We start from the raw sequence: 102,785 nt of genomic DNA on the forward strand, positions 1-102,785 counted from the left end.
AATTCTTAGGAGTCAAACAAAATTTGACTGGTTATTTTAGTTAAATATTTGTGTAGATTATTCAACGTTTCTGGGTGTGCCAGGGGTGCTTCACACTTCCTTTGTGTGTTGAGTACAGACACTTTCCTTTTTGTCACTCTTGAGTTGCTCACACTTTCTTTGTGTGTTGAGTGCAGACACTTTCCCTTGTGTTACTATGTCTTGAGTTGCTCACACTTCCTTTGTGTGTTGAGTGCAGACACTTTCCTTTGTGTCACTCTTGAGTTGCTCACACTTCCTTTGCGTGTTGAGTACAGACACTTTCCATTGTGTTACTCTGAGTTGCTCACACTTCCTTTGCGTGTTGAGTACAGACACTTTCCATTGTGTTACTCTGAGTTGCTCACACTTCCTTTGCGTGTTGAGTACAGACACTTTCCCTTGTGTCACTCTTGAGTTGCTCACACTTCCTTTGTGTGTTGAGTGCAGACACTTTCCCTTGTGTCACTCTTGAGTTGCTCACACTTCCTTTGCGTGTTGAGTACAGACACTTTCCATTGTGTTACTCTGAGTTGCTCACACTTCCTTTGTGTGTTGAGTACAGACACTCTCCCTTGTGTTACTCTGAGTTGCTCACACTTCCTTTGTTGAGTACAGACACTTTCCCTTGTGTTACACTGAGTTGCTCACACTTCCTCTTTGTGTTGAGTACAGACACTTTCCCTTGTGTTACTCTGAGTTGCTCCCACTTCCTTTGTGTGTTGAGTACAGACACTTTCAATTGTGTTACTCTGAGTTGCTCACACTTCCTTTGTGTGTTGAGTACAGACGCTTTCAATTGTGTTACTCTGAGTTGCTCACACTTCCTTTGTGTGTTGAGTACAGACACTTTTTGTGTTACTCTCACACTTCCTTTGTGTGTTGAGTGCAGACACTTTCCCCTTGTGTTACTCTGAGTTGCTCACATTTCCTTTGTGTGTTGAACACAGACACTTTCCCTGGTACGGGTTAGCCACTGTCATCTACTGTGATTTGTGTTTAGAGTTACCCACACTACCCCCTGTGTGGTATACTACTCAAACATCCCCTTTAGTTTATAAAGATCCGTCCCTTTCACATTCAAAGATATATGATTCAGATTCGTAAATGCCAAACTCACAAAACAAAATGTTTTAAAATAAAATAAAAAGTTCCTTGCAGATAATCAGGGCACTCTGATTGTCTTCTTGAGAAACAGTTTTACTAGTCAGGGATCATTTTGCTTGAAATGATTAAAGACATTTTAAACCATTCTTTTGGCAGAACTTTTTGCTGTATATAATTGAAACTTTCTCTTGCTGATAATCAGGGCACTCTGATTGTCTTCTTGAGAAACAGTTTTACCAGTCCGAGAGCACTATGATTGAAACTGTTAACAGATGTTTTAAACAAAACTTCGCAGAACTTTTGGATCTTGATTAAATGAAAAATTCAAACTTTCAAACTTTTTCTTATTTAGTTTGACTAACAATCAATTCTGAATCATATGTCTTTGTATTATTTCAGTCAAATGTACGAGCTGCTCCTACTAAAAGTGAGACCATTTAAAAAAATGAAACTTAAACAAAATAATAAAAATATGGAAATCTCAGTAAAATTTAAAAAAAGTAATGGCTTTTCTTGCAAGCGAAGCCATTAACTTTGTTTCAATGACCAAACATAAAAATAAAACTATGGAAATCTCAGTAAAATTTTCAAAAAGTGATGGCTTTTCTTGCAAGCTCAGCCATTAACTTTGTTTCAATGACCAAACATCAACAAAAACTGTGGAAATCTCAGTATCTTGCATAGATTAGGACATTTCTAACAAAAAGAATTGCAATTTTTGTTTTTTCGTTAGTATTTTTGTATCTTTCAGATCCTAAGGGAAAACAACATTTTGTTTTTTGCTTTTCTTAAAGTTTGTTTGAGGGTCGTGGTTTTTTAATGAAATTTTCAAGATTTAAAACATGGACTCATTGAGTAGGAGCAACTCATTTTGATGAATGTATGTTAGGGCCTCATCCAAACCCATTGAAAAACTCGCAGAGTTGTGCAAACAACTGTGCCTGTTGGTGGACCCCCTCGGCTGCCTGGAACAAGTGATGGTCCTGCGGGCCCGGGTGCAATGGATGGTATGTTCTTTGTTCAGTGAAATTCTTTTAGATGCACAACTAGTGTTCTCCTTCACTGGTGTAATGCCTTACAAAATTTGACGAGCTAGAGCGAGCATTTTTTTGAAGCATGCATTCATACTAGGGCCTGAGCTGGAAGGTAGTGGTTGGTCCCTAAAACGTTCTGGTCGATCTCTCAAGACGTCGGGATGAGGGCCCCTTATTATTTAGCCTTTTGTTGGTCACGTCATTCTTTTGTTTTTGAGTAAACAGGTTTGTACTGGGGATCTTTTGAGGTCATCAAAGGTGCTTTGAAATGTCTTTGCTTGAGCCAATGGAATCTGGACCTGATGGATGATGAGGACTTCTATCCAGTTGATGATATGAGGGCTGGAGAAACATGTTCTACTTGGTCATGCCACTTCACATCCAAAATATCTAGTAAGAACACCAATTTTATTGCCTTTTGATACCAAAGATGACATTGGATAACTATAATTTGTAGGTTCTTTTGAGTTGGTTGTTTTAAGAAGAGGTCAAAGGTCAGGTCTATGTCAAGGTTCTTAGGGTCCGGTCGTTGTCGAGGGCAAATTACTGCAGGAGATCATAAAATTAGTTTTTATAGCAATGCCAAACAGAAAGTTTATCATAAAAGTGCTCTAAAACTTTGTGACATTTGCATCTTATCTGAGACCATGTTTTTTAAAATCACACGTGGTAGAACTAAATCATTTACAACGCAGCGTCTGAAGAAAAAATTCTAATGAAAGTTTATTCCAAACTAAATCTTATTTAAAGATAAGAATTTTAAAACCGAGCTCTGCGGTTGCTCACACCTCCTTTGTGTGTTGAGTACAGACACTTTCCCTTGTGTTACTCCGAGTTGCTCACACTTTGTTGAGTACAGACACTTTCCCTTGTGTTACTCTGAGTTGCTCACACTTCCTCTTTGTGTTGAGTACAGACACTTTCCCTTGTGTTACTCTGAGTTGCTAACACTTCCTTTGTGTGTTGAGTACAGACACTTTCAATTGTGTTACTCTGAGTTGCTCACACTTCCTTTGTGTGTTGAGTACAGACACTTTCCCTTGTGTTACTCTGAGTTGCTCACACTTTGTGTGTTGGGTACAGACACTTTCCATTTTGTTACTCTGAGTTGCTCACACTTCCTTTGTGTGTTGAGTGCAGACACTTTCCCTTGTGTTACTCTAAGTTGCTCGCACTTCCTTTGTGTGTTGAGTGCAGACACTTTCCCTTGTGTTACTCTAAGTTGCTCGCACTTCCTTTGTGTGTTGAGTACAGACACTTTCAATTGTGTTACTCTAAGTTGCTCGCACTTCCTTTGTGTGTTGAGTGCAGACACTTTCCCTTGTGTTACTCTGAGTTGCTCACACTTCCTTTGTGTGTTGAGTACAGACACTTTCAATTGTGTTACTCTGAGTTGCTCACACTTCCTTTGTGTGTTGAGTACAGACACTTTCCCTTGTGTTACTCTAAGTTGCTCGCACTTCCTTTGTGTGTGCTCGCACTTCCTTTGTGTGTTGAGTGCAGACACTTTCCCTTGTGTTACTCTGAGTTGCTCACACTTCCTTTGTGTGTTGAGTGCAGACACTTTCCCCTGTGTTACTCTTAAGTTGCTTCCACTTCCTTTGTGTGTTGAGTGCAGAAACTTTACCCTGTGTTACTCTAAGTTGCTCGCACTTCCTTTGTGTGTTGAGTACAGACACTTTCCCTCGTGTTACTCTGAGTTGCTCACACTTCCTTTGTGTGTTGATTGCAGACACTTTCCCCTGTGTTACTCTTAGTTGCTCATGCTTCCTCCGCTGTTGAGTACAAACACTTACCTCTGTAAAACTCTGAGTTCCTCACACTTCTGTTGTGTTCCAGCATTCAATCGGTACTAGCTAAGAGTGTTACTTAATCAACTCGATCTCCGTTTTAAGTCAAAGGACATAAATTGGTCAGCCAAAATTGAAATCAATTGATAAAAGGTAATAGGTCATTCCAGGTTACAAAGTGATCAATTTGTCTCAAGTTTGAAGCTATAAATTTACAGCACACAGATATCTGGCATCGGGTTATTAACGCACGCAAGCAATAGTCCTTTCACCAGTGATGCTGGTTATAGAAAAAATATTGAGTAGTGAGTTGCTCACACTTCCTTTGTGTGTTGAGTACGGACACTTTCACCTGTGTTACTCTGAGTTGCTCACACTTCCTTTGTGTGTTGAGTACAGACACTTTCACCTGTGTTACTCTTGAGTTGCTCATGCTTCCTCCGCTGTTGAGTACAAACACTTACCTCTGTAAAACTCTGAGTTCCTCACACTTCTGTTGTGTTCCAGCATTCAATCGGTACTAGCTAAGAGTGTTACTTAATCAACTCGATCTCCGTTTTAAGTCAAAGGACATAAATTGGTCAGCCAAAATTGAAATCAATTGATAAAAGGTAATAGGTCATTCCAGGTTACAAAGTGATCAATTTGTCTCAAGTTTGAAGCTATAAATTTACAGCACACAGATATCTGGCATCGGGTTATTAACGCACGCAAGCAATAGTCCTTTCACCAGTGATGCTGGTTATAGAAAAAATATTGAGTAGTGAGTTGCTCACACTTCCTTTGTGTGTTGAGTACGGACACTTTCACCTGTGTTACTCTGAGTTGCTCACACTTCCTTTGTGTGTTGAGTACGGACACTTTCACCTGTGTTACTCTTGAGTTGCTCACACTTCCTCTTTGTGTTGAGTATATACACTTTCCCTTGTGTTACTCTGAGTTGCTCACACTTCCTTTGTGTGTTGAGTACAGACACTTTCCCTTGTGTTACTCTCGAGTTACTCACACTTCCTTTGTGTGTTGAATACAGACACTTTCCCTTGTGTTACTCTTGAGTTGCTCACACTTTCTTTGTGTGTTGAGTACATACACTTTCCCTTGTGTTACTCTTGAGTTGCTCACACTTCCTTTGTGTGTTGAGTACAGACACTTTCCCTTGTGTTACTCTAAGTTGCTCACACTTCCTTTGTGTGTTGAGTACAGACACTTTCCCTTGTGTTAGTCTGAGTTGCTCCCACTTCCTTTGTGTGTTGAGTTCAGACACTTTCCCTTGTGTTACTCTGAGTTGCTCCCACTTCCTTTGTGTGTTGAGTACAGACACTTTCCCTTGTGTTACTTCGAGTTGCTCACTCACACTTCCTTTGTGTGTCGAGTACAGACACTTTCCCCTGTATTACTCCAAGTTGCTCACACTTCATTTGTGAGTTGAGTACCTACACCTTTCCTTGTATTACTCTGAGTTACTCACAGTTCTTTGTGTGTTGAGTACAAACACTTTCTCTTGTGTTACTCCTAGTGAATGTATTCCTTTTGAAACAATTTAATTTGGAAACAGTGTGCCCAAAATTTACTAAGAGTTTTATTTTAGTCCTTCGTCTTATTAGATAGTAATTTGAGGGGAAATCAGTTAAACACAAGTTTTGTTGCACTGTAAGGTCAATAATATTTCAGTGCAAACCAAGTGAAAGTATTCCTTTCAAAAACTTCAGTTTACAATTTAGGAAACAGCTGTTCCCAAGTTGCAAAGAAATTTGTTCCTAATTTTATTCAGTCCCTTTATCCTATCTACAAGGCCAACAATGTGTAAATGTAACCAAAGTATTCATAACAAGACGGCAATTTAGGAAACAGATGTGCCCTAAATTGCAAAGTATTACAGTCCCTCGTTTTATTACACAATAATTTGAGGGGAATTAAATGTCACAAGTTGTTTTAGTTTTTCTTCTGTTTTCCAGGCCAAAAATGGTAAATGCAAACCAAGTAAAAGCATCGTTTTAAAACGCCAATTTAGGTTACAGTTGTATCCGAAATTGCTTCTTTTTGCTTCAGATCTTGTTCAATCTTAGCCGTGTTGAAATGTTTGGTCATTATGGTCAGGGCTGGTTCTATTTAAGGATGGTAGATGTTATATTAATCCAATGTCATCTTTGTTATCATTTATTGGCAACCATGTATGTAGTGAAAAAACACCACTATTCGCCGAACTTAAACGGTTAAAATTGCGACGTTTGTGTGAATACGTTGAAGTGTTTTTCTCTTTCTCAAGTATTTTAAACACTCATCAACTTTGTTATTAATCAAAGTTGGTCAAATACAAGTTCACTCGTAGCCATTTTGTCAATTGACTACATCTGAACATCCAAATTGCAGCCCCATGGAAAGCAAGGGGGAAATTAGTGGCCATTAGAACTTGTTTCTCCGACCAGCACATCATCATCTGGACAGAAGTCGTCGTCATCTGTCGAGTTAGGATCCCGTTTGAACAAGCCTCGACATCTCTGGGCACCACCAGTGCAGCTTGGTTGCGAAACAACAATCGGTGAAATCTTTGGCCCTTGAGGGCATCAGTTCATTTAAGCAAGCAACAACTACCTTCTGCTCAACACTTGCGTCTAAAACAAAGCGCCAAAATTGCGTCTAGCTTGTGTATATTTTGTTAGACATTACAACTTTGAAGTAGACACTAGGAGTACATCTAATTGAACTTCACTGAACAGAAAACATATCGTCCATTGCACTTGGGCCTTTAGATCGTCACAAGTTCCAGGTGGCCGAGGGGGTCCACCGACAGGCACAGGTGTTTGCACGACTCTGCTTTTTTTTTGGCAAAATTTTTAAATAAAAAATTGAACATGACTCTCCTTGTTTCTTGTGTTTTATTTGCCTCAACCCTACCCCCCCCCAATATAAATATTGAGGGTCCATCCTATCCCGGTGGAACCCTCCCCCACCCTGTAGAGACCAATGTTCAGTCCCCACAGGGTGGGGGAGGGTTCCACCAGGATAAGATGGACCCTCAGGCTGACATTTTTTCCCACAATACAATTGGGTGCATATATAAGTCGCTTTTAGCTAGTCATTTTGCGCAAAGAAACTCCTATTAAATAAATACACACCGAATTTGTTGCATTGTGGGGAAAAATGGCGGCCAAGTGTACGAGTCAAATAATGAGACATACAGTTCTTAGTTAAGACAAATCAACTAATGGTTGACTTGCCCATAAATAGCATCAGCCTTTATTCTTGTACAAATAAAATAAAACACTCTGATAATAACATAAAGCAAAATTTGATAAGTACTCAAGGCTATAAGTTTATAGCCTTATCACATTTTCGAACAAATTTTGATAAGTATGCAAGACTATAGCCTTATCGTATTTTTGAGCAAAATTTAATGAATATGCAAGGTTATAGCCTTATCACATTTTTGAACAAATTTTGATAAGTATGCAAGACTATAGCCTTATCGTATTTTGAGCAAAATTTAATAAATATGCAAGACTAAACCCTTGTATTTTTGAGCAAAATTTGATGAATATGCAAGGCTAAAAGGCTTGTCGTATTTTTGAGCAAAATTTTACAAGTATGCAAGGCAATAAGGTTATAGCCTTGTCGCGTTTTTGAGCAAATTTGTATAAGTATGCAAGACTATAGCCTTATCGTATTTTTGAGCAAAATTTGATGAATATGCAAGGCTCAAGTCTTGTGGTATTTTTGAGCAAAATTTTACAAGTTATGCAAGGCTATAAGGTTATAGCCTTGTCGCATTTTTGAGCAATATAGCCTTATTGTATTTTTGAGCAAAATTTAGTAAATATGCAAGACTAAACCCTTGTCGTATTTTTGAGCAAAATTTGATGAATATGCAAGACTAAAGCCTTGTCGTATTTTTGAGCCAAATTTTTTAAGTATGCAAGGCAATAAGGTTGTAGCCTTGTCGCATTTTTGAGCAAATTTTGATAAGTATGCAAGACTATAGCCTTATCGTATTTTTGAGCAAAATTTGATGAATATGCAAGACTATAGCCTTATCGTATTTTTGAGCAAAATTTGATGAATATGCAAGGCTCAAGTCTTGTCGCATTTATGAGCAAAATCTTATAAGTATGCAAGGCTATAAGGTTATAGCCTTATCGCATTTTCGAGCAAATTTTGATAAGTATGCAAGACTATAGCCTTAACGTAATTTTGAGCAAAATTTGATGAATATGCAAGGCTAAAGCCTTGTCGTATTTTTGAGCAAAATTTTATAAGTATGCAAGACTATAAGGTTATATAGCCTTGTATTTTTGAGCAAAATTTTATAAGTATGCAAGTCTATAAGGTTATAGCCTTGATGCATTTTCAAGCAAAATTTTATAAGTATGCAAGACTATAAGGTTATAGCCTTGTCGCATTTTTGAGCAAATTTTGATAAGTATGCAAGACTATAGCCTTAACGTAATTTTGAGCAAAATTTGATGAATATGCAAGGCTAAAGCCTTGTCGTATTTTTGAGCAAAATTTTATAAGTATGCAAGACTATAAGGTTATAGCCTTGTCGTATTTTTGAGCAAAATTTTATAAGTATGCAAGACTATAAGGTTATAGCCTTGTCGCATTTTTGAGCAAAATTTGATAAGTATGCAAGGCTATAATTTTGATAAGTATGCAAGACTATAAACTTATCGGATTTGATAGCCTTATCGTATTTTTGAGCAAAATTGGATGAATAAGCAAGGCTAAAGTCTTGTCGTATTTTTTTGAAAAATTTTATAAGTATGCACGGCTATAAGGTTGTAGCCTTGATGCATTTTCAAGCAAAATTTGTAAGTATGCAAGACTAAGGTTAAAGCCTCGTCGCATTTTTGAGCAAAATTTTGATAAGAATGCAAGGCTATAAGGTTATAGCCTTGTCGCATTTTGGAGCAAAATTTGATAAATATGCAAGGCTAAAGCCTTGTCGTATTTTTGAGCAAAATTTTATAAGTATGCAAGACTATAAGGTTATAGCCTTGATGCATTTTCAAGCCAAATTTGTAAGTATGCAAGACTATAAGGTTATAGCCTTGTCGCATTTTTGAGCAAAATTTGATAAGTATGCAAGGCTATAATTTTGATAAGAATGCAAGACTATAACCTTATCGGATTTGATAGCCTTATAAATAAAGTCTTGTCGTATTCGAGCCAATTTTGATAAGTATGCAACACTATAGCCTTAACGTATTTTTTAGCAAAATTTGATGTAAATATTAGGCAATAAGGTCATAAGCCTTGTCGTATTTTTGAGCAAAATTTGATAAATATGCAAGGCTCAAGCCTTGTCGTATTTTTGACCAAAATTTGATAAGTATGCAAGGCTATAGCCTTGATGCATTTTCAAGCCAAATTCTATAAGTATGCAAGGCTATAAGGTTATAGCCTTGTAACATTTTTGAGCAAAATTTGATAAGTATGCAAGGCTATAGTCTTGTCCCATTTTCAAGCAAAATTTGTAAGCATGCAAGGCTATAAGGTTGTTCGTTTTTGAGCAACTTTGATTAATACACCAGGCTATAGTCTTGTTACACTTTTGGGCAAAACTTGAGAAAAATTAATTTGATAAGTATGCAAGGCTATTGTCTTGGTGCCCTTTTTGGGCAAAATTTGTAAGTACGCAAGGCTATAAGGTTATAGCCTTGTCGTATTTTTGAGCAAAATTTGATAACTTTGCAAGGCTATAGTCTTGTAGCACTTTTTGGAAAAATTTGATAAATATGCAAGGCTATAGTCATGTTACACTTTTGGGCAAAGTTTTAGCAAAATTTGTGTAAGTATGCTAGGCTATAAGGTTATAGCCTTATCGCATTTTCGTGCAAAGTTTGATAAAAGTATGCAAGACTAAAGCCTTGTCGTTTTGTTGCACTTTTGGGCAAAATTTGATAAAACACAAGGCTATAGTCTTGTGGAATTTCTAGGCCATATTTTAGCAAAATTTGATAAATACGCAAGGCTAGTGTCTTGTGGAATTCTTTTGGCAAAATTTGATGAATATGCAAGGCTAAAGCCTTGTCGCATTTTGGAGCAAAATTTGATAAGTTTGTCGCATTTTTGTCAAAGGCTATATAAGTCTTGAGGATTTTGTTGGCCCAAATTTTAGCAAACGAGGATATATACGCCAGGTTAGTCTTGTTGCCCTTTTTGGCAAAAGGTGAACAAAATTTCATGAATAATTTTTTTTTAGATAAATATGCATGGCACTTTTGGGAATTTTTTTTACAAAATTGGATAAATATGCAAGGCTATAGTCTTGTTGCAGTCTTGGGCAAAATTTGAGCAATATTTATTAATACGCAAGGCTATAGTCTTGTGGAATTTTTGTGCAAAGTTTTAGCAAAATTTGATAAAAACGCAAGGCTATATATAGTCTTGTGGAAATTTTGGGGCAAAATTTGATAAATATTCAAAGCTATATTCTTGTTGCACTTTGGCAAATTTGATAAATACGCAAGGCTATAGTCTTGTTGCACTTTGAGGAAAAATTTGAGCAATAGCGGATAATTACACAAGGCATATTGTTTCACTTTTGGGCAAAATTTGATAAATATGCAAGGCTATAGTCTTGTTGCATTTGGACAAAGTTTGAGCAAAATTTGATAAATATGCAAGTCTTTAGTCTTGTTGAGCTTTTAGCCAAAATTTGAGCAAAATTTTGTCAATTCTCAAGGCTACAGCCTTGTTGTCGTTTTGAGCAAAATTAAATAAATACACAAGGCTACTGCCTTATGGCACTTTCGGGCAAAATTTCAGCAAAATTGGATTAATATGCAAGGCAGCCTTGTAGCACTTTTGGGCAAGCGTTGTTTTATATAGCCTTGTGGATTTTTTGAGAAATATTTGATAAATAAGCAATATGTTAATAGTCCTGAAGCTGCAATTGGTGCAGCCCTCCATTCTGTTGAGCTTGAATCTCCCTGGGTTCGTTCAACTGACACTGTTGACTTTGGTGCTGTTTCATGGATGACAATCGGTCCTTAGGAGATGCAGTTGTTAAGCCACCTCGCCGTTGGTTCACATGTAAAACAAAGCAAATATTCTTGCATTAGTCTTGTTTTAATAATCTGATTGAACAGAGTATGATTGTAGGGCAATCTTATAGTTAAGTAGACCCATACAAGCAATATATTTCAGTTTCAAATTTGGCCTATTCATCCTGGTAAGGTTCGTCTAAAACAGGGCTACCACGTGAAGGTCCCAGGATACCAGCCCCACACGAGTTCCAGAGTCATCAGGGCCATTGCACCGCCCGAGGGCGGGTCCGGTCCGCCGTCCCAGAAGGAGGGACAGTCCCCTACTGTACTATCGCGGTCCCTAGTTGGAAAGAACTAGGGACTACTTCCGTTGGTCAACCATTTGTGATAACACCGGCACCATCCTAACAGATGAGGAGCCCGAATGCACCTTTAAGATCAACCACCCAGTGGCCCGAGCCGGAAGTAGGACCCCACATGCCACGTGCACGTGTCCAGGTCCCTTTAGTCTTATCCGCATTTATTTCGATCCGCACGCACCGCTCGATCCGCAACCACTCGATCCGCAGGCACCACCAAGTTAGCGCAAGAAAAAACGCGTACATGCTTGATTGCTTGCAAAGGTGAACTTATGTACAAGATGCCAACTGTATAGTGAGCTACCAAAACAACCCACTACATGTAAAGCATCAAATATCAACACATGTAAAGCCCGGTTCATACTTCCTGTGAATGTGATGCGAATTAAACGTCAGAACCGTCTTTTCACAACATCGACAAGTGAGTTGAGCAGATTTGAACTGCTGCAAATTATTTGTAACGTCATCATTCGCTCCACATTCGCAGGAAGTATGAACTGGGCTTTACTTATCTAAAAAGAACATCTTACTTTTGTTCATTCTTGATCCACAGATGAGCTGCTCGGATGTCTTGATGATACGATGTTTTCCAAGGCAGTTGATCTCCTTTATACCCTGCAGCCTTCAAGGTGTCGGTAGGGGAGACTCCATTCAGAGTTGGTTTCAGGAACTACTGGCCCTGAAAGGTCAAGTTAACGGATAGAATTAGGTAGTTGTGAGCCAATATTTTGTCATCAAAACTCTTGCATGGGTAATTTAGACCACCTGATTATATAATAATAATAATAATAATAATAATAATGGTGGCTTCTTATAGTGCTTAGGTCTTTCAAGCAGTGCACTCATGGCGCTTTACATTATTTCCCCTGGTCACTGGGCCTTAAATCATTCCTTGAAACCATTATAGTGCTCAGGTCTGTCATGCAGTGACGCTCATGGCGCTTTACATTATTACCCCTGGTCACTGGGCCTTAAATCATTCCTTAAACCATCTACAGTCTGTGCCCCTAAATATGTAAGCTAATCAATCACAAGAACCAACTCTGCCCTCACAGGTAACCATTTACCCATGTGTGGAGTAAAGCTTATGGTGACGTGAATAACCACCTAGATATTTCTTTGTGTATCTTGCACAGGCATGCCCCTGTGTGGTGTTACACTTTTCACCCATTAAAAGAGGGACAGAAAGTAGCAGAAATAATGCACCCCTTTTGCCTTATCCCCAGTTCCAGAACGGATGTTGTCCGTTTGATATACAACTGTGGCAGACAAGACAGGCTGCACTAAAGTTTATCATTGTATTTGGGTATTTGGCTAAATGGAATTAAAGCATTCTGGGATTTCTACACTATACCCTGGCAGATTATTTATCTGCTGTGGCTAACGGCCGATGTTCTGCAATCCATGGATGGTGCCTTACTCATATTTTCTCACAAGATCACAACAAATCCAAGTGTAAGAACGTTTTGCTGTCTTTCCTTTAGTCAAGTCAAGGTTTTATTGGTCAATTATATTTTCAAAGGGAATTCCCTCAAATGGGCAAGATTATTTGGGTGGAACACTGACCCAAAGAGTTTAATTTGTGGGGGGGGGGGGGATACAGACACCCCCCCCCCAAACCCTTATTAAGACTACCAGCACCATTCAGCCACTATTATAAACCAGCCCAACTTTCGGATGGTGTATTGTTTATAAATCAGACCTCGCTTTTATGACACATTTTGTGCTTGAACACTCAATGTGACCTTCAAACTACCTCAGTTTTGACTTAGAAGGTGTAGCAATTGTCTTTGGTCATAGTTAATAGATCTTATCTACGCGAATTTACAAACAGTGGTAGTTATTTTGAGCTTAAAATGCACTGCGTCCATGATGATTGGCCTTTAGCTAAATGAGTTCCATTTGATTTGCATACACATCCTTCAAACAATTGTTAAGAATTATGTATCTACCTTCTTTGTTACAGGCCTACATCATGTTCAGATAACTATGAGCTTGTTACTGGTGATCTCTTGACATCTTCCCAACGGTGGCGGAAAAACACTACAAAGAAAAACATTTTACAGGAAACAAAATAAGTTTGCATATAAAAATAAACAAATTACAATGGGGGTAAGTTTCTGCAGTTTTATCAAAGTTTGGCCTAAAATTAAAAAAATCACAAGTTTTATCAGCAGTTTTATCAAATTTGGGCCTAAAGTTAAAAAAATAAATCACAAGGAAAAACATTTTAAAGGACAAATATTTATCAATGAAATCAGTGGCGAAACTATGGGGTAACATTAAGTTGCTTAAGTACTGGTTGTCATCGTAAACACTGGTTATGCCACTTACCAGTTTTGTATGATCCCAAGATGATCTCAGGAGGTCAAAACGAACTCAATTTCAAAAATTTTGGAGGGGGGAGGGGGGGGGGGTCTGAAATGTCCAGACAATATGTATCTGAATTTCCAGATAGCATTTTCAAGCATTATTTTATAAGTATGCAGGGCTTATTGCATTTTCAAACAAAATTTGATAAGTATGCAAGGCTAAAGCCTTGGTGCATTTAAAAAAAAATGGGATAAGGCGAAATGCCTTGTTGCCTTCAACTGGAGTCTTAAAATAACACTTAGTTTTACTTTGGCTCAAACAAGAGCCATATGCACTCTGCACAAATAGTCTAGAGCCCATTTTTGGACCTAGCTTAATATTAAAAGCATGGGAATTCACCTTTTACTAGAGAGTGAAGCTCCTGTATAAGAGGCTGGTCTTGGACATCCTTGTTGACAGGTAGATGTCACTGGAGATCTCAAACACCCACTGCAACACAAACAAATTGGAACATTTGCAACATTTTAATTTTAACAATCATCAAACAGATTTGTTTTGCTGTATATTTCCAATCACGAATAAATGAAGACAAAACATGAAAGCAGAAATGTAATGGTAGGCTGAACTCATGCAGTCCAGGCAGTTTAATCAAATTTGGGCCTTTAATTAACATTGAGCTAGGTCAAAAAATGAGCTCTAGACTTAAGTGTCCATAATTACTTTGACTAAGCAGTTCTAACATCCATAGAAAATCAGGGCCTGATTTAATGGCTCTACTTAACGTAAGCAAAGCATGGGTGCTCTGGAAGCAGGGGGGATTCTTCGCTTATGTTAAGCATATTTCAGGTTAGCAAGAAATGTTTGCACATGTATACTCCTGCTCCACGCATACTAAGCATTCTTCGCTTATACAGATAGCGCAGAAATTTGCCGCTTGCACAGTAAGCAGAGAATGGTGATTGTAGGTACAGATTTTTTGCGATAACCACAGCCATGAAATTGGCCCTAGTAGGGGCTTACAGCCGAGGCATACATTTTAGAGAATGGAGCTGTACTAAGATTAAATTAGAAATTTCTAACATTTTCATTTCATCTGGTTATTAGCAACAATTGAGAGCATTTGTTTGTGTTTACACTTACCTTTGGCACATGGTCCAAGTCAGCAATCACTTGTATGTGTGGTGTGCCAGCTCAACAGGATACAACCCTACAATACATCAAATGAAACTATTTTAAACTTGTGCAGAGATGTCATTGTTTAACTCTTCACGGAGGTGAGCATAGTTAAATACTTAATTTATGCTGTTTTATGCTGTCTTAATAGAAGTTTTATAAGGATTCAGACAAAACATTCCTATCATTTGTCGCCTGACGTCGCGGATATTGGGATATTAAAAGAATATCCAGTTACATGGTTGTAGTTGCAGAACTATCCGATTTATAAATAGGTATTTGCGCCCTATGCGGATATCCGGTTAAGAAAAAAAAGGCATTCACGGTTACGGATAGGAAAACCTATTCGCCATTAACTGGATAGTCGAATAATTTGCCCAGGCCTAATCTTCATTCAATTGTTTGTTTATTTTTGCTGTCGTTACTTTTATTTGTTTTTAACTGTTGTTGCAGCGGTTTCCAAATCTGGTTAGTAACTGCTAGTAACGCGTATATGCTTGCTTGCTTGCATTGGTGTACTTTTTGTACAAGATGCCAACTGTATAGTGAGCTACCAAAACAACCCACTACATGTAAAGCATCAAATATCAACACATGTAAAGCCCGGTTCGTACTTCCTGCAAATGCGATGCGAATTGTACGTCAGAACCCTCTTTTTGCAACGACATTCACAAGTGAGTTGAGCAGATTTTAACTGCTGCGAATTATTTGTGACGTCAACATTCGCTTCGCATTCAAAGCAAGTATGAACCGGGCTTTACTCATCTAAAAAAGAATATCTTACTTTTGTTCATTCATGATCCACAGATGAGCCAAAGGCAGTTGATCTCCTTTATACCCTGCAGCCTTCAAGATGTCGGTAGGGGAGACTCCATCCAGAGTTGGTTTCAGGAACTACTGGCCCTGAAAGGTCAAGTAAACGGATACAATTATGTAGTGTAAGCCAATACTTTGTCATCAAAACTCTTGCATGAGTAATTAAGACCACCTCTTTCTATAATAATAACAATGATGGTGGCTTCTTATAGTATTCGGGTCTGTCACGCAGTGACGCTCATGGCGCAGTACATTATTACCCCTGGTCACTGGGCCTTAAATCATTCCTTAAACCATTATAGTGCTCAGGTCTGTCAAGCAGTGACGCTCATGGCGCTTTACATTATAACCCCTGGTCACTGGGCCTTAAATCATTCCTTAAACCATTATAGTGCTCAGTTCTGTCAAGCAGTGACGCTCATGGCGCTTTACATTATTACCCCTGGTCACTGGGCCTTAAATCATTCCTTGAAACCATTATAGTGCTCAGGTCTGTCATGCAGTGACGCTCATGGCGCTTTACATTATTACCCCTGGTCACTGGGCCTTAAATCATTCCTTAAACCATCTACAGTCTGTGCCCCTAAATATGTAAGCTAATCAATCACAAGAACCAACTCTGCCCTCACAGGTAACCATTTACCCATGTGTGGAGTAAAGCTTATGGTGACGTGAATAACCACCTAGATATTTCTTTGTGTATCTTGCACAGGCATGCCCCTGTGTGGTGTTACACTTTTCACCCATTAAAAGAGGGACAGAAAGTAGCAGAAATAATGCACCCCTTTTGCCTTATCCCCAGTTCCAGAACGGATGTTGTCCGTTTGATATACAACTGTGGCAGACAAGACAGGCTGCACTAAAGTTTATCATTGTATTTGGGTATTTGGCTAAATGGAAATTAAAGCATTCTGGGGTTTCTACACTATACCCTGGCAGATTATTTATCTGCTGTGGCTAACGGCCTATGTACCATCCATGGATGGTGCCTTACTCATATTTTCTCACAAGATCACAACAAATCCAAGTGTAAGAACGTTTTGCTGTCTTTCCTTTAGTCAAGTCAAGGTTTTATTGGTCAATTATATTTTCAAAGGGAATTCCCTCAAATGGGCAAGATTATTTGGGTGGAACACTGACCCAAAGAGTTTAATTTGTGGGGGGGGGGGGGGGGGGGATACAGACAACCCCCCCCCCCCCCAACCCTTATTAAGACTACCAGCACCATTCAGCCACTATTATAAACCAGCCCAATTTTCGGATGGTGTGTTGTTTATAAATCAGACCTCGCTTTTATGACACATTTTGTGCTTGAACACTCAATGTGACCTTCAAACTACCTCAGTTTTGACTTAGAAGGTGTAGCAATTGTCTTTGGTCATAGTTAATAGAACTTTTCTACGCGAATTTACAAACAGTGGTAGTTATTTTGAGCTTAAAATGCACCGCGTGCATGATGATTGGCCTTTAGCTAAATGAGTTCCATTTGATTTGCATACACATCCTTCAAACAATTGTTAAGAATTATGTATCTACCTTCTTTGTTACAGGCCTACATCATGTTCAGATAACTATGAGCTTGTTACTGGTGATCTCTTGACATCTTCCCAACGGTGGCGGACAAACACTACAAAGAAAAACATTTTACAGGAAACAAAATAAGTTTGCATATAAAAATAAAAAAATTACAATGGGGGCAAGTTTCTGCAGTTTTATCAAAATTTGGCCTAAAATTTTAAAAATCACAAGTTTTATCAGCAGTTTTATCAAATTTGGGCCTAAAGTTAAACAAATAAATCACAAGGAAAAACATTTTAAAGGACAAATATTTATCAATGAAATCAGTGGCGAAACTATGGGGTAACATTAAGTTGCTTAAGTACTGGTTGTCATCGTAAACACTGGTTATGCCACTTACCAGTTTTGTATGATCCCAAGATGATCTCAGGAGGTCAAAACGAACTCAATTTCAAAAATTTTGGAGGGGGAGGGGGGGGGGTCTGAAATGTCCAGACAATATGTATCTGAATTTCCAGATAGCATTTTCAAGCATTATTTTATAAGTATGCAGGGTTTATTGCATTTTCAAACAAAATTTGATAAGTATGCAAGGCTAAAGCCTTGGTGCATTTAAAAAAATGGGATAAGGCGAAATGCCTTGTTGCCTTCAACTGGAGTCTTAAAATAACACTTAGTTTTACTTTGGCTCAAACAAGAGCCATATGCACTCTGCACAAATAGTCTAGAGCTCATTTTTGGACCTAGCTCAATATTAAGAGCATGGGAATTCACCTTTTACTAGAGAGTGAAGCTCCTGTATAAGAGGCTGGTCTTGGACATCCTTGTTGACAGGTAGATGTCACTGGAGATCTCAAACACCCACTGCAACACAAACAAATTGGAACATTTGCAACATTTTAATTTTAACAATCATCAAACAGATTTGTTTTGCTGTATATTTCCAATCACGAATAAATGAAGACAAAACATGAAAGCAGAAATGTAATGGTAGGCTGAACTCATGCAGTCTAGGCAGTTTAATCAAATTTGGGCCTTTAATTAACATTGAGCTAGGTCAAAAAATGAGCTCTAGACTTAAGTGTCCATAATTACTTTGACTAAGCAGTTCTAACATCCATAGAAAATCAGGGCCTGATTTAATGGCTCTAATTAACGTAAGCAAAGAATGGGTGCTCTGGAAGCAAGGGGGATTCTCCGCTTATGTCAAGCATATTTCAGGTTAGCAAGAAATGTTTGCACATGTATACTCCTGCTCCACGCATACAAAGCATTCTTCGCTTATACAGATAGCGCAGAAATTTGCCGCTTGCACAGTAAGCAGAGAATGGTGATTGTAGGTACAGATTTTTTGCGATAACCACAGCCATGAAATTGGCCCAAGTAGGGGCTTACAGCCGAGGCATACATTTTAGAGAATGGAGCTGTACTAAGATTAAATTAGAAATTTCTAACATTTTCATTTCATCTGGTTATTAGCAACAATTGAGAGCATTTGTTTGTGTTTACACTTACCCTTGGTACATGGTCCAAGTCAGCAATCACTTGTATGTGTGGTGTGCCAGCTCAACAGGATACAACCCTACAATACATCAAATTAAACTATTTTAAACTTGTGCAGAGATGTCATTGTTTAACTCTTCACGGAGGTGAGCATAGTTAAATACTTAATTTATGCTGTTTTATGCTGTCTTAATAGAAGTTTTATAAGGATTCAGACAAAACATTCCTATCATTTGTCGCCTGACGTCGCGGATATTGGGATATTAAAAGAATATCCAGTTACATGGTTGTAGTTGCAGAACTATCCGGTTTATAAATAGGTATTTGCGCCCTATGCGGATATCCGGTTAAGAAAAAAAAGGCATTCACGATTACAGATAGGAAAACCTATTCGCCATTAACCGGATAGTCAAATAATTTGCCCGGGCCTAATCTTCATTCAATTGTTTGTTTATTTTTGCTGTCGTTACTTTTAATTGTTTTTAACTGTTGTTGCAGCGGTTTCCAAATCTGGTTAGTAACTGCTCTGTTATTTTTATATATTTTATGTGCAATTCTGAGTCTTTTGCCCTGTTACTTTACATTAGGGGGGGGGGGGGGTGTGTCATTTGTGCATTTTAATGTTTTATGTGTTTTAGTCCAATTACATTTAACTATCTTTTTATTGTATTAACTGACAAAAGTGTAAATTTAAGACCGCAATTCAGTTCTTTACTGCCAGTGTCTGTTTATAAGTATTGTTGAATAAATAAACCATTATTCATAATACCCCAGACAGTTTCTCTACTCTTATTTTGGTGGAGAGCGCGTCATGTGGGTGTGCGTAAACCTTTTGTTAATGACCGGTAAAAAGTGTTAATTCATGCGTGACACGCTTCCTTGCACCTGTTCTTATAAGACAGTCTCTTCATTCCTATAGGTCGTGAGCAACGGCTGAAACAGTTGTGCTACATCATGCGATACGCGCCACACCCACAGCATTCCCTTATAAGGAGTTGTTTACGCGAGGGCAGCAGAGGGCTCTACCATTTCATAGCTGGAGGGGTGTTGTGTTGAAAGAAATCATTTAACAATTATAATTTTTGCATTTATTTTACTTTTTGACCAAAAAGTGATGATGTTTATGACCAAAAAGGTATTTTTACTGTTTATGTAGACTCAGTAACTGGGGCGCTGTACTCCTTTTAAACAATTTTTGACTTCATCTGTCGTACTAGCGCCCCAGGGAACGGCACAGAATTTTGCCATGTTTCGTTATCATACACATCCGAAAATCGCAGACTTGTCATCGCTCCACGATGCGGAGTTAAAAATCATCGATTTGGAGTTTAAAAAATGATCGTGAGTACAATTAAATGCCTGATGTTACATCCTAGACGTATCGAGAATAGAGTAGGCGATTTTTGAGCTAGTTTGTTTGGTCTTTTTGTCATTTTGAGGCATTTTTTGTGGCTGGGTGTCGCGAAAAACAGGGTATTTGTTAAAATTCTGTGCCGTTCCCTGGGGCGCTAGTACGACAGATGAAGTCAAAAATCGTTTAAAAGGAGTACAGCGCCCCAGTTACTGGGTCTACTGTTGATGAACAAATGTGGACCAAATTTGATACAAGCGCATTACCCCCCTTGTGATTTGATAATATTATACTGATATTGAGACATGTGTAGCCCAACTTGTTTGGCCAACTCTCACAAAAATGGGGCTGGCTACGACTCCTATGAAATAGTACGACACGACCAAGACATATGTACGAGACGTCATGACACATGTGTACGCGTCCACCCACACCCTCGTGCTTTTCAAATGTTGCGCCCAACGAAAAGAAAACCCAAATTCACGAACAAAAACACTCAATAAAAATTCAATTGTTCACAAAGATAACAATAAACTCACCTGTGTTAGTTTTGCAAAAAAATACCCACGGAACTGTCCGCCAAAAATACAAAAATGTCTGAAGAAAAATCGATAAATAACGGGAGGGCTTCCCTCAACCACGTTTCTTGAATTAAAATGACGACAGTAACTGGTGCCCGATGCGAAGGCCGCGCATTTTTCAGGCAGCACGTCGGGTACCAGTTACAGTCGGGATGGCCCGCTATGTTTCTCAGGGGCGCACTGGTGCACTGTCTTCAGCGCGACGTTTGGATGTAGATTCAGCAGTTTACCAGCCAAGGTTGGAAAACTATGGAAAGCCGAAAATGCAAATAAAGAACAGATAACCATAGTATAGCATAGTGCAGAAATGTTACATAATTATTTACACTAATGTTGAATTTATTGGAAACAAATAAAACAATCATAAGAGATATTTCAGCCAAAGAATCGTTACATAAAATGTTAAATTTGGTCACAATTTCGTTTAATGCCATTGATTGATTTGCTTACATTCGGTTGGTCATGCCAACCTGTGCACTTTGTGAATTTTTTGACAAAAATTTGAAAAAAGTGCTGGACTTAGTGTTTTTTTCAATTTTTGACCCAAAACAGGCCTTTTTAAAATCAAATTTGCATATTTTTTAATTTGCGTTTTTTTAAAAACGATGAATAATGCTCTATTTTAGCTTGACTTTATACATCAGCTTTATTGGGGATATATCGTAACTTAAAAAAAAAACTTAAAGAAAAAATCATAAGGGGGCAAGCCCAGCATTTAAACTAAATTTAAACCAAACCTGAAATAATCTATTTCGCTGCCATTGCGCAGCATTCAAAATTGTAAGGTATGGGCGTGGAGGATCGTTTTTTTTTTTATCTTTTTGCTTTGACACTTGAAAATTAAACTCACAAAACACGTCTCCTGACAACTCAATCTACACCTTGGAATAAATTACACAATACTGTGAAAACTCCTGTTGGGAAAAGCCCCATTTTAATACTCAAACATTGTCCTCTGAGCAAGAACAAGAATCATTTAACAGATAAAATAAATTGTGGCATGCCACTAAAGTATACCCAAACTTAAAAGTTAATTAAGCGAGTATTTACGGAACACCATGAGTGTAACTTCATAAACCAGTTTAGTAAAACACTTTATTTCATTTTTTCCCCAAAAGTCATTATGAAATTGATGAATGAAACGACATGTATGAATAAAGTACGTTTAGTTAAACAGCTTGTGTCCCAGTTTAGTAATAAATATTTCAATTTTGCCACTTTGATGTTGTCAAAGGGCCTTTACACATGAGTAATGGTGAAAACAATGTCTTATGATCCTCAAGAAGAATATTGGAAAATTTCAATATGAATGCTTTTCTTCTTGGGGATAGTCTAGAACTGGTTGCTTGTTGGGCTACAATGCCTCATGCGACATGGCCCTTAGTCCCAACCCCTCTTGTTCTAGTCAATCTGCATAGTGCAAACATCCCATAGACCCATTGCACAACGCGCAGCGCACTTCCATGCACCTCTCCTGTCCGCCATTTTGGGAGTCAAAACATGCACAAAAGGATGGTACACTTGTTTTTCACGGGCATTGGTGCGGGTACCATCCATTTGTGGGTGCGTAAACACGGGTACCATCCCTTTGTGGGTGCGATAACCTGGGTACCATCCATTTGTGGATGCGTAAACACGGGTACCATCCATTTGTGGGTACGTAAACACGGGTACCCTCCATTTGTGGTTGTGTAAACACGGGTACCATCCATTTGTGGGTGCGTAAACACGGGTACCCTCCATTTGTGGGTGCGTTATAAACACGAGTGCCATCCATTTGTGCACATTTTGACCCCCAAAATGCCGGACAGGAGACACTGCGCGCTGCGCCTTGTGCATTGGGTCTACATGTATGTTAAAAACTGGAGGCTGCGTCTGGCAGAAGATTCCTTCTACTGTACAAGCATAGTAAAACAACTTATAAAAGCACAGCCCAATTTCAAAGAGCTGCTAAGCACACACAAAGTATGCTTACCAGAACAGAGTTACCAGCCAAAATACCATTTCACATGTACAATTTGTGACTGGTATATTGCTTATTTCTGCTTAGCAGGAAATTTGTAAACATTTTTTTTTTTTGCTTAACAGCTCCTTGAAATTGGGCTCAGATCTTAAAGCAGTAACATGTTGGCTGCACGCTGCCCAATAACACAAAACTGTAATAGGTGAGGTTTAACTCGATCAGTATGCTGTGATTGTCTCTAGGAGTAGATCAATTTTAACTTTATTTGTATGATGTCAATCAATGGTACACTTTTTTTTACAATAAAGACACCATTTTGAATAAATCAAAAACCCTACATACATGTATAACAGAAACAAACTGGCGTAGCCTTGATTGAAGCTTAACACATCATACACACTAAGAGCACGTTCATTTATTACTGAAACTCCCAAATTTAGAAGTAAGAAAATATCCCCAAGTACTGGAGCAAGATTTAGGAAAAATTATAACTGAAAAATAACTTTTAGTATTTATATGTATACAAAGGTAGACTTAAGATATACAAAGGTAGATTTAAGTTTATCATAATACACATGCACTTTTATTTACAAGGTCGCATGATTTATAGTTTCACATAATTAATCCGACAGAAACAAAAATTCCAGACTAGAGTTGAATCATGCTGGGTTTTTTTCTGTTTATAAATAACCTCTATTAGTTTTATGACAGGTTCATGAAGCTTTCTGTTGAAGTTTTTGTAAGACCTTGTTGAAACCAAAGAATATACTCTCTTTGAAAACAAAAACATGGAACTAATCCCTTCATATGTACCTTAAAGTGGGCCTGTCATCATAATCATAGCAGGTCGGTAGCTGTGCATGGAATTGTGAACTCTCACCCAGTTTAATGCATGTATGCACTTGCCATTAATGTTATACAGCCATCAGAGCACACACGTGCAGTGAACAGGTCATTTTCAAAAGCCATTATCTTTTGAAATTCTTCTTTTAAAAGTTATTTTGTGTCAAACCAACTGCAAACAGTCTACATCACATGATCAGTTTGAAACCAGACATCATGAAACAGTAGTTTACAAAGATAATCCAGCCAGTGAGGAGCACTATTTCTCTGAAGTCAGAGACTGTTTCATGACATGTTTCAATGCACTGACAGCACTTCAGACTTTACTCCTTGACTAGTTTTTGAAGCAACCATGTCTATTCACAAAACAGTTTGTTGTCATGTCTTCAGCGGTAGAGTTGCCGTAGTGACATCTTTTGTCGCCCTCCCCATCTAGGACCTTGTTCTAAATCATGCCGGGGGCACTCTGTGTATGGGGTTTTGAGTCCCTACCTGACTGCATTGGTTCCCTGGAATAATTCTCTGGGGTTTTCCTCTCACATTTAAAACTGCAACTTCCTTCTTTGTATTCTCTCCATGGAACGCTTGGCTAATACAGTGATTTCAGGCTAATACAGTGATTTCAGTTCACTTTTCTGCAAGTCCTTGGCTTCACGATAGATGACATGAAATTAAAAAACATCAGTGCCCCTTGATACAGTGACTATTTCATGAAGCAATCCTGTTCACTCATATAATAGTAGTCCACATATAATAAGTAACAGCATCGATGACTATTTCCATCTGACGTTGAGTGGCCAAGACTTGTTGTCCCTTGGACTCTGAATCACTCGACGACCCTTGCGGCTCCTCACGAAATATCGCAACCAACTCCTAAAAAAGAGAAAACAAAACACACAAACAAATTTATCGTATTGTTCTTATTGACTTGAGAAGAGAAAATTCATTCATCTCAACTAGCTCTATGAACTGAGTAACTTTATTCCTTTTGGACATTTGATTACTATTTGTGATTGACCAAATCTCAAGAAAGTGACCATTGGTTCTAAGGTAGATAGATTGTTCAGCCACTATGTTGGAATTGATGGTTTTGACAGCCACTATGAATCGAATCATTGAAATGCCCCATTCTTTTAGGTTGTCGCTGTAACCAACGGCCATTGCAATAGCTGAAGTTACTTCAGAGCACTCTGCACTACTGCTACAAATAGAAGCTCAATATAAGGATCTTAGACACTAACCTGGTGCACCAAACCACTCGGCTACAACACATCATGTCAACCCACACTCTACTGATCAGAAACATCAGAGTTAGAGTCTAGTGCACCAAACCACTCGGCTACAACACATCATGTCAAGACCTGACTCTACTGATCAGAAACATCAGAGCTAGAGTCTAGTACGCTAAACTACTTGGCTACAACACACCATGTCAAGACCGGACTCTACTGATCAGAAACATCAGAGCTAGAGTCTAGTGCACTAAACCACTCGGCTACAACACATCATGTCAAGACCGGACTCTATTGATCAGAAACATCAGAGCTAGAGTCTAGTACGCTAAACTACTTGGCTACAACACACCATGTCAAGACCGGCACTCAAACCCACACTCTATTGATCAGAAACCTTCCTAGATAATATCATTAAGGAACAGATTACAAATGCTATCTTTATTGCATTAAGGATCGAGAGCAACATTATTATAGTTTAAGATAAAGAGAAGATACTCAGATCTTTTTGAGACTAAGAAGAAAGATATCAGGAGCACGCAGCCACTGTGAGGTTGGATACTTACAGACATATTTGCTTGCTTGTCGACAGTGAGTAGCACCATCATATCAGGGTGGTTGGGGTTGATTAAGGCTAAGTGAGTCACAAGGTTGTCCTCGCTAGTGAAGAATCTACACCAAGGAAAAGAAAAACAATAGTTAGGGCACTGAGTATAAGCAAGATACAAACACTTGTACATAGTAAAAATACAGCAAACTTAAACATTAATGTCTATCTTATCTGCCATTCCTTAGGGGGGTCAAAAAGTACCAAAAGGAATTGCTTTCCAAAATGGCGGACAAGAATTGTACGGAGGGATGTTCCAGCTTGTGTGAGGGGTCAATTCTTATTTTAATTACCACAGCTGGTTTTGGAACAACTTGTGCGATATCCCTGCAAATAAAACTCAAAATGTAAGCCATTTTCTGTTGCTTTGTTCCCATAGGTTGGATGGAGGTTAAAAACATGAGGAAAAAAATATAATATAACCTTAAATAAACTAGGCAATGAGGATAATTACCGAGTCATGTGGCTGAACTTTGACCTGAGAAACCTGAGTAAGCCCTCATACCAGGGGATACCATTACTGAGCAGGGGTACAAGTCTCTCATCCATGTGGCTGAGGGGAACCTGGTGAACCGTGTCCAAAAGAACTTTGAACTCTGGGTACGTCATGCGAAGTATGCTTGGCTGATGGACAAAGACAAGTCAAGTAATGATTATTCAAAGTTAGTTTTGAAGGATTCAAAAGTCCCTAAAGTTTTTGTCCCCCCTTTTTTAAGCACCTTTTTTATTGCCACTCAATGGGTTTTGTGTGATGCAGTAACTAGGGTATCATGTGCTGGATGCACTAAACAATCCAGTATTCCATTCATTGACTGATGACTGATTTTCAAATAAAAAGTTTTAACAATTGATTTTCTTCTTCTGTTTTTTAATCTCTTTTAAATCGTTTATGAACAGTAATAAGAGTTGGACAGTGGACTGCATTTATCAACCAATACTATATTAAAGGCTCTGGACACCTTTGGTAATTGTCAAAGACCAGTCTTCCCACTTTTGTGTATCTCAACATATGCATAAAACAACCAACCTGTGAAAATTTGAGCTCAATTGGTCGTCGAAGTTGCGAGAGATAAATGATGAGAAAACACACCCTTGTCATCAAGTTGTGTGCTTTCAGAAGCTTGAATTCGAGACCCCTTGAATTCAATTCAAATATTTGAGTGACAAATTACTTCTTTCTCAACTACATTACTTCAGAGGGAGCCGTTTCTAACAATGTTTTATACTATCAATAGCTCTCAATTGCTCATTACCAAGAAAGTTTTTACATAACAATTATTGAGTAATTACCAATAGTGTCCAATGCCTTTAAAGGCAGTGGACACTATTGGTAATTGTCAAAGACTAGCCTTCACAGTTGGTGTATCTCAACGTATGTATAAATAACTAACCTGTGAAAATTTGAGCTCAATCGGTCATCAAAGTTGCGAGATAATAATGAAAAAAGAAAACACTCATCACACGACGTTGTGTGCGTTTAGATGGTTGATTTCGAGACCTCAAGTTCTAAATCTGAGGTCTCTAAATCAAATTCGTGGAAAATTACTTCTTTCTCGAAAACTATGTCACTTCAGAGGGAGCTGTTTCTCACAATGTTTTATACTATCAACCTCTCGCCATTACTCGTTACCACGTAAGGTTTTATGCTAATAATTACTTTGAGTAATTACCAATAGTGTCCAGTGTCTTTAACACAAACGTTAATATGCTTAGTTCATTTGACTAACTTGAACGTTTAATCATCACTACCACTTGGCGTAAAGATAAGTTAAGTTTTTACAGCATTCAACCAATACCACTCCAAACAAACCTTTTGAGTCAGAGACAGGATCACAGGCCATTTGAATCAGGGGCCGATTTCACAAAGAGCTAAGATTGATTTAGACAGTAAATCAATCGTTGTTGCTAAGTTAAGTGTGATGTCACAATGCAAATAACTATGGTAATACTGACAGTTTGTCTTGCGATAAACTATATTTCTTTGTGAAATCGACCCAAGGTCATGTCCAAATCAAGCCACTTTGTCTTGGCTATGACTATCGGCAGAAGCGACACCATCTAGCCAAAGCCTTAGCCACTCGGCGAAGCTGTCAATATTTAGACATGACTTAAATTTCTATGATAATTCCAAAATACACTACATGAACGCCAAAAATATCACCACCATTTAGCAGGTTAGACAGATCAAAACTAATCAATATAACTTGAGCAGCCCACACAACAGCACCAAAGCTTTAATTTATGTTAGCAGCATCAGTAAGCATCCAGACCCTGTTGTAAATGTAACCATTTTTAATGAATAAGAATCCACCTTTTGACAGTGGAAGATTATCTCTGGTGGTATAGGTCGATTCTGTGAAGCAAACCTTTCCAGGGGTAACCTATGAGAAAACTCCTGTAGAACAAAGAAAAACTGACTAGAGCGAGATTTGAACCACAGACCTCTGGAGTGCGTTTTGGCGACCCCAACTAAAGCCCAACCGATTCAACAAGTCAGTTACCGGTTGGTCTGTACAGCATTGTCACCGCACTCAACCGATTACCAATGTTCTGGTTGGGTCGCCAAAACGCTCTCTTGGAGCAACGAGTCGGCGCTCTACCAACTGTGCCATTAAGCCCTTGTTGGTGGGCTCCATATTTTGTCAATATCTTTGTTTTTGGGGTGGCAGTCAGAAGCCGAACAACACCCTGAAACAACACCAGAAATTAAGTCCAGTGCAATGCCCACTGCGTATTATGCACATCTCATGACCAATAAATTGATTTCAGGCCAGACTTGATATAATAATGTTTACTGATACACTGAAAGACTGTAGGACGCTAAGTGGCAGAGGTCATATTAGGTAATTTTGTCATTTTTGCAGAACTTTTAGCTCCTAGGCACATCAAGAATCCAACAAAGTTAAACAAAACCGAAACACTTACGTCTTTAAGTTCATCTCCTTCTTTTCTTCTGGTCCTTTTACTGGCAGCTGATGAAGAAGCTCCACCTTCTTCTAGTAATTCTCCCTGTCGTAGCTGATCCCATAGAGTATCTCGTCTGCAGTTATTGGCAGCTTGGCGTACAGTGGTGACGATCCTGTCCTTGGCATGCTGTACCTCTTCCTTCAGGAGGATGTAACTACGGGTATCTACAAGACATCAAGTCAAAAAATGGATCAAACTGGGCACAATAGACCTTTATCATGCTGCCGTCATCTTGGTCATGGTCCTCGTATCAATTAACAATAATGAATGCTAATAATAATTTTGGGTGATAAAGGACTTTCTCTCTCAAACTTACTTTCACTAGGAGGGATTCCACCAGTATGCGGGAAATTCACCAAGGGCGTTTTGCTCTTCCAGCCATGTTGGATTGGATACAGATCTCTCTTACTTGTCACAATCACATAGAAGCAGAGATTCAGCAAGTTAGGGTTGGTGTCCACAACCAAGGACTGATCCTGAGGGATGTTTGTTGTGGAAGGCTCGGGAGTCGTTGGAGTTGGGGAGTTGGGTCGGGTCTGACTCTGGTTCTCACTACGGCAGATGACCACGCTGCGATCCAGCTCATCATGGCACCATTTACCTAGCAACAATATAGATTTATATTAGTTTTATTTCTCCGGCAGATACATAATACAATAATGGACATTGGTAAACAATGTGGTGGGATTTTAAGGTCCATTCACTTATGTAAGTAAGCTCACCAAGATTTAGAACCTCTCACTATGGTCAGCGTGCCTTTGCCAATTCTGTAAACTGCCATTTGGAATCAAACAACATCTTTGAATATCTTAAAGCCTCATTTGTTTCGCTAACTATTCCCTTCCCCTACTCAGAACATAACTTGACTTTCTATGTTATGGTTTACAAGGTGCTGTGGCGCAATATGCTGCCAATCAAACCAGGAACACCGAGGCAAACCCCTTTTCATTTTGATAAGAGCACTGGGTCATTTTTGGTGTGTTACACAACACTTGGGACCAACGGCATTACTTCCCAACCAAAGGATGAAGCATAATGGTTGAGTGTCTTGCTTAAGGACACAATTGTCAAGACCGGGACTCAAACCTTCACTCTGCTGATCAGTAACACCAGAGCTTGAATACGGTGTGCTAGGCCATGACACGCCACAAATGGATGAAGCCAGGGGTATGTCATCATATCAATGTGTTCACCTTTATTGTCTTTATAGACAGCGGAGCGGGGGATGAGGTTGACAACTGCATATTCTTCCTCCTCGTTCTCAGAGACATCTTGGGGGTTGATGGAGCCGTTAGACATACTCAGTTTCTTCATACTTGGTGGTGGGTGATCCATGAGGTATTGATACAGGAGAGGGGCTGGAGTGTTGTGACTCAGGAATCCCTGATGCTCTAAAAAAACAAAAATGAAATCATTTTGGAAGAGTTTCAATGAAATACTAATAAGTTTATGTAAATACAAAAGATTGTTTTTAAATGTGTTAATTTCCTGTAAAGTCTTGTCATCTTATATAGTTTGTCAATGAGCTGCTAAGCACAAACAGTAGCTAAGCTCAACAAAACAATTTGCTTTACCAGAATATGGTTACCAGCCAATAAGGTTACAACAATTTATTCTTCAATGCAGCTCCTAAGCTTTGGAACCACCTGCGCTGTAACGTCAGAGAAGCAGCGTCTACTTTGGTTTTCAAGCGGTCTCTCATAACGTTTTTGTTTCCCACTGAGTGCAATGTGTAGTTTTTTTTCTTCTACGTTTTCTACTTGTTTTGTTTTTCTTGTGAGGTGCTGTGCTAATTGAAGAGCGCCACAGAAATGTTTATTATTATTAATATTATTATTATAATTATAATATGCCTTTTCTCATCTTGGGGTGAACAAAATATGTTAATAGCAATCGACACATTTTGAAATCAAAGTTTGTTTCATATAACTTTTACATGACCCTTCTGCAAATTCTCAGATACTAACCCTGGTGGATATGGTTGCGGCAGAACTTTGGCCTTGGTGTAAAGAACTTGACAAAATCAGCCAGGAACCTTGTAACATGGTAGTGTGACTTGAAGCCCATCTCAGGCCGATGGAAGTAAGATTGAATTGTACGGAGGTGGAAGTCATGAGCAAAGGAGTGCAGATGGATCAGATCCTTGTATCGGTCACAATTATCTGTGAATAACATGGCGAGCTGTAACCAGATCAAGAAATAATCAGAATTATTAGTTGAAGATTAGTTAACCTGAACAGATAATGGTCCGGTCGGTCATCATCTCAATTATCCGTGAATAACATGGCAAGCTGTAACCAGATCAAGAAATAATTGGGATTATAAGAGAAAGATTAACCCCTAATAATAATAAAAATAAGAATAATCAGTTTTAGTTACTAACAATATCACATTCTCATAAGTACAAATTGACTGCACAAATTGCATTTCCAACCCACCCTTTCCAGGACAGCAGCAATGCTTGTAGGAGAGTACAAGATGCAAGAATCAAGATTCAAGTTTCAAGATAATAGAGGGATAATCTCAGAGGAATATCTTTTAGGATGCAGTACTTACTTGTTGGTTGATGTCCACTCCTGGTACTCTGGAGCTCTCAAATGCATAGATACGTACACAGAAGTATGCATGCTGGTGTTAAGATAAGAGAAAGAAAACAAATTATTGTTAAATTTACCAAAATAAGAAAGAAAAACTAACTAGTGAAGAGTTTATTTATTCTTACCTGATATGACAATTCAATCAGAATGATCCCACCAGCAACAGAGATCTGCAAATATTGAGACGCGGATATCCCCAGGGATTTCCTGTGGACTGGACTATGGCTCCGAGCACCATCCTTAAGCCTCACAGCTTTTATCCTAAAAAATAATAATATAAATGTGACGGCCAGGTAAAACATATGAAAAACGTATTTTTTTATGCTTCTTCAGTGACTTAATATATTCATTTATTCATACACTTCAACCCCGGATTAAGCGCCCCCACTTTGAAATTTATTCAATTTGGTCATTCTACTCTATGATGCCAGGAGAAAGACATGTCTTTACACTTCAAAGTAATTTCTTTGACAGATTTTATAGTAAAGCCCCGAGGCATGAGATCTAGAAGTGGTTTCTGCGTTCATTCTATCTTAAGTTTCACAAAGATCAATATTAAACTGAAAATGGAAACTACTCAATGCAGTCTGCAGTACGTGTGTGTCATTACAAATGGCCGGTCTTGTAGCCGGTCTGCGTCAGACAACGCAGGAGCACCTAAGTAAGCAAGTAGAAAGACCTTATACCAAGATAGTTTTTTTCAAAACTAAGAAGTCTTCTGAACTTTGAAATTTTCCCCCGCAGTAGTGGAGAAGTCTCCTGAACTTCAAAAAGTCTACTCCCCGGTAGTAGAATATATAGCAAGACAAGTTCTCAAAAGAACATAACCTACCTAGCAAGTAGGTAAACACATATAACCAAATATAGTTTTCTTTTCTACACTTACGTTTGTCTCGGGGAAGAAACTTTTGTCTCGATGGGAGTCAACCCCAACTTCTGTAAGAACTGGACATATTGCTGTAAGAAAGATGATCGGAGATCCACATGCCACGCCTCCTCAGCAACCATCCCACCAGATGAATGGGTGGGGCTGTGAGAGGATGCAGTCTCCGGCATGTCACTCATGACAAAATGGCGCCAGGCGGGGCTGAATAACAGAGGGGTGGCACAGTAGTGAACAAGACGGGATGATTGCTTCAAGAGGTCCAGAGTATCAAGCTGAAAAAGAAAAGGGAATAACTGATTCTAAGCCAAGGACAACAATGGAAATAGGACTTGTTGTGCTAACCTTGACATAAAAATACAATATCTGGCTGTTTTGGGGGTGTTTGTCTATTTCATTTATACTTGCATTTGTTTTCTTTGTAGTTTGCATAATTAATCAGATCAAATCAAAATCAATCTGAGTAGATTGTGGGGGTGCCATAGCCGAAGGGATAATATCATCGGACTCAAGTACTACATGTAGTGGTTAAGTCATCAGGAAGTGGGTTTAGACACTAAACCATTGCTTCTCTCCACCCATGGGTAAAATGGGTATCTGTGAAGGCAGAGATGGTTTATGTGAATGATTAGCTTGGAGTGCAGTAACTCCCAGCACTGGCTGTATACTCCCCAGGGAGCTTAGATGGTTTAACAAATGATTTAAGACCAAGTGACCAGAGGTAATAATGTCAGAAGCACTTTCATACGCCCTTCAGGCTGTGATAAAGCGCTATATAAAAACCAATTATTATTATTATTCATGTTGACAAAAATATCGATAAGATGAAAGCATTATACCATAACTTAAATGTATATGGCCTTTGAATACTTACACTGACTGGCTGAGTTATATGGGCAATGCGCTTCTGCCATGTATTGTACAAATTCTCAAGCTTCTTTAAGATTTCAGTTTCTGAAACAAGAATAAAAAATACCACAACAAGATAAAGCATAACACATGTTGCTCAAACCACAAACACTTTGTTTAGGGGAGAATATTTTGACAACAGCACTGTGTGGAGACAAGAGACTCTTTCTTTTCCACTTGCAATTCAAAATTCCGAGGGAAAAAAACATGATTGCCAATATGTCACACTGTGGCATTAATTTAAAGTTTCTCCAAGTTCTTGTAAACGGCAATATTAAAAAAGTAGGAAGAAACTATAAATAAATAGTCAACTTGTGGGTACAACCATGTGTAAATCTCTTTTGTGGAGGTGTTTGATCTGAAAAGAGCCAGTGTGGTCTTGACAGTATACTCTGCTCGTCTTCAGGACTACTGGTGGTGGCGGAGCATAAGTAGCCCTTGAGGGATGCACATTTGGGCGAGAAACATAAAAAGCCTCACCTTTTTTAGTGATGATGCAAACCTCTAAAGCCTGAGTTCCACTACGCACCACTGGGTCCTTGGCAACATCGTAGTTACTCTTCTGTATTGTGCGTCGTATCTTGGCATTACGTAATGTCTCATCAAATGGTGGTAGTCCTCGGTGGAGCTTGCGGGCAGACTTTGGAGCAGAGACGGTCATCCTAGAAGAGAATTCCCTCTTGGGTGGAATGGTGTACTTGATCAGAGACTCTATCTCTTCCAATGAGCGACAAAACGGATTCTCCTTCTAATGTAGAAATGGAAAATATACAAAACAAAAGAAAGAGTAGAATTAATTCTCGCCTTCTTGCTTCCAATCAATCAAATTCCAACCAACCTGTGAAAATTTAAGTTTAGTATAACTTTCGATGGTCACTTCCAGTGACTATTCAAGTTAAAAGCAGTCATTCACATACTATAAGAAATAACATTTTGTCCATCTAACAAGTCCGGGCTCAAGGTGTGACAATAATAAAAGTGTGTCTAAAAAACAAAGGTACAACAAAAAGAACAAACCATGAAAGAACTTAAACAAGACATTTAAAAAACTAAACACATACACACAGAGGTGTCATATTTTAAAAGAGAAAACTTACCAATTTATTTGTGCCAAAATAGGTGTGATTGAAAAGTCCCATCTTCTGACTGACAAGACAATCAAGTAGATGAGAACGAGAATTATGCCACATAACAAGACGATGCAGTGTTGTCTTAAGACTGTCCATTAACTCACTGGACCAGTTGTAGACATACAGGGTAATCTAGATCAACGTGGAAAAAGGTCACAGCAACTTAAATTATAATAGTAATAATGTCGAGGTCTTATATAGAATACGTATCTACAATTGTACCAAACAAGGTACTCAAGGTGCTTTACAGAAAGAAAGGATTACTGAAGTTATGAGTTATGAGACGCAATTATGCAGCACCTTATAATGGTTTACAAGGTGCTAACGACGCATTCAGCAGCCACAGCCAGGAATACCCTTCTCTTTTAGATGAGTGCACTGTGGTCAATGTGTTACACAGCACACTAAGGGGAGGAGAGGGCATGGACCACCTTACCTTCTTGTCAATAGTCTGCATAAGGAATAGTCTCTGTCTAGGTACTAAGTGAAGACCCTGTGACCTTCCTATCAAGCTGGTCAGGGGTCTAAATCTAAAGGTGATGGGAGGAGGGGAGGGCATGGACAATCTTACCTTCTTGTCAATAATCTGCATAAGGAATAGTCTCTGTCTAGGTACTAAGTGAAGACCCTGTGACCTTCCTATCAAGCTGGTCAGGGGTCTAAATCTCAAGGTGATGGGAGGAGGGTAGGGCATTGACAATCTTACCTTCTTGTCAATAATCTGCATAAGGAACAGTCTCTGTCTGGGTACTAGGTGAAGACCCTGTGACCTTCCTATCAAGCTGGTCAGTGGGCTCACATCCCTGTCGCTGTATTTCTCTGATGATCCATAGCTGTTCACATCAAGGGGTTTGAAGCGTTGATAACTTTTATGAGCTGCAATAGAAATTACAAATCAGTTTTTATAAAATCTGAAAATATTCAAACATTTCTACAGCAGAATATTGAATGATGAGAACGGAAGTTTGGAAACAGAAGTATGTGAGTTTTGAACTGAATCGAAAGACTGTGAGATATAAAGATTATATTTACTTGATGGGTTGACCATTGATGGCCCATCTACCAGATCTTGTGGTGCAGGGCAATCTAAGCTATAACGCCATTGGTGGATGTTACGACCAATCAAGATGTAATTCTCTGATTTCCCTGGTAACAGCCTGCCTGGTCTATTTTTGGTTGTGGCTGTCTTGTCCTGCTGAAGTTTCTCTTGTGATTTACTCTCCTAGAGAAATGGACAAGGGAGAAAATGGGTGATTATTGTAATATAAACTGCTAAGTGACTATGTTGACTTAAGTTTTTGTCATCTCTAACAATCCTGTATAATAACTTTAGGATACACCAACATTTGAAAAGAAACATCACAAACAATGTCCTCCTTTCCACGTTGTGGCATCTTTAATTTACCTTGGGATCTGCACTGCTCCACAATTGGTAAACATCTCCCTCTTTCTTGTAGACTTTAGTGGTCAGGTCAGAGCAAATAGTCTTCAATTTCATCAGGAATTCATTAATTACGGCATCAAGAGAAAAACGACTTGTAAGCTCTTCCGTCAGTTTCTGGACGGTTGACACATCTGTAATAACAAGTTGTAATAATAACAATGTCATATAACACATTCAACAATAACTGTATCAATGCGCTTTACATTAGTACCCTGGTCATTGGGCCAATAACATCCCTTTAATGTTTCTCAGCTCCCTGGGGAGTATACTGCCTGGGCAACCGTAGTGCTCTAATGGCTTTTTTATACACACTATCAACCTCTACCCTTGCGGTACCAGGGAATTTCTTGCTCAAGGACACAAGTGTCACGACCCAACACTCCGGTGACTTAACGACTTAACCTTTTGGCCCAATTACAATACATCTGCAAAAGAAATACAGGTGCAGCTGATTTATGCATTTAACGGGATAAGAGTCATTGCCAACAAAAAGTTTAAAACTAGGATCTAATTTTTACAAGGTATATTGAAATGATGGCATCTCCACCTTTTGGGGTTTTGATTTCACTGAGCCTTTACAGCACTATAGAGGTAAATCAAAGAGCAGGATTTCTTATAAATTGTTTGACAAAATAATGGCTTATTTTCTTCCCCAAGCTGAATTTTAAAAGTCTGAAATCAGGTAAAAGATTGAATTTCTGATTTACCCAGGCTGTGTTCAAAGTCCATCCAGGTGTGGGCGACATCTTGGAAGAAGTGATGTAAGACGCCAATCTTTCCCTCTTCAGCCTCTCGCTGCCTCTCTCTCATAGCTTCATCTTGTCGTCTCTCTAACTCCTGGGCCTGCCAACCTGGCATGTGACTGCTATCCTTCCTCTGTTAAGCAGCAAAGTCAAATCATTAAAACAGGGCCACGGCACAATTTCATAGAGCTGATCAAGCAGAAAATATTGCTTAATAAATGTCTGAGAAACAGAAATGAGCAGGATACCACCAGTCACAAATTGTATATGTGACATGGTAGTTAATTTAGTAAACATATTCTGGTTAGCATAATTTTGTTGTGCTTAGCTATTTTGTTGTGCTTAAGCAGCTTTATGAAATTAGGCCCTGAAGTAGTAGGCCTGGGCTTCAGCTATGGGTTTGGCAGCAGTAAAGGGACCCAGTAAAGGGACCCATTGCTCTCAGGAACTTCAACCTCCCCATGTTATCATTTCGTCTCATAGTTACATCATACAGGCTGCTAGAAAGGGTGGTGCTATGTACATAGTCTCATAGCCGGCACAATATCCAATTAACCAATGCATTACTTTGAGATGTCAGCAACTACAAAGCTTTATGATATGAGAGTGAACCCACGCAGACTTATGTGGATATTGAGGTAGCATTCATCCAGGAAGGACAATAAAGTCACTATGTCACAAAGTAAAACTCAACATTTCAAAACAAGACTTTCACAGATCTTTAACTTTAAGTCAGTGATAGTAAAAAAAGAAACACAAACCCTTTGACTCTTGACCGGGGTGGAGGGGCATTAATTAAAACCAGATAAATTGAGTTTGAAATGAAGACTCTACAAACCCTTGGACTCGGGTCTTTATTTTTACTCTTGATCGCGGTGGAAGGGCCATAACTAAACCAGATAAATTGAGTTGAAATGAAGACTCTACAAACCCTTGGACTCGGGTCTGTATTTTTACTCTTGACCGGGGTGGAGGGGCATTAATTAAAACCAGATAAATTGAGTTTGAAATGAAGACTCTACAAACCCTTGGACTCGGGTCTTTATTTTTACTCTTGACCGGGGTGGAAGGGCCATAACTAAACCAGATAAATTGAGTTTGAAACGAAGACTCTACAAACTCTTGGACTCGAGTCTTTATTTTTACTCTTGATCGCGGTGGAAGGGCCATAATTAAACCAGATAAATTGAGTTGAAATGAGGACTCTACAAACCCTTGGACTCGGGTCTTTATTTTTACTCTTGACCGGGGTGGAAGGTTGAGATCCAGATGAGCAACCCCGATCCTCCTTCTGTTCCTGACTCAGCTGTTTGCGGATGCGGGAGGAACTCTCAATGGTGTTTGCTCCCGACGATGAGACAGAATGAGAACGCTGGAGTGAAGATGAAAAGATGTATATTGGATGTGAGGCATTGCATGGTAAGGTATCAATATATATTTGGTTTGCGGTAACATCATGTGTGTGTCTACTTGCCAGGTAGAAATAAAGTGGTCTCGGCAGATTTTCTACCTTCAGACAAGGTAGTTAAAAAGCAGGACAGCTCTTTTCAGAACTGAGAAGTCTAAGGAAATCTGATAATATACTCCGCGTTAGTAGACTACATGTATATAGCAAGACAATTCTCTTAAAAAAACAATCTACCTGGCAATGAGACACGCACATTCAGTTGGTATGAGGAATGGATGTTGGAGTTTGGCGTGGTGTTGACTTGGCATGGTGTAGAAAACATGGGTTATTAAGGATGGGGGCACTGAAGGCGTGGTTGAAACTGGAGCACTGAGATAAATTGATGTTAAGTTAAGCATATTCGTAACAGTCAGGAACCTTTGATTTAACGGCCTAGTTAGTCGTAATGTTCATGCTCCAGTAATTTATGCAAATTGTGATTCTTTACAATTAAATTCATAGTTAAGTAAAATGCAGACTTTAAAATATCTCTTTTTCACATCTTGTTTAGACCATGCAACCTGTGACATAAAATTTTTTACAAAAGAGCAACAGAGCCTGGGCTCCTTATAACTTTTGATTTGAAGAAAAGCTGCACGTATAAAAACCTGCTCAGCTGTTATTTTTACAACTCTCGAATTTGTGTAGAAATTATGAAACAAAATATAGTTTCCCATAGACCAGTGAAGTTGCAGTATTTTGCCGTCTAGAAAGGTCCCGGAATGTACAAGATCACTTGTTTTGTGAACAAAGGTTCTTCTATACTTCTTGTGAGTTTCATGATCTGTCGCTTGGAGATTGAAACAAACTACGGAAGAACATTTTGATGGATAGCTTTTTGGTAAAATCAAAACCAAATGGAACATGAAATCCATTTGATGTGACATAACAAATAGAACAAATAGGGAAAATAATTGGGAAGGAATGTCAGAAGAAGTTGTTAAAAGGACGAGGGTAAAGGAATGTGGGGAAGGGAGATGGGGAAATTAGTCCAGAAAAATGTTTCACAGCAACCTTGATGAATGAGCAGATTCCTTTTGGTTTAAAAGAAATAATAATGATTATTCACTGATGATGAAAGTAGAGCATAAATAAAACAGCGTTGTTGACAAGCTTGAAGAGTATACAAGGTATCTATGTAGTATGGAGAAATCTTTTTTGTGAAGACAGTTTAAACAAATTTTATGTGTGAAATATCACATCGACGGTTGATAGAAAAATCTTTAAAATGTACTAAGCGGTTGCCGCTTTACATGCTGTAGCAAATATGAGTGCAGATGCGCGTAGCCAGACTCTCGAGGAATCTCTCGCGAGTTTTGAAATAACATTTTGAGGTATAAGGTATCAATCCTGCAAACTTTCCCTTCACCTTCCAAACTTCAGACCTTTCTCTTTTGTTCATGTCCAAAACTACACAATCAGGCCAAAAATACTAGGCAGTCCAACACCTTGTTGTTGTTAGGATAAATATGGACAAGTTTCATTTTGCATCCGAGTGACTACAATTGCGTCTTTCGACATCATCTTGTGAAATAGATCAGATCAAGGAATAAAAGTTTTGCAAGGTTCTACATAAATGAACAGGAAACTAAAGTTCTATGTCAGGTGTTTGCATTTACACTACTCAACACTTTTACAAGCTTGTATGCGCCTGCAACCGTGGACCTCCGATTGTTAAATTTTGTGTAACTTTTTTCCAAAAGCTCCCTTTGGTTTTGTACACGTTTTCCAACTGTGGACCTTTCCCAAACCATGGACCCTATTGTCCTGTTTTGTTACAGGTCCCCAGTTTGATTGTGTAGACCTACTATAGGAATTAAACAAGTCTATTTGTAGGTAAATATAATGCCTATTCGTTGAACGAAATCTATACTCCAGTAAAACAACATAACTCTCCACACTTTCAAATTTGCTGCCGTCAAAAAAATGGCAGACTTTATCACTTTACTGGTTCAGCACAGCTAATTCTTTTCTACATTGGTCATGTATAAACAAAATTAATTATGACAGGTTTGTCAGTTTGTAATCAATGGTGAAAGGTACAATGGGAAAAAGAAATCCCTCCGTCCCAGCATGCTTTGGTGAAATTGACTCAAATGTTGAAGGTCAGAGGTTACTAAAGGTCAAAGGTTACCTGGTGGTGAGAGGACCAATATGAGAAGAAAGCTGTAAAGGGGCTTTCTGGAGTGGGACCTGGTGACACACGCTGAGGATAACAGGTTTAAATACACATGGGATTTAATGATAGTCTGTTTCTTGCCGATAATAAGTAATAAAAAAGAGCAAGTTCCTGAAAGAAAAAGTTCATGCTGATGGTTTGTTAATACCATGGTGATTGCAACACGTGTAAATGAGGTCGGTGATAGGGGGCCAAGATGCTGGGAATGCTTTAGGGAGAGGTTCGATGGGACAATGTTTGGTGGAACGATTACATGAATGAAATAGCTTTTTGTTAGTACATTGCTTCTGCTTCTGCTTATGGTTGATGGTTTGGGGTTGAACAAAGACAAATTGACTAGAGCGGGATTTGAACCACTGACCTCTGCATTAACACGCCGGCGCTCTACCAACTCAGCTTTCTAGCCCTATGTTGTCTATATCTTTCTTTATATGGTTGATGATATCATGTTTCAAGTAAAACTATTGAAATAAATTCAGTAGGCCTACATTCAGGTTTAACTTCATTTGTCTGAACGCTCTTTATACTTTAACCAAGTCGAGTGGAACCTGAATGAGTTAAATTGGCCAGTGAGGGTGGTTTAACACTAAACCACGCCCGTGTTATCTTTTAGCATGGTGTGTAGACAGAATCAAGTTAACCAAGTCCAGTTTAAGTCCTCACCAGTGACTGGTGACCAAAGACATGTGCATAAAAAGCAACAAATTGTGAAAGAGTGTGTCTTTTGTACACGCATGTAGCGGATGTTGTTGTGGTTGGTCACTGTGCCGTGTGACCTGTTAAACCCAAAGATAAACTAGCTTCATGTTTACGACCGCAACCCCCCTCCCCTCCCAACTGCTCATAAAGTTAAACCAGTTTAGGTTTACACTTTAGCAAGCATCTGAACATAGCAGTACTGGTTTAAGCATCCAAAACTTAACCAACTCTTCTCAGAGCAAACACCGCCTCAAAAAGAGATTTGATCTTATGGTGCAAGTTTATATTGATGATTTGTTTCCATCGTGCACAACTAACGTGATTATATCCAAGATGACCATGTTATGAATCTGGAACAAACCCATGTAAATAAAAAACTGTCAATAAATCTACCCATCTACCCATGTTGTCTTTAGGAAAGGTGAGAAGTTTATGAAGTCAGTACATTATTAATGAAGTCTTCTTAGCTAATATCACACCATTTCCTACAGACTCCTTAAAACTCAACACAAAGAAATGCAACACTCTTTTCAAACGATACTTATAAAGAATTATATCAAAGAGTTAGTACCCTACAAAACACCCAGTTACTAAAAGTGCTGAACAAACTGAATTGAAACTGGTGCAATTAGTACAAAGGTGACTTTATAAACTTTACGAAGCATGCCTTTTTTTAATACCTTGAGCCATTTCGTCAAAGCAGGTGGAGAGAATGAGCCAGAGGACTGAAAGAAGTAACAAAATGTGGCAAACGAAAATGGTTTATAAACAGTTCAACTGAAAGCAAAGCATGAAACAAAAACTAACACAAAATTATACAACAAGAATTACAAGTTGAAGAGAAATTTCAGAAGTGGAATGTTTAATTTTAGCAAAAACAAAAATGCTAATTGTCTATTTCGTTTTAATGTGCTTGAAAAGAGAAAGAACAGTGCTATTAAAAATCTCTGGAACATAAGCTGAGATTTCCTGTGATCTTTTGTTTAAAAGGAAATCTCCAGTACTTGTCTGTGAGTTTACTTGTTTATTATAGTTAAAGAAACTAAAAAATACTTGCAGGAACAACCATGTGTAAAATCTCTTTTTGGAAGAGTATTGGCTCTGAGAAGACCTGTTGTGTGGTCTTGACATTTGGAGAAGTATACTCATCCTCCTGGAGGGAGATCAGAATATACTGCTCCAAACATTGAGAAGGGAGATCAGAATATACTGCTCCAAACATTGAGAAGGGAGATCAGAATATACTGCTCCAAACATTGTGAAGGGAGATCAGAATATACTGCTCCAAACATTGAGAAGGGAGATCAGAATATACTGCTCCAAACATTGAGAAGGGAGATCAGAATATACTGCTCCAAACATTGAGAAGGGAGATCAGAATATACTGCTCCAAACATTGAGAAGGGAGATCAGAATATACTGCTCCAAACATTGAGAAGGGAGATCAGAATATACTGCTCCAAACATTGAGAAGGGAGATCAGAATATACTGCTCCAAACATTGAGAAGGGAGATCAGAATATACTGCTCCAAAGATTGTGAAGGGAGATCAGAATATACTGCTCCAAACATTGAGAAGGGAGATCAGAATATACTGCTCCAAACATTGAGAAGGGAGATCAGAATATACTGCTCCAAACATTGAGAAGGGAGATCAGAATATACTGCTCCAAACATTGTGAAGGGTGATCAGAATATACTGCTCCAAACATTGAGAAGGGAGATCAGAATATACTGCTCCAAACATTGAGAAGGGAGATCAGAATATACTGCTCCAAACATTGAGAAGGGAGATCAGAATATACCGCTCCAAACATTGAGAAGGGAGATCAGAATATACTGCTCCAAACATTGTGAAGGGAGATCAGAATATACTGCTCCAAACATTGTGAAGGGAGATCAGAATACACTGCTCCAAACATTGAGAAGGGAGATCAGAATATACTGCTCCAAACATTGTGAAGGGAGATCAGAATATACTGCTCAAAATGTTGAGACTACAACGGCACTTTTCAGAGCCGAAACTCCTCCCAAAAGAGATTTTACACATGGTCGACCCTCAACGTTATTAGGTATAGTTGCTTCTTGTTATTGATCTTTTTAGTTTGTAGTGTGCCATACAAGGCTGTGTATTGAGAGAGTTGCAACAGCTTGCATTTAGAAGCTTTTTTCTGTGCACACAGGGTGCTAGACTGGAAAACGAGTTGTGCTCATAGAAATAGAACCTGGAGAACGCTGACCTCGACCAACCAGTGTGTCGTCTGTGGACGCGGCTTATCGCACCACGTGACATGCATGTATGGTAAAATGATCATCACATGAGCGCACACAGATCGTTTCTCCGTGTTTTCATTGGTCAATTTTCATGACGCCTACTGTATAGCAAAACAAATAGCTACGCGCATTGATAAAAGTAGCCTCACAACGAAATCGCAGTGTAGCACTCTGCGTTTTCCTAGTTCTATTTCTATGGTTGTGCTGCAATTGGACTGAAAAATATCATCCAGCAACCATGTGACCAAAGAAAACAGGTCACTCCATGTCACAACTCTCTCCATATACAGCTCTGGCACCACGTACTGAGGGGGAAAAAAACTTTCAACACATGGCTGCCATTTGGTAAAGATCAGGGCCCAATTTCAAAAATTTGCTTAGCATGAAATTTCTTCCTTGATAAATACAGAATTACCAACCAAATTTCTGTTTCTTATATATTGCTTGTTACTAGTATTCAGCTGTTGTTTGCTTATCCTGAAAATCAGGTGGAAATTTGGTTGGTAATCCTGTTTTTATCAAGGAAGAAATTTCATTCTAAGCATATGAAATTTGGGCCCTGCACACATAAAACACTGCAAAGCTTTTACAACAAAAGATGGCAGCAAAAGCTTTTTAAGGGGGGGGGGAGTTAGCAGTTTCTTCTTTACCTTTCCTTGGCTTTGGGACGATGAGGAATGCACTGGCGGAATATTAGCTGACTTTGGATAGTGCTAAAGTGCAGAATAAAAAAAGCAACAGACAAAAGACAAAAAAAAACAAAAAAACTCTATTGATCAAATAAAATAAAATAAAATGTTTGTCCATATCAAAATTGAATCAAGTGCAATGAGTGAGCATACAGTAAGGTACTCTATGGAGTGAGAAATTGTATAGTGCAGTATCAAGTTCTCTTTATAATGCAGATGCAAATATGAAAAAAGGTAACATTCTCAAAATAATTGGAGCTAGAAGTTAAAAACATATCATGAGCCTTTGTGAGGTATGGGGTACGTGATAGGAGTGTACTGTTTGGTTTGGGTGTATACACACAAATTTACCCAAACCTTATAGTGTTGCAGCATTGTGTCGGCCACATCTCTTTTCCTTCTGTTTAATTGTATTTGTTCATTTCATGCAAGAACTTGATCTTTAAAAAACAAAACACTGAAAGGTAAAAAAAAAAAAAAAAAAACAATTTGAGTGAACAATTTGAGAAAAAATAATCCCCAATCACAACATCACCCCACAATTAAAAAAAATAAAATCTGATTTTTGTTTGCACTTGAAGTATTTGGGTTTTAAATCATTCTGTGAAAAATACTTTTACAAAAAAGGAAAACAAAGCCAAACAAGATGCTTGCGAAAAGCACAAGATACTTGCAAGAAGCACAGGCATAGATAGAAACAAACTTCATTCGCTGGTATAATAAGCAAAGCTTGCAGGAAATTTAAGCATTTTTTAGTTTAGCTTACATAAAAAATAATAATTCCAAGAAGTAAGCAGAGTATTTGTTTCAGCTTACAAGTTTCATAAAGATCTTGGCTTTCTCAATACACTACACCACAGACAGTTTTAAGGTGGTTTTGGGGTGTTTTGTTTTTGTGTGTCACCATCAAGTATTCTGTCACTCTTTCTTAATGGATTTTGCTGTTGATATTTGAAAGTGCTGATTGAAACATTCAATTTTGGTGAATTTTTTGTTTTCAAGGATTATGGAGAAAGCATCTGAGAGACAAGAGGGACTCCAACATCCTAAAAATAGTAAACAATTGTATTTTCTTCCAAATCATTGATTTAGTTTGATGTTGTCAAAGTGTTTTCTGCCTCTTTGGATTAGTTGCTTTCTTGTTTAAGATAGGGGGAATTCCCTATTATTAATGCGATGTAGTGCAGCACATGGCTATGTTAGTTTATGCTCTCTACTGACGCATAGATTTAAAATGTAGATCGGGCGGCTACCAGGTCCTTAAAGACCTGGGTCAATGGGAGAAGTAGTGTGTCATAACACACACAAAGTGCACAGAAAAAATGAATTACATAATTCATCAATGCTATCATCCTGTAAAACAAAAAGTTTTAAATTACAACCGCAATTAACAAAGGAAGTATTGGGAAACCTCCGTCACCATCACACAAACTAACCAGCTCATGGCTTCCACAGAACGCCCTCTATTGGTGGAATTGTCGCAACGTGTATGCAGTGTTGATGAGAGCGCATGGTTTTCTAAAACTCAACCAAAAGAACTTCTTACACCAAGACTTTCAATTAAGGTGAATTTATCATGCCAGAACAGTCTTTGATGTCTAATAAAAAACCTTCTCCACAAAGTAGACCCAAAAGTACGAAGATAAACCAAATCCATATATCAAAATCGAGGAAGCACAAACCAGGCGAGAGGTAAATAGCCAATAACTGATCAATTTTATTTCCTTTCACCAACTCTTGTAACCAATCTTTACTCTAAAACTAAATTGATTCAAAACGATAGTTGTGTAATAACGCCAACATATGAAGGGCTCCCTCTGCTGACCAAAGTCTGCTCTACCTACTTTTGGGTGGAAGTGTTAAAGCGCAATGGTTAAACGAGGCATAGCGTCTTGAGGAAAAGCATTGAGCAAGCTTTGACATTGCTATTGTTTGATTTATTTCAGCTAAACCCTGTTTAGTTAATGATGATTTGTCAAATTTGTTCAAATGACAGCAACCAAACTCTTGAGGGCGCTTTCTTCCTTTGCTAACAGTTGGTTCTTTGTGTATGAAAACCATGCAATGCAGGGAATTTGATAACTTGTTGATGTAATCTCTTTGGCTTTAAGTCAAGGGCATCCATATTTACTAAACCTTGTCCTTGTAGGCCTGGAAGAACATGGGGGATGTCATCCATGGTCGCCCCTGTCTTTGTGCCCCTTAACCAAATTCACATAGACTTTAACATCTTCTAGTGGAAGTGCCCTTTGCAAAATGAAAATGGCCTTGCCCTCTCAAAGATGAAATTCCAGGCCTGCCCTTGTTAGGAGCCACATTCTTGCAAAAGTCTTAAACCTAAACTTCAATTAGTTGCATTCACACTGTGTGCATTGGGGCCAATTTCATGGCACTGTTTAACACAGAAATCTGAATTGTATGGGACATGCATTGTAGAGCCACCGATTTTTTTTTTCTTCCCAGGACATGAAAGCAAATTCTACATTTAGTAAAACATTGTGAGAGCAGAATCCAATGTGTTACTGGTACATGTGGGCACAGAATTCTAAGATTTCCCAATACATGTTAGCACAGAATTCTGCATTTTATGGTAGCACAGTAGGCACAGAATCCAATGTTTGACTGTGACAGGCAGGCATTCTGTTTTATGGGGCGATGTAAGAACATAACTCTGTGGCTAAGTCGAGCTGAAATAATTGGCCCTAGTTGTCAACCATAGACCAATGATAGACCACGAGAGATGTGTCAGAGCTTGCTCAATAATGTTGTAGCAATGAAGCAGATGCATGCTGTCAGGCAGACTGAACACCCGTTTCAGACCAGTGCTTTAGAGACGTGCCGAACCAAATAGATAAGGAGCTACTCTAGGCCAAGGCGAACATTTACTTTGGCTCGGCTCATGGCAAGATCGATCTCTGAAACCAAGACGCTCCAGAGTCAGTCGCTCCTAACTGTTTCAGAGGTTAAACTTTTCATGTATTAATTCAGAATTTGGTTCGGCGTGACTCTGGAGGGTCTGTCTGACTGAAACGGGTGTAAAACGATCAAACTGCGATTAAAAAAACATGGCAAAAATGTTGCCTTACATGCCCCCAATACAGACCACTACAGAGTGTTGTAAGAATTTTGTCAACAAAACCAGGCTGTTGCATTTGCTAGGTTATTACAGTATGCTGAGCAGACCTACATCAGAATTGAATTGATTTGATTAAATTCTTTATTCCCAATGCAAATTTCCATCTATTAAATCATTGCCGTACCCGCTGCTGAAATATCAAATTCAAACTGCCTCTAGCTACTACCGGGCAATCTCGGTGGTCTAGATGGTAACAAAGACGCTGCTCTAGAATTGCAAAGGTTGTGGGTTCGAATGCCACCCGAGTAATATGCCTGTGATTTCTTTCACAGAGCTCAGGAAAATACTGAGTATACAGTGCAAAGTACTGAGTATACAGGGCTTACACACATCGGTGTAGTTGGGAAATACCAAAATTAGTATTCTTTATCCCGATGCAAAATTCCATCTATTAAGATGATTAAAAAGAGTCTGTCATGACAAATATTCTTTGATCGCAGTTTGATCTTGTGTAACTGATAATGTGCCTTAAGGTCCAAAAGTCCCCCTTAACTAAAATTGCGTTTTCTGTACAGAGAATTTGTTTTCCAATATTTTGTTTAACCTCTAAGGTTTTATAAAGTTGCTTCCTCAATACATAATTAATTTTTGTATTTCATGTATAATCAGACAAAAATTGTTGTTATCCACTTCAGAAAATGCAAGTTTGGTTATTCCCTCTGATCGAGCAATGTGGTTTTAGTACAAGGCTTGGGATGCGTTAGAGTTTGGAGGCAAACCTTTTGAATACGTCTCATGAATTGTCTAATGTCGCTAGCAAAGAACATGGGAGCTTCTCCCATAGACAAGGACCTCTGTGATTGGAGGAGGGAAACAAGTCAAGTCAAAACAAGTCATTCCAAATAATAATAATACTGGGTTCTTATATAGCGCTTTATCACACCCCTACTGGCCGCGTCAAAGCGCACAGTATTTTTTCCTGCAAGGTATTTGGAGCTACGATGTTAAGTATGAGACCTATTCCTATAAAGCACCGCCTAATGGTTTTTCAAGGTGCTGTCGAGCATTATGCAGTCAATCAAACCAAGAACACCTGGGCGAACCCATTCTCTTTTCCATTAGTGCACTGGGTTCTTTTACATGCGTTACACACACACGGCTTTACGTCCCGTCCGAAGAACGAAGCAATGGTTAAGTGTCTTGCTTAAGGACATAAGAGTCAAGACTGGGACTCGAACCCACACTCTGCTGAATAGAAACACCAGAGTTTGAATTTCTGTGTTCTTAACCGCTCGGCCACAACACTTTCAAATATTGCCACCAAAACATACATTGAATGTAGTTTCAGTTTGCTGGACCACATTTTACGGAACAATCTCCCTCTACACATCAAACAAGCAACCACCATCTCACGTTTCAAGAAGCTTTTCAGAACATTCCTTTTCAATTCATCAAATATTACTTAGTTTTTCCGAATGCTTAGAGACTTTCTTCTGGAGGTGTTAGGCATTATTATCTACAGCTGTCAAATCTCCTAATGGATCAAAAATTATGTTAAGCAATGAATAAACTAAGCAGTTTTTTTGCGTCTAGTGCTTCACAAATTGATACAAGAGACAATTGGTAATTGGGATTTTCAAGGCAAATAGAAAGGGATGGACTTGAACATTTTATGACCCAAGCAATCATTTAGTATAACATTCATCATCTTTAAAGCAGCTTGATCTCTACATAAAGGGAATCTAAAAACTTCACAGCAGATAAAACTACAAATAAACAACTAGCGGTCAATATGAATGAATTACCTTGATGCTGACTGGTGATGATTGGTCTTTGTCCCTCTTCTCTTCGCTTGAATCCCTGAAGAGTTGTCTAACTCCCTTGGAAGGGACAATGTCCATTGGGTTATTCCCATTCCCTGTGACAAGTAAATACATCAAAATCATCCAATGTTACAAGAGAATTGTGCCCAATTTAATAATATTAATTATAATTATCTTTTTTATACCACGCTTTTCACGCCCAAACGGCTTCTTGAAGCACTCCAACATCATTACCCTGGTCCCTGGGCCTTAAATTATTCCTGAAACCATCTCAGCTTCCTAGGGAGTATACAGCCTGTGCAACATATATTGCACTACTTGGCTAAATCAATCACAAGAACCATCTCTGCGCTCACAGGGCATTGAGGTTCACAAAGCTGGTTCACGAGTGGCTCACGAATGACTGTTTATTTGCTGAGCAGTTCTAGAAACATGGCGCATACGTGGACAAAGTAATGTTGGTTCTAAGGGTCATGTCACACAAGGCAATTTACAGGCAACCAGTTTCAGGCAATCTCCAAGAAGAGAATCCATTCACATTTGAATTTTCACATATTATTCGTGGGATTGTAAGACATGAAAATGACTCATGTGCTACCAAAGTGGTCCTGTAGCATGCACTGCAGTTGGTTGCCTCAAAGTTGCCTGTAAAAGTTGCCTCGTGCGACATGGCCATGTGAGCCCTGGTTGGAAAACTTACTCTCTACACCCTTAACCGGAGATGCAAATGGGGTGAGGCCTTGGATGCAATCCTGAGAGACCACACCCATGGGTGCGGTCAGGATCCTATACTCCATCATGACATCACAAAGGGAGTGTTGTACTGCCCTCATGAGGCGGTTTGTCAGGTGCGGAAGATCCACGTTACCTCGTTGCCAGATGAGGAATTGAATCAGAGCTGTGGGCCCTACAGAAATTACAAAATAATAATAATAACTGGATTTTATATTGACCCAATTCACCTGAAGTTATCACTAAAATAATTTTGGATGCTCCTTTTGGTTGGCAATGTCACTGTGCGTTATTTAGTGAAGTGCGCATTTTAGGCAACGCGGCGTTTACACATAGAAATATTGACCACCAAAATGGTGAGCATGGCACAGTCGCCATATGTGAGGTGCGTGCAATATGTGAGGTGCGTGTTGGGAAAAAGAGCAGGAAATCTGGATTAGAATGGAAAAGACAGACACTAAACAAAACTTTGGTAAAAAGTCTATAAAGGAAAATGAGAAAGTACTAGTAGAAGATATACATTTTTGTTGGTAAAAAGAGCAGGAAAGAAATGGACAACCATTTTTGTTGGGAAAAAGAGCAGGAAAGCAATGGACAACCCTTCACCAGGGTTGGAATCTTACCTGGTTTCTTAGGCGACTCAAGATTTGCATAATATCTCTCAGTGTGTGTGAGGGCGACAAACTCTCCAGTGTCTAGATGATTAATATGAGCCATTGGAGAAGGTCTGGGGCAGCTGAGTATGGTGACTGGGTTACCACGACCATCCACTAAACCCATAGAAATACAGGCAAGACCAATCCCTGTAAGAAATAACACAATTTTTTATTACGAGGACAAAGAACAGAGAACACTGAACATAGAACCCCTGTTACGGCCTGTCCTTAAAGGGTCCGTTGCCTTGGAACGGTCGTTGCCTTCGATCGGTCCAGTTGATCCATGAAAAGCGTTTGAAACTGTTTGTTATGAAATGCATACGGTTAGAAAGATGTTTTAAAAGTACACTATAATTTGATCCACACAAATATGCGTAGAAATTGCATGGTTTTCTTTATACGTTGTGAACTAATACAGCACGCCATTCAGTGGAGTCAAGTTTTTGCCTCCATAAAATGGCCGACCGTGTTACTTCACAAAGTAAAAGAAAACCAACGCAATTTCAAGGAATACTTGTGTGGATCATTATATTCTACTTATAAAACATCTTTCTAACCAAATGCATTTCATAACAAATGGTTTCAAATGCTTTTCATGGACCAACTCGACCGATCCAAGGCAATGTGTCCCTTTAATGTTGACTGGGAACAGCGATCGACAAACGCAGAGCTGTATGAAGACTTGCCTAGATTGAGTTTATAAGATCAGAGAACGATGAATGAAATGTGCTTGGCACTGTAATAGAAGCAAGGAGTCTGCATCGAAACTCATTCACTGGGAACCAAAACATGGACGCAGAAAATGTGGTAGAACAAAATTTACCAACTTACATGTAGATGCTTTGAAGAAAGACAGCAGACTGGAGACAGCAGAGCTATGGATAGCAACGCAGGACAGAACCCTACAGAGAGCCATCACAGTTCGAGAACACCACCCCAAATAAACTAAAACTTAAAGGCTTATTTTGAAATATCAAAGAATTATTTCTTTGTTAATGTTTCACTCTTGTTTACCTGTGCGTCCTGCCCTCTGGTGACGGTTGTACAGATAAACTTCGTTATCCGGGAGCTCAATCCCTTTGTCTCTCTCAGTACCAGCCACAGTACGGTCTTGGAAATGATCTTCCGATCTGTTGCTGCTGTACTTGGGCGTGTGGAGAAACTGCCTAAGATTCTGACCGAGATAGAAGGCTAGAGAGTAGAGATGTTGCATGGCTGACTGTGGAATCTTGAAGTGAACAGTCTCTGTAGGGGGCTTCAATGGAGGCTGAATGAACTAATGAAAGACAAGAACAAGAAAAAGAGGGAATCAAAAAACAGAAGATGGCGAGATGAACTAAAAACATAGGAGCATTGCTTGGCAACAGACAGCTCAGATCATAATTTCATAGAGGTGCTTAAGCACAAAATCTAGCTAAGCATACACACAACAAAATTATGCTTACCACAATAAGGTGGTAAGCCAAAATACCATGTTACTTGTGCAATTTGTCACTGGTATCCTGCTCTTTTTTGCTTAGCAGAAACTTTTTAAGCAATTTTTTTTCAGCTTAAGCGCCTCTATGAAATTTGGCTCAGGTTGGAGTAAAATGGAAAACTCAGTAAACTCCCACAAGGGGATATAACTGCAAAGCTGGCAACAGCCAATCTCTGTCATACAAACTTTGATTTATCATCTATGATTATGACCTGCACAAATCAAGAAACTGTGATTCAGTAATTAGACAAAATATTTCTTCTAGTCATTGTCAAATCAGCGGTTAGCTTTGATAGGATTCAAACCCACAACTTTGTGATTGCAAGCCCTGCAGGCTAACCACTGGACCACAGTGAAGACAATACTTGTTCTAGTCATTGTGCAATCAGTGGTTAGCATGGAACAATTCGAACCCTAGTAGGATTGCAAGTCCTGCAGTATAACCACTGGACCACTGTTAGCTTGGGGGATTCGAACCCACAACCTTGTGATTGAAAGTCATGCAGTCAACCACTAAACCACGGTGAAGACAATACTTGTTCTAGTAAGTGTGCAATCAGCGGTTAGCCTAGTAGGATTCGAACCACCAACCTTGTGATTGCAAGTCATGCGGGCTAACCACTGGACCACGGTGATGACAATACTTGTTCTAGTCATTGTGCAATCAGCGGTTAGCCTAGTAGGATTCAAACCACCAACCTTGTGATTGCAAGTCATGCAGGCTAACCACTGGACCACGGTGAAGACAATACTTGTTCTAGTCATTGTGCAATCAGCGGTTAGTCTGGTTGAATTCGAATCCACTATCTTGTGATTGCAAGTCATGCAGGCTAACCACTGGACCACGGTGAAGACAATACTTGTTCTAGTCATTGTGCAATCAGCGGTTAGTCTGGTTGAATTCGAATCCACTATCTTGTGATTGCAAGTCATGCAGGCTAACCACTGGACCACGGTGAAGACAATACTTGTTCTAGTCATTGTGCAATCAGCGGTTAGTCTGGTTGAATTCGAACCCACTATCTTGTGATTGCAAGTCATGCAGGCTAACCACTGGACCACGGTGAAGACAATACTTGTTCTAGTCATTGTGCAATCAGCGGTTAGTCTGGTTGAATTCGAACCCACTATCTTGTGATTGCAAGTCATGCAGGCTAACCACTGGACCACGGTGAAGACAATACTTGTTCTAGTCATTGTGCAATCAGCGGTTAGTCTGGTTGAATTCGAACCCACTATCTTGTGATTGCAAGTCATGCAGGCTAACCACTGGACCACGGTGAAGACAATACTTGTTCTAGTCATTGTGCAATCAGCGGTTAGTCTGGTTGAATTCGAACCCACTATCTTGTGATTGCAAGTCATGCAGGCTAACCACTGGACCACGGTGAAGACAATACTTGTTCTAGTCATTGTGCAATCAGCGGTTAGCCTAGTAGGATTCGAACCCTAGTAAGATAACAAGTCCTCCAGTCTAACCAAGGTACCTACCTGTACATCACTTGGTGTTAGCTTACACATTGGATTCCTATTCAGCATGAGTGTAATAGCATCAAGAGTAGACTCAGCGAGTCGGTTGGTGAGTAACTCCACTAAGTCTTCTCTGATCTCCAGACCTGGAGGATCTACACCGTGAACCTCTAGCTTGATGGTGTGCTCAGTCCGCCCTGGTCCAGTGGCTCTGGATAGAGTAGACATTGTATCGATACCAGAGTCTGCGACACTGTATCGTCTTGGATCAGGAGAGTGACTCTGAGTTTTAAAAGAAGAAAAAAATACACACAAATCAAGAAGCTTTTGTAGTTTTTGTAACAAAATAATTGGAAAAGTAATGTTGTGAATAAAACACCCCAACAAAAAAAATACTACAAATGTATTTGGCCTTGTAGTTGTATCTCTGTGTAGCGCCCTTGAGTGTCTTTAAGGAGGCATTGTATAAGTTTACTTCATTATTACATGGGATTTGAGGCATTGCTGGTGAGGTATCAATATTTGGTTTGCGGTAACTACCCGTCAAGTAGACATAGACATGGCGTTACCGCAACCCAAATATAAATTTGTATAATTTTTATGATTTGAGGCATTGCATGTTCAGGTATCAATATTTATTTGGTTTGCGGTAACACCATGAGTGTATCTTCTGACGATGACTAGAGCAAGTTAGTCGAAACGTTGAGACCAGTTTAAGTACTCACTCCGTAGTGCAGTTAACAACGATCCTATAAGTTAAAGTAGTAGTCACAGCCAATTTTCTATACCATCCGTCCAGGTACTAGTTCAAAAGTAGCACAGTTTTTTCCAGAACTGAGAAGTCTCCCGAACAGTAGTAGAATATAGAAAGCGTTCTCTGAAGAACAAACTCTATCTGTGGCAAGTAGACTATTACTTCTATTAAAGTAAAACTTACCACTGAAGCCTCATCCTCAAACACTGATCCCATGGTGAGTGTGTTCAGAGACTGTATGGACGTAGCTCGACTCACTGATGACAAAAATAAACACCAAAATAACTTACTTTATTTTCAATAAATGTTTGCTGTTTGTTAATGAATTCAGGATTATTTTTTTAAAGTTATATGGTCCTCATTCAATAGCTGTGTTTAATAATAATAATAATATTGAAGTCTTATACAGCTCACGTATCTACCAACAAGTTTGAATTGGGTGCTCTTAATTAACTGCTCGGCCACAACAATTCCACATGCATGGAATAATGGGAGATTTCAGAATGCTAACTGGCAGCAGACTTAACAGGTAAATTGTTTACCTAGTTCTGAGCAAGCCCAAATGACTGAGGAAGATGGATGTATTGGGTTGACTTACTGGGTTGGGAACCAGGCTCTTGTTGGTGTCCTGTATCGGTGGTTGAACTCACTCTGGACACTGTGGACGAGTGACTTACTACAGTGCTCTCAAACAACCTACAAACAAAACAAGAACAAATTCATTATTTGTGTAACCCAACATGTGCATACAATAAGAAATCTGTGAAAATTTTGAGTCAATTGTTCATTGAAGTTGCAAGAGAATAATGACAGAAAAAACAGCCCTCGTTGCACAAATTGATGTGTTTTCAGATGCTTCATAAAAGGCTTCAGGCCTAAAGTCTTTAAATATCTAAGTGAGAAATTCCTGTTTACTCAAAAACTACAATACTTCAGAGAGAGCCGTTTCTCACAATATTTTACATGTATACTATCAACAGATCTCCATTATACCGTTATACCAAGAAAGTTTTTATGCTAAACATTATTCTGAGTAATTACCAATAGTGTCCAGTGCGTTTAATGATTTGTGTGATCAACCAACAACATGCTAAACATTACTTTGAGTAATTACCAATAGTGTCCAGTGCCATTAAATACAAATTCTTTACCTGAGATAGAAGACAGCCTCTGACTTCTCTCTAAAGACAAACATATTCCTACGGTTAAGAACAGCGAAGGCACTTAGTGCTGAGACTAAAGCCTGCATACCTGTGAGAAGCAAATCACACAATAGACAGTTGTCATTAATCACTCAGCATGACCTTTTGTACATTTGCATTTATGCCAAGTTATTATAATTAATAATAATAATAATAACAATTTTTTGTTAGTTAACCAACAGTTCTTTTCAGAACCACCCCAACTCATTTAGAGATAGTCATAACATGGTGGTACAGCAAACCTTTCCATATCGTATTTCCACCATGCAAAGTTTCAAACTTTTTATGTAGCGCATTTCATAATAATCGTTTGAATGCGCTTAACATTAGTGCCCTGGTTAATGGGTCTATAACGTCCCTTTAGTCTTCCTCAGCTCCCTGGGGAGTATACAACCCATTATTGGCAATCGTATGCACCAAAGCCTTTTTCATACACAACACCATTGTTCGTAAATGCTCTTGTACAGCGGCTTTGAAACTTTTGTAAAAGGCGCTTCATAAATATTATTATTATTGTTGCTGATTTGTAGCCAAAATTATAAAGAAAGATACAATAAAAGCCACATTTGAAAGTTTCATCTGAACAAAGCATCTAGTTGCGGAGAAAAGAGCAGTAGGTCAGGAAGGGCACATCTTATTTGATGACAGTTTTTTTTTCACTTTTGCCCTTCCCTGGAAAGCCTCTGCTTGTTAGATTGTATTGTCCAAAGACATAAAATAAGTAAAGCAAGCACCACAGCGATCCTGTTATTAGCATTTGCATTGTTGGATTTATAATGATATAGCTAAATACCTGTTGATGCCATGCTTCCTCTATGTCCAGTGTATAGCCTAGAGTGAATAGGGAAGTGTGTATACCACACAGGATCACAGGCAAAATGGCCGGCTTCAAAGGTCATCGCAGCAAACAGGTAACCTTTCTGGGCATTGTCCACGTCATTCCCATCTGATAAACAACAAGAAACATGTATTAGTAGTTAAACTATCTTCTTAAGAAGCATAATCAGGATGGGACGTAAAGCAGTTGGGATGTAAAGCCGTAAAGGTATCATGTGTTGTGTATCGCACATAAAAGAACACAGCACACTTATCAAAAAGAGAAGGGGTTCAAAAAAGGCAGGACGCTTAACATTTGTTGGTTATATTTGGCCTGAGGGTCAGAAATATTTTGTCTATACTGACCATCATCCAGAGATGGCTTGTTCACCCTAGACCGGACTGGATCATCACTTTGCCAAATGTCTTCCTCACTCTCGCCTAAGAGGATGGACTTGCAGGAGCGGGTCTTGTTAAGATCTTGCAGCAATAGCCTCTGCAAAGACAACATAATCATTAGAGAGAACACTCACACAGAAAGGAAAGAGGAAAGTCAGACAGAAAACAATTACAAAAAAGCCATATTGTACAAGTAAGTTCTAAAGTGAGTGACGTAACATAGAAAATTAATGGTGAATGTGCATGCAAGTAAGTTTTCAACCTAATCGTTTCAAAGTAATCCTGGGCTGACACAGGGTTACCCCCTTTACAGTCCATACGGATGTAGTTTCAACACTAGAATTATCACATATTTGTTGTGGTAAGTCAATCCAGAGAGTGGGTCTAGCATGCGACACTGACCTATCGCCCCATGAATTCCTACTCTTTGGAATATGTAACAAGCAAGTATAAGATCGAAAGAATCAAACAGGAGTATATGCTTAAACCAAAGAATTATTATAAATAAGAGTAGAAGTTTAGAGGTTATACAAGATTAAAGGATACTGGATACTAGATACAAGTTGTACAAAGGCCCAGTCACACTGGCCTCGATATCGAGAACGAAAACAAGAACGTTAACAATGCACACCCTCGATTGGTTGAATGAGCGTGTGGGTATTATCCGTGGAGCATTCACCAATAGAATGCATTCTCTTTGCGTTGTGATCATTATCATTTTCGTGATCGCTGTAGTGTGACTCGGCCTTAAGTGTCATGACCGGGATACTTGTTACCAACCTGATTGACGATCCTGCATGTACTTCTGATTGCCTCAATAACTCGCTGATACAGCTGCTCACCAATTTCACCATCAGATTCACTCGGATCTCTGCGAAGAAAACAAAACAAATCATGATGTATCAGGAATTAAAACCAATTGTTTGGAGGATTTCTACTAAGACTGTAGTATGAGCTTTAGGATCCGTGAGATTTCAGATGGAAATATTTCTCTGTAGGATTGGTACTGGTATGAACTTTAGAATCAGTGAGCTTTTAGATGGAAATATCTCTGTGGAGGATTGATACTGGTATGAACTTTAGAATCAGTGAACTTTCAGAGGGAAATATTTCTCTGAAGGATTAGAACTGGCATGAAAAAAATGAGTGGGCTTTCAGATTAAAACTAAAACATGTTTATAACAACAATCCTGTAATTTGTCAAAACATGAACTGGGAATGACATGAAAGGATCTGGAACTTAAGATGGTTGTTTCAAGTTTGCAGATCATCTAACAAGTTGGAAACCAGTTAGATACTTGATGTCAAACCTTGAATGGAAGAATGTCTCCACTTTGTCTGTATGTATTCTTAAGATGAGCCAGAAATCAGGCATAAGATGACGACGTCTTGTCTGCTCATTGATCAGCTCTTGGGAATCATCCGGTTCTAGGTCACTTGACCCTCCTTCATATCCTAAGAAGAAAACAAAGAGGAGTATACCCAGTTAAATATCACTCTTAGACTGGTCCCCAAAGAAAGGCACTGGCCTTACAAACCCAGTGATTTCATTGGATAAGAGTTGCAAACTCAGTGATTTCATTGCTTTGCATTTGAATACCAGGTCACTCGACCCTCCTTCATATCCTTAGAAGAAAACATGGAGAAACAGGTCAAGTTAAGTTCACTCTTAGACTGGTCCCCAAAGAAAGGCACTGGCCTTACAAACCCAGTGATTTCATTGGATAAAAGTTGCAAACCCAGTAATTTCATTGGATAGGAGTTGCAAACCCAGTGATTTCATTGGATAAGAGTTGCAAACCCAGTGATTTAATTGGATAAGAGTTGCAAACCCAGTGATTTCATTGGATAAGAGTTGCAAACCCAGTGATTTCGTTGAATAAGATTTGCATTTGCTTACTAATTTGCAAAGCTGTCTAGACATGTTGAAACGAAAACAATATTTTTATTTCATATTTATATTTTTAATATCGTTCTAGATGTACCAGGTCAACTTTTTGTCAATTCTATTCTCTTGAGAAATTTATCAGAAGTCTTGCCATGCCAGTTTGCAGATACTGCGAAAAAATGTTCTAAACTAATAACAAATTTGCTTTATAAAAACGCTCTGTTAACCATAACCTCTTCTGATTGTTTTTGACTGTTTGAAACTAACTTAAGGTAATTTTTTTTGTCAAGTTTATTTTCTTGAGAACTTCATCAGAAGTTTTGCATCAAAAGTTTGCCAAAACTGTACAAATATTATTAAAGAAAAAATGTCTTCACAAAATTTCTACAAACCATACCTTCTTCATCATCGTTATCATTCAGACTTCCAGTGTAGCTGATTTGAGAGCTAGGAGGTCCACTTGACGCTAATGTGAATCTTTTACCCTGAACAGCAACATCAGATTCTGAACTGTGACTAGATAATCTCTCCAGGCTGGTAGTAAGAGTTGAACTACCTTCTTGAGGAGCCAGTTCATCCTTGAGGTTCTCCGAGGGCTCCGTTGAGGTTGATTGAGACATGCTTGGAATGTCTGAGGGTGGTTCAGCTTCCTCATCAAGCAGAGTTCCTGAATCTGATTTGTTTATTGTGATTGTTGTACTAGTGCTTGAAGCAGAGCTCTGACTAAGTGCTTCCTTTCCCCCGAAGACCTCACTTACTGTCTGAATGTCACCATCGGCCTCGTCCAACTCTGGGATTTGTGTGTCTCCTAGAGTGTTACTAGTGGACGACAAAACAACAAAGCTTGTACTGTTTCTTCGAAGGCCTTCTTCTGCATCCTCTTCCTCCTTGATTGGTGGGAATTGTTGCTCCACTCCACTTTGCCCTTCAGGAGAGGCATGTGTGCTGCTTAGAACGATCTGAACAGCATTGTTTTGTTCTGGCTGTGCGTTCAGGTCAGCCGTGCTAGCACTTGGTGTCTCTACATCATGCTCCTCTGATAGCACCTGTATGGAGCTATCACTGCTTCCAGAAACCTCCTCATCTGTTCTGCCCTCTTCTGTAACCTTTGAACTCTTACTGAGCTCACCATGACCTTTGTGACCCTGATCAGTTTGAGCTCTGACTGCTTTACATGGTGAGGGTGGAGTACAGATGACAGTCATAGATGGGAACCTCCCCTTCTTGGTGGTGAATGACGCTGACGCATCCTTCATCAATCGATGAGGCTCTTGCTCTCCGAGGTTCTCGAGGGCGCTCTGGATGGCGTGGTTGCGCATTACATTCTCTACGTGGGTTTGATCATACATCAGATGGTAGTAATGGCCGACCTTGTTCAGTTCATATCCTGGGATATCCAACTTCTTCAGGTCCTACACACAAAATGGAGAACACAATTTTGTTAAACTTATTCACTGACTATACTCAGGCCTCAAAATAAACCCACTTCAACCACAGCAAATACTGAAGTGTCTTGTGCTTTCGCTGCATCGTCTTTGCAAAGTTCCAATGCAGATTTTTAGATTTACAGATAAATGTTTTTGTTTAAATGTTAAGAATTTTAAATAAGAAAAGATAAATTAATAAAAATGCGTATACATGTATCAGTTACATTATTATAAAGATAAACATTTTTAGTCCGATTTAGTTTGATTTTTGATTTTGTTTGTCCTCACAAAGTTTGGTGAAATGGATATTGGTAAGGGAACTACATAAAGTACAACCGGTATATACTGAGTGGTTTTTAAATACTTTTTTGGGAAGATACTTTTTTAATTCACAAGAGCAAGAAAAAAAAGCATCCTAATTCTCTTTCTCTTCACAATCCCCAACTCCCCCCCCCCGCCCCCCCCACCAAAAAAAGCAAGTATGCTTTCTTTTTAAAGTCCCCTATTTAAATCTGGATTGTTATGAATAATAAATAATCAAAATTCCAAGCTTTTGGGCCATTTTCTCTGGGCCAATGAGGCCTTCACTCTGGTCCCGCTTGTTTGTCACATACCTTTCACTTTCACTTTAAAGGTTTACAACAAACATGTACATGTACATGTGCTTGAAATATGTTAATGCAAGTGAAAGGTCAAAGGTGGAATTCCATAGCTAGATAAGGTCAGTTGCAGTGTGTCTAAACCCATACAGCAAGGAATAGCCACACCTCATCAGGACACTCGGCCAGAGAGAACTCTGCGCTAATAATCCTTTGCCATCCAGATAAACATGTACTAAGGTAATATAATTTAATTGCTCTTCTATTTTTCTATTTTAGTTTGGCTTGGCAGCAGTCTGCAATTGTTTGAAAGTTAACATAACATTACGTAATTAACTATTAGTTAGTACCCCAACCGAAGGCCAACTCATGGCGAGGCGTGCCGGAGGGGGGGAGGGGCTTCCTTTTGTGGTTAATAAGAGGGATCAAAACTTGACGAGGCTCTACTTTAGCCTCCACAAAGCAGGAAATCATCAAACTGCAGGAAACTCTCAAGCCTGTAATATTTATTAAATTTTCCTTAAACTGTGAAATCAAAAACCATTTCCTACATTAAATGTGTTTCCGGAAATGGCGCGGAAATGGCACCATAGTGTCATTTCAGACCACTATAATGGTTTCAAATTACATGAAAAATTCATATGGTACTGTAATAAATGAATTTATTTGGTCAAAGAAGTAATTAATATAGATTATGCAGCTCATTGAACTATTTAACATTGATATTTAGAAAGTACACCAATATTATTTTTTAAACCCCCCTCACTAAGTAGTATTTATCAATCCATGTTACTTATTATAGTTTCTGCATAGTATAAAACACCTACCCTGCACTACCCTGAAGTATTTTAACTGTAGTGTTACATGTATTGGAGAAAGCTGATGATTTGCATACTACAAAACACATTTGCGCTGTTTGATGTTAACTTAAATAATAAATTATAAATGTAGGTTGATAGATGATGAATTGATGCACACAATATTATAATAACCTCATGCAGCTGGTAGTATCGGATGATGTGCAATTAAAGGCTCTGACCACTAATGGTTCAAAATTATTCACAATAATTAGTTTACAGAACTTCAGTGTACAATAACATACGTACATGTATATCATTGCCTGTATTAGATTTGTTACTGTGGAAACAGATAAACCTTGAAAGTGAAACCTTGGTAACAATACATGGAGAGCTGTTGATAGTATAAAACATTGTGAGAAATGGCTTCCCGAGCTTGTATTTGAGCGACCGAGTGAGTGAATGAGTGAGATACTAAATTCTCACTCAACTATTAATTAAGGTTTCAGGCCTGAAGCATTTTTAGGCATCTGAAAGCACACAAATTTGTACAACAAGGGTGTTTTTTCTTTTATAATTTTCTTGCATAATATAAACAAAAATATGAGCCCAATTTTCACAGGTGTTACTTTATGCAAATGTTAGGATACACCAAGTAAGAATACTGGTCTTTGACCAAAGGTGTCCAGGGGCCAATTTCACAAAGCAATAAAACTTGTCCCAAGACAAATTGTCAGTATTACCATGGTAATTTTTATTGTGACATCACAACTGCGATTGATTTGCAGCTATATAAAATTAAACTTAGCTCTTTGTGAAATCAACCCCAGTGCCTTTAAGTTAGAGTGAATAAAGAATCAAGCGATTGATGAACATTGCCCCCTGGTATTTCTGAGTACATGTATAATAAACAAAGCATACCACACACTGTTGTCATGCACTCATGGGTTTCTAAACAGCATGCACAAAACCTTGCTTTATGGGTTTCTGTGAATGCAATGAAAATGAAACTAAACTTCCTGTTGTGCATAGATCTGTATACAGTAGGGGCCTACCAGGGACTAATACCAGTGTATTGTAACACACACATGTAGGAGAGGTGCAGTCACTATAGTTCAACATGGCCGTTTTGGGTAAAATACTGAGTGTGGTGGAGATTTGTATTCTACTGGTTGCTGTTGGGTGTGGCATTACTGGTGCTATCATGATTGGTCTCACTTCGGTATGTATACTCATAGAGTAAGGACACAACTTTAATGAAAACAAATATATTCCTCAGGACTCGGGAAAGTACTGAGTATACAGTGCTAACACACATCGGTGTATGGGTATAAACCAAAATTAATATTCTTTATCCCCGATGCAAATTTAACATCTATTAAATATATTCCTGTTGGGTGTAATATGTGGGTGTTGTGTAAAATGTTCAGTGCATTTGACGATGCATTTCTGAGAGACGTTCCACACATATATGTTTGGACATTTTTAATGTGTTTCTTTCTTGACCCTAAATAAATTTGTAGAAGTTATCGGGAGATAGGGTTGTCAGAACTGGGTGTGGCATTACAGGCACTATCATGATTGGTCTCACATCTGTAGTACATGTATACTTAGGACATACAACTTATTGAAAACAAATATATTCATGTTTGGTGTAACACATTATCTATACAGTATGTGGGTGTTGTGTGAAATATATAGTGCATTTCTGAGAGATGTTCCACACACGTTTGGACACTTTCAATGAATTTCCTTCTTGACCCTAGCCCTATATACCCTAAACCTACATGTATGTATATAGTGTAAAGATTAGTAGAAGTTATCGGGGGATAGGTGTGTCAGATTATATAAGAGCATTCACACTGACAGAAGCAAAGAATGGTTAACTGATTGCATCTTGGATGGGTTAACCGCAACCATCCCTTGACCCCAACTTCACTGACAGACGCTATTTTGGTGAAACTGTTCTACTCTCTTCTCAAAAACTACAGTACCTCGGCTGTATATTCCCCAAGGAACTTCGATAGTTTTTAATAGGAATTATTTTCTAATTACAGACCCAGTGACCAGGGGTAATAATGTTGGAAGCGCTTTGAGAAGCCCTCGGGTGTAAAAAGTGCTATATAAACACTGTTTATTGTTATAAATTATATTATTAATAGTATTTTGAGGAAAGCTTTCTATGATCATTATCTTAAGATCATGTAAGTTTGTTGTAAATCTGTGGGCGTTTGTGTTTTGTGTCGTACATAAAGTACCCAAACCCTTTAAAGGATTTGGGTACTTTTTCAAAATGTCCACAGATTTGCATTTAACTTGGACAGTTTGAAGTTAATGATAGAAGAAAGCTTCCCTTTAAATATTACTTTTTTTATACTATGAGGTGTTGCAGTTTTTGTGAAATGAGTATAATAAGTCACAAAATAATTTTTGTCTAATGACGAAAATTATTTTGGCATGTAAAATCCCAGTAACCAGTTATGGTATTACACCATAATCATAGCATACATACAACTAAATATTTATAAAGCGCCTTTACATCAAGATCAAAGCGCTGGAAAGAGCAAGACCAATGGAACTACAAAAGCATAGCATAGCTGGTTAATACAATTTACAGGCTAAAACTGAGACGGAAATTATTTGTTTTCACATTTCACGGGTTCAGCTTTCTACTATCATTATCTACAAACTGTGTAAGTTTAATGTAAATCTGTGGACATTGTGTTTTGAGTTAGGAAAAAGTACACAGACCCTTTAATTTGAATAATGATAAGAATTGCATTTACTTGAACAAAATCTGTCTGATTTGATCACATTAATTTATTCGATTACAGAATCAATTTGGATCTCAGTGTATACTGAGAGCTGGCGTTACGGAAATTACTGATACAACCATTTCGGTTCAGTACTCTGGGATGTCAAGATGTAACTACTGCATGCTCGTTCAAATAGTGGCTTTGCTTCTAGCGTTTGTATTTGGAGTGTATCGTTTACTGGTGCTTTGCAGTGGCAAGTATGACATGTAAGCCTAACCAGCCATTAAAGTACACTTTTGCTCTTCAAACAGATTATTACATTGGTTCTTCTCTTTAAAGGCATGATATTTGGTCCTTGAAAAAAATATAAACATTTTATTTAGTACAAAGAATGATCTACATGTACTGGTGTAAGCTCTCATAGACTTTCAAAGCTATTTTGTTTTTTAGAAGTCTGTTTAAATTTGTGTATGGGCAAAAACTCAGAAATCACACTAGGTAGGAGAAATATCATGCCTGTATTTAGCCCTTTTGACACTGGAGAAATTTCCTGGGAAGTTTGTGAGATACTTTGGCTGACCTATCACCCTTGAATTGCCAATCCTAGTCAATTTCTAAGAAAATAGCTATCCCTGCGGAGGGCTAGGGTTAAAGAAAAGCCTAGAACACCACTTTGTGTGCGGAAAATACGAGTTTACATTTTCATGAGAGAGGTACCCCTTACCAGAGGGAAATTGTCATGGGCCTTCAAGAGCAAAGTTCAAGGCACTGGACACTATTGGTAATTACTCAAAATAATTGTTAGCATAGAAACTTAATAGGAGCAATAGTGTAAAACATGGTGAGAAACGGCTCCCTCTGGAGTAACTTAGTTTTGAGGTAATTTTTCACTCAAATATTAAAAGACTTCAGGCCTGAAGACTTTTATAAGGCATCTAATGCACACAAATTTGTGCACCAAGGGTGTTTTTATTTCATTTTTCTCTAGTAACTCTTGATGACCGAAATTTTCATAGATTTTTTTATTTTATGCATAGTGTTGAGATACACCAAATAAGAATACAGGTCTTTGACAATTACCTAACGTGTCAAGCTGGCGATTTCACAAAGAGTTAGGACTCGTCTTATCTCGAGTTAGGACGAAGGATTAATCTTAAGGTCTGCATGCTACAGTGCAGGGTTGGGACTCGTCCTAAGTCCTAAGATTAATCCTAAGTTAGGAAGAGTTTTGTGAAATCGACAGCAGTGCCTTAAAGCTTCCATCATTTGATATAAAACTTCCTCATTGATGCTTATTTTATATGCACTTCATAATTGTATTAATGTCGTATTACTGTTTGTTTCTTCATGTATCATCTATAGCAAGACGCTTGGGCGGTTAATCATCAGTATCGTGTTTGGGGCTATGACATTCTTTATGCTGATTGAAGCCTGTCTTGTTAGTGTTGGGCTTAACAAATTCTGTGGAAACCTCTCAGCCGTTTACACCACAGTAACAGAGTAAGTTTGAAATTATTCATAGCTCCCAATCCATCTGACCCCCGCATCAGGGCCCAATTGTACTGAGAATTGACCCCTTGCACGCCTGTCACACGCGACGACTGTGCCACGCTCACCATTTTGGTGGTCAATAGGTTTATGCCTAAAATGCGCACAGTAGCATTGCCAACCAGTATGGGGCATCCAAGATTATTCTCATGATGACGTCAGGTGAATTGGGTCAATACAGTGCTAACACACATCGGTGTACATGGGTAATTTCAAACCAAAATGAATATTCTTCATCCCCGGTGCAAATTTAACTTCTATTAAATGGTGAGAAACTTGTTGGATAATGCTACTCATGTTTTGGTTTTTTTTTTTACAGATGCAGAACATTTCAAAAGTCAATAACTTGGTTCACCGGTGAGAACGGAGCACACTTTTATGACAACATGAAAGTAGCTGAGGTGGGTAACATATTCAAGAAGAAACAAAACCACTACACCCAAGGGGTTTCTCACACAATGGGCAACCCTAACAAAAGCCTTGATGAGCCCGCCAACCACTCAACCAATCAAAACATTGATTGACTTACACTGGATCCTCTGAACCCCTATAAATAAGCCCACTTCTCGCACACCTCTTCAGTCTCCTGATGATGACTTGAAACGTTGAGACCAATCCAAGAACTGACTCCGCGGTAGTACAGTTAATTACGATCCTATAAGCTAAAGTATTAATCCCAGCCTATTTCTATACATCCGCCCAGGTAATAGTTAAAAAGCAGGACAGTTCTTTTCAGAACTGAGAATTCTCCCGAACACCCGAACAATCTACTCCGCGGTAGTTGAATAAAGCAAGACAGTTCTCTAAGAACAAACTTTACCTGGCAAGCAGATACACACATGGTGTTACCGCAAACCAAATATATATTGATACCTCACCATGCAATGCCTCAAATCCTGTAAGAAACAAAGTGTAAGGGACTTGGATCAAAGAGCTACGATTGATCTTGAATGTGTATCAATATTTGTTTAATTTTATTTATTTATTACTTGATTTTTTTTTATGCAAGTCGTCAGACACACAAGCACTAAAGGTCCCTTCAAGGTGTGGGCTACAATCAACTATTTTTTCCAGGGGTCGTTGCAACCTACTCCTAGGGCTGAAACAGGGTTACCCCCTTAACAGTCCAAACGGATGTAGGGCTGGGTATCATCCATCAGAAGCCTCGCTGGTAAAGCAGAAAGCACTACCTCCCAAACTTTACGATGCAAATCATGGTTAAGTGTCTTGCTTTTAAAAGGACACAAGTGTCAGGGGCCGTTGCCACCTACTCCTGGGGCTGAAACAGGGTAACCCCCTTAACAGTCCAAACGGATGTAGGCCTGGGTATCATCCATCAGAAGCCTGGCTGGTAGAGCAGAAAGCACTACCTCCCAAACTTTACGAAGCAAATCATGGTTAAGTGTCTTGCTTTTAAAAGGACACAAGTGTCAGGGGCCGTTGCCACCTACTCCTGGGGTAGAAACAGGGTTACACCCCTGAACAGTCCAAACGGATGTACCGGTAGGCTTGGGTATCATCCATCAAAAGCCTGGCTGGTAGAGCAGAAAGCACTACCTCCCCAACTTGACGAAGCAATCATGGTTAAGTGTCTTGCTTTTAAAAGGACACAAGTGTCAGGGGCCGTTGCCACCTACTCCTGGGGCTGAAACAGGGTTACCCCCTCAACAGTCCAAACGGATAGGCTTGAGTATCATTCATCAGAAGCCTGGCTGGTAGAAAAGAAAGCACTACCTCCCCAACTTTACGATGCAAATCATGGAATCTTGCTTTTCAAAGGACACAAGTGTCAGGACCGGGAAAATGTTTTGCTTTTGTTTTTGCAGAGCGTATCCTGGATTGGAGTGTTGCTGTGGCTGTCGATGACACTGCTCAGTATTGTTAGTCACTGTACCTACAAGAGACAAAGACCACATGAACGTCGCCAAGACCCCAAGGCAGTCAAAACTGTCCCAGCTCTTGGTCCAGTGTGAATTACTCTCTTAGGTCCCATCGGAATGTCTGTTTTATTTCCACACACAGTTTTTCGTTTTTCTATTCTCCATGTACATGTATTTAGATTGTAAAGAACAATTTCTTACAACTCAACCCAGTGTGCCTGGTTTGATCGCCGGCATAGATGCGCCACAGCACCTTGTAAACCATTGGTGAGCTACAATTATGTAATGAGGGTCTCATGATTCAACCGTAGTCCGACATAACATTTGTACCTTGCAGGAAAATACTGTAAAAGCACCTGGAGTGTCACTGAGTGACGGATATGCAGGCTATATAAGAAGCCACTATTAGTGAAACTGCATGAAAAAAATACCCAACAATAGAGCACTGCGTAAGTTCTATTCTAAAGTAACTAGTCAGAGATATGTAGAAGTACAAGATAAAAAACAGTTTTTTTATGTTAATTTGTTTTGTTTTTATTGTTATAGAGGAGACAGGAACAGTCTAGGTCCCTATAGCCCACTATTGTGGAAGTGGTTTTTATTTCAGAAGAAACTAACAAAGCGCCAAAGTGTCAAGATTTAATTTTTGATTCATAGATGTTTGTTTGGCACATACATGTATGCATGCTCATCTCCCCTAAAGTAATTTGAGTTGTGACCAAAGTCAATATTGTGAACAAATCTTAAATCATAATTTTATCTTACCCTGCCTTTCACCCTTGTTGACAGTCGACTTTGATCCACTTTGAACCAAAGCCTTGCATGTGGATTGGGTTTCCAATCCCAACTTTATTGCATAGCTTTTCTCACGCCATCTTAATCTGACATTTCTTCATCATCTTCTCTACAAAGGTGTATTCATGTCTTTGGGTTACAATGCTATATTCCCTAATATAGTTATGTGCTTAATACACATGAGTGTAAGGGGAAAAACCAAATTATATTCTGTATCCCCAACAAATGAAGCTAGCACAGTCACTGCAAAAAAGGTGATGGAAAACTAAAACTTTGTATAAGTGAAAATATGTCAACTATAAACAAATTATTTAGAAAGTAGGATTTGAAACTTTGCATGGTGTAAACACGCTTTAGTAAAGGTGTGCGGTAATACGATGTAATGATAGTCTCTAAATGACAGGGGTGAGAGTCAGTACTAACGAAAAAGTCTGAAACTTGGATACAAATTCAAAGCTATGTTGAAATAATATCAAAGTCTTATATACTCAAGTATATACAAACTCTCGGAAAGATATGTTATTGCAGTGATGGATTCTGAGACCCAATTATGTAGCACCTTATAAGGGTTTACAAGGTGTTATCGGCACATCCAGCAGCCACAGCCAGGAACACTGGAGCAAACTTCCTTCTCTTTTCGATAAGTGAACTGGGTTCTTTTACATGCGTTACACAACACATGGGACCAACAGCTTTACGCCCCATCTGAAGAACGAAGCAATGGTTAAGTGTCTTGCTTTTAAAGGACACAAATGTCATGGCTGGGGATCTGAACCCGAACTCTGCTGATCAGAAACACCAGACTTTGATCTCGGTGCTCTTAACCGCTCGGCCACTACACTTCCATGATGCCATTTGTTAACCCCTGGGGTTATAGGAAATTTGGAGCTTTTGAAAATAGTATACAAAGCACTAGAGAAGAAGACCAATGGGCAGGTTTTCTTTATTTGTGGACAAAATATTATCAATTTTCTTCACCAGGAAGGGAAAAAAGTCTGAATTCAGCCAAAAATTCTAATCCCTGAAATGAGTTGGGGTTGTTGTGAATCAGAAACCTTTCTTGTATTTAAATAGTGGAATTTGAGGGAATCAATATTTTAAGGAAACCCATCTCTAGAGTTATTTTGCTATCTACCGATTAACTGTTATAATGTGTTTAAAAGCATATTTTGTATTGAACGATACCATAAAAGGGAAATGCTGCTACTATTTTTTATAACAGTTTTTTTCTGAAAAAAACTGTTTTGGTTGTACATACACAGACTGCAGATATGAGGTTTAACTAAACAGTAGCTGCAAACAGGTTATGGGAAAATAAAGCCTTGTATAAATGCAAATATTTCAACTACAAACAAAATATTTAAAAAGGGGTATATTATGAGGTATCCCATCCCTAGAATTATTTGATTATCTATCGAGAAACCCATAACTTTAGTTATTAAAAAAAAACTTACTTTGTGAAATAAAAAGGAAATGCCTTAACTATTTTTTTGTATAAATGCCTTTCTGAAATTGAGCCAAACTTTGTTGGTTATTGACTTTAGACAAGAGGCCAAACTTGCGTCTTTTTGGAAAAGATACTGTAAAGGGTTGTAATTAAACGGGACAGAGCTATGTGTACATAAATTCATTTAGTTTCCTAGTCTAATTTCATGGTATTTAATAAATAATTTAAACAGTACTTATGGGAGTGTAGTATTATAATATGTAATTACTTGTTTAGTGACTAAAAGATCAAATTTAATGTGATAAAATTGCAGTTTGGTTTTATGGTGTTAAAAAGGATCATGCGGTATAAGGTATGAGGTAATGTATGAGGTACGATAAGATTGAAATAAAATGCCAGAAAGAAAAATAGAAAGACTCACCTCTGTGAATTTAGCCAAGCTCTGCTCAGGACCAAAGACAAACTGAAGAGGGATCTCGGTCGCTTTACAAGATGGCTTGTCGTGAAATGAGTCCCTAACATGCTGTGCTACCATGTATAGGGTTTCCACGGTAACCGGGAAAATGTGATGCATGGCAGATGCCATCTCATCCTTAAGAAGCCATTTGATCTGTCATAAGAAAACAATTGTTTACTCAGTTGGGTTGTTGTTTCTGCTATTGAAGTTTCAAGTTTGAAACCAACATTTCTGCACTTAGCAAACAATCTCCTCCACAGTCCAGCCCCTTCATTTACTGCTCTTGATTGATTTACAGGCAGTGGACACTTTTGGTAATTACTCAAAATAATTGTAAGCATAACAACTAAATTAGAAACGAGCAAAGGAGAGCTGTTGATAATATAAAACATTGTTAGAGTGCCCTTTAAGAGTGATTTCAAGACTAATTTTACGTGTCCTTTACCTCATCCTCCGTTTTGTGGATGGCGTTTATCTGCTCCTCTGGGAGACTGCCGAGGATTTCACAACTAAAAATACAAATTAACATGAAATTTTTTAATATTTAAAATAGGTGACACACATTTGGAATTCAATTACAAAATCCGAGTTTGGAAGAGTAAGGATGGGTTCAATGCGTCCTAACGGCCGTGGATACAGAAATTATATCGTCCTAAGACTAATCCTAAGTTAGGAAGAGTTTGGTGAAATCGTCGGCCGAGCTTTTAACTTACCAGCCATTATCCATCTCATCCAGTCCAGAGATTTCTCCGTTACTCGTTGATGTAAACGGACTATCCTCATGTAGATCAGGAGATTGAGGAGGGGAAGACTCCGTCATGGAAACCTCTCTCCTCCTAGCGGCATAGTCATCATCTATCTCCTCCTCATCATTGTCTAGCTCAGAGGGCAACGTCAAGCAGATCAGGTCAAGGGTCACAGAGAGGTCGGCAGGGTCAATTTCTTCATCTGGCGGACTTTCAAGGCAGTCAATGAGGTGTCCTAAAGAATATTTCAAAGAAATTAATAACCAAATTAATTAAAACCACGTTTCATGCATTTGAAACAATTGAGTTTGAAACGTCAGGCCAATAACTATTGGCCATTCTTATTAAAGTCAAATTTTAGGGAATCTTCTCTGATTTTTGTAAAAATATTTTCTTCTGACAATTCCCCACTCCCAAAAAGCCCCTCACCCCCCCTCCATAAATTTCATAGAAAATTCACCCACCTAAACATGTTGGTATAGTCCTTCGTGTCATATTGCCAACAATATCCTTCAGCTTGACGGAGCATACCAAGTGAACAAATAGGGGTGTCATCTCTTCTTCATAGCTACCCATAATTGATTCAGTGGAGGTGCTTTGTTCATAATCACTGCCTCTATCGGAGTCCCTTTGGCTTCTCCGTAATGACGACTGGTAGACGTCAACGATGGAATTGATTTTATTCTCTGGAATGGGCATTTCCTCTTCTCCTGTTGTATAACTAGTTACTTTGAAATCAAACACACAAATCAAATAACAAAATTAACATCAAAATCAAAATCAACCGAATACATGTAAATGTATACACCACAAATCAAATTTTTTCAGCCAATGCTAAAAAGATAGATTGTAAGCAAGGTTAAGAACATAGGATGGGAAAAAACAGAATTTGCTGTTGCAAAGTCGTTATCAACCAGAGTACGAATGCCAAAAATAGTTGACCTGACGTTTCGACCCTAGCTGAGTAACTCAGAGAGACAGTTTACTGGTGCAGAATTTGAACTGCCACTAGCTACCGGGCAATCTCGGTTATTTACTGGTAAGACATCTACTCTAGATTTTCAAAGGTTGTGGGTTCGAATCCCACCAGCGTAATATGCCTGTGGGTTTCTTTAATAGGACACGGGGAAGTACTGACTACTCAGTGCTTTACACACATTGGCGTCAAACTAATTAATCAATTTATCAATAGACACATTGCATTTGACGTCACACTCACAAAAGGAGGTAGATCATTGGACAATAGCTGTTCTCTGTGCGTAAAAACGTGCGCGTGACCTCAACGTAGCTCACACCCCACAAAATGCGTCTCCGAACAATGCGCGTAATTTGGGGTATCAACTCTCTTTTGTGCATGTTTGTATACGCTTTTGACACACAAAATGACACCCAGAATAGGCACATGTGGTACGCTGCGTGTATTGCAAGGGGTCTATACCGTCAAGAGGGGCGGTACCACGATATTAAAAAAAAAAAAAACAGTTAACTAGTAAGCATGTTGCCACTGAAGGGTGCCTTTAGAAGGTTTTGAGTTGTTGGCCATGACATGAATCCCAACTCACTGTGAATGAAGATGTATGTAATATAATTAACTAATATATATATTTAACTGTGATGTTTGTATTACCAAAACCCTTTAAAGCTTTGTGGGTGAATTTAGATGTCAATCATATTGCCTTACTGCTCATTTGCTCTGATGGGATTTCCTCCGACATGACTCTCAATCGTAACTTGTCTGCCTCACCCTCTGGAGCTGTTGTCACTTCAACGTCTAATTTATCATCTTCAGCTTCTTCCTCAAAGATAACATCCACCTAAACAACAATATTCAATCAGGAAAAAACAACACAAGATGTTTTATTTAATATAGTAAGGTTTGCGGTAACACCATGTAATGATAATCTCTAAATGAGTTGGGGTGGTTCTGAAAAGAACTGTTGGTTTCGACTCAAGGTTTTTATCTGTATGCTCTGATTGTCTTCTGGAGAAAGCTGGACTCTGATGCTGCATGCTGCTTAAGTACTGATAATGCGGATTAACTAGGGGATGCACGAAGGTGGGAATTGGAGCTGGTTACATATTTCATGGTGTTACCACAAACCTTACTATATTGTATTTCCACCATGCAAAGTTTAAAATCTTACTTGTATTTAACAAATTTGATCACTGATTTCTGTTACGCTAGTGGGAGAAAGCAAGGTGGTTACGTATTGGCCTAGCTGATAAGAAAACCAAATGTTCCTAGATTGATCAGCAGCATACACATTGCGCCACAGCATCCTTGTGCCTCCTCACCCAAAAGTTTTTCCCTTAGTTTTGGCATTGACAAAACAAACCAACGTTATTTCGCAGACATGTAGCTACCAGAGGCCGGTTTCACAAAGAGCTATGATCGATCTTAACTAAAAATCAATCATAGTTGCTTAGTAAAGTGTAATGTCACAATACAAGTCACTATGGGGATACTGACAACTAACATGTACCTTACGATGAACCTTAGTGCTTTGCAAAATTGAGCCCAGGTTACATTTCTGGGGTCTAAAATTTTGGTTCAAATGTTATAGCACCCTAACAAATTTTGCAAAAAAGGACTGGGACAGCCATAACTTTGATTGCAAGAATCCCACTTCCTTTTTGAAACCCCGCTGTTACTCACTTCAATGTCATCAATGTCTTGCAGACTGTAGTACCAAATGTCTGGATTGGATGGGACCGGTTTGAAATGGTAACCCATAACCTGCGTGAACTTGTCCTGGATGATCTCGTGCAGACTGCTGGTCCCTGTAGGGCAGGGTTCGCTGGACATGAGCTCAGACAGCGGAACTTTGATGGACTGCTTTGAGAGACGAGACAGGGAAGGCTTCTGAAGTTTAGGGGAAGCTTTGACTTTTGTGTAGGTCCTGTTGGGTTCAAATTAATAGTGAGAATTATAATTGAAGATAAATATGAATGACAAGTGTATTAATACCATAGAGTTTACATGTATATAAGAACTAGAGGGCGCACTGTTGATGCTGCTTGCACAAACGCGATGGGACCGCAAGGAGACAAGCGCGCCATTTTGTACACGCGTTGTATATGAAGTACGTGTTGGAGTTTGTGTTTATAATGCGATGCTGTTTTGTCAACTTACAAAATGGCCGCACACCTCGCCGCATAAACACACACTTTTCGATGCTGTTTTGTCAACTTACAAAATGGCTGCACACCGGGCCGCGTAAACACCCTTCTGCGATGCTGTTTGGTAAACTTAGAATATGGCCGCATGCGCGCATGCCAGCCGTGTATGTAGGCCAGTGCTCCCTCTAGTTTTTATATTAACTCTATGATTAATACAGTTACTTCTGTAGACCTTAGTTTGGTTGTTCACTGTGCACGTTAAGGAAATGAAGGTTTTTGAAGGAATCCTCAGACATGCCAGAGAATTGTTTCAGAGAAAACCAACGCGGCCAAGCAGGGACTGAAACCTAATCCACAAAATGACCCTGGTGTGATTCAAACAGGGGTCCCGGAGGTGGAAGGCGAGGCAAGACACCATTACACCAACCTGAACTTTTATGTGCTTCCCTATAATAAAATAACACAATAAGTTCAAATAACCTGTTGATCTGGTCGTCCTTGTCTACTTCATCTTCATCGACTTCAAACTCAACTTGATCAGCAAACTTAATCTTCTTGACGAGAAGGTTGCTAGCTTGCTGGTCCAGACTCACCTTTTCAATAAAAAAACAAGAATGATATTCAGATGGAGAAAGGACTGATGAGAAATTTCACTGGGAAATGTGCCTGTATTTGACCGCGTCTCTGAAAAAAGTTTTGATCAAGATGTTTGTATAATACAGGTATCTCAACTATACAGTAGTTTGTATTGCGGACAGTCGTAGCCGTTCGATAAGCAAAATGAACGTCACCAGAAATTACTATTGTTTCTTCTGGTGACTACTTCCAACGAACTGGGCACCTTTGAGAATTGTCATAAACCAGTACTCTCACTTGCTGTACATAATATGCATGAAATAACAAACCTGTGAAAATTTGGGCTCAAGCGAATTTGAAAGAGAACAATGAAAGAAAAAACACCCTTGTTGCATTACTATGTGTGCTTTCAGACGCCTAAAAAAGTCTTCAGGGATGAAGTCATTTAATAACCCTTACCTTTTCATTGTATTTTCTGATATGTCCACAAACAGCATGTAGGAAATGTGTAATATCAATATCATGAAGTGATTCAGTGCAGATGTAGTCCAAGGCCATCTGTACATCATGACAATCAACATACTGCCCTCGTTGTAAACTCTTAAAGATGGCCATGACGAAATACTTGCTAATTTTGTCACCCAGTTGGGAGCAGAACCGTCCAAGAAGTTTACTGGGATGACCTGAGCTAAGACATCTGTTGTGAGGAGCTCCCGGCATTGGTTCCAGATGAGATTTGGAGGAATGTCTTGAGAGAGATCCTCTTGGGGTACTGGGACGAGAACTGCTAAAGTGTTCAATCTGGGCTTCCAGGGAAGCAAAGGTAAGGTCTTGGAAGACGTCTTGGAGGGGTAGATGGTCCTCATGTTTCAGGAGTTGGTGCTTGATCGAGGAGAGGGAGCAATCATAGACATATATTGGCAGCGTCAGTCCATGTTTAAAGTCTGATTCACCAGGGTCCTGGTTGGAATCGGAATCAGTTGCTTCACAATTTGCGTCACTCTGAGTGTGTTCTGTAGAGTTATTAAGCTCACTTGGTTGGTTGGCTTCATGGGTCGAGGGGGATGCATTCCCAGAATGCCTTGCAGTCTTAGCGGTATCGTTGCCAACTTGGTTAGGGTCGTCACCTTTGACCTGTCCAACGTCCATGAGCTTTTGTAAGTCACCATAGCTTGCGGGAATGAACGTGAGCACAAGATGTGCACTGGGTTTGGCATCCTTGTCTGGTTCCCCACCTCTCACAGTATCCTTGACATAACATGCCCACTGCGGAACCGGATTCTCTCGTAGAGCTTGGCCTTCCCTCATAGCCTGGTGCCAAGCCTCTGGCTGGGTACTGGATAGAGAATCGGAGAGGTCAGTTGCTAGACTTGTTGTGCGACCTGCTTCCTCTTTTTCACATTGAGCTGCACTTTTCAAGAGGGCCTCATAGTCCGAGTCGGAGAGGTTGAAGGGAGCAGGTTGGTTGTCAAAGTCACGCTGTCTTGACAAGACCATCTTGGTGAAATTGAGACTCTCCTCTCTGGACAGTGTGAGTTCATGATTTGACATCTTGGACAGCGCATTCAACAGGAGGCAATACAGTGTGTTGTTAGGGGATGGGTAACGGGGAAACTGCGGTCTCGGTTGACTCTCAGTTGCGTTACTTTCTAGTAAATCTTCTGAAATCAAAACGACCAGACAGAGACAATTGACACAAAGACGCAGTTAATGAACAATGGTTGTAGGACAAACTTTTGGTACTTCTTTATCACTGTTTTTGTACTAAAAAAGACATCGCTGTATATGTAAAAGTGACATACTTCATACCTGCCAACATTCGAAACCCAGAAATAGGGACAAGCCTGGCCGGGGTCCAGGGGTCACCAAGGCGGGGTACTGTGAATGAGTGTTTTCTTCCAGGGGGCTCTGCATTGCAGGGGACAGTGCCCCCTGGAAGCTAACAGAACTACACAGCTTCCAGAGTCATTTGGGGGCTAAACATTAACATAAAGTAAATTAACTTTGAATGTGGAACTACTCCATAAAAACAATACATTAGTTCATTATTATTTGATAACACAGCTTTTCACCACCTTTCTATTGGTGTAGACCTTTGTATGTGGATTGTTTTGCTTGTTTTAGTTAGGCAGTGTTAGGTGGGCGACTATATCGCCCCGTCCACCGTGAGCAATACTCACATCGGTTCTACATATGCCACAGAAAGCGTGATGCCTACTTTTTGTTGAGCTTTTAATGCACAAGAAATCTGTGGCGTGATTATCGTTAAAAACGCAGGACCTCTTCGATTTACTGCCACTCATTTTGAAAATCAACTTATGGTTTTAACAAAATGGCGACCGCAACACCCTTCGTATCACGACGTCGTCGACGAAGCAAATACATGTACATAACGTATTATGTACATGTATGTACACACGCACACACTCACGCACCGCATGTATTGGCTTGACACAATAAACTTGGTACAAGTCCTCTCCACGAATCTCTCTACGCGTACAATGTTGTTGCACGGACTAAACGGACACTTTTTGAGGGAGCGCATGTTTCAACAAGTCTATGATACAACTAAACTCTTCATCAGTCGTTTACAACATTTGTTTTTATTGATATACACACACACACGCACACACCACATGCTTGACAAATGATTTAATACAAGATAACTTGATACAAGTCCTCCACACGAATCTCCCTCTACACGTGCGTACTTGTTCACTCACACGGCTACTTTGGGATGAAATGCACGTTCGCTCAGCAAGTCTAAAATACATCTAGTCTTGTTCTCAGCCGTTCATCATCAATTTTCTTACTTTTTAATAATAAAATCGTGAAATCTGAGAAACCGGGACAGTCCCGATTTTAGGCGTCTTTGAAACTCAGAAACCGGGACTGTCCCGGGAAAATCGGGACAGTTGGCAGGTATGCATACTTTTTTTCATAAAAGATTGATTTGCTTTGAGGGGTGTTGGACACATTTGTTTAATGTTACTGCAGATGTGTGTGTGATCATGATGTTACATTCACAAAACACACTTTTTGTACAAAGAGTTTGAATTCAGTGCTCTTAACCGCTCAGCCACGACACTTCCACGAAGTCCAAATGTTTTACTAAAAGTTGTATCAGTTAAAATAATAAAAGTTTATTGGCGTCTTATATTGAGCTAATTGAATCACTCAGTGATGCTCATGGCACTCCATCATTAGTACCGCCCCTGGTCACTGGGCCATTTATTTCATTGTTTAAAACCATCTCAGCTCCCTGGGGAGTATTACAGCCTGCGCTGAGAACTATGCAGCACACTAAGCTTAATCAGTTACCAGAACCATCTCTGTCCTCACAGGTACCCATTTACCCCTGGGTAGAGAGAAGCAATTATAGTTAAGTGTCTTGCTCAAGTGTCATGACCTGGATTCGAACCCAAACCCTGATGACCCAGCCACTAGCACTAAATGGCTTGGCCACGACCCGCCAAACACCAAATCAAGAACATTTTGCTATCTAGTCTGCACTACAATTTTCACAGATGTAAATTTGTGCATGAAATGTCTGGCTATCAACCTCACCTTCAATCAGCATTGAGCATAAGATTTCAGCCTGTTGACATCTAGGTAGTATCTTCAACACTTCTAACTTGAATGGTAGGTGAGTGATGGACTCGCTCAACCTCAGTGTGTCCCCTACTGCGTCTGCTGATTGCTGCGTCATAAACGGTGACAAGATGGCCGGGTCGTGACACATGACCTTAAGATGCTCAAAGGTCAAGAGGGTTGAGATGACCTCCTGATCTAAAGGAAATAACTGTAAACAACCGAAAGAAAACGCTTTTTTAAATATGATTGGCAATGTGAGGCAAACAAAAAATGAAAAAAGAAACTAATAACCACAAATACATTTACATACGGCCAGGGATAATTTTCCAGTAGCAGTTTCAGCTCATTAGTCTTCAAGATTTTTTAGATAAATGGTGAAAATCAAAGAGCAATGTTTTTACAGGAGAGTTGTGTAAATACGCTGCACATGCTAAATCAAATGTTGTCTCACTGAGACAATTTTTTTTATATTGAGACAATATTTTTTGTAACATTGTTTTACTCGTTTCTCAAAAACTACAACACCTCAGCAAGTAATATTTTAAGGGCAGCTTTCTACCATATATATTTTCAAGCGGTGTACAGTTTAATGTCAATCTGTGGACATTGTGTTCTGTGTTACAAAAAGTCCCCAAACCCTAAAAAGTAGGAAAATTTATCATGCCTGTCTACAGAAATAAATAAAACGATAAGTATTTCTTCAATTTACCACTTGAGGGACGTCTTTGTAGCAGCAGTTTTGGAAATAGTCCCTTTCTGCAGGAGCATCAAACACCGTTCCACTCTGTGGTTCGACCCAACATTCAGTGACCAGTTGGAGCTGGCCGTCTGCTTCCGCTGTGTCTTGGTCATCTAAGATGTCTACATCAGGATGATTAGATCCTCTAATGCAAGAAAACGGAATATATTAAACAGAATTTAAATTTTCACTTATATACTTGCTATAAATGATTTGAGGCATTGCATGGTGAGGTATCAATATATATTTGGTGAGGTACCAATATATATCAACTAGCCAGGTAGAGTTTGTTCTTTAGAGAAATGTCTTTCTATGTTCTACTATAAATATGCACACTTCTCTATCTCTTCAGTCTCCTGACGATGACTAGAGCAAGCTAGTCGAAACATTGAGACCAATTCAAGAACTGATTCCGCGGTATTGCAGTTAATTACGATCCTATAAGCTAAAGAAGTAGTCCCAGCCAAGTTTCTACCTTCTGCCCAGGTAGTAGTTAAAAAGTAGGACAGTTCTTTTCAGAACTGAGAAGTCGCCCAGACCATCCGACAAAACTACTCGGCGATAGTAGAATATAGCAAGACAGTTCTATAAAGATCATACTCTACCTGACAAGTAAATACAAACATGGTGCTACCGCAACACAAATATATACTTGCGATAAGCTATCAAGTCTGCCAATTTCCAGACAATTTTGATTACACTCAACACAAAAGGGCAACATTTGCGTAATCAGGGAGATATTATACCCATTGACTGGCAATGAGGACAATAGTGCATGTCTATTCCCCAAAGGGACTTTGAGTGACCGAAAGAGAAATAGGTCTACTCCCTCTTCTGGTCTCTCACAGGCCCGAGGGGGAATAGATGTACACTATTGACCAATTTATGCCAGTCCATACATGTTTTATAACACACCTCTAAAATGTGAAATAAGAAAAGAATTCGTCAGGGTTTTACTCAACCCAGATTCAGTTTTTTAGTTGCCCACGGTTCACATCATGACACACTGTAACCAGTCAAAAAATGTAAGTCCACTGCCTGCTCCGGGAACTATTTCCTGCAAAACATGCGCGCGCGCGCGATGTCTTGACATGTGTCTAGTTCACAGTGGCGCAAATCTTATGCACTAGACCATGAGTTAACCCCATGTGACAGTGTTTGAGCCAACCAGAATACACAACAAGCAAGAGGTGTGTCATAATAAAATAAATTCTTAAGAATATTTGTTTATTTTCAGGGAACTTTCCCCAGAATCAGAGAAAGTTGGTATCTTAGTAATTGACCCAATTCACCTGACGTCATCAGCACAATAATCTTGGATGCGCCATTTTGGTGGTCAATGTCACTGTGCATTACTCAACGAAGTGCGCATCTTAGGCGACGCGACATTTACACGTAAACCCAATGACCACCAAAATGGTGAGCGTGGCAGAGCCGCCATGTGTGATGTGCGTGCAAGGAGTCAATAGGCTTATTTTCTTACCCTGTTGCTCTATCCCTGCAATAGGTGGCAGTGTGAGGTGGGAATACAATGTACTGCACAAGGCAAGGGAAGACATCATCCCTACTGTCATCCGTCACCGTGTCTGTCTCCCCATCTTGCACAGGGTCTGACTGCTTACTGGTACTCTCTCCACCATCTGGTTTGGCTGATGGATGTGGCTGGAAACCAGGGAAGAGATCTGTGCAACTGGATTTGATTGGATTCTGTGAAGAATTAAGTAGAGACGTCAAGTACAATATTGACCAAGGATGTGAAAACAAACCGGAACTATAAGCTCAAAACAGAAGCTTGCTAGCGCAAAGCGTGAAAGCTTGCTAGGGCGAGTGCCTGCAGGTAGATCTATAAAGTATAACTAATTTAACTTCATTTTTGGGGGTTAGGGGTTTAAAAAACCATGATTTCCGGTGAACAACAGAAAAATCATATTCCTGAAAATTCCTTCTAATTTAAGAACTCACTCCGCAGTAGTGCAGTTAACGAGAAGTCCCCTCGATCCAATAATCAAAAGTAGTAGTAGTCCCGGCTGATTTCATACCTTCCACCCAGGTAGAAGTTAAAAAGCAGGACAACTCTTTTATGAACTGAAAATTCTCCCGAATTCCAAAAACTCTACCCCGCGATAATAGAATATAAAGCAAGACAAGTTCTCAAAAGAACGAACCTACTACTACTTTTGCTACAAGCCGCTTGCAGCCGCTATGGTCATTTGAGGGTTAATAACAATACTAATATGAGTGACTTAAAGGATTTAGGTACTTTTTCTAACACAAAACACAATGTCCACAGATTTACATTAAACTTACACCGTTTGAAGATAATGATAGTAGAAAGCGTAACTTAAAATATTAGTTGCTGAGGTGCTGTAATTTTTGACAAATACGTAGAACAATGTCATGAAAATACGTTTTTACATGCTAATATAGTTTTCGATTCATGATCACTGAGACAACAATTATTTTCATGACATTGTTTTACTCATTCCTCAAAATCTACAGCACCTCAGCAAGTAATATTTTCAGGGAAGCTTTCTACTATCATTATCTTCAAACTGTGTAAGTTTAGTGTAAATCTGTGGACATTGTCCTACAAAAAGTAAATAGACCCTTTAACTACAACCCAAAACAATTCCACGATTTGGTTTTATGGCAAGCAGTATAGAAAGGCAAACTCAATCTGCCCTCCCTAAGGGGGAAGTTTTAAAAAGCTAAATTACCTTCATTTTGAGCTCAGCCACAAAGCTGATGATCCCTGAGTTAGAGTAGGAGAAATGAAATCCTTCCTGCAGCCTCAAACTGTACAGAAATAAACAAAACATGTCATATAATAATATTTTCTGCAAGGTATGGGACTAAGCTTGAATTATGAGATCTACTCCTTTTACATAGCATCATGTTATGGTTTCCAAGGTTTCTGTGGTCCAATATGCAGCCAATCAAGCCAGGAACACGAGGGCAAACCCCTTCGCTTTTATGTGTGTTACACAACAAACGGGAACAACGGCTTTACGTCCCATTCGAAGGACAAAGCAATGGTTAAGTGTCTTGCTTAAGGACACATTTGTCACGACTGGGACTCAAACCCACACTCTGCTGATCAGAAACACCAGAGTTTGAATTCGGTGTTCTTAACCACTCGGCCACAACACTTCCACATAACTTGGGGAAGTACTGAGTATACAGAGCTAATTACACACTGGTTTAAGAGTAAAAATAAACTATATGCTTTATCTCAGATGCAAAAACAACCTAGAGAAAATACATGTTTGGTAAACATTAATGCACTGTAAGCCAAGACCTAGGTGGTCCAAAAACAATAGGTTTCTGACAAATCCCAATAACAAATCCACACAGCATGTTTAGAGAAAATATGGCAAGTCCTTCTCGAAATATTGCTCAGACATTTCTTTTGTAGTGGTCTAATGACCCTGACATTTGACCTAGGGGCGTCCACAAACGACATAATAAACAAAAAGAAAGTCATGTTTGGTAAACATAAATGCCCCACAATCCATTTCTTGCCATTTGACCGAGATGGTCCAAAGAACAATAGGCTTCTGACAGCTCCCAAGACCAAATCCTTACACTATTTTGTGAGAAGCGCTGTATAATAGCAGTGTATTATTATTATTATTATTATTTCTTTTTGTTTTTGGTCAAAATGACAATGACATTTGACCTAGAGGCGTCCAAAACAACAGGCTTCTGGAACTCAAGACCAATCGAAAACCAAGAGTTGACACGCCAAGTCCTTCTTGTCCTTCAGACCACATTTTGTTTTAGTGTTAATAACCTGTTTTTAAACATAAGAATTTGAAGGGAAAAAAACTCAAAACCAAGCAATTTATTTTGTTGGGCAATTGATTAAATAATTTTACTTCTAGGGCCTGACTTCACAGAGCTGCTTCAGCACAAAAACTTACCAAGCACAACCAAATTTTGTTACCAGAATAAGGCTTCCAGCAAAACTGTACTACCTGTGAATGGTATCCTTTTCATTTTGCTTAGCAGTATTTTCTATTTAGGCAGATGCATAAATTTGTGCCCAGATCTAGAATAGAACATGAATTCCTTGAAATGAAAAAGTTTACTGACTTACTCAGTAAGCACTGATAGGACATGTGAGACTGCTTCCATGGAGATAGGTGGAGTGCTATGATCACTCTGAGCGTCCCATATCCAACGATGATGGTGTAAGTAACACGCAAGACGATTCAGGTCTTTACTAGGACCTTTACTATCCATGTAGACTGGCACTGAACCTGTGGTCACCTGGATGGATGTCTTCAAATCCGCAAAATCAGGTGGCATTCGTTCATATCTAGAACAAAAACAGGATTGGAAAAACTGAATAAATCTGGCTTGAAATTTGGTAAGTTTCAGCGAAATGAAGTTGCACTTTAATATCTAGAACAAAAGTTAGTTGCTTGACGAATCAGGCATGAATTCCAAACCATAAAAAATAAAAAGGTTTACAAGGTGTTGTGGCACAATATGCTGCCAATCAAACTAGGAACACCGGGGCGAACTCCTTTTCTTTTCGATAAGTGCACTGGGTTCTTTTACGTGTGTTACACAACACACGTGACCATCGGCTTTACGTCCCATCCGAAGGACGATGCTTTCATGGTTGTGTGTCTTGCTTAAGGACACAGGTGTCACGACTAGGACTCAAACCCCACTCTGCTGTTCAGAAACACCAGAGTTTGAATCCAGGGCTCTTAACCGCTTGGCCATGACATGCCATCATTATTTTCACTTACTTGACGAGAACAATATCTATGGGTCTAGCGAGGATGACTATGCAGGGTTTATCCTTGGTGTGTTTCTGCTCCATTTGAGATGGCTTCCCTTTGACAGCTTGAGCCATCTTAGCAATGACTGACTTGCGTTGTGTCGTCGGTGCTTTGAGGTAAGATGTCTGCTTCATTGGGACAGTCAGTTCTTGTAGTCTCTTCCGGAGCTTGTTCACAATCTGTACAGAGCCAAAGTTTATACAGCTGCTTAAAGGCATGGACACTTAAGACCTTTATCACGGTGTGGCCATCTTGATTTTACTCCATTCCAACTCATTGTAACCAAACTGAGGCTTGACGAAATAATAGTCTGGTGCCATGTTTGCTTAATGAATGTTAGCATTCATTACTGTTATGGAAACAGGGAGCATGACCAAAAAGGTGACAGCATGATAAAGGTCTACTGGTAATCACTGTTAGAATAAAAACTTAGTTGTTAACGATCAATGGAGAGCTGTTGATAGTATAACACATTTGAGAAAGAAGTGATTTTTCACTAAAATATTTGAATTTGGTTTCAAGACCTCATAATTTGATTTTGAGGTCCCGAAATCAAACATCTGAAAGCATACATCTTATTTATCACTCGAGACAACAGTCTCCGAGAAAGAGTTTGCTAGAATGTGATGCCATTAGGACTTTTGGCATTTATCATTGATTATGAATTTGCACCAGGCAACAGATTACAAAAAGTAAGGTTAGAGATTTAAGTTCATTTTCCTCCAGAAAAGGTGGAAATAGTAGACACACACTTGTGTGGATTGGGTCTATAACTTGTTTGGATCATTACAAATCATGTATAATACCTTTAACACTATCAACAGTTAACTCTGTGCTCACATCTTATTGATCTCTAAACCTCACCTTATTTCTCTCATGACCTGGTGTACCGCCTAGGAAGGCTAGTCTAATGACCACACAAGGCGCCTTAGATAAGATTCGGATCAAGTAGAAAGATGTGGGAGGACTGTTGGCATCTCTAGGAAATGAAAACAAATCACTTTTAAGAAAGAGGTGGAAGGACTGTTGACATCTCTAAGAAATGAAAACAAAACAACTTGAATAAAGAGGTGGGAGGACTGTTTGCATTTCTATGAAATTGTATTCACTAGTTTTATTTGACATAATCCTACATAGTTCGGCTAAACTAGCCGACCAGCTTACTAGGCATGGTAACGTCACTGGTTATCAATAGGCGTTTTCAAAGTATGATGACAACATACGTGAGTCTATGATACCTACATGTACCTGTACTTACTTAGTAGTCAGAGTGATATAGCTGTGGTTCTCTAGCAATGTGGACGTACTGAACTCTGTTAGGAGGGAGTTGATACCTACATGTACCTGTACTTACTTAGTAGTCAGAGTGATATAGCTGTGGTTCTCTAGCAATGTGGACGTACTGAACTCTGTTAGGAGGGAGTTGATACCTACATGTACCTGTACTTACTTAGTAGTCAGAGTGATATAGCTGTGGTTCTCTAGCAATGTGGACGTACTGAACTCTGTTAGGAGGGAGTTGATACCTACATGTACCTGTACTTACTTAGAAGTCAGATTGATATAGCTGTGGTTCTCTAGCAATGTGAACGTACTGAACTCTGTTAGGAGGGAGTTGATACCTACATGTACCTGTACTTACTTAGTAGTCAGAGTGACATAGCTGTGGTTCTCTAGCAATGTGAACGTACTGAACTCTGTAAGTAGGGAGTTAAGTTCCTTCTGAGCAACTCGACACTGGATGTTGTTATAGCGACCATTGTTGTTTGGTAGGTAGAGATGTTTTGGCAATGGCCTACAAAGTTATGATACAAAATGAAGAATTAGAGTTAGAATAGTTAAAGACAACGTACACAATAAATAGCTTTTACCCCCCCTCCCCCCCAATTTTTTTTAAAATCTGTTTTCATCTGAAACAATTCCATCTAAAATAATTTGTAAGTCAAGAAAATAGTATTTGAAGACCTCTCCCGAATCAATGTTTCTGCTGAAATATTTCACGAAAGTTAACTAGAATTATTTTTAGATGTACCCATAAAAATACAATTTGACCCTCAAATTTAATGCAAATGTTCACATTTTAGTTATTAAAAGGGAAATAGTATTACTTTTCCAAACCACCATGATGTATTTTCCTTTTCAAAATTTACTAGCTATAATCGTTCCAAAATTCAGTTTGACAAAAAATACATTCATTTAATCTATTAAAAACAATTCATTCAAACCGATAAATATCCTTTAGAAAACTTCTATCAATGTATGATAGATTGACTTACATGTCTGGGACTAAGAGCAATGGAATCTTGTGAGTGTGTAACCACCTCTGCCTGAAAAAAATAAATAAAAAATCTTTTAGGAACAGTTGCGCACAATTTCAAACTGGAAACTCGTGTTTTGTTTGTCCATATTCCCAAGAAGGCGTCGGCTGAAGACATCCTCTCGCTCAACTGTTCATATCTCAACAGCTCAAGGTTTAAAGGTACTGGACACTATTGGTAATTACTCAAACTAATTGTTAGCATAAAACCTTACTTGGTAACAAGTCAGTGGATAGCTGTTGATAGTATAAAACAACGTGAGAAACGGCTCCCTCTAAAGTAACGTAGTTTTTAAAAAAGGAGTAATTTCTCACTGAATATTTTTAAATTTCAAGGACTCGAATTCAAGCAACTGAAAGCAGACAACTTGTGTGACAAGGGTGTTTTTTTCTTCCATTGTTCTCTCGCAACATTGATGACCAATTGAATCCAAATTTTCAGTCCAAAAAAGATTGACAATTACCAAAGGTGTCCAGTGCCTTCAGCCATTAGATTTAGAGACCATTTTGCAAGCAGCGGTATCAAAATGCCTGTAGCGACCTAAAATGGCAGCACAGCTTGACCTTCTGCCACTCAACCAAAAAGGTCAAAGGTCATATCCTGAACTGACATAATTTCAATACTTCCACATCAACACAGTATCTTCATTTGGGAACAAAAACAGTTGTAATTTTTCCTAACATTTTTACTAAAACAAAAAACTGCACAAACATTCCTCATTATAAGCAATGTCTGAGTTTAAGGTGGTTTCGTCCTTCGGATGGGACGTAAAGCCGTTGGTCCCATATGTTGTGTAACGCATGTAAAGAACCCAGTGCACTTATCGAAAAGAGAACGAGTTCGCCCCGGTGTTGATGGCTGTGGCTGCTGTATGCGCCGTAGCACCTTGTAAACCCTTATAAGGTGCTACATAATTGGGTCTTAGAATTCATCACTGTAATTACCTATCTTTCTGAAAGTTTGTATATATACCCAGCGCCTTGAGTACCTTGTTTGGTAGATACGTGCGCTATATAAGACTTGATATTATTATTATTACTATTTATTTCAAACATAAATGAATGGGATGAAATTACTTAAATAAGATCAAAATACAATGGACTCAAGATTACCATTTCTTGGGCTCCATCAGAGCTATCCTCTTCCAGAAAGCTGCAAATTGTTCCAAGCTCGAGTCTCTGTTTTATAGAAATGCAAAACACAAACATTGATAATCATCACAACAGAAATAAATTAAGTAGACCCCTTGCTGACGCTTCCAGGGTTGTGATGTAAACTTGGGTATGATCACTGATTACCTGGTTATATGGAAGTTAATGGTTGTATGGCTTCTGACAGACATCCCCGAGCAAAGATATTGACAAAATTAAGGAGATTGGCCAACATAGGGCTAGACAGCTCAGTTGATAGAGCAACAGCACGTTAATCCGGAGGTCATTGGTTCAAATCCCGCTTTACTCAATTGTTCTTTGTTCAATTTTTAACTTCCCCATTGCAATAATTCTACTGTTCTCCATGCTCATCTAGTTTCCCTCCTGTCATCATCTTTTTTTTTAACTTTGCTATTATGTATGTTTCTTAGGCTAGGCCTATGTTTTTTGCTCTGTTGTTTTAGTTCTTCATTTTGCCTTGTATTTATTTTGTATTTGTGATGCTGTAGTTGAATAAATAATAGTAATAGTAATAATACTGGGGTGATGTGTGAATTCAACTGACTTTGTGTCAAACTTCTGGGCCAGGACCGGGGTGTCCGAGTACGGAGGCATGTAGAGCAGTGGGATGCCCTTCTTGATTCCTTCTGGTACTTTGTAGAAGATTACGTTCGTTGAGAAAGACTGAAGATGAACTAAAAGCTGGTCTGTCTCTTGTAAGCTGCAAGACAAAGAGTTCAAATAAACATCCTTTAAGGCAGTGGACACTATTGGTAATTACTCAAAATAATTGTTAGCATAAAAACCTACTTGTTAGCGACCAATGGAGAGATGTTGATGGTATAAAACATTTTGAGAAACGGCTCCCTCTGAAGTAGCGTAGTTTTCGAGAAAGAAGTAATTTTCCATTATAATATTTGAATTTGATTTCGAGACCTCAGAATTTGATTTTGATGTCTCAAAATCAAACATCTGAAAGCAGACAACTTCATGTGACAAGGGTGCTTTTTCTTCCATTATATTATCGACAACCAATTGAGTTAAATTTTTCACAGGTTTGTTATTTTGTGCAAATGTTGAGACACACCAAGTGAGAAGACTGGTCTATGACAATTACTGAAGGTGTCCAGGGGTCGATTTCACAAAGAGTTAGGACTAGTCCTAACTTAGGACTAGTCCTAGGAGATATACAAATTGCATGGATAGTCCTAAGTTAAGACGAGTTACTGTTCCTAACTCGAGATAAGACTAGTCCTAACTCTTTGTGAAATCAACCCCAGTGTCTTTAAAGGAACATAACAGAATTGGTTTTGCTAACAAAACAGTTGTTGGCAGTGTAAGCACTTTATGTAATCCACCATACGTAAACTAACAAACCTGTAAAAGTTGAGAGAGATTGGGATTGGATGTAAGTAGGGTTTGAAACCTTGCACGGTAGGAGTATAATTAGGGGAGGTTTGCGGTAGCACTGTAGGTAAATCTCTTTTGAAGAACCGGTGTTGACATCTCAACGCTTCAATCAGTATGCTTTTGATCAAGCAAGACACTTAACCATTGCTTCGTCCATCGGATAGGACGTAAAGCTGTGTGTCCCATGTGTTGTGTAAAGCATGAAAAAGAACCCAGTGTACTTATCAAAAAGAAAAGGGGTTTGCCCCGATGTTCCTAGCAGTGGCAGTAGAATGCGCCGTCTCAGAATTCGTAACTTCAATAGCCTTTATTTCTGTATTGGTAGATAAGTGCGCTATATAAGGCTTTGATATTATCATTATATTTTCATTTATTGCTTTCATTCATTGCTTACCTTTGTAATGTTTGCCAGAAGTTTGTGACGACCTTAGCGCGGTAAAGGTTGTGGGGACTCTTTTTCATAGGGCAGGTCACATCAAGTAGAAACTCATAGCTCCCTTCCATTATCACATCAACATTGGTCAAATGCCTGCAATCAATCAATCAATCAATCAATCAATCAATCAATCAATCAATAAGTCAGTTTATTTCAACATTATCAAAACCAAAATCAAATCAAAGACAATGTTAATTGGAAGTTAAGTAATAAATAGTTGTTTGATAAGATTAATTAGAATAAGCATGGACCTTATCGCAAATACCAATGCGCAAGCGCAGACTGTTGAATGAGGTGCATTGTGGGATTTATATGAATCAAATTTGTAATCAGCTAGACCACAATGCACCTAATTCCAAGCTTTACGCGCGCGCCCCAGTATTTGCGAAAAGGTCTATGGACATTCATGAAACTGTGGAGGGACCCCTAAAGAAGCAAAGCTTGTAAGGTTATGGGCCCCTGATGAACAAGTGCATGCCATGAGCCGATAGTTTGTTTGATGTCTTGTGGGAGATATGCTCCAGCAGCCGGATTCATGAAACACTAGGATTGAGTAACATGTCCTAACTTAGGATGGGTTCAAACGTCCTCGGAAACTGAACTGACGTTGTCCTAAGTCCTGAGATTAATCCTAAGTTAGAAGGAGTTTGGTGAAATTGACGGCAGGTAGGAATAATGTTCCTAAAAGAACAGTTGTATTCATGAAGTCTCAAGCTGCCAACAATTGCCTTATACTGCAAAACCATCTGGAAAAAGAATGTTAGTGACTACGTAATTCATACCTGTTTGGATTCAGAGGCCATGCAGATGAGGCTATGTATTCAATCCTGCCGTTGTATTTCCAGGGGAGGGCTAGTTTCACTTCTATCTGTTTGTCATCTGAAAAAGAAAAAAAAAACGTCAGTACAAATGAGTTTACAAACCACCGACACCGAAGGCACTGGAAAATATTTGTAAGCATAAAAACTCACTTGGTAACGAGCAATGGAGAGCTGTTTCCTCTGAAGTAACATAGTATTTGAGAAAGAAGTTATTTCTCACTAAAATATTTGAATTTAAAGAGACCTCAGCTGAGGTCTTAAATTCAAGGTATCTGAAAGCACACAACTTTTGCAACAATGATGTTTGGTTTTTTTTTCATTATTCTCTTGCAACTTTGACGACCAATTGAGTCCAGATTTCCACAGGTTAGTTATTTTATGCATATATTGGGATACACCATGTGAGAATACTGTTTTTTTGACAATTACCAATAGTGCCAATGCCTTTAAGCTCAATCGCTCATCAGAATCATAAGCACATCGAGAGAGAAAACAAGTTTTTATTTTCAAATGTTGGACTTTGGATTTCAAGCAAACATACTTCAAGGCTGCAAGGGAAGTTTTCTACCATGTCCAACTTTTATACCCTGTAAGTTTCAACAAACCTGTGAACATTTGTATTTTCAACCTCACCAATGTTATGTGCGCCCTTTAAACAAACTGTGCCATTTCTTTCAATTCAATTCAACATTTATTCGTCATGCCAGTGTGAAAATCATTTTGCACATATTAAAAACATTACATATAAAATACACAACACAAATATATTAAAAGCAGAACAAACCTTTAAATAAGAACAAGACTCGATCAAAATATTAAAATATTAAAATATTAAATAACGAAACTAAATGACCAATACAAGACAAAAACACAAAAGGGGACGGGATAAAGGATATAGTGGGGCAAAAGGGGGAACAAAGTAACATGACACAGGGAAGATACAAGGACATAATGGGTGCGTTTGATTAGCTTCCCTGGGTCAACCCCTGAGGTGCTCACCACTCGGGTGAGCCCCTGACAAGAGCTAATCGAACGATCACTCACCCTCTCGTGGTGATGTCATGCATCTCGGGCCAGCCCAAAGTGACCCACTCCACAAGCAGGGCACTTGGGGCTGACCCGGGTGAGCCCCTGGAATGACGCCAAAGCTATTCGAACGTACTGGGGGCAGACCGGGGTCTACCCAGGGAAGCTAATAGAACGCACCCATAGAGAATGAGGAAGGGGAGGGAGGGTAAACAAACGTGTGTAAAAAAGACCCAAGGGAAACCTAGAATTGCTTACTTTTTGTGAGTGCCACATCCTTAATGGTGTAGCCCTCTCGTAGTCTAACAGAGAGTACATTGGCCAGGCAGGTATGCAGCTTGTAGTCTCTATGCTTCTTCCTTATCAATGGGATGGTACACAGTCCCTGCTTGTTCAGTGCAAAGGGTGGCTGGATTCTGTACAACAACAAATTATATATATATATTCTGTATAAAAACGTTTCAAACTTCATTGTTAATTTACTTCAAAGCAGACATCTTTGAACATCAGAGCTGCAAATCAGTTTGATATGACTAATGTCTGCTGCAATTGTCTACTGCTAGGTCTCCCAAACTACCTAGCTCAGAAGCTCGAACGAGTCCAGAATATCGTAGTCAGTCTAGTGACAAACACACTGAAATACACGCATATTACACCAGTCCTAAGAAGCCTTCACTGGTTACCAGCTGAACAGACACTTGCATACAAAGACCTTCTCATCACCTTCCTGCATGAAAGTTCTCCTCACCTGAAGACATGTGGGACTGTTTATAGTTCAAGACCAAATGACTTGCTTGTGGGATGTCGTGACCAAGCGGTCTAGGGCAGTGGACACAAATTAATCTACAGATTTTTGGTTTGAATCCTGGCCTGATCGGTGGGACACTTGTGTTCTTGTGGAAGGCACTTTAGCAGTAACATTTTTAGCAGTAATTGAAAACTATTTTCTGACAAGGCTGGCTACAAATGTCATGAGTAAAATAGAATAAAAATTGAGAACAAGTTACAAACCCCTCTGACTGAGCGCCAACTTCAGGTGAAACGACTTGATGTTGTCTGCCTGTGTAAATAAACATAAATTGTTGGCAAACATTAGTGAAATCTGAAACTTTCACTCTGTATCTTAGAGAGTTAAAGGGAATTCATACTTTTTGTACAACACAAAACACAATTTCCACAGATTGACATTAAACTTACACAGTTTAAAGATGATAATAGAAAGCTTCCCTTAAAATACCACTAGCCGAGGTGCTATAGTTTTTTTTAAATGAGTAAAACAATGTCGCAAAACACAACTTTCGTCTCAGAGAGACAAAAATTATTTTACACCATTACTGGTGAATATGTTGTACTTGTTAAAACTGAGAAAAAAATTATTTTTGTGAAATTGATTTACTCATTTCTCAAAAATTACAGCACCTCTGCAAGTAAACATTTAAAGGGAAGCTTTCTGCTATCATTATCTTCAAACTATGTAAGTTTAATGTAAATTTGCAGACATTGTGTTTGGTGGTTGAGTAACCAAAAATGATGTTGGATTCTGACAAGCTCACGAAAATGGGGTAAAAAGGATTTACGGATGGACAAGATACAACAGTCCACTTCTATCAGTATCCTTCAGTTTGAAACAGCTTTATTCTTGATATAAATGACTTATCAGGAATAAAAATCAACATCACAACTTACCTTTAACGTAATCTATCTTGAAACCTTCCAGTCCTTTCTGGAAATTCCAAGACAGAAATGCTTTGTGATACTGATTCATATCTCTCCTGGATATATCCTGGACGAGAGGAAACAAATAATTTAGAATGAATCAGCCTTTTGTGTATAAAAATAATATCAAAGTCTTGTATAGCGCATAACAAGGTACTCAAGGCGCTTAGTAAGGATATTTAAACAGAAAGATAGTTTATTGAAATTATGAATTCTGAGACCCAATTATGTAGCACCTTATAAGGGTTAACAAGGTGCTACGGCGCACTAAGCAGCCACAGCCAGGAACACCGGGGCGAACCCATTCTCTATTCAATAAGTGCACTGGATTCTTGTATGTGCGTTACACAACACACAGGACTAACGGCTATACGACCTTTCCGAAGAACAAAGCAATCATGATAAAGTGTCTTGCTTAAGGACACAAGTGTCCTGACTGGGCCTCAAACCCACACTCTTTTGATCAGAAATACCAGAGTTTGAGTCTAGTGCTCTTTAAGACAGTGGACACTATTGGTAATTGTCGAACGACTAGTCTTGACAAACCTGTGAAAATTTGAGCTCAATCGGTCACGAAGTTGCCAGATAATAATGGAAGAAAAAACACCCTCCGTCACATGAGTTTGTGTGCTTTCTGATGTTTGAAATCAAATTCATGGAAAGTAACTTCTTTCTCGAAAACTACGTCACTTCAGAGGGAGCTGTTTCTCACAATGTTTTATACTATCAACCTCTCCCCTTTAATCATAATAAAGAAAGGTTTTATGATGATAATTATTTTGAGTAATTAACAATAGTGTCCACTTCCTTTAACCGCTCAGCAAGGACATGCCCGAAATTTCTCACTTACAATTTCCGGACACTTGCACAGAAAAGCACCGAAGGTTGCTGTGGCCATAAACTGCATGATCTCAGTGTGAGGGATATAGCCGAAGCTACAATGGGGATGGAACCCTCTGCCTACTTGGATGAATGAACAGGCTACTGTGGAATTCCTCATCTGGGTCAGGAGATGGTTTGTACATGCTACATCAGGCATTGCTGTTACTCCATCCGTAACGCAGATAATTCCTGATTGGAAACGATAGAGGAACAAATTGCAAGCTTATATTGAGTTCATATTATGTTTAAATATATACACATACACAATTAAATCATATGTCTGTATAAGTTACTCATCAGCAGATTTGGACCAAGATTCGTTCAAACTTTGTTGCAAAACATGCAACAGTATGTAATACCCAGGGCAAATTTTCATTTAGCAGTCTAGTGTAACTAAAAAAATAACAAGTAATAAGCCACTGCGTAAATCTTAAAATAGTGGTTTCTCACTAGCATCCCGGAACAAGGAGACCTCCAACATGAGGGTTAGATAACCCATTTGGTAGAGGATGTGCATGCTAATCCAGACTAGTAAATATTTCCAACTTCAACACCCAAAATAATGAAAAATAATATTAATAATTGTAATGCGCACATATCCATCCTGCTGGGTGTTCAAGGGGCAGTAAAACCGAAAAACAAAACAAAACAAAGAAAATACAGACACAACAAAATAAGTCATTGAAAACCTGTGACATAACAAAACTTTTGAGAAGAGATTTGAATTTTGTGGTACAAGAACAAGATCTAGGATTAAGTGGGAGAGAGTTCCTGTTGCGTGGCGCAGCTGAAGAAAAAGACCTGTCACCCCATAAGTGGTGAAACTTGGGTTCAATGAGGAGAAGCATGGAACTTGATTGAAGATTCCTTGAGGGAGTGTAAACGTGAAGTAGTTCACAAATATAGTGGGGAGCCTTGCCATTAAGGTAAAGAGACACAGCCTACCTGCACTTGTGTTCTCTGGCAGCAACTGCAGTGCTAGAATACCACACCATAGCATGTTAACAAAGCAAGCTTCTGGAGTTGCCATCCCTTGTCCTTCAGAATTGTGTCTATGCGGTGACGACAGAGCGACACGTTCACTCTTGTCGATGATGTCATCGAATACAATGTGATGATCCCCGAGGAACGTAGAGTCTGAACTGGTATTGAATCTTGTGTCCAACATATCTGATGATCCAAATATTATACAAATAATGAATGTTTATGAGTGCAATGGTGTGAATATTTGCATGAGTTGAAAGATGACATGTCCAATAATTATTCTGATTGGACTCCAATATTCAATTTAGGAGTGCTGCAAGGATGGCACAGGGTCTAGTTTCTGTCACAGATTGAAGCAATGTCATGGCTTTAATGGTACAATAAATGTCGGAATACACATGGGACTTGAATGGTCTGCTACCAGAAACATGCAGTCAGAATAATTATAATATTTTTTTGGAAAAGACCATGTATAATAAGCCATTACTTGGCAGTAGACTGAGCAAGTCTTGCACGTATTCGAACATTGGGACCTATTTAAGTGCGAAAGTTTGTTTCCTTCACAGGTGTCTCCAAATATGTTAGGATCAAGTGAGACTAGCATGATCTATCGTAAATGGCTGCACTTAAGTAGGATTTGAAACTTTGCATGGTGGAAATAAGATATAGAAGAGTCTGCGGTAACACCATGTAATAACTATCTCTAAATGAGTTGGGGTGGTTCTGAAAAGAACCGTTGGATTAACTCGACGTTTCGATCAGTATGCTCTGATCGTCTTCTGGAGAATGCTGCACTTACTTTCAACAAGTTTATTTTCAAACTCTTCAAGTTCTTTCTGGAGTTGATCCAAGAATGAGGGCAGGTTGTGTTCCGTCAACAAACAACCTTGGAATAAAACCTGCAGAAAAAAAAAACAGACATGAAAATCAAAGCGCCAAAGAATTCAAAATCCCACCATAGGCCAATGTACAGTCTGATTTCCTTTCTTATTAATACAGACCTTGAAACAACCCAGAGCACCCACAGTTGTGCTTTTGCAGTGGTGCTATTTGCACAGTTCAAATACAAATTTAAACTTTCCTAAAAGAAGAATTATTAAAAGCCTTGAACACATTTGCACAGTTTGATTTCAACTGCTCCACAGCCCTTTTCACACTACTTTATTCCCCAGGGGCAACCCGGGAATAATGGCCAGCCTTTTCACACTTTGATGGTGTTCACCCCGGTCTGCCCCAGGGACTAGCCACTCTTGCTCCAGAGTAGGGGTAACGGTAAAACTTTAGGGTTTTCTTTAAACGAGCAAGCAGAACCCTGTGGAATGGTGACCTAGGCGAGGACAGTGAGAACAAGTTTAGGGTAACTGTAGGGTAAACAAAAAAAACTTCTGGGGCGTCCCCAGGGCTGTATTTTACAGAGGATAAGAGATACAGTGTGAACAGGCTAATATTTGTTGACTTGTGATGTATTTTGCTCACCTGTTGTGTTGTGAGTGAAGCCAGTGGTGTGTATGCAATGACTGTTACGTAGATCTTGGGTGACAGAAGTAAGGAGCTGCCAGGTACAGTAAACTGAAAGAAACAAAACACATCAAGTCAATAATCAGGACCCAATTTCATTGAGCTGCTTTAGCAAAAACTAGTGCTCAACAATTTTATGCTTAGCAGAAATGCTTAGAAGGATACCAGTCACAAATGATACATGTGACATGGTATTTTGGCAGACATGGTATTTTGGCTGGTAACCCTGTTCTAGTAAGCACGGGTAAGTTGTGCTAAGCTACTTGCTGTGGTTATAAGCAGCTCTATGAAATTAGGCCTAAGTCTTACTTTATCTGCTTAAATATAGGATATAGGTGTACCAACGTAATTGTGGGTGGGCCCACACCCGTTGGCCGACCGCACAAGACGTGACAGAGCTCCGTAAAACGAAGTGAAACTGCTTGGAGTCGATGCAAGGGACGTGACAGACAGGGTCAAGTGGAGGAGAGCCATATGGAGAAAACAGGCCAATTCAGAACAGACTGGACAACAGCCTTAAAACCGTCATAATGATACATACATACAAACATAAAAGGCATTTGTAAAGCGCCACTACGTCAAGAACGCAGCGCATTTGGTTGGTTATAGAAAATGTTTAACAATGTTCACTGAGAGTCAGATTCCCTGATTGAGATAATACTTACCGGTTTGATGAGTCCATTCAAGCAATTACAAATACAGGTAAATAAGTCTAGGAGACAGACTCGACCAGACTGAATATCCTGCAAAATGGAACAGATGATAACATTTTTAATAATAATAATAGTAAGAATAATAATCATAGAGATTTGGCAGGTGAAAGTGAGATTTAGTCCCTGTGGTGGTTGGAGCATCTAGCACCATTCCAAAAGCACTGGGGAAACTTCTAGATGAAATAGGAATAAATATTAGCAATGTTCGAAGGCAAATGTTTATGTTCCTACTTTCACAACTTTTGTTTTATTTTTTGCATATTTTAATATATGCCTGGATAATGCTCTTTCCAAATGTATAATAAAACGGAAAACGACCTGGGTCTAAAAACGACTCATTTTTCTTGACTTTTTCGTGCATCACCTATACTGAATGATATGTGGTCTAGTGGTCAAGCTTGGTGATCTAGTTGGTATGACACTGTTCTAGAATTACAAAGGTCGTGGGTTCAAATCCCACCCGAGAAATATGTCTGTGATTTTTTTTCTTCACAGAACTCAGGGAAGGTACTGAGTATACAGTGCTAACACACATCGGTGTATATGGGTCAAACCAAAATGAATATTCTATTCCCGATGCAAATTGATCATCTATTGATATGTGGTTTATTTTTTTAAACATTTTTTTTATTCACTTACCACCGTTGCCATAGACGGACTTAGATCCATTACAATAACATGCCTATAACGTCTGGCTAGGAAGGTCACATGACTGCTTGGAACCAGCTTATACCGTATCGGAGTACCAGGTGGAATTTTATCCACGCTCCCTTTGGGTATAATGGATATAACATCCAGCTCTTCGTCAGAGTTGATCTGTGGACAGGCACAAATGAAAATAACAATCAGTAGAATTTGAAACTTTGCATGGTGGAAAAGCGGTATAGAAAGGTTTGCGGTAACACCATGTAATGAAAATCTCTTACCGAGTTGGGGTGGCTCTGAAAAGAACCAATGGTTTCAACTCGACGTTTCGATCAGTATGCTCTGATCGTCTTCTGGAGAAAGCACAGAAAGATGATCAGCTTTCTGCAGAAGACGATCAGAGCATACTGAACAAAATGTAGAGTTGGAAACACCCCAACTCTTTCAGAGATTATCATTACATGGTGTTACTGCAAACCTTTCTATAAAATAAGAATCGTTAACAAGTTCTTAGCTTTGAGATGTTCAGCTAAGTGAGTGATTTCTATCATAGCATATTCCTTCATACACTCACTGAAAATATCATGCGCAGATTAAAATGAATGATCAGGGGTCGATTGCACAAAGAATTAGGACGAGTCCTAACTCAGAACTAGTCCTAGTCCTAAGTTAGGACAAGTAACTCATCCTCACTTGAGATAAGACTCAAGTTGGGACCAGTCTCAACTATAGTTGGGACGAGTTGGGATCAGTCTCAACTATAGTTGGGACGAGTTGGGATCAGTCTCAACTATAGTTGGGACGAGTTGGGATCAGTCTCAACTATAGTTGGGACGAGTTGGGATCAGTCTCAACTATAGTTGGGACGAGTTGGGATCAGTCTCAACTATAGTTGGGACGAGTTGGGATCAGTCTCAACTATAGTTGGGACGAGTTGGGATCAGTCTCAACTATAGTTGGGACGAGTTGGGATCAGTCTCAACTATAGTTGGGACGAGTTGGGATCAGTCTCAACTATAGTTGGGACGAGTTGGGATCAGTCTCAACTATAGTTGGGACGATTGTCAAATTGGGGCGGAACAACAGCCTTGTTGAGGTGAACTTACCAGGTCTTCTCCTGACTTCACCTTGATCTCTTTGTTGAGATTACCAAAGAACCACGAGGCGCGGATATTCCTTGAGATCCGATACTCTTCCTTCATGAGTAGATAAACCTCTCCTGCCTCACACTCCTGGATTTATTTAAATACAACATGAAAACTTCACACTGATTTTTAAAGTACAGAACATCATTTAAAGTATTTGGGTACTTTTTGTAGGATACCAAACACAAATGCCACGAGGATAATGATGGTAGAAAGCTTCCCTTATATTCCTTGCTGAGGGGCTGCAGTTTTTGAGCTATTGAGTAAAACAAGTTGCAAAAATAATGTTTGTCTCAGTGAAAATTATCTTAGCTTATAAAATAAAAACATATTAAACTCACCTGGAAGTGGTATTTTGTCAAAATATAGCTTTTGTCACGTGTTTTGATGAGTGGAATGTGAATAAATAGTTAACTTAGGTTCTAAAAAAATAGTTGTTATCTTATTTACAAATTTAAGAGTAGACCCCGAACTAGTGCTGGGCGAATAGTGAAATTTTGTTATTCGGATACCGCTGGCCAACTATCCGAAATTAACCGGATATTCGAATAGTTTTTTTCGCCGCTAGAGGGCGCTATTTAAAAAAAAATTAAATTTATTATTATTATTTTTTTTGCTGCTAGAGGGCGCTGTTCGTTTGTGAATGAGATCTTATTGGCGGATTGATATTAGTTTTAGACAGTGTCACTCGGTTCATTCATAAAAATGACCGGATCTAATTTAAAGATGGCGATTTGCTTTTTCTTTTGATCGTGATTGACTCTACGTGAAGGAAAACTTTTGTAATCTTTGAACAAATTACGTCAGAAATGTCATTGTTTTAACTCTTCACGGAGGTGAGCATAGTTAAATACTTAATATATGCTGTTTTATGCTGTCTTAATAGAAGTTTCATAAGGATTCAGACAAAACATTCATATGCGTTGTCGCCCGACGTCCGCGGATATTCGGATGTTAAAGAATATCCGGTTACTCGGTTGTAATTACAGAATTATCCGGTTTGTAAATAGGTATTCGCGCCCTATGCGGATATCCGGTTAAGAAAAAAAAGGCATTCGCGGTTACGGATAGGAAAACCTATTCGCCATTAACCGGATATTCAAATAATTCGCCCAGGCCTACCCCGAACCGAGAGGGCACTGTTCGTGACATCAAACAAGGCGCGATATTTAGAGAGAAAAAACTGCACTGCGCTGAAAAAGACGATGGACCGGACCACTATGGGCACAATTGCAAGAGTGAGTCTGACCAGCCATGCAGACTGACCCCATCTTTAGTTGTTTTGCTGGATCCAGCAGCAATACACTTGGTCGATAATGCCAGAAAATGCAAGCCAAGAAAATAACTTTTTTGAAACGTACAAACTCAATGACTTGGACTTGCATGTACTTTGCACGTGTCTTTACTCTATGCATCAAGGCAAAGTCTGCCTCGATTGACGCCACAAAAAGGGTCGGGGGAGTCAACCCCTAAACAACTTTAGCTATTGTAAACATATATAAATCGTGACAAACAATTACCAAAAAAATTGTTTTATTGTTACTAAACATTTACTAAACTCTTACGTTTGAACAAATAAAAATTATATTTCCAGGTGACTTTAAAGACAGTGGACACTATTGGTAATTGTCAAAGACCAGTCTTGTCACTTGGTATATCTCAACATAATACATAAAATAACCAACCTGTGAAAATTTGAGCTCAATCGGTCGTCAAAGTTGCGAGGTATTTAATCAAAGAAAAAACACCCTTGTCACACAAAGATGTGTGCTTTCAGATGCTTGATTTCGAGACCTCAAATTCTAAATTTGAAGTCTCGAAATCAAACTCGTAGAAAAAAATAACTTCTTTCTCAAAAACTATGTTACTTCGGAGTACGACAGAGAATGTCAAAATCTCGAAAAAAGGTGTACAGCGCCCCAGTTACTGGGTCTAGGCTTACGATACAATTATCGCAGCTCAGCTAAAGTGAGCAGCTAAGAAAAAATACATTCACCACAATTATGATTATCCCAACGGAAAAGTTTCTGTATGGCGCCACCACTTTTTCAGGCGAAATGAAATATTAAATAATATATTATGATTATCTAATTTACCTCAAACTCAATGATGAGATACCCCTTTTTGTAAAAATAAGTGAAAAAGTGGTGGCGCCATGCGGAAAGTTATCCATGTATTTTATTAGGGATAACTTTCCGTATGGCGCCACCACTTTTTCACTCATTTTTACAAAAAGGGATATGTCAATCAGGTAAATTAGATACTATATTATTTTATTTCGAATGAAAAAGTGGTGGCGCCATACGGAAACTTTTCCTTTATTAGGCTTACCACAGAACTTTGATCTCTTGGTTCAGAACCCATGTTGACTTATCTGTCACACGTAAACTACACACTGACTGGGCTCGTCTCCTCAGGCTCAGCCGAAATATGCCGTCTGCTGCTGCTGTGACCGGACATGACCAAAGTCTAGAAGACGGCAAAGTTGATTTGTGGAACTTGTGTCTACCAACCAAATCATTCACTGACTGCACAACAACTCAGCTGAACATGCTGACGACAGTGACAGTAATCATGCAGGACTTCTTCCTTGAGCAAATATTAACAAATAAATTCAACAGCATCCATTTTTATAAAGATTGTTTATTTCTATTTAAAAACAATTTCCACGGCCAACTTCAGCCACAACCTGCATTGCACGGTGTGCTGTGCTTGTGTTTCATCCCAACTTTAGAATTGTCCCAACTGTAGTTGGGATCCGGTGGGACGGGCGGCACAACTAACCAACTAGTCTTGATGGAAGACTTTCTCGTGTTGATTTGTCCAACGTAGAAGGCGCTATCACTCACGGACCGCTCTCACGACGACCGCTCCACGTGTAGAGTGAGAGCGGTTCGTGCGTGATTGCGCCCTCTACGCTGAATTTTTGTTGACAAATTAACACGAGGCAAGACTAGTTAGTTACAGAAAGCTGTCCCATCTGGGACAAGCCCAACTACAGTTGGGAAATTCTGAAGTTGGGACGGAACAGTACCGACGAGGCAGGAACCCATCTTTATGTGTGGAACCAGACCAAAGAGATAACTCCAAAAAGAGGCTCAACACCAAATCGCATGCTAGCACTTACGCGTTTACGAGAGTCAAAGTTAGTCGTTCAGTGCCTGTCCACTGAGACAATGGAGGTAGCTGAGACATAGCGATGCATCACCCTCGAGTCCTCGCCTCCCGACGGCTCTAAGTTTAAATTATTTTGTAATAGGGCTTACCTCAAGCATGGAGGAAAAATTAAGCATAGCTGTTTCGATTTAATGAACAGTTTCCCGTCACTGCATAAAATACAACATTTTGTACAACATTTCTCTGTATGAATTGTGTGTTTAGTTTCGTTGTGCTAGGACCAGGGGTTAAAAAAGAGCATTCAGATTACGGTGTAACTTTTAACAGACAATTTAATAACTTTTCTGACCTTGGAAAATCTCAGTCTCCTCACTCGCTTCGTTCCGAGTCCACCCAGAAATGTTCTCCAAGTCCCACCACCAACGTGTCATTTTTATTTTTCAATTACTTAAATAAAAAGCACACAACCGAACCGCCAAAGCCCAAACTCAGCTAAAAAAATAGGCTTACCTTTGAAGAGCTGAAGATTGAAAATAACATAACGAGTATGTGTATAATTGTGTGCAATTAATTTACATACCAGCAATGAATACGGGATTGAGACTTGAGATGCCTGAATTGAAATATCATGGAGGTAGAACCGTCTGTTGATAAGATGGATAAAATCCCCGGCGAGAAGTTATGCGTTTTGCGACACCGTTAAAGTGCAATGGCGCCCTCTATCGGTTAACAAAGTCATACAGCCAAACTTTCTATCAACGTAACAGAATGGCCATTATAATTATTATTATTATGGGTAGGCCTAATGAACTTTTTTTTAATTCATCACAGTAAAGTCATTAAGATTGCATCGAGAGCCATTTATTGTTTGCTAAAGGACTAATGACGGATTGGGTGGGGGAACGCTAGCATCTTACAGCGAGTTCCTCCTCAGATACTGATTAAATTATTGCTTTGTTTGTTTATATGAAACTTGGCACCCCTTGTGTGGATAGTTTCGGGTACATTTATAAGGAAAAGAAGAAAAAAATACCAAGATTCTGTGTGACTAAGACAATCACATGATGATGGGGATTTGTTCAATTATTATTGTTTATCATCCCCAGTTATAATTGTTTATCTCTGTATAAATTATGTATTTGAGTTTCGTTGTGCTAAGGGGTAAAAAGAGTAGCCCCCCCCCCCTGACAGATTGGGGGGGGGGGCTCACCAACGGATAGGGTGGGGAACGCACAGCATCCAGCAATTTAGTTTATTAGATCAAACGACACTCTTTGTGTGGATAGTTTCGGGTCATTTATTACAAAACAAAGAAAATACCAAGATTCTATGTGACAAAGACAGTCACATGGGTTTTGTTTAATAATAATGGTATAACATCCCTAGTTAAGTTAGGGGCGCTTTTATCGGGAACTGTCTTGTTTCCCTAACCTAACGACTCACGTTTCATCATTTCAATCTCTTGTTTACATGGGCGTCAATCTGTCTTGAGAGATGGGGTGGGGGAAATCTTAAGTCATACGGCGTGGGGTCCAAGGCCTGCTTTAAAGCGGGCCCTAGGAACATTTTTAGGCCTTCTGGTGCAATCTAGGGAGTCTAGGGGGGGGGGGGGTGTGCCCCTCTCTGATGTTGTAACTTAAGGCCTTTTTCAAGGTGATGCACCATTGTTTTACCTTCGCGGCATGGGTCCAGGCTCGCTTTCCCTGGAAAACTGTGCATTCCTAGTTGCCCTCTGAAGTGTGATGTGCCAACCTCTCAGATGTTGGAATGGCGTTCAAGTTATGATGCATCATTTTTGCTATTGGTAATCTAAAAAAAACAATAGATTCGTATCCATATTATTTATGCTCTGAAGGCGTTTCATTACAATCATCACCAGCAACGTCAAGGATGGATCCAGACATGAATTTTTCGGGAGTTTTGGCAAATCTGTTGATGGAGCCCCCATGCAGCAAGTTACTGTGAGCGAACGCGAAACCTTATTTTCACGGCGCGTGGTCCGGGTCCGCTCAAGGGCCCGGGAAAAGTTTTGGGTTTTGCTTTTATGCTCAGTGTGGTGCAATCTTCGGCTAATGAACAGGCACAATGAATGAAACAGAACATAAATCCTTTAAGTGAGTGGGCAGCATCTCAGTTGTTCTAAGACACGAATGTTAGGGGGCAAATCTGTCAAAG

The 102,785-nt window shown here is 39.1% G+C and overlaps 2 protein-coding genes across 6 annotated transcripts; one reads left to right on the top strand and one right to left on the bottom strand.

Annotated features, from left to right (window-relative positions):
* Positions 1 to 22,520: 22,520 nt before the first annotated feature.
* Positions 22,521 to 100,180, bottom strand: LOC139946618 (KICSTOR complex protein SZT2-like). Of its 4 annotated transcripts, XM_071944336.1 has the most exons (65): positions 99,825 to 100,180; positions 97,455 to 97,580; positions 96,343 to 96,519; positions 95,656 to 95,733; positions 94,949 to 95,041; positions 94,272 to 94,371; positions 93,434 to 93,658; positions 92,457 to 92,677; positions 91,577 to 91,673; positions 90,902 to 90,950; positions 90,149 to 90,306; positions 88,826 to 88,922; positions 88,002 to 88,136; positions 86,763 to 86,918; positions 86,159 to 86,224; positions 85,005 to 85,055; positions 84,371 to 84,523; positions 83,593 to 83,707; positions 82,696 to 82,907; positions 82,032 to 82,253; positions 80,650 to 80,728; positions 79,416 to 79,639; positions 77,903 to 78,077; positions 77,167 to 77,401; positions 74,059 to 75,260; positions 73,504 to 73,616; positions 72,560 to 72,803; positions 71,585 to 71,717; positions 70,368 to 70,631; positions 69,871 to 70,138; positions 69,603 to 69,666; positions 69,122 to 69,310; positions 57,849 to 58,863; positions 56,874 to 57,018; positions 56,344 to 56,434; positions 55,531 to 55,660; positions 55,142 to 55,294; positions 54,298 to 54,397; positions 53,745 to 53,842; positions 53,330 to 53,403; positions 52,414 to 52,674; positions 50,460 to 50,721; positions 49,413 to 49,592; positions 48,758 to 48,964; positions 48,040 to 48,152; positions 43,120 to 43,182; positions 40,876 to 40,920; positions 37,084 to 37,242; positions 35,835 to 36,003; positions 35,089 to 35,258; positions 34,716 to 34,905; positions 34,390 to 34,559; positions 33,651 to 33,815; positions 33,034 to 33,301; positions 32,519 to 32,598; positions 31,648 to 31,919; positions 30,887 to 31,022; positions 30,721 to 30,792; positions 30,132 to 30,345; positions 29,358 to 29,555; positions 28,481 to 28,765; positions 28,123 to 28,328; positions 25,652 to 25,821; positions 25,157 to 25,262; positions 22,521 to 24,231 (listed from the first exon to the last, which is right to left on the bottom strand). In XM_071944336.1, the coding sequence occupies exons 1-65, from the start codon at positions 99,855 to 99,857 to the stop codon at positions 24,088 to 24,090; spliced, it is 11,865 nt and encodes a 3,954-aa protein (XP_071800437.1). In that variant the 5' UTR covers positions 99,858 to 100,180; the 3' UTR covers positions 22,521 to 24,087. The 4 variants fall into 4 exon arrangements, with proteins under 4 accessions (XP_071800437.1, XP_071800439.1, XP_071800438.1 ...); XM_071944338.1 differs by lacking the exon at positions 43,120 to 43,182; XM_071944337.1 differs by lacking the exon at positions 40,876 to 40,920.
* LOC139946620 (transmembrane protein 179B-like) lies at positions 59,611 to 69,097 on the top strand. 2 transcript variants are annotated; one of them, XM_071944341.1, is made up of 6 exons: positions 59,611 to 59,717; positions 61,369 to 61,496; positions 63,109 to 63,296; positions 64,393 to 64,530; positions 64,898 to 64,979; positions 66,405 to 69,097. In XM_071944341.1, exons 2-6 carry the CDS (start codon positions 61,395 to 61,397, stop codon positions 66,549 to 66,551), a joined length of 657 nt encoding a protein of 218 aa, XP_071800442.1. In that variant the 5' UTR covers positions 59,611 to 59,717; positions 61,369 to 61,394; the 3' UTR covers positions 66,552 to 69,097. The 2 variants fall into 2 exon arrangements, with proteins under 2 accessions (XP_071800442.1, XP_071800441.1); XM_071944340.1 differs by lacking the exon at positions 59,611 to 59,717 and having other exon boundaries at positions 61,211 to 61,496.
* Positions 100,181 to 102,785: the final 2,605 nt, after the last annotated feature.

This window comes from Asterias amurensis, chromosome 13 (assembly GCF_032118995.1).
Source record: "Asterias amurensis chromosome 13, ASM3211899v1".
Lineage (NCBI taxonomy): Eukaryota > Metazoa > Echinodermata > Asteroidea > Forcipulatida > Asteriidae > Asterias > Asterias amurensis.

Bases quoted from the DNA above. Each gene is read 5' to 3' on its own strand.
- LOC139946618 (XM_071944336.1), bottom strand. From the start codon at position 99,857: ATGGGTTCTGAACCAAGAGATCAAAGTTCTGTG. The intron at 54,398-55,141 runs GTATTTAGCTAT...TGCTTCTCACAG, and splicing joins AGGAAGCATGGCATCAACAG to GTATGCAGGCTTTAGTCTCA. The intron at 24,232-25,156 runs GTAAGTATCCAA...TCTCTTTTTTAG, and splicing joins ACAAGCAAGCAAATATGTCT to GAGTTGGTTGCGATATTTCG.
- LOC139946620 (XM_071944341.1), top strand. From the start codon at position 61,395: ATGGCCGTTTTGGGTAAAATACTGAGTGTGGTGGAGATTTGTATTCTA. The intron at 61,497-63,108 runs GTATGTATACTC...ATTCGATTACAG, and splicing joins TCATGATTGGTCTCACTTCG to AATCAATTTGGATCTCAGTG. The intron at 64,980-66,404 runs GTGGGTAACATA...TTGTTTTTGCAG, and splicing joins ACAACATGAAAGTAGCTGAG to AGCGTATCCTGGATTGGAGT.